The 144,179-nt window shown below is 37.5% G+C and overlaps 10 protein-coding genes and 1 long non-coding RNA gene across 19 annotated transcripts; 5 read left to right on the forward strand and 6 right to left on the reverse strand.

The window, feature by feature from the left end:
* The first annotated feature begins 2,912 nt into the window (after positions 1-2,912).
* Positions 2,913-6,589, forward strand: LOC141592522 (uncharacterized). 4 transcript variants are annotated; one of them, XM_074413240.1, is made up of 3 exons: positions 2,913-2,971; positions 3,457-4,786; positions 5,066-6,589. In XM_074413240.1, exons 2-3 carry the CDS (start codon positions 3,481-3,483, stop codon positions 6,409-6,411), a joined length of 2,652 nt encoding a protein of 883 aa, XP_074269341.1. In that variant the 5' UTR covers positions 2,913-2,971; positions 3,457-3,480; the 3' UTR covers positions 6,412-6,589. The 4 variants fall into 4 exon arrangements, with proteins under 4 accessions (XP_074269341.1, XP_074269359.1, XP_074269332.1 ...); XM_074413258.1 differs by having other exon boundaries at positions 3,769-4,786; XM_074413249.1 differs by lacking the exon at positions 2,913-2,971 and adding an exon at positions 3,149-3,326 and having other exon boundaries at positions 3,849-4,786.
* Positions 6,590-6,830: 241 nt separating this feature from the next.
* On the reverse strand, positions 6,831-55,404 carry LOC141592618 (uncharacterized). The gene is made up of 2 exons (XM_074413362.1): positions 55,122-55,404; positions 6,831-7,351 (listed from the first exon to the last, which is right to left on the reverse strand). The coding sequence occupies exons 1-2, from the start codon at positions 55,370-55,372 to the stop codon at positions 7,144-7,146; spliced, it is 459 nt and encodes a 152-aa protein (XP_074269463.1). The 5' UTR covers positions 55,373-55,404; the 3' UTR covers positions 6,831-7,143.
* Positions 46,573-50,506, forward strand: LOC141592554 (putative nucleoredoxin 1). 2 transcript variants are annotated; one of them, XM_074413290.1, is made up of 3 exons: positions 46,573-46,706; positions 46,913-48,517; positions 48,732-50,506. In XM_074413290.1, the coding sequence occupies exons 2-3, from the start codon at positions 46,981-46,983 to the stop codon at positions 49,817-49,819; spliced, it is 2,625 nt and encodes an 874-aa protein (XP_074269391.1). In that variant the 5' UTR covers positions 46,573-46,706; positions 46,913-46,980; the 3' UTR covers positions 49,820-50,506. The 2 variants fall into 2 exon arrangements, with proteins under 2 accessions (XP_074269391.1, XP_074269399.1); XM_074413298.1 differs by having other exon boundaries at positions 46,595-46,677.
* LOC141592596 (putative nucleoredoxin 2) lies at positions 50,034-53,023 on the forward strand. Its single transcript, XM_074413336.1, has 2 exons — positions 50,034-50,146; positions 51,306-53,023. The coding sequence occupies exon 2, from the start codon at positions 51,767-51,769 to the stop codon at positions 52,721-52,723; it is 957 nt and encodes a 318-aa protein (XP_074269437.1). The 5' UTR covers positions 50,034-50,146; positions 51,306-51,766; the 3' UTR covers positions 52,724-53,023.
* Positions 55,405-89,348: 33,944 nt separating the features above from the next.
* LOC141592637 (uncharacterized) lies at positions 89,349-97,294 on the forward strand. Its single transcript, XR_012521193.1, has 2 exons — positions 89,349-89,438; positions 97,021-97,294. It is a non-coding gene; the product is annotated as an uncharacterized LOC141592637 (long non-coding RNA).
* LOC141592543 (uncharacterized) lies at positions 92,315-96,659 on the forward strand. 2 transcript variants are annotated; one of them, XM_074413279.1, is made up of 5 exons: positions 92,315-92,366; positions 92,492-92,916; positions 93,049-94,220; positions 94,611-96,010; positions 96,112-96,659. In XM_074413279.1, exons 2-4 carry the CDS (start codon positions 92,684-92,686, stop codon positions 95,945-95,947), a joined length of 2,742 nt encoding a protein of 913 aa, XP_074269380.1. In that variant the 5' UTR covers positions 92,315-92,366; positions 92,492-92,683; the 3' UTR covers positions 95,948-96,010; positions 96,112-96,659. The 2 variants fall into 2 exon arrangements, with proteins under 2 accessions (XP_074269380.1, XP_074269371.1); XM_074413270.1 differs by having other exon boundaries at positions 92,492-92,560; positions 92,665-94,220.
* Positions 97,295-100,476: 3,182 nt separating the features above from the next.
* On the reverse strand, positions 100,477-104,288 carry LOC141592347 (uncharacterized). 3 transcript variants are annotated; one of them, XM_074412990.1, is made up of 3 exons: positions 103,986-104,288; positions 102,318-103,853; positions 100,477-101,925 (listed from the first exon to the last, which is right to left on the reverse strand). In XM_074412990.1, exons 2-3 carry the CDS (start codon positions 103,849-103,851, stop codon positions 100,589-100,591), a joined length of 2,871 nt encoding a protein of 956 aa, XP_074269091.1. In that variant the 5' UTR covers positions 103,852-103,853; positions 103,986-104,288; the 3' UTR covers positions 100,477-100,588. The 3 variants fall into 3 exon arrangements, with proteins under 3 accessions (XP_074269091.1, XP_074269084.1, XP_074269075.1); XM_074412983.1 differs by having other exon boundaries at positions 102,318-103,859; XM_074412974.1 differs by having other exon boundaries at positions 102,318-103,865.
* Positions 104,289-109,461: 5,173 nt separating this feature from the next.
* Positions 109,462-113,188, reverse strand: LOC141592645 (uncharacterized). Its single transcript, XM_074413385.1, has 3 exons — positions 112,894-113,188; positions 111,320-112,766; positions 109,462-111,106 (listed from the first exon to the last, which is right to left on the reverse strand). The coding sequence occupies exons 2-3, from the start codon at positions 112,659-112,661 to the stop codon at positions 109,767-109,769; spliced, it is 2,682 nt and encodes an 893-aa protein (XP_074269486.1). The 5' UTR covers positions 112,662-112,766; positions 112,894-113,188; the 3' UTR covers positions 109,462-109,766.
* An 8,043-nt stretch (positions 113,189-121,231) lies between these two features.
* On the reverse strand, positions 121,232-127,412 carry LOC141592366 (uncharacterized). Its single transcript, XM_074412999.1, has 11 exons — positions 127,236-127,412; positions 123,217-123,301; positions 123,070-123,121; positions 122,966-122,986; positions 122,830-122,883; positions 122,618-122,731; positions 122,420-122,485; positions 122,258-122,296; positions 121,957-122,079; positions 121,764-121,856; positions 121,232-121,661 (listed from the first exon to the last, which is right to left on the reverse strand). The coding sequence occupies exons 1-11, from the start codon at positions 127,324-127,326 to the stop codon at positions 121,503-121,505; spliced, it is 897 nt and encodes a 298-aa protein (XP_074269100.1). The 5' UTR covers positions 127,327-127,412; the 3' UTR covers positions 121,232-121,502.
* A 798-nt stretch (positions 127,413-128,210) lies between these two features.
* LOC141592375 (deSI-like protein At4g17486) lies at positions 128,211-133,405 on the reverse strand. Of its 2 annotated transcripts, none has more exons than XM_074413015.1 (4): positions 132,924-133,405; positions 130,003-130,290; positions 129,690-129,770; positions 128,211-128,624 (listed from the first exon to the last, which is right to left on the reverse strand). In XM_074413015.1, the coding sequence occupies exons 1-4, from the start codon at positions 133,075-133,077 to the stop codon at positions 128,482-128,484; spliced, it is 666 nt and encodes a 221-aa protein (XP_074269116.1). In that variant the 5' UTR covers positions 133,078-133,405; the 3' UTR covers positions 128,211-128,481. The 2 variants fall into 2 exon arrangements, with proteins under 2 accessions (XP_074269116.1, XP_074269109.1); XM_074413008.1 differs by having other exon boundaries at positions 129,690-129,776.
* Positions 133,406-134,425: 1,020 nt separating this feature from the next.
* Positions 134,426-138,061, reverse strand: LOC141592389 (nudix hydrolase 8). Its single transcript, XM_074413029.1, has 10 exons — positions 137,936-138,061; positions 137,551-137,691; positions 136,407-136,660; positions 136,247-136,312; positions 135,649-135,786; positions 135,491-135,568; positions 135,322-135,372; positions 135,198-135,232; positions 134,919-135,027; positions 134,426-134,809 (listed from the first exon to the last, which is right to left on the reverse strand). The coding sequence occupies exons 2-10, from the start codon at positions 137,669-137,671 to the stop codon at positions 134,594-134,596; spliced, it is 1,068 nt and encodes a 355-aa protein (XP_074269130.1). The 5' UTR covers positions 137,672-137,691; positions 137,936-138,061; the 3' UTR covers positions 134,426-134,593.
* Between the last annotated feature and the right edge of the window lie 6,118 nt (positions 138,062-144,179).

The raw sequence follows: 144,179 nt of genomic DNA on the forward strand, positions 1-144,179 counted from the left end.
ATGGGGAAGGTGGTAGTTCGGTGATAGAGGAGGGGCTGATGGTGGCGAATAGGGAGGTTGTTCGGTGGCTGGAGGCGTCAGAGCCCTCAAAGGTATGTTGGCGCTTAAAGGAGGTTGTATCCTCAGGTGGCGGCTAGGTTGCACGGACACTCCTCCTAATCGGTGTTCCCGTGTCGGACACCCGTGTCGGACACACGTCGAAACGTGTCGGACACCTGTAAAGCCGTGTCTAACTTTCATCTTTTATTTAGACCCGTGTCCGACGCGTGTCCATGGTATTTTGAGCCGTGTCCATGGTATTTTGAGCCGTGTCCATGGTATTTGGACACACCTTCAAACAGAAAGTTGAATTTAAGGTAAATGGCGTGAATTGTTATATGGTTGAATTTGTTGGGCAAATGATGTTCTTTAGACAAGTATTGAGATGTCGAAAAAAATTTGATTATAAGTTGATTTTGGTTTTAGAAATGAGAATAAGTTATATTTAACGTCAAATTTTACCTTCATTTATTTAAATTTAATATCAAATATTTTTTCAAAAATAAAATCACACATATATTACTACAAAATATATATTTTATTAAATTTAAATAACCTGTCCCGTGTCCTAAATTTCATGGGATGTCGTGTCACGTGTCCGTGTCGTGTCCGTGTTCGTTTTTGTGCAACCTAGGGTGGCGGTCATCTTCTTGTGAAGGGGCATAGAATGGAGATTTGAGGATGGCGCGGTGAAGGACTACCGGTATGGAAGAGTCAGGATTGTCATATAGGCGAGTCAGGACGTGTAGAGGAGGGGCGGTGGGTGAGGGTGGCACAGTGAAGTAATGAGAAAATTGAAAACCATAGATGTTAACATGGTATGGGTAAAATGGTTATTTACACAAATAATCGAATAAATCATGTCCATAAAAAACATACCTTTATAAAACAAAGCAACTAGCAGATGCAACTCCATCTTTATCTTATTTATTTAAGTATTATATTAGCCGAGATCTCATGCTGAAGCACAACATTTGTGAGGGTTAAATTAATTAAGTTTGTACAAATTTAAAAATTTTACATAAATGAGTTGTAATTATAATAGTATGTTGTAATGTACTGATTATAATGTTAGTAAAATTATATAAAAAAAGATTTATTATTCAAATGATTTTTAGATTAAATTATTGTTGTGTGAACCTGTTTTCATTATTAAAAATAATGATAGCTGATTATTATGAAATAACATAATCTAATATACGATCAGTACTCTGTTATTATAACACGCATACTAGCCTTATAACGGAAACATATATAAACAATATACGACACATCTAGAAGAGCGATTTACAAACAATTAAAAATACTATTTACCCCTATATTCTTTTTTTCTTTTATTTTCAATAGGAAAAATTGAAATGATTGATTTTTGCTCCTTATCCTTTATTAAGAACAACCTATATTAATAAGGATTAATTAACTTAACAAAAAAGGACAATTTATTTTAGAAAAAAAAAAAAACAAATAAAATTGAAACCTTATCAACTCCAACTACCAAGTTAAAAAAGAGCAAATTATTATACTAAGGGTATATTAAGAGTGGAAAATGGCAATGTTAAGCCTATTTTTAGTTGACATTTGATTTGATTGTAATATTTTATTATATGGATGCAATCTTTAGTCAATAAATTAAGGAGTCGTTTGGCTGATCAAAAAACTTAATTTTTCTAGTTTTTTAAAGTTATGGGAATTATGCTTTTGCAAGTTGCATCCAATTCGGGTGACTTTGACAACAGTGTTTGGTTGTAAGAATTAAATTACATGAGAACTTTCAATGACCAATGGGGGAGTATGTAAGTCAATTTCTACATGTAGGCATTGCAAGTTCATGGAAACTTTCAATTCATCCATTTTTCAAAAAAATATGACAATCAAACACCCATGTGTTTTGTAATTCATGAGATTTTCCAATTCCTGAGTTTTTGAAGTGTCAACCAAACAACCCCTTAAAGTCATAATTTTAATGTGGGTCCACCATATTTGTCAATTAACTGAGCGAAAAAATTGTAAGCAATTCTTATTCTTTTAATTTTGTGTTTTTTTGTGTTGACCAAGAGTATTCTCTACCGACCACCGCCGGGACAATATTTAAGAGATTGAAACCCTTACCACTAAATTTTGTGGGGTTATTCTACATGGTACCCCTCTATTTTTCGGCTTTCTACATGGTACCCCTACACTTTTTAAAACTCCAATGGTACCCCTAATTGTTGTCATTATCCCTAATTGTACCCCTAAACTTTATTTTCCATCAATTAAACTCAGTTTTAAGCGTTAGGTAATGACTTGGACGCGTAACCAAACTTGCCATTTATTATCCCATGATGTAAGGACTCTATTGGGCTCAATATCCATCTCGATCCTAATATTTATTGATATATATGGGCTAAAAAGTTTTTGACGGAAAATTTATTGATTCCTTGCCAAATTATCAAGTCCAAAGATGGATATTTTTTTTTTTTGGTCTCACGAAGCGCGCACATAGTCGCATTACAATAAGGGGGAGGGGGGATTCGAACCTGGGACCTATTGTCCACAATACCTCCGTCTTAACCACTAGACTAAGACATCCTTAGTCCAAAGATGGATATTGAGCCTAATAGAGTTCTTATGTCATGAGATGATAAATGTCAAGCTTGGTTACGCGTCTAAGTAATCATTTAACGCTTAAAACTGAGTTTAATTGACGGAAAATAAAGTTTAAGGGTACACTTAGTGATAATGACAATAATCAGGGGTACCATGTATGTTTTAATAAGGATAGGGATACCATATAAAAAGTCGAAAAGTTAAAAGGTACCGTGTAGAATATCCCTTAAAAAAATTAAAACCTTGTCTTTTCAAACTCGGGCATTTTTTTGCAAGAAAACTAAGCGAGAAACAACCACGCTGAACTCAAACAAGTACGCCGGCTTCAACTTATTATCACGAGGTGTCTTTATTTCATCCTTTTTTTTTAAATAGTTTCATAATTTTGTCCTTATTTACAGTTTACTGATCATTGATTGTAGTAATTTCGTCTTATTTTTTCCCAATTTAGGGTTTTAGGGTTATTATTGTTTCATCCTTTTTGTGTTTTTTTTTTTTTTTTAGTTTCACAATTTCATCCTAACTATTCACCATGTGAAATTTTAGCAATCATCAACAACTACTTATTTGTTTTGTTTTGTTTGATTAAATTGAGAATAATTAAGCATCGCAGCAGACATGGAGGAACAACCACCATCGTTTTTATTGAGAGGAACTCGTTTTCATCTTCAAAAGTTCTTAGTTGATCGTACTTGTACGTATCCATATTTGGTTCGCAATGATAATCATGAGACATATTTTAATGCTAGTAAAGTGATGGAAGGAAAAGTGTTAATGCTATGTTTTTTCAGTCTGCCTCTCCCTTCAGATGCTGTTGCTATTGCCCAGGCTGTGTCTCTTGTATCTTCTGAGATGCACGCCTTTGGTGCTTTCGAACTTCTTATATTTGTCGACTATTTAACTGACTGTGACGATGAACCTACTGCCATTCTTAACTTCTTTTCCAGTTTCCCCTCGTTTTGTCTAACTTCCATATACGCCCATAGAGTAGGAGCCGCCATGCCCCTCGCCTGTTATCCCCATGGTTTGTTGGTAAATCGAGCCAAAAAGGTTGAGTGGCACAAACCTCTTGACTTTTTCTTAAAATATGGAGTTGATGCCTTTCCCTTTACTTCTGAGTGGCTCTCGTTGATTTCCCAGCGCGAAGAAACTGGAATGTCCTGCAAATCTTGGCGTTCCCTTTATAATTTTTTGTGCTCCTTTCCCTTAACTTTCCCTAGCGATTCTACATCTCTCAGTAAGAATCCAGGAGGCGGCCCAGGAGAAGTTACAATTGATGATCTTGAGGGTAAGTGTGTTGGTTTGTACCTGTGCCAAACGGGAAATTTGATACCTACACTCGATAATGTTCATAAAAATTGCTGTGAATTGGGCCTACAGTTTGAGATTATCCTGGTGTACATGCCTTTCAATTGCTTTGAGGACCCTCAATTGTTCCAAGACCGTATCAATTCTACTTTGAAAGAGCGAAATATATCCTGGTGGGTGTTCCCCTTCACTATCTGGGTAAGCAGAAGGCTCTCGCGGCTCTCTCACCAAGATGCAGATGATCGTCTGATAATCATAGATCCCAAATCTAAGCATGTGGAATTTCATGGCGAAGCAGTCATACGCCACCACGGTGCAAGTGCATATCCCTTCTCTCGGGAGCTCCTGGTTAATAGGGAAGTGGAGAGGCTTAGGGAAGTAACCCTCGAGTCATTGTTGGTTTACCGCTCAGTTGATTATGTTCTCTGGATGGGTTATGGGTTTACTCATCGGGTTCCTGTCACAGCGCTTCAAGGCAAAACTGTTTTTCTCTATCTTCACTGTGCAGATGAACACTCTCGCAATTGTTTCGATAAACTCTTCTCTTATTGTCAAATGAAGGCACTCGATCCTAATTTTGATATGGTCTTTGTTGGGTTAGATACGTCATCAATCCCAGACGTTGGACATTCTTGTGAAATGCCATGGTTGGTATACCCTTGGGACCCTAATCACTCTGATTATGTGACAAGGACAATATTTGGAAAGGGTGACAAATGTAGTACTATTATTGCTTTCGGGAAAGATGGCCGTATTTCTTCTATACGTGCTCTACGGCTTGTATGTTCTTCCTGCCCAGATTTCCCCTTGAGCAATAATCTGCACAATGAGATGAGTGCAGAATTAGCTGGTAATCTCTAGCCTCCATAATAGTGTCATTTATTTTATCTCTTACTTAAATGTTTCACGGTATCAGTTACTCTGTATGTCTTTACTGTTCTTTTCGTCTGTGTCTCAGTCTCTCAGGTACATAGAGACTAAGACTTGACATGTCAGTATGGGGAAACAGCCACGTTTTGTCAATCCAGGGGTTGAGAGAATATAGACGGATTTGACATCTGACAATTTTCCGTCTTGTCGTTTGTTCTTTGACTTGTTGTTTTAATAACTTAATTTAATTATTATGCAGGGAGTAAGGTGGTGTATGCTGTTCCAAATAATCTTAACAGGCATTCTATCGAATCCCGAAATCTTGTCAAGGCACTTTTTCCTTTGCTTGGAGAAGAGTACTTTTTTCCTGGTCTACCAGTTCGTGGGAGAACGAAACCAACAGAAATGCACGACTTTTATGACTGTGTTAATGAGGATGAGCGAGACCAATATTTAGCGTCCAAAATTGATTATGTCGCTGTGGGCGAAGAGTATGCGCAGTACCCTAAGGCGATCTTCGAAAGAATTGCCAATATCGACACTAGTAATTTTGATGTCATTTCCTTCCTCTCAGCTGATAACAGGCAGTACCTGGTTCGCAATGATGTTTGTAAATCTCAATTTGAAGTTGAGCGTCTTCGGGATAAAAAATGGGTAATGATTTGTTGCCTTTCCTGCCCCATTTATTTCCAAAGCAGTTTTTCAATGGTATATAGAGGTGTTTCGGACATCTGCTCCGAGTTGTATGATGAGTACGGTGATACTTTTGAGATGGTCTTAGTCTTTAAGATGAGTAGGGATTTTGCAGCCGATGAGTCAAGCTTCATTCACATGTTGTCTGGTTTCCCTCCATTGTGCCTTGTTGTTCCCTTTTGGGACTCAGGCTCTCGTGACTCTATATGCTGTTCACTCCGCTTTTCAAGATATGCGCTAGGTCTATTTGTACGTGCGGATGAAAGGAAGGTTATATGGCTCAAAACCATACATGAAATGCAAACGTATGGGGTAGACGCATTTCCTTTCACTAAAGAAGACTTTTTGAAAAAATTTCGTGAAGAAGGTCGCAAATCATGGAATGTTCAGTCCCTTGAGCAACTGTTTGACTGCTCATCCGCAGAGAACCCGGGAGGTGCGAATTATTATGAGAAGATGTCTATCGCACAACTGCAAAAGAAGCTCGTTGGTGTGTATTTGTGCTTATGTGGGGAATCCATACCTATGCTTCAAGAGTTGTATGAAATCTGTAAAGCTAATAACATTGAATTTGAGATTGTGGTAGTTTGTTGTCTGTTTAGTGCTAAAAACTCGGACCCGGAGGTGTTCCAGAAGCATATAACTAGTGCCTTGAGAAAGAGGAATATATCATGGTGGGTATTACCCTATAAGGGTTCGGTGAGCCGCAAGCTAGTACGACTTTTGAGATCACCCATTGAAGAGGAGTTGATCATTCTGGGCAATGGAGTTGTAGATCCCCATGGTGCATATTTCATACGTCAGTTTGGAAAGCTTCAAAAGCTGAGACAAGAGTCATCTTCAAGTGATGGTAGTGGATTTTTAGAAAGAGTCGTTTTAGAATTTAAGAGCAGATACCGTGTTGCAGTGTAACTACACCGCACTTGCTGCACTGCATCCGACATGTTACAATGGAGCATTGGACTATTAGTTTGGTGATCGTCAGCATGCCTAGTTACTAATTCTCATGTGAAACGGTCTCTCAATAATGTTAATGTCGTAGTTTTGAGCTAGTATTGTTGATTATAATGTTTATTTTACATTTGTTTTAGATGGGGTCCCTTGTTTTAGTATATGTCTTCTCGGTCTTAAAAATTTTCCCAAATTATTGCAAGGTGAATTGTTGTTTTGGGTGTAATTTTGAAGAAAACGAGAAAATGTAATTACAATCGTGATTTTTCTAGTTCAGTTACTTTGTGTTTTATTTCATCCATAATTCATCCATTTCGGATTTTCGTCCGTCTATTTAAATCGGGTGGATGGATATTTAACGGGTGCGGGTGAAATTGACATCCCTAAGTCGGGTCGTGAGGAACCTGCCTCTGATACCAAATGATGAAGCTTAAATTTAAACAAGAATGTAATTATTGTAAATAAAGAAATTTAGAGAAGATTGATAGAGGAAAAGCAAGATAGGTTGTCAAGGTAGAACTGTGATGACAATAAATCATCTGGGTTCCAAATTACGCTGATATACTCAGAATTGTTCATGAAATTAGATATGATTAAGCTACTACTACCTCTTGATTATGTAGCCTAAATTGCCTGATTAAGGAAACCGACAGAATGCAGAAAATGACAAAATAGGAATTGATGCTCTAATGATTATTCCAAAGGATCTCTTGGTAATCCATCTGGCTGCCCATGTGCTCTAGTACCAATCATATTTACTGAGCTATCAGGTTGATTGTGTTTGTGGTTATCCGTTGCATTTCTGGTACAATGTACATTCGTAGCATTCCCTGGCATTGTTGTTAATATAGCATTCAGTTCTCCTCCTCGCTCAATTGATAAAGCGGCATGTGTATTAGATCTGTGAATAAAAATAAATCGCTCAAACCACCTAAATCAAGATAAAGGAATAGCGTGGGCACGGAAAAATAGATCCTTACCACCACCCTCCACAAATAAACAAATGAGCTATACCACAAGACAGACTCAAGTATTATTTATTTATTGGGGGATAAAGATAGATGCCATATAAGCTAAGTACTACGAAAGAAAGATGAAAGCAGGAAAAAAAATAAGAAAAAAATATGGCAAGGAAGAAGATGCTCACGTAGTAGCAGGTTTAGAAGGAAGAGATTTTGCCATCTCAACTTCCAAGTCGCGACCAGCAAGTTCCATATTATTTAAAGCACGTGCAGCTCTTGCAGCTTCTTCGGGTTTTGAGTACTCTATGTAAGCAACGTGCTCTGGATCAATGATGGTACACTCCACTACAGTAGCCCGAATACCAAAAACCCGTTTCAACTGTTCAACAGTGATATTAGGAAGGAGGTTACTGACTTGGACTATTCTCCACTATAGAATCTACATCCAGATTTTATCCTTGTTGGATGGCGGAGATATACAGAAGGAATGGGTTGAAACTTGAAATACGCGAGGATTAGAATAGAGAGAAAAGCCTGGGAAAATGATAAATAATTAATTAATGATATCATTAGGTTAGCTTGAGCGGGAAAAGTATTGCTGAGAGGAGGACATGTGTCTAGTATAATGGATGGTGGTTCCTCTATTATACTTTTATATAGATTCTATTTGTTTTGGATTTTTATAATGTTTTGTGCACGTAGAGTTAAACCTTTGGATTAGTTAAAACATTTTATAGAGATTGTCATGAACATGTCATAATAAATAATTGTCATGTCATATTCATGTGATGTTTTATGGTAATCTTTTAATAAATTTTATAGATAAGAGAATAAATGTGATCAATGAACATGGAAGGCTCTACACAACCAAAAAAAAAAACTCTTTAAATCCTAAGTAATATGAACCAATAGGAAAGCTCTAAAAAACTCCGCTTTTATACTATGTAGATTGTGTATCAATATACAAATAAATCGTGGTAAATTTTTAGTAAATTGTGGTAAATTTTAATATATCGTGACAATATCCGTAACATAAATACGTTGTAGCGATATATATTCGGTTATGATATTTTTTACGGGACTTTTTTTTCCCGCATGGTCTTTGCTGCACTAAGCGTCAAATTAGATCTATAAAATTTTTGTTAGTTTGATTTTTCTGGGGTGGCAGAACGGGGTTAGAGAGATTTGAATTCTCGAAAGCTCAAACCGGTCTCCCTCAACGTCTTTGTCATGTACCTGTAGAATTCCATCTGCTTTCGTATATCCGTTTTCATATTGAAAAAGCGAGATTTGATGGCTTGTTACAAAAAAAAAAGAAAACTTGTGAAAACATACTCCGAGCGTTCTATACATCTACTAGCATACTTTCGAGTTTCGAGCTAAGCCACCTAGCTTGACCTTTTACAATTAGTCTACATTAAGTTTGACTTGTAACGGGTATATCCGTCACAAGTTGTGACGGCTTAAATATCATTCGCATGGTTAAAAAAGACAAAAACCAAGTACCTAGCGAGTCTTAAACAATTTGTCTTTATCTACTCACGTAGTCACCTGGATTTTATTAACATACCGAGTATATGACAAACAATGATAATGAATAAGATGTTGCTACCGTAATGGTTTGTGAACGACTTTTTATGTAGAGGTTAGGATTGATCTCTATATTTGACAACTTTTCTCTTAAAATTTTGATTTTGTAGTTGTTGAAGTTTAATAACGGCAAATTAATCATATTTAATCAAACAAACAAAGAATTTTATATACCTAATATAAGAAAATAAATTGCTAATTCAAGTTCTTTCAGTTTAATCCGGTCCGACAAGGATAAAAAAAGGGACAAAAACCAAAATATTTTAAAAACTTAGACCATACCGAAATTTTTATTTCCAAAATTGGTACGGTACAATCCACACCAATTTTGCGATCCGGTTAAAATTGGTGATTGTCTGGTTAACTGGCTGTAGAAGAAAAGTAAGTCCTATGGGTGCATTTGACATATATATGAAAACACATTTAACAAACAAAAGAACTTTTTAAAACCGAAACGTAAGAAAAAAACATACCGTGTCGACAAGAAAATACTCGTTTGGTAGTGGTATGCCAATCGTCGAGGAAGGTAGTGCAGCCAGATGCGGACATAACAACAGTAGTAGAGCTGATCGTTGTTGTGCTAGCTGTAAAAAATAGAATACACTATTATTTTTCTGATTAAATTAGTCAATATAGCGTCTTTTCATCACATCAAAGCTTAATTCTAATTTTTGATATATTAAAAACGTTGAGACAAATATTAGATAACATTAATGTACATATATATCAATAAGTCTTTTGCGCCAGGGCGAATAGTAGCATTTGTGTACAAACGGGTTGAGATGTGATGGCATGTGTACTGTGCATATATTTATGGGAATTGACAACATTGGAGCATTAAAAATAATAAAGAAATTATCTTTCCCCGTGACAATTACCGTCCAGAATTTGAAAAGCAAACCTAAATTTAATTATTTCATATTTGCTGTCACATTTTTCCATCTTCTCTTACCTTCATCTTCTCTCCTTTCTTATTTTCATTTTTTCTCTTCCTCTACTCATAACAAAAGCTCCTAAACTACTCACAATTCAACAAAAAATCAAAATATTATCATAAATATGCTAACGAAACAAGCAACATGACGAGCACCAGTGAAGAAAATTACTAGAGGGACAAATACAATCGATGATGTCGAAGGCGACCTTCTTATTTTTATATATTTATTTCAGTTTATTTGTTTGTGGTTTTCTTTTTTTGTTTAGTAATGGACAAATGCAAGTGATTCATTTCGTTATATAATGGATACATGCAAGGGATCTATGGTTGTTTTTGTTTTGGTTTTGGTTTTGTTGGATATTTTTGATGTAGAGTGATGCCGTCGGGTCACATCCAATCAAACACATTTATAATACTCAACAAACAACTAGTTAGTGGTAAGTCGAGATGTAATACCCTGGAAAAAAAAATATTATTTTATTAAATGACTAAGATGACATTTTTTGTATATATTGTCCGCTAACACGGATACCTAGTTAGGGCATTAGCAATAGAGGTTTGTCAAAGGGTTTGTAGAATGACGTGTCAATTATTTTAGAGGTTTGTCTACAAACCCTCTATTGTTAGACATGGGTGTTGAGGTTTGATAGGCTTATCGCGTACCTATGCAAAGATAAATTCCCTAAACAACAAGTTAATGTAGCAATAGGGGTCGAACACAAGGAAACGGGAATTACTTCGTGAATTGCTATGGGTAGATTTTTATCAAGGTCGATTACGATTTGGTTTGGTTTGGTTGTTTGATGATTAATAAGAATTATGATGTAAAATTATATAATAAAAGGGAGTCTAAGGGGTTCGGGTCACGCATGCAAAGGTAAACATATAATCATGATAAACTTGGTACTAATAACATTGTCAGTTGCTTAGGCTTAAAGATACCCATCTTACGATATTAGCATCAACCATAGACCGGGTCCTAGAGAAACTCTCGTCCATGACTAGGTCGTCCTACTATACATGCTTAGTCTAATTCGATTCCGTGCCTTTCGACTTGTAGAACGAATAAACAAACTTAATCAAATGAATAGGGCCCTAAACAAAGATTAAACATTGTGGCACAAGCATGTGATAGAAGCAATATGAACAATATTATTATTAATCTATTTTATCATGTTATATATTTGGTTTTGCATGGCTCTCCTAGCCCTAGACTAGGGAATTTAGCTACTCATACTAAAATGTAAATTGCAAACTAAATTGTAAGAAATATTAAACATGGTTATAAGATTTATATTAATTAGATGATATAACATGAGAAAAGAACAATGCTAAAGTAAAATGGAATACTTGATTATAAACTATGTGGTAACTAAAATAGAAATGTAAAATTGCAAACTAGAAATAGAAATACCTTAATAATAGAGAACTTGTATGGAAGAACAATGTATAACCAAAAGCTTGAAATAACTTAGAACCAAATGTTTGAACAACTACAAGATTAACTAATTTGTAAACTAATATGAAAATTATAGAGAGAATTATAATGCTTAAGGCTATTGTAAACTAAAACTTGGACGTAAAATTGGATGCCAAAGACCTTGGAACACCTCTCCTATTTATAGGAGAGGAGAAGAAAACGTAAACTCCTAGATGCATGCGGCCCCGATCGGGGTTAGGTGGCCCCAATCGGGGTCGTGTGTTTCCGGGTATTTTCTCTTAATTCCTCTCTTAATTGCGTGAGGAATCCAAAGTTTATACTTTAATGCTCCTTAATCACCCGGGTAAATGCCTCATCTATGATCTTTAGAGCTCCCAAAAAGCATCCTAAGCATGTTGGAATCTTATGCTTTCCACCTTGACTTGGATTTGATCATTGGGCATTGACTTTGATTATTGGCAACATTTGCATTACTCATATTAATCCATCAATTTCTCCATGCAAAACCCAATCCAATGCTCCATGCTTAGTCCATCACTTGGTCTTGTTTAGCTTAATGAACTTAGTGTATAAAATGATAGGAAAAAGCCTCTAAATGCTTAGATTCCTACAAAAACATGTTAAGACAAGCAAATACACTAGAACAACAAATATTAGCTCATGACACTATGGTAAGTGCTAAATAACAAATAAAATGAAGCTAATATAGGGGATGAAAGTATATAAAATATGCACTTATCAAGGTTCATGGATGAGAGGGGTTACAATATAGTATACAGGTTTGTGGAGAGAGAATGTGAGAGAATAAATAGTATAGTGGGCCATATTATGAACCTTAAAGAGGTTTATCTATTGTTGGTTTGAGGTTTGTAAGTAAATGAGTTATATATTATCTTATGTGGCATGAGAACAAACCTATTGAAGGTTTATCTATTGCTAATGCCCTTAATATCAACGAATAGGGGGGGACAAGGTGGGGGCACCCACATGTACTTCCCTCTCTCCTCTATTTGGGTCATTTATGAGGGAAAATGGTATCCGTCACTCCAAAGTAACGGATACGTGCCGTCACAAATGAGATTTTGTGTAATATCAAAAAGATGTTTATATGAGAAACGGACTGAAAGTATTGCTTTGATCTTAATGAGCCACGTGCTATTTGAGGGTGTATTCCTTAGCAAGGCCAAGTATGTGTCATGCTAAGTTAAGCATGCATATACATGTATATTCTACGTGCCTTGTTTTCCAAAGTTTAAGTAATTTTCCTACGTACTTGATGAGGTAACATAGGCTTTGGCGGCCGCACATTTACTACTATAAATAAAATGACATGCCTTTGTTTTAAGAGATAAGTAATGAGTTCTAATCCATCTTACTCTCATACAAATACAAGCGAGAAAGTGAGAAATATTTCATAATATCTCGTTTGATAATATTTCGTAGATACAATTATATAAGGAAATAAGGTATGATTTCGAGACCGTTCGTCGATATAAGTAATTGTTTACATTTGAAATAAGAGATTAGAAATAATTGGTTATATTAGTTTTATTGTTAATTTCGTCTTACGATTGTTATACTGCTCACATGTTATATTATTTACCGTCTTATAAAGTTATGACTGTGATAATGGTACTATCGTTATAATGTACTATTGGCCAATTGTCGCATTCGGGATACAATTATTGGATAGAGACGACATTATTTTGTCCTATGTACATGGAAGGAGGGGAGGGGGGAGTATGACCCCATATGAACGATGAGAGGAGGGGGAAGTATGACCCCATATGAACGATGAGGGGAGGGGGAAGCATGACCCCATATGAATGATAATTATGTTATACGGCAATGGCCGAGATGGGTCTCAGACCCCGGTTTCTTATCCTATGTACATGGAGGTGGGCTTGGCCCGGAGCAGTTTCGGCTCCGTAATGTCTCTCCTTTCAATAATAGTAGACCGGTATAAGAGTTGAATAAGATCTTACATATTGAAATGACAGGTTGTGCGTGTCTATTTTATGATTCAACTGTACCCATGTGACCTATCACACAACCTTGTGAGACATTATTAAAATATTAAAATGAAGGAAGGTAGGGCCGGTGGAGGTGACTGGAGTCATACTCAGCCTGTGGTTGGCTGATTCCGTTACTCTCACTCTTTTTCAGGTACAAGTATCAGGGAAGGTCAAGTGTGAGGAATTTCACCTAGAAGATAAAACGTATAAAATGTATAGTTATAGAATTATTAGTTTTTAACTTTAATAGTTTATTTATTTTATTTTATTTTATTGTAAGCCTTGTATTCTCCAAAGGCGAATACGGCGGTGACGCTCTTGTTTTTCCGCTGTCTATTATTAATAAAAGAGCTATTTTGAGCTACCTGCTTGTTTTTCGGGGCGTTACACGAGGTCGATCCATGGGACGGTGTGCTTTGGGTTCTAAGTCTATCTATCTCAATTTATGCTAGTGTCACAATTTTTTTGAGTTTGTAGTTGTGTCTAGACTAATGCAAGCAATAAAGTAAAATAAGCAATAAAAGGAAAGATGTAAATAAATGATTGAAAATGCTAGGATATCATGGGGTCATAGGGGATTCATGGTGTTGATCATACAAACATGTTTACAATTATAAGCAAGCAATTAATGTTGTGGAGGAACCGAGTTGATTTATATCTTACGGTTCTTAGGAAGAGTTGGGTCCCGGAGCCGAATCAATTAGATTGTACAACACCTACAAGTCGACTTACTTTCCTCCTAATCAACTTCTATGCATGGTCTAACAAGACTCGGGTTGGTTTATATCTTACAAGTGTAGTTGAATAGATAAGAGATGGTTGTAAATGCAAGGATTCATAAGCTTAGCATTTCATCAAACATAACATGTGCATAAAGTTGACATCACAACAAGCAGACAAATTAATCATGTGAACATATTAGATTAAGCATGAATCAATCCCATGTTGGTTTCCCTTAATTACCCATTAATCCTAGCTAAAGAAATTACTCACTCATTATCATGGGAAACATGTCATTAATGGTGTCAATCATCACAACAAGTATAAACATGATAATAGAATGAAGAATTGAACAATAAAGATTAAAGAGTAAAGGAATTATACCAAACTTGAGATGATCCAAATAATAAAGCAAAAATAATAGAAGAAACTTGATTGATTCATGAAGGGTTTTCAATCCTCCAATAATAACCCAATAATCTTTAATTACCCAATAATAAACTTGAGTAATAAACTTGAATAATAATTAAGGAGAGATTAATGTGAGATTTGTGGAAAGATTGAGATTAGTCTATTCTAATCTACTCCTAATCTAATCTAAAGAAGGATTTGTTCCTAGCTAAGAGAGATCCTCTCCCCCCTTCAAATGGGGTATTTATAGTAGGGATTCATTAGGTTAACTAAGGCTAAATTAGTAATTACACTTTTGAGTTTTAAGCAGGGAAACGTTAGTCTTTTTGGAAGGATGGGCATCTTGGCGGAAGATGTCGCGGTCCGTCCGTCATGGGAGGAAGACGCTCGGATTTGTGAGGTTGGGCACGGGCGTCTTTCTGGGAATCCGCTCGGATTCTTTGGAAGAATCCGGGCGTCTTTGTTGCTTGGCCGCTCGGGTTGTCACTCTTGGGACGGGCGTCTTGTGCTGAATCCGCCCGTCTTCTGTGGCAAAATCCTTTTTCTTTACTTTCTTTTTATTCTTGTAGGATTGGTCTTTAGTTCTCGTTTCCTCTTCATACTAGTCCATCAAACATCGCCAAATAGCTTCCAAATACGCACGAAAGACGGGAATTTCCGCCTTATTATCTTCTTTCCTACAAAGCATATGAAATGCGATAGAAAAGCAAATGGGAAGGTTTTGACGGATAAAATGGCCATAGAATGTTATAATAGTATGCAAAATAGGCTCAATTAGGGGACTAAATATGCTCAAATAATGGTCACATCAATTATTCATGTCGGAGGCGATATTTTTAAAAAAAAAATTCACTTATTATCATGTCGGAGTCGGTGTTTTCATTGATTTTTTTTCATAGATTTTCATGTTGGAGGCGGTTTTTGATTTCATTGATTTTTTTAAGAGTATGTTTTAATAATGGACACATGCATATTTATTTGGTTGTCGTATTTTAATTTTTTGTGTTAAATAGGTTTATTCATTTTGTGGTGTTAGATGTTGAGAAAGTGACGTCGTAAAAATCTGGTGAAAAGTGTAGGTAAGTAATATAGTTTGATAAAATAGGTACTTGTTTTGTATTTAGGCAATGTGTTATTTGTAACTACTTTAGACTTCGTTGTTGTATAATTGAAATGGTTACAAACTAACTTAAAATGTTTATAGTTTTGTATGTTTCATTAATTTACATGTGCTGAATTGGTGAAAAATAGGAGTAGGTTACAATGTGTGTTAAAATAGTTACTAGTTATGTATTTTGGCAATGTGTCAATGTGTTATATGTAACCACTTTTGAGTTTATTGTTGTATATTTGAGATGGTCACAAAGTGAGTTAAATGAGGGATATTATTTTGATTTTTCTTCACTTAACATGTTCTCAAATTGGTTACAAATGTAACTGGATTATAATGTGTCTTAAAATAGGTAATAGTTATGTATTTGTGCAGTGTATTACTTGTAACCACTTTAGAATTAATTGTTATATACGGAGTAATTGAAATGGTCACAAACTGACTTAAATTGTTTACAGTTTTTGTATGTTTCCTGGCTTAAATTGTCGTATTTTGATGTTGTTAAATTGGTTTATTCATTTTGGTGTTGTTAGATGTTGAGAAAGTTAGATGCGTTAATCGAAGTTGTGATAGTGCAGCCGTCGTCTTTTGACCTGGGACTTGATGATATTGACGTTCCAAATGAGGAGGCAGGAGGTCCCGAAGGTCAACCGGACCATTACCTGCACCATGGGAAAAAGACCGCTGCCAAGAAACCGTAGACCTGTAAATGTTATGTTTATTTGGGACTTGTTGTATTGCCTTTTTTTTGGAAATCTTTTATGGCCTTATTTTGAACATGATTTGTGGTCTGTAAACTTATGCCGCACTTTGGACGTCGATTATGTATTTAGGACATGCTTTATTCAGTTTATGTTAGGCACGTTCATTGTATTCTGGGCATGTATTTTTGAACAATTGTCACCACACTTTGCCAATATTTAACCTGCTATGGAAGGGTGACAACTTCTTTAAGAATGTGAATATTGGTTAACAAATTATTTATGGTAATTCAAAAATGTAAACATAGTGGCTATTTATATTGGTAATTACAAATATGTTAACATGTCTGAAAAAAATTATATATTCATTTATTATGTTAGCAAAAATGTTGTTTACATTTTTATCAATAATGTTTACCAAATTGTAAATGCTAACATATTGTTCAAAAATGGCAACATGTCCGTTGTTGACATATTCATTTATGTTAGCAAACTATTTATGCTCGTAAACTGATAATGCAACCTGTTATGGAATGGTTGCATTATGTTAAGAAATGTAAACATAAAGGACATATATATTGATACACAAAAACTTCAGAAAGACGGTCTCTCAATAACGTTATTGAGAGACCTCTCACATGATGAGGTGAGGGACCCACTGAATATTTTTTTTCCCTATTATGTCTCTCACTAAGTTAGTGGGACACGGTCTCTCATAAGACCTACTGTGATTGATAAATGGTAATTACAAATTGTCTCTCTTATCACGGGTTTGAAAAAAGTTGTTCACATTTTTATCAAAAATGTTACCAAATTGTAAATGTTAACATATTATTCAAGCACAAAAACTTCAGAGAGATGGTCTCTCAATAGTGTTATTGAGAGACCTCTCACATGATGGGTGAGGGACCCACTGATTTTTTTTCCCTATTACGCCTCTCACTAAGTTACTGGGAGACGGTCTCTCATGAGACCTAAATGGTTTTTTACTACCATTCTCATGTTACCAAATTGTAAATGCTAACATATTATCAACTCGTTTACTACCATTCCCATGGTTTCCTTCCCATGAGCATACAAAGTATATTTCGACTTTGGGGGTGCCAGACTCGTTCGCTCTGTGAGAAGTTGTTTTCCTAATGCTGAAACCAAGAGCGTGTGAGTTTTTCTTATACATCTCGTAAATAAGTTCCCATTTTTTTGCTTTCATTCCGAATAATGACTTCGAATAATATGTACATACATAAGTTTACAAGGTGACATTAGGCAAAAAAGTGAAGACATTGATTAGATAATTAACCAACAACATGTGCATTTACATAATCAGCCATACTTTAGTTACAGGGTCACATTAGGACAAAAAGTAGACACATTTATTAGGTATACAACATGTGCTTTCAAATAATCTGACTTATTCTAGTTGATAGGGAGACATATGCAAAAAAGTGTAAAACATTAACTAGATACTAGATTTAAACCCGTGCAAAATTGCACGGCTTTGTATTTAGGACGGTATGAATGTTTTTTGATGAATATTTTATTTTTACGTTTCTATTGTAATTATCTAATAGTTCTATATCAGTGATCTACATGTTTAATGTAGATCAGTGATCTAACTGGAAATGAACATTCTCCACGTAAATAAGATGCGTTAAAACCACAACTACCGGGTGAATGTTCATTTTCGGTTACAGACGGATTAACATCAGTAAAAGTTTCACCATATTCGGCACATAGATCTCTCACTAAGCGCTCAACAACATGTACTATCTAGTTTTAAAAATTATTAAAGTTATTTAATTTATTCGCATTGTTTGTTCATTAATTTATGTAATATATTCCCATTATATATAATTCATTCCCGTAATTAAATGTAATTTATTCTCGTAATTATGTAATTTTATTATTAATTATGTAATTTTATTATTAATTATGTAATTCATTCCGATTATATGTAATTTATTTTATTTATTCGGATTTGTAATTCATTCCGATTATATGCAATTAATTTCATTTATTCCGATTGTATGTAATTATTTCATAATTTTTTTTTAAGACGGAAATTGTCGCATGGTTGTATTGGCAACGATTTGAAGAAATAAATTATTTGCACACCAACGGGACCCACCATAACCTGAATTTCCAAAAAAAAAAATTTGCAAATGACGTGGCACATTCTCCATTCAGCATTGTCTTCTGAATTAATAAAGATAAAATTATATGCAATTAATTTCATTTATTCCGATTGTATGTAATTATTTCATAAATTTTTTTTAAGACGGAAATTGTCGCATGGTTGTATTGGCAACGACTTGAAGAAATAAATTCTTTGCACACCAACGGGACCCACAGTAACATGGATCTAAAAAAAAAATGTGCAAATGACGTGGCGCATTCTCCATTCAGCATTGTGTTCTGAATTAATAAAGATAAGATTATTTTAATAATTCTATTTAACAAATATGATTAAGTTTTGTATGTATTTATATTCAATTTACATTTGTAAATAGGAGTTTCTAAATGTCGAATTTAAGATATAAGAAGCATTAAGTTTAACTGTTCGAGTATGAATTGTTCTTTTGATAGCTAAAGTGTGAGTTGCTCCTTGATATAGTAATCGAGCGGCTGAATAAAAAATAAGAAAATCAAATTAAAATGAAATAAATTTTTGTGATGACCATTAATATTAATGAAAAATTTAATGCATTTATGGGTATTTTGATTTGACCCATATAATCTCATCTAAGACGATAGTTATATCTGTATTTATAAATTTATAAATATGTAATTTTTTTGTTTAATTGAAATTTGGGATTTATGTTTGATTGTAAGCAATTTACTGTATATTTAGTAATTTGCAAAATTAATTAATGATATGATATATAGTTTGTATTTTTCTTAGTTTTATATATGCAGAGTTTTAAATTCGTAGATTGTATTTTTTTTTTTCAATTGTAGATTTTCTTAAATTTTACTCAATATATCATAATCATCTTAATAATAAAGATTATTAATAATGGAAAAATTGGTATAATTAAAATTGGGAAAATTTATATTTTATTATTTAATAATTAGTATATAAAATTCTTGTTAAATTGCTAGTTTATTATTTAATATATTTTTTGTAAGATACGTACAAAACATAAACATTTACGTATAAAATATGGCAGTTTTTTGCGAAATTAATTCCAGATTATTTGATGCGGGTCCCACCTTTACTATTTTTTTAGGAAAAAAAAACTTCATATGATGACGTGGACGCATGAGGATGCTTGAAATGTTCTTATATTTATATAGATAAGATACCATGTGCGGCCTTCAACAAACCAAAATTAAAACACAAAAAATTACGAATTAACAACAAATTGTATTATGGCTCTAGCCTTCTACGCGCATTCAAGTAAAAATTTCAACTATAATAAAAATAAAAATAAACAACAAACCCTAAAATGACCCCAAAATTACAATACATAAACCGAAATCAAAAGTTGAATATTGAAATTTAAAATACCTAAGTTGGGCTCAACACTTGCATGCATCGTCCTTTAATGCTTAAACCAACAACCTACGTAAGTGTACATGGTGACATTAGGCCTAAAAGTTGAGACATTGATGAGAAAACCAACAACATGTGCATTTACATAATTTGTCGTACTTATAAACATCTAATTACAGCCTTACAGGGTCACTGTAACACCCGCCATTTTTCTAATTTGATTTTGTAATCGTATTTCCCTTTCGATTACAATTTAACTGGTTTGACTTGGTATTTATTACCGAGCAACATCTTTTCTTTCTTTTCTTTCTTGAATCCCTTTGTACTTCGAATATTTCTTTGCTTTCGAAGTGTACTAATATTATTCCTAATTATTCTACCTCGTTTTATTTATTCATTTAATGCTTATTCTAGATCTATTCCGAGTTAATTCGTTGAATTTCGGAATTTACTTCTCTTGAGCCCATTTTGTTCTTATAAAATTCTAATCTCGGAGTATATTTTATTTTATTTATGAGATTTTAATTTTTTACTCTTTATTTACGATTTTGATTTAATTATAGAAATCTATTATTGGCGCCTTAATGCTTGAATCATGAGATATCTTTGTATGATGATAACATTTGAATTATTATACATCTTTTTATTTTGAGCCATATATATATTTGCTTCCCCTTTTATCAAGTATGATAATTGTAATCCTTTATCTATAAAAGCTGAAGCCAATAAAGCTCTCCTATTGGTCCGTAGTTTTTAAGGATTAAAAAGAAAAAAAATAAAGGTAGGACCCCCCATGTTCATCCTACACATTTAATTACCCTCTCTCCTATATTTCACTTGATTTGCTTTTCCTTTTCTCCTTTTTAAACTACTTTACGATATTTTAATTTTAGTTTTAACTTTTTTTTACAATTACATATTATACATATATATTTTCCTAAAATATTAGGAATACATCTGAATGAAAACAATTAAAAAAATTTACAAAATGAATAAAATTATAAATTATTTGTATTGGTTTTCTTATTGATAGGTACCCAAATAACATTCCTATAAAAAAAAAATGCAAGTCTCGATAAGAATTAAAGCACACTCATATAATTATAATTCATAATGTTAAGAAATATACAAAATTTAGCAAAATTTGAAGAAGATTCATATAATTATAATGTTAAAAAAAATACACATGGTAAAGATTTTAATGATTATAAAAAAGTACCAACACTAATTTTCTTATCTTTAAAAAAATCACAAGTCCTACAAAACATTATTATGAGACAAAAACATTTATTTAGTAATCAAGTATCAACAATATCATATTTACAATTTCAATACCGTCATTTGAATTTAACATTTGAATAAAGAAGCTCAATTCATTATATGTGGTTACAATAATAAATAAGAGGCCCGATTAAATTCAATATCGTCTCTATGAACAATTTATATTCTTACGATATTGAACACTTAACATCTGTTGTTATGACACGTGCATTTTTTTGCACGAGTGTAAAACTAGTTAAAGAACATATTGCTCCTTGCCATTTTAGCTGTGAGAATTGTGCGAAGTAAGCCTCACCATATATATCTTTTATATTTTGCTAATCAATTTATTCTCATGTCATTCCTAAACCTATTCGTTCACATTTACAAAGAAAATATACACCTCCTTTGCTCCTTGTTGGACGTGTGACTCAAGAACAAGTCCTACCTATATTGTTCTTCAATTCTTATCTTAATTCATTCAATTTTAATCCAATTCAAGGGTAAGACGATTACTCTTTAATCCCTTCTTTTAATTAACGTTTTATATGGTTTTGACCATATATTCATAATGTTTTTGTAGGTTATAAAGGAGATCCATACAAGGAAGAACACCGTATTGACTCGGATTGCAATATAAGGTAACGCGTGATGGCCGACTCGATATTTCATATCGTTTTATGAGTAGTTGCATGTATATTATATGTTTTATTGCTTTTTCATATTTTATTGATTAATATGCATTTCGAAAATATTGTTGTATAGTCCGAAAGTTTCTGGTTTTTAATTTCTATGTCAAATAATTATGTTTATGAGATTTGTCATATTGATAAGTATTTTACAAATGAAATTATTTCATTATTATTATTATTGTTCTATTTCGACATATTAGTAATATTATTGTTATCAATTTCGAAAATCATAAGTATTCTGATAATTTGGTCCTTTGATTAATTTGAGATGTTAGATAATAAATTTCATGTTCTTAAACTTTATTTAGCGTTTGTTCTTATAATTTTATTATTTCGGCCAAAATAGACTTAATTATGCTTTAAATTATTTTCTTCACTTAAGAATTACGAAAAATATATATTTGACTCTGATTATTAATTTTAGAAAGATATAAATTTTTGTGTAAATTATTCTGGTGAAAAAGTATTTTTAATTGTTTAAATCGTGTTTTGCGGTTTTATCGATTTTTATTACGTTTTAATTATCAAATGAAGTGATAAATTCATGAAATTTTATATACTGGCACGGGATGATATAAAAAGAGTTCATGTAAATTTAAGTGATTTTTAAAGTTGAAATCGATTTTATAAAGTAATTACTACTTTCGGTTAAACCGAGTAATATCTGGATAAAACCATATTTGTAAGAAGGGTATTTTGGTAATTTAACATATAATTCCAGAATGTGTAAGAAGCCTATTTTGATATAAAATATTAAATAGAATTATTTTATTTATTTAATAAATGATTTAGTATTAAAACGAGTTTACCCGATTTAGAAATAAGCTATTAATTTACTATTTATATCTTTCCTGAAAATAATTATTACTGATGGGGCATATTCTGCACCGCTGACCAAGTCAACATATTGAGCAAGGTCAAAGATATCCACAGCAAAGTCAACGACTTAGACGGCCTAGCCGATGCAGCCCATCGGCCTGTCACCTGGGTCTCGGCCAGGCAACTAGCCAGCCGGGGCACATATCCGCGTACTCATATCCAAGACCCCTCGGTCGGCCTGCCATGGGTCCATCGGCCGAGGGTAGAACGGTCTTTCCGCCTGCTAGCCACTTGGCCACTACGTGACAAAAGGTGAAAGTCTATAAATACTCCTCAACCCTCATTGAGGAAAAGATCCACAATTTAACCTAAGAATCACTATTCATCTGGTAATATCTTCCTTATCTCTCTACAATATATACTTTGTCAAGTAACGTAGCTTATCTCTTTAAGTTTACTGACTTGAGCGTCGGAGTGAGTACGCTCGGCCAAAGCCGAGCCCTCAGTTTGTTCATCGTTTCAGGAGAGGTCAAAGGAGGACTCAAGCAAAGACGTCATTCTACAAGCCACGGGTGGTAACAATACTTGCTCTGGAATTACACCCGGAACAATTGGCGCCGTCTGTGGGGAACAGATACTAGAAGCTAGTAACATTCATTCCCAAAAAAAAAAAAAATATACACAAAAAACCCACCCAAAAGCTAAGAAGATGTCGAAACAACAAGAGGTATTCGTAAATGACGAAACCGAACTACACCAAATGATACCTTCCACAATTCTGGAGTTGCGCAGCCCTCCACCGGCGGAGTAATCCAACCGGAATTCGGGATGCCAAATATGCCAGACACGCCGCTGCCCGCCGACCATGTCACCATCATGGGACACGTGGTTGATGCAAAGAAGACCGAAGCTACTCCCGGACCTAATTGGTAGTACGCTCACACACGTCACACCGACAAGAGCGGCGGAACCCGTCCCAGAGAACAGGGCCCAAAATGTGACTCCGAGAAATTTGAACGAGCACTAGGAGAAGCGACCTGTCAAAGACGCCGGAGGAGCCCAAAGTGGTCGTGGTAGACCTAAGTCCTTCTCGCACTCGTGAGAGGACAGCGTCGCCGCGGCACCAACGAGGCCTACCCCAAAGAAGCCAGAGGAGTCCGACTCAGCAGAGCCGGAGAAGAAGCCCGAGTCGGAGAAGGAGTCCTTCCCGCTACGAGGAGAGGAGCCGGACTAGAAATGCGAGGAGCCGATCGCCGCGTGTCATTCGACACGTGGTCAGACAGCCCCTCAGTGCCTATGTCCTTGAAACCGCTGTGCCAACCAAGCTGAAGTTGCCGGCACTCACATACAAAGGGGATAGCGACCCCACCGACCATGCCGAGACCTTTGAGTCGTACATGTCGGTGTGGGAACAACCCGATGAAGTCTGGTGCCGAGTCTTCCCAACGACCTTGCATGGGATGGCTCAAAGTTGGTACAAGGGGCTGCCCGACGGCTCGGTATACTGTTACGCCGATCTAAGGGACGCCTTCTTAGCCCAGTACTCTTGCAATAAGAGGAGGGCCGTAGAGACATCAGATCTCCTGACTATCAGACAGGAGGGGGGCGAGTCTCTACGAAGCTATGTGAAGAGGTTCGACGCCAAGGTTCAACAGATTCGGGAGATTAATCCCGAGTTGGCAGCCTTCGCACTGATGAAAGGCCTCCCAAGGGGAGACTTAAAGAACGAGCTCATCAAGTACGGAGGCCTGGGCTTGGATGCCGCCAGGAAGATGGCCGACCAGACCATAAAGGTGGAAGACTATCACAAGACCTGGGTAGGCCCTAGCGAGGCCGAACACTCAGAAAAGAAGAGCCGCCGGGAGGACAACCCGGATGAAGGACGTCGTGACAGCAATAGGTCATGGTCCGACGAAGAACGCCGTGGCAATAATAGGTCACGGTCTGACAAGTCTGCTAGGAAACAGAACACGGCTGGTGCCGGGGGGAGTTCGGGAATGTACTACCAACAGCGGTATAAAGATCGCACCCCCCTGGTCGTATCGGCCGCCGAGGTCTTCGCCCTGAGCAAAAACGAGGGCCAGAAATGGGAAAGGCCCCTAAGCCGAAGGGGGACGGTGACACGAGCCAGTCCTGTGAGTACCACGGCCACACCGGACACCTTACTGACAACTGCCGGCATCTGAAGAATGCCATTGAAGAGCTGATCCGGAAGGGGAGCCTCGACAAGTATGTTGCCAAAGGCCAAAAGACTGATGTCGGCGGTTCAGATAAGAAATCCATCTTTGAACGGATATGAGTGATCCATGTTGTCATCGGGGGCAACGGGAACGGTGGGTCCGCTCATGGGCACAAACGGCACCTGAACGACCTGTATCAGGCCATCAACTTTGTGCCCAACACAGCGGTCCCCGACATGACTATTGGGAGGAAGGACTACGAGGGAGTCATCGCCCCTCACAGCGACCCACTTGTGGTCCACTTGGACGTATCCAACCACCTGGTCAAGAGGTGCCTGATTGACACAGGCGCCTACACGAACATCATGTTCAGGGAATGCTTTCTCAACCTCGGTCTGAAGGTTGAAGACTTAAGCCCCTGCACCAGCCCACTGTATAGCTTTTCCGGGGCCGGCCTGGTACCCCTGGGGTCAATCAGACTGCCGGTGATGTTCGGCAAGGGGTATGCGGCCAAGAATGTCCTAGCTGAGTTCGTGGTCATTAACGGCTCGTCCGCCTACAACGTTCTCATAGGCCGAGTCACGCTAAGCGAGGCTGACGCAGTGATGTCCATCCGGGCCCTGACACTGATGTATGTCTCGGACCGGGGGGAAGCGCATAAGCTCGTCTCCAAGGACGAGAAGGACGAAGTGGTCAATGTCCAGATATCTGCCAGAGGGTGCAACATGCAATCCTTCAAAGTGGCGAAGAAATCAGAGAAGGGGAAAAGCCCATCCTTACAAAAGGGGGGCAACTCCATGGATGCGACCGACAGCTAACTGGGGAAGGTGTGCCTTTGATAAGCCATTAGGACACTGACAATCTCGGGTAAAACTTTGTATAGCGGCGGAGGTGTCCAAGACAACTGTGGGCACCCCGACGCATGTTTATATCTAATGAAGAATCATCCAAGTTTTCCATCAAAGTGTTTATTTTTCCCATAGTCACTATCAAGAAGCAAGCGTCGTCGCAGTCACTTCAAGTAGTAGACGCTACGGCAGTCACCCCAAGAGGTAGACGCCGCAGCAGTCACTCCAAGTGGTAGACGCCACGGCCTTCATCGTCAAGAGACAGACGCCGGCTCACACTGTCACACCGACAAGAGCGGCAGTCATCGTCAAGAGACAGACGCCGGCTCACACTGTCACACCGACAAGAGCGGCAGTCACTGTCAAGAAGCAAGCGCCGTCGCAGTCACCCCAAGTAGTAGACGCAACGGCAGTCACCCTAAGAGGTAGACGCCGCAGCAGTCACTCCAAGTGGTAGACGCCACGGCCTCCATCGTCAAGAGACAGACGCCGGCTCACACTGTCACACCGACAAGAGCGGCAGTCATCGTCAAGAGACAGACGCCGGCTCACACTGTCACACCGACAAGAGCGGCAGTCACTGTCAAGAAGCAAGCGCCGTCGCAGTCACCCCAAGTAGTAGACGCTACGGCAGTCACCCTAAGAGGTAGACGCCGCAGCAGTCACTCCAAGTGGTAGACACCACGACATTCACCATCAAGAAGTAGACGCCACGGCAGTCACTACCAGCGCAGTTGATACCCGCAAAAGCGATCAACATGCCTTGAAAGCGTTAAACACAGTTGAGATACGCACTCTAGGCTGCCTCGGCCAGGCCGAGGCGTAAACAAAGGAGGCGCTCAATTAATAACGTAAGAGGATCACTCAGACGAAGACGAGAAAAGACCTCGGCCAAGCCAGAGGCAAAGTGAAAACGTTAAAGTACAGTTGAGATGCTCAACTATTAGCGCAAGAAGACAACTCAAAAGAGGAGGTAAAGACCTCGGCCAAGCCAGAGGCAAAAGAAACGAACTCTTATTAAAAATGATAACAGGTTACAAGTGAGGAGAATACAGACGACGGCCGTCCCCATAGGGATAAGCCAAAACACAACCTACCAAAGTTGTACAAAATACAAGGAAAGGAAAAGCAAAAGGTTACGAACATGTCATTTGAAGCGCCAAAAGATGGCAGGGAGGAAAGGCTTAATAATTGGCTCCCGAACAGCTGAAGCCATCCGAGACGCCGGGCGAGCCTGGTGACGACCGCCCGTCTCCCTATGCCTGTTGCTGCTTGCCATCAGCAGCGGTAGCAGCATCATCTTTGATGGGCAACCCGGAAGCTTTCTTGGCAGCGTCAGCTTCAGCAGCCTCAGCCTCAGCTTTCTTAGCAGCCTCAGCCTCAGCAGCCTCAGCTGCCCTCATCCTCTCGGCTTCCTCCTTGGCCGCCTTAGCCTTCTCAGCAAGGGCTGCCTTCTCCGCGGCCGCCTCCTCCTCCTGCTTCACCCTCACCTCTTCCTTGGCCTCCTCCTCCGCGGCTTTCTATTTAGCTTCGAGCTTATCGTCCAACAGCTCGTCAAATTTGTCCCACGGAAAGGAACCATCAAGAGGGAAGAGCTCCCCAATCACTTCCCTGGCAGCTTCTTCGGCCAGGTCCCGTTATTTGGCGCACATGTTAGGGAGGATAACGGTTTGGAGCGTCTCAATGTCCTCCGCCCTTTGGGCGATGATAGCATCCTTGTTCCGGTTCACCTTACCCTGGGCCTGAAACAGGCCCCTGAATTCATTCCTCTGCTGGAAATAAAGGTCGGCGTGCCTCTGAACAAGGTCACACTTCTCCAAAGACTTGCGGCTTTCACCGCCGCAGCCTCGGCTTTGGCTCTATCAGCAAGGACCTCCTTTTCAGCGTCCTCCATGAGTTTCCTCTCAGCACGGACTGCCTCTTCAGCCTCAGCCTTGGCCCTCTTAGCCTCCTTGTTCGCGGCGTCGAGTTCAAGCCTTAGCCGCTCGAGCTGTGGGGCAGCATCAGCAATGGCCTTCTCTTGCTCCACAATAAGAGCACCGGCCGTACCAGCCCACTTCGCCAGTGACCTGATCAAACTTATGCCCTCCGACTTAATCTGGAGGGGGGTAGGCTTCGGGAAGGAGGTGACGACGGTGGCGTCTTGACCACTTGCCTTCGCAGTTTCCTTCTCGGCACGCCGTTCAATAGTATGACCAGTTGACGACAACGGTTGATCTACAAAAATTCAGTTAAAGCATCAGTGTCAACACACATGGACATACCGGAGAGCCTGTCATCAGGAACGTCTAATGAACCGGCTAAATCTGAGCCACGGGATAGATATGTACCATGCTTGGCCTTCTTAGCTGGGGGACACATTTCCTTGCCGGCAGCAGTTTCAGCAGTAGCAGGAGCAGGCTCCTTCCTCTTACGGACAAGGGGAGATTCCTCCGCATCGGAGTCCCCCCCATTAGTAATATCAACAATCTCCACCGTCTCCTTCTGGACGGAGGGGACGAGAGGTGGAACTGGTGTCGACGCCGTCGCCGCCGAAGACTTTGTTTTCCGCGTCCGGCGCGCTATGTTACTGGCAACCTTTGCCTGGGCCGCCTCCATATTCAAGCCTTTCAGCTGCTGATCCATGAGATCATTCGGCGACGTTCTGCGGTCATGGGCAAGAGCCTTGGGATGCAAAACAGCAACGGTCTTATCCTTGTGCAGCCCCATTCTCCGGAGGGTATCCTCAGACAGGTCCGAACCAAAATGATCTGCAAAGGAAACAAACCAAGAGTTAAGCGAGGAATAAATCAAAGTTCAAAATATAAAACATTGAGAGCAGAGATGGGCCTCACACCGACCCCACTCACCCTGCGCTAGGGCCGGTATGAGGCCGACATGGCAGAGCAGCTCATTCTGAAGAATGATCTGCGTTGGGGTCCATCTTTTCGGCACCCCACTCTTGTCCGCCTCAAAAAGCCGCATCGCCAGCTTCTCATCCGCAGTAAGAGGGACCTTGCTAGCATCAATCTTAAGCTTTTTTCGGGAGACCCATCTGTCATGCTCCGCCTTCGTCTCACATCGCAAATTAACTTGGTGCTGGAAGGACCGGGGCAGCAGATAGTCATCCGGCACCTCAACGTACACCCATCGATCCTTCCAGTCCTTACAGGAAGAGAGTTTGTCAACAGAGACGTAACCCGGCTCCATTTTCACGCTGTACCATCCGACGCGACCAGCAATAGACGGCCGAAGGTGGTGAAGCCGACGGAATAAATTAACCGTTGGGACCTCCCCCTTGAAGAGACAGAGCCAGACAAAGCCGACTATGGTCCTAATAGCCAACGTGTGCAGTTGGGCCACGGCGACGTTCATGGCTCTAATGATGGCCATAACATATTCATTCAGCGGAAACCGGAGCCCGTACTCCAAGTGCCGCATGTATACGCCGGTGCAACCCGGTGGAGGGCAACAGACGGCCTGACCCTCCTCAGGGACAACAATTTTGTATCCCCTGCCAAAGTGGAAATGGCCCTCGAAAAATGTTTCACGGAACAATCAAGCGAACTTATGGGTCCAAGCACGGTCAAGGCGGACCTTACAGGCGTCACCGTGATCCATGACGTGCTGCCTCCCCTCATTAGGATGAGCCCTTTCAGCATCATCACCGAAATCGTCACCGTCATCATCATCATCATCCTCCAATTCCTCCAAAATTTGAGGATCAACTTCAGGAGAAGGAGACCTAGGGCCCCCAGACCTTATCGGGATGGCGTCTAGTATCCCCTCCTTATCAAGACGCGACGGGGAACCCCCCGGCGCAGGTTTATTAGGTCCGGCATCGGCAGAAGACATGTTCACAACAATTACTTAACGAAATAAAAGAAAATTTGTTTGTTTACCTTGAAGAAAAGCACTAGCCGAAGCAACGATTCTGAAGATTAGAAGAGAGAAGCCCTTGAAAGTTTAGAGAGATGAGAATTTTGGAGAAAAATTTGAGAAAATGAAATTGGTGGCCAATTTCACGGAATAACTGCCCTATTTATAGGGAAAAGCCCATGAAGAAGGACCAATCAGGGCACAGCCCACGAAACGTCAGCCAACCAGCGAACAGACACGTGTCGGACATGCAACCACGGAATGTCAATCGTTGTAACAGTTGAACGTCAATCAATGCAACAGTGACCAAGCGTCTTCAACACGCCCCTTCATATCTCTTTGCCTATTTCATCTTCCTCAACAAATTCCTAAGTATCTGCTCTCCGCCGGCCACATGATCAACCAAGCTAGGAAGCACCGGCCGGGGGCAATAAAAAACAACCGGCTCTCCCAACCCTGGTCTCGGCCAGCGTCACTTTCTTTTCCACATCGGATGCCCTTTGCACATCCATGTGGAGGGGGGATATGGTACGGCTTAAGCAGAACCAGGCCGAGGTAGAAGAAGCCGATGCAGAAAAAATTTTTACAAATTGCTTGCGCAGAATATACGCTCAACATACATCGGAGCCCATACCACGGCATAGACTACGCTGGGGGCAAATTGATGGGGCATATTCTGCACCGCTGACCAAGTCAACATATTGAGCAAGGTCAAAGATATCCACAGCAAAGTCAACGACTTAGACGGCCTAGCCGATGCAGCCCATCGGCCTGTCACCTGGGTCTCGGCCAGGTAACTAGCCAGCCGGGGCACATATCCGCGTACTCATATCCAAGACCCCTCGGTCGGCCTGCCATGGGTCCATCGACCGAGGGTAGAACGGTCTTTCCGCCTGCTAGCCACTTGGCCACTTGGCCACTACGTGACAAAAGGTGAAAGTTTATAAATACTCCTCAACCCTCATTGAGGAAAGGATCCACAATTTAACCTAAGAATCACTATTCATCTGGTAATATCTTCCTTATCTCTCTACAATATATACTTCGTCAAGTAACGCAGCTTATCTCTTTAAGTTTACTGACTTGAGCGTCGGAGTGAGTACGCTCGGCTAAAGCCGAGCCCTCAGTTTGTTCATCGTTTCAAGAGAGGTCAAAGGAGGACTCAAGCAAAGACGTCATTCTAAAAGCCACGGGTGGTAACAATACTTGCTCTGGAATTACACCCGGAACAATTACTTTGTTATTTAATACTAAGTTAATGAAATTTACTACTAATTTAATGAAATGTATTTATGAAACATCCTTATGGAATTTGTTATATTCATCCCGAGCCAATATTAACTATTTTGATATATTAAGTAGTTTAACAGTTTTCTATTTTTAGTATATTACTACTTTTAACAACCTTCTATATTTAGCAGGTTTCTATTTTTAGAATGTTATTATATTTATGGAGTTTCTATTTTAGAAAGGTTCTATTATAAGCAAGTTTCTATTTTAAGAAAGTTTTCTTTTTGAGAAAGTACAATTTTTTTAGAGAGTTTCTATATTTGGAAAGTTTCTATTTTTGAAAAGTTTCCTTTTAAGGAGTTTGAATAATGAATATCATTTGAAATGGATTTAAATAACTTATGGAATAAGTAATTAAGGTGTAAGGTTTAGAATAATAAACTTAGGTATACAGTTTTGCCAGCAGCTATAGAACTGATCTTCTACGGAGGATTAGTGATCGAACCGGGTGTCAGTGTATCCTGGGAGATATGTACATAGCTTAGACTAGGACTTTCGCACTACGTGGTAAGACGGCCTTCTACTATAGTTGAGTAGCCTAGTTAAAGAACTTGGAGTTGTTTACCGACAACGTGACACTGAGCCTCGGAAACTTGGAGTTGGTCACCGACGGCGTAGCACTAAGTTCCCAAAGCTAGTTTGGTACTTTGGTACTTTAGTATATCCCGAGTGAAAATCTAGACTAGTCACTAAGCTAATTTCAATAAGAATAAATGAGATCCTGATTTACTTTGTTTACTCTATCGTTGAATAATGAATTTGAAATGTTTATTACTTTATTAAGTTTTAACAAATGTTATTTATTAATGTTTTCAGTTTTCAAGTATTTTGTTATTTTAGCATTACTTGTTCAACTTGATGAAATGTGGCTGGGAGAACGCCTGAGTTACTCCCTACTGATTGTGGCTGTTATGTATTTAACATGACATGTGTTGGATTTTGTCGGGGTTCAAATGAGAGCTAGTGAGTAGTAGATCCTACACTTTTATTTTATTTATGTTGAATTTGTTAAACACTTTTGAGGTTTTAATTTTTATCCCTTTTTAGTAAAAGTGACATTTGTATTGACTTACCGTTTTGGGAATGTTCCCTTGGATTATATTTATAATAATTCAAGTTTGAGTTTTTAGTTTAACATTGTGTTTTTAATCCAATTCGACAGTGATTCCGCCACTATTTTGCACTACATTTTATGGGGATTACAGTCACATTAGGACAAAAAGTAGACACATTTATTAGAAATGCAACATGTGCCTTCAAATAATCTAACCTACTATAATTGACGGGGAGACATTAGGTAGAAAAGTGTAAACATTAACTACATATACAACATGTGCCTTTACATATTCTGTTGTATTTTAGTTGACAGGGTGACATTAAGACTAAAAGGTAGAGACATTAACTTTGATATATGATTTATTTACACCATTTCTCCTCTTCATTCTCTTGCGTTTTAACTCCGATTGAGTCGGTTTTGTGTATCTTACCTTGCATTTTGCACGCGATTCCCTAGTCTATGATATTATGCCCGTTTTGCAGGATTTGGGACGGAAATAGAGGAATCAGAGCAATGGAGATGGTTCGGGAAGCTAAGCATGAAGAGAAGAGGAATGAAAGCTGATAAGAGGTTCCCAGCCGGTCCCCCGCACCGGCTGGGACTCTCCCTACACTTAACCAAGGAAAAGGTGGAAATTCTTACAGAGAACTCCTAGCTGGACAGGCCACCGGCGGCCGGTCAGCAGGCTGAGAGTAATTGAAGAAGGGAAAAAGAGCTAATTCTTACAGAGAACTCCCAGCCGGGCAGACCACTAGCAGCCGGCTAGGAGTGCAAGAAGAAGGTATTTATTAAAACATGCCCACAACGATTTACATCATTAACGTAATTAAGCTAATCCATCAAATCTATTTTAAGTAATTGGTCAACGATATTTGAAATAATGAACTACTTCCTCCATTTCATTCAATTCCATACATTTACTTTATACACGTATATCAATGCTCGTTTTCTTTTGTTCATATCTTTAGTTACATATTAGTAAAAATTATAAAAATTTATTATTTACAATGTACTCGGTAAGACAATTAAAACAAGATCTCACATGACTATATTTTATGCTATATATTAGAAGTTGTATCGAAAATTCTCCTTACCTGTGAATAGTGCTCAAAAAGGCAAATGTATGGAATTGAATGAAATGGAGGAAGTACTAAATATCGTCGACCAATTATTTCTCCACCTAGGACGGAGGTGGTGGTAGTTATGGGGAAGGTGGTAGTTCGGTGATAGAGGAATGAGTGATGATGGCGAATAAGGAGGTCGTCTGGTGGGTGGAGGCGTCAGAGGTAGACTGCAATCTAAGGTGGCAGTCTTCAATGGAGATTTGAGGATGGCGCGGTGAAGGACTGCCGGTCTGGCAATATTCTATGACAAAAATTATAAATTAATTAGGGGCATTAATTTGAATTTAGGCAATTCTTATCGTGTGCCAATTAAACACAATTAAAAAAGACCCATTTATTTAAGGGAATTGATAAATAAAACCCTTTGGTTTGTATTTAAGAAGTTAAAAGACGAAACAAATACTTAATATATATGCATTAATTACGTTGGTAAATGCGTAATTTGGTTCTTAATTCCAAAATTAGTACCAAATTTAGAAGGTATTTAATGCTTAAATACAACCATCATTACCCTTTATTTAATTATTAAAAAAGTAAGACAATAATAAAACCTTGTCTTTTCAAACTCGGCATATTTGCAAGAACACAAATTCTCATTATAGACGGATACTATCCGTCTATAATAAAAGACGACCAAATAAAATAACACTTTCTTAATAGGACAAACAACAAATGGGCTGGTGGGGGTAAAAACATGTCACCACTTTCATTGTATTTGACCCGTCTATAGTAATAGACGGATATACCCGTCTATAGGAAGACTAAGGCTCTGATTTTTTGGACTGAAATTGTCTGAACTGAACTAAACTAAACTTAATGGAGCTGAATTGAACTGAACTGAATTGAAATAATAATAAAAAGATTATACTAATAATAATAATAACAGTAATACCAATTGTTCCGGGTGTAATTCCAGAGCAAGTATCGTTACCACCCGTGGCTTGTAGAATAATGTCTTGAGTTGAACCCTTCTTGCCTTTATCGTTCCTCTCGGCCTCTCCTGCAACAATGAACGAACTGAGGGCTTGGCTTTGTGCCAAGCGTACTCACTCCGACGCTCAAGTCAGTAAACTCAAAGGATTAAGTTGTGTTACTTGGCTAGGTATGTATTGTAGAGAGATAAGGAAGATATTACCAGATGAATAGTGTATTTTGGTTCAGTTGTGGGATCCTTTCCTCAATGAAGGTTGAGGAGTATTTATAGGCTTTCACCTTTTGTCACGTAGTGGCCAAGTGGCCAAGTGGCTAGCAGGTGGAAAGACTGATCTACCCCTCGGCCGAGGGACCTATGGCAGGCCGGCGGGCCATGTTGACTCACCGCCGAGGGGTCTTGGATATGAGTACGCGGGTATGTGTCCCGGCTGGCAGGTTGTCACGCCGAGACCCAGGCTAACGGGCCGACGGGCTGCATCGGCTAGGCTGTCTAAGTCGTTGACTTGCTGTGGATATCTTTGACCTTGTTCAATATGTTGACTTGGTCGGTCGGTGCGTGCGATATGCCCCATCAATTTGCCCCCAGCGTAGTCTATGCCGTGGTATGGGCTCCGATGTACGTTTGAGCGTATATTCTGCGCAAGTAATTTGTAACAAATGTTCTGCATTGGCTTCTTCTGCGGCGGCTTCTTTTACCTCGGCCTGGTCTACCTTAGGCCGTACCATATCCCCCCTCCATATGGATGCGTAAAGGGTATCCGATGTGGAAAAGAAAGTGACGCTGGCCGAGACCAGGGTTGAGAGTGCCGGTTGCTTTTGATTGCCCCCGGCCGGCGCTACCTAGCTTGGTTGATCGAGTGGCCGGCGGAGAACAGATGCTTGGGAATTTGTTGAGGAAGGTGAATAGGCGGAGAGATATGAATGGGCGTGTTGAAGACGCTTGGTCACTGTTGCATTGATTGACGTCTAATCGTTGCAAACGATTGACATCCCGTGGTTGCATGTCCGACACGTGTCCGCACGCGCGATTGGATGACGCTTCATGGGTCAACATTCGCTGATTGGTCCTTCTTTATGGGCTTTTCCCTATAAATAGGGCAGTTATTCCGTGAAATTGGCCACCAATTTCATTCTCCAAAATTTTTCTTCTCTCTAAACTCTCAAGGGCTTCCTTGTCTTCTAATTTTCAGAGTTATTACTCCGGCGAGTGTTTTTCTTCAAGGTAAACAAACAAATTTCTTCACTTTTTATTTTGTTAAATAATTATTGCTATTATGTCTTCTGCTGACGCCGGGACTAGCACTTCTGCGCCGGGGGGTTCCCCGTTGCGTCTTGATGGGGAGGGGATGCTAGACGCCATCCCGATAAGGTTTGGGGGCCCTAGGTCTCCCTCTCCCGTAGTCGATCCGCCAATTTTGGAGGAACGGGAGGATGAGGATGACGATGCTGGTGAGGATGAGAGGACTCCTTCTGATGGTGGGAGGCTGTCTATCCCGGATCACGGCGAGCCCTGCACGACTAGTCTTGACCGTGATTGGTCCCATAAGTTCGCCAGTTGTTCCGGCGAGACATTTTTCGGAGACCATTTCTCCCTTGGTGAGGGGTACAAGATTGTTATCCCTAAGAAGGGTCAGGTGGTCTGTTGCCCTCCCCCGGGTCACACCGGCGTGTATATCAGGCACCTGGAGTACGGGCTGCGGTTTCCTCTAAATAAATATGTCGCGGCCATCATCAAAGCCATGAACGTCGCTGTGGCCCAACTACATCCGCTGGCCATGAGGACGATAGTTGGCTTTGTGTGGCTCTGTCTTTTTAGGGGGGAGATCCCGACAGTCAACTTATTCCGCCACCTTCATCATTTACGGCCGTCAATTGCCGGTAAAGTGGGGTGGTACAGCGTGCAGACGGAGCCTGGCTATATCTCCGTGAACAAGCTTACTTCTTGCAAAGACCGGCAACGCGATGGGTGTACGTTCAAGTGCCGGAGGACTACCCATTGCCACGGTCTTTCCCGAGCCCCGTTTACTTCGGTGTGAGACCCCGGAAGAATACGAGAAGTGTATCTCCCGGGGTAAGGTTAAGATGGACGCTTCGTTGGTCCCCCTTACCGCGGATGAGAAGCGGGCGATGCATTTGTTTGACGCCGAGAAAGGATGGCTGCCCCAACTCGGATCATTCTTCGAGACGAGATGCTTTGCCGCGTCGCCTCATACCGCCCTCAACCAGGGTGAGTGGGGTCGGTGTGAGGCCCACCTTTGCTTGCTATATTCTGTTTTGGAACCTTGTTTTTCTTTTATGTAACTTTTATTTGATTTCTTGCAGATCGGTTTGGTCAGGATCTGTCCGAGAGGGACTTGGAGAGGTTAGGGCTTGACAAAGACGGGAAGGTCGTTATACAAAGATCCTACGGGCCGACTTGCGTGATCGTGAGACCGTCTCCCAACGAACTCATGGATAAGCAAAATTGAAGTCGCTAGATCCGGCGGCGGCCCGCAAGGGTTCTCGGGGCGTGTCAAAGAGAACAAGGAAGGCGGCGTCCGGTGTTGGCGGCGGCGTCGCGCCTCCCTCTTCGACCCCGAAAGTGGTTCAGAGCCTGTGGAGGTCATCGAAATCGCTGATGGGGCGGTGACCGTTGCTAAGGCCTTTTCTCCGAAGAAGAGAAAAGAGCCTCCGTCTGCTTCCATTGCTTTGCCGGGAGAAGATCGACTCACCGGCCCTCGAACGAAGAGGGTCCGACTGTACGGATCTAACTTGTGGTTCGGATTTAGGCTGGTTCGTTGGACATCCCGGATGACCGGCTTTACGATGTGTCAATGCATGGTGACATGGATGCTCTGTAAATTTTTGTAGATCCTCCTTCGGCGGCCGCCGTTCTCACCGAACGGCAATTGGGAAGCGACACGAGAAGGCTATCGAGAAGGCGGGTGATGACAAAATGTCACCGTCAACTCCTCGGCTCAGAAGATTCCTCCCTCCGAGCTTGTGGCAGAGGGTGTGAAATTATATAAGAGGATGGCCAAGTGGACCCAACAAGCCGGCTCCTACATCTTGGAGCAGGAGAAGACCATGGGCCAAGCTGCGCCACCGATCGCGAAGCTTAAACTTGATCTCTCTGCGCAAGGGGGAAGCCGAAGGCTAAACTGGATCTCTTTGCTGCCAGCCGGCGCGTGGAGGAAATGGAGAAGCTGCTAGGGGCCGAGAGGGCCAAAGTGGAGGAAGCTGATGCCGCCACTGCCAAGATGATGGGGGAGCAGGACAGGTACAAGGATGCTTATGACGCCGTGGTCGCCAAGGGAGAAAAGTGGAAGGATCTTCCCACAACCAGGCGGAGGCGCTCGAGGGACGCGCAGTTGCCCTTGCTCAAAGGGAGAAGGATATTGAAATGCTTCAAGATGTTCTTCTCCCTAAAATGTGCGCCAGATTCCGGGACCAGGCCGAGGAGGCGGCCGGGGAGGCAATAAAAAGACTCGTCCCAGAGGGCTCTTTCCCGTGGGATAAATTTGACCACTTTTGGACGAGATAGGCGATCTTTGCGGAGGCAGCGGCTGCAGAGAAGGCGGAGACATCGAAGGCGCTCGAGATAGCGAGGCCAAGGCGGCCTATGATGCGAAGGTGAAGGAGGGTGAGAGGGTCAAGTTACTTGAAAATGTTGAGCCTTCCTCAAAGCGGCCATCAAAGATGCTCGCGCCACGACGACGGAGGGCGGAACGTAGCATAGGGAGACGGGCGGTCGTCACCGGACTCACCCGGCGTCTCGGATAGCTTTAGCTGTTCGGGGCCAATTATTGAGCCTTCTCTCCCTGCCATCTTTTTGGCGCTTCAAATCCCAAGTCTGTAACCTTTTGTTTTTTTGTTTCCTCGCTTTTTGTAAAGCTTTGGTAGGTAGAGTTTAGGCTATCCTTATGGGGACGGCCGTCGTTTGTACTCTCCTTGCAATTATCTTTAATAAAGTTTTATCTTTTTGGTCCTCGGCTTGGCCGGGACTCTGATCACGATCCTTTACTTGTCTTCTTGCGTTATTAATTGAGTGCCTTCGTTTTTATACTCGGCATGACCGAGGCAGTTTGAATGCATGTCTCAACTGTGTTTAACGTCTTTAGCGTTCGTAACTGTGTAGGCATATTGACCGCTAGATTGGCGTCTCAATTGCACTGAGTATACGTTTCTTTTTTAGCGTATCGACCGGCGTGCTCCCCGTCGCTCTCGGCGTTGGCCGAGGTAATCGGGGTTGCGGCTTCGATAGCGTTCGTAACTGTGTAGGCAGATTGACCGCTAGATTGGCGTCTCAATTGCACTGAGTATACGTTTCTTTTTGAGCGTATCGACCGGCGTGTTCCCCGTCGCTCTCGGCTTTGGCCGAGGTAATCGGGGTTGCGGCTTCGATAGCGTTCGTAACTGTGTAGGCATATTGACCGCTAGATTGGCGTCTCAATTGCACTGAGTATACGTTTCTTTTTGAGCGTATCGACCGGCGTGTTCCCCGTCGCTCTCGGCTTTGGCCGAGGTAATCGGGGTTGCGGCTTCGATAGCAGTTCTTCTCTTTGAGTTCCTGCCTGCTGGCAATTTGTGAAGGGGACACACACTTTGATGGAAAACTTGGGCGATTTATTGGTTTGTTATGATCGTGCGCTGGGGTGTCCACAATGGGTTTGGACACCTCCGCCGCTATACAAAGTATTTTCTCAAGTTATCGGTGTTCCAATGGCTCATCAAAGGCACACCTCCCATGTCTGTCATCCGGTATGTACCCGGCCTCATTTCTTCGACCACTTTGTAGGGACCCTCCCAGTTGGCCATCAGTTTACCATGAATATTTCCTTTGTTGGTGGCAGCCGACTTCCTTAAGACTAGGTCTCCCATTTTTAAGTCCCTTTTGTGGACTCTTCGGTTGTAGGCTCTCTTCATCCGGTTGATATACGGCCAAGTTGAGGCGTGCCGTATCTCGGCTTTCTTCGACCAGGTCTAGGGAGGCTCTTAGGCCCTCCTCGTTTTCAACTGGGTTAAAGGTGGCCGTTCTGAATGTTGGCACCGCGCTTCGATTGCGGGATCGCCGGATCCGTAGACTAAGTGGAAGGGGGTGTAACCCGTTGCTTCTTTCTCCGTGGTCCGAAGGACCACAGACGCCGGTAGTTCATCGGCCCACCTTCCCTTAAGGTCTTCAACCGTCTTCTTCAAACCGCTGAGGATTGTTTTGTTGGCGCCTCCACCGCCCGTTGCTCGTGGGTGGCGGACGGAGGAATACGCAAACTTGATGCCAAGCTCTTCTAACCGCTTCATTATCGTCGCTCCAAAACTCTCGGCCGTGGTCAAATACCATAACTTGGGGTAATCCGGCGAGTTATAACATTTTCCCATTACCTTTCTAACGGCCGCTGTGGTCTTCGCCGGTCTTGCTACGGCTTCAACCCATTTTGTGAAGTAGTCAACGGCGACGATTAAGAACTTCCTTCCTCCGGAGGCCGTTGGGAACGACCTAGCATGTCCATCCCCCACCGTGCGAAAAGAAGGGGACTAACCAGGTTGTAGGTCCCTGGAGGGAGCGTGTATCACCGGGCATGCATCGATCCGGCGCTCGTGCACTTCTTGGTCTTCGTTCTGAATCTTGAAGCATGGTGGGCCAGAAGTAGCCAGCTCGGAGAGCTTTGTGGGCTAGTGTTCTTGCCCCCATGTGATGTCCACATGCCTTCGTGAATCTCTGTCAAGATCGGTTCTGCGTCGGGGGGACCGACACACTTCAAGAGTGGTCTTATTACGGATCTTCCGTACGCCCCCTTCGAACACCAAGTACCTGGGCGATCCTTTTATTTTGGCCGAGGGATTGCGACCCTCCGGCAATTCACCTGTAAGTTTGTATTTCATTATCGGAGTCATCCACGTTGTCTCGGTCTCTATGTTACCCACCATGCCGACGGTCTCGGTGATGCTTTTCGCATTCCCGATATCTACCAAAGACGGTTCGGTGACATTCTTGATGGTTGAGTGACCCAGTTTGGAGAGAGCGTCGGCCCGGTTGTTCTCGGATCCGGGAACGCACCGGATTTGGAAAGATTTCAACTTTGCTATGTCGGCTTTTACCCTCTCTAGGTACCTTACCATTCCGTCGTCCCGAGCCTCAAACTCCCTCTCGATTTGGTTAGTAACCAACAAATGAGTGAGTCTGTCTTCAACACAATGTGTTCGCTCCGGCAGACCTAGCTAGCTCGACTCCGGTTATCACCGCCTCGTATTCGGATTCGTTGTTCGAGGCCGAGAAGGTGAATTTCAAGGCGTACTCAAACTCGTCCCGTTTGGGCTGATGATAAGGATGTCGGCTCTGAGCCGTTCGTCGTGGAGGAGCCGTCGGTGTAGACCTCCCATATGCCTGGGTTTGGCTCTTCCCGATACGTGCATTCGGCCAGAAATCTGCAAGTGCTTGCCCCTTTATCGAAGGCCTTGGTTTGTACTGAATGCCGAAACCAGAGAGTTCCACCGCCCATTTGATGAGCCTGCCGGATTGTTCGAATTTTTCCAAAGCTTTCTCCAACGGTGATCGGTTAGGGACCGTCACGGGGTGTGCGTCGAAGTAGGGTTTTAACTTCCTTGTGGCAACGACGACGGCGAAGGCTGCTTTTTCAATTAGTGGGTAATTTCTCTCGGCGGGCAACATGTATGGTGACAAAGTAGATTGGGTGTTCTTTGTTTGTCTTCTTCCCCGATGATCACGGCGGACCGTGGCCGAGGTAATCGCTTATGTATAGGTATAGCGTCTCCCAAGATCGGCCAGACAGAGTTGGGAGAGTCGAAGATGAGCTTTCGATTGCTTGAAAGCCGTGCTCTGTTCCTCCCCCAGCTGAAGTCTTTATTTCCTTTCAACACTTTGAAGAATGGGGTGCTCTTGTCGGCTGACCGAGAGATGAAACGGGCGAGAGCCGCCATTCTCCCTACAAGATCATAACCTCTTTTTCGATTCCTTGGTTCCGGCAAGTCTAGGATTGCTCGGACTTTGTCTGGATTGGCATCTATGCCTCGCACCGACAAGTACACCTAGGAATTTACCTGCCCGGACACCGTAGTTGCATTTCATTGGGTTGAGCTTCATCTTGTATTTCCTTAGTGAACAAAATGTCTCGTGTAAATCGGCCGGATGCTCATTTGTCGGACTTGCTTTTTACAATAGCATCGTCAACGTAAGCCTCAATGTTTCGTCCTTTTTGGTTTTGGAACACTTTGTCCACCAGCCTCGTGTACGTTGCTCCGGCGTTCTTCAAACCAAACGGCATCATTTTGTACATGTATGTGCCGTTGGCGGTGATAAATGCGCACTTAGGCATGTCTTCCTCGGCCATAAACACTTGGTGATACCCCGAGAAGGCGTCCAGCAGGCTCAGCATGGTGTAGCCCGCCGTGGCGTCGATTAAACTATCTAATCGAGGCAAGGGATAACAATCTTTGGGGCATGCTTTATTAAGGTTGGTAAAGTCTACACACATTCTCCATGCCCCCGATGACTTCTTCACCATTACAACATTGGCTAACCACTCACGATAAGTACAAGGCATGATGAAACCCGCCGCTAGTAATTTATCTACTTCGGCTTTGATGGCCTCGTCCTTCTCGGCCGAGGAGTTCCTCATTCTCTCGCTTGATCGGGCGAGCGGTGGAGAGTACGTTCAGCTTGTGAACAATCACCTCCCGACTCACGCCCGGCATCTCGGCCGGCTGAGTATGCGAAAACATCTTTATTCTTCCTCAGCAGGTCCAGGAGGTCGGCTCTGAATTTTGGTTCCAGGTTGACACCGACGGTTACGGTGCGGCCCGGATCGATCTCTACCTCCTCGGTCTCTGCTCCTTCGACCATGCCGATGGTCCGGTCGTTTCTAGATCTGGGGGTGTACTGTATCCGGAAGGATTTTAGTTCTGTAGCGACAGTTCTCACCCTTACTAGATATCTTATCGTCTCGTAGTCCTGGGCTTCGCACTCTCCTCGGATCTGGTTGGTCACTAAGAGTGAATCTGTCTTCACCATGATACGCTCTGCCCCGACGGTTTTAGCTAGCTCAACTCCGGTTATCACCGCCTCGTACTTGGATTCATTGTTTGAGGCCAATGAGGTAAGCTTCAAGGCGTGCTCAAACACGTCTCCGTTTGGGCTGATAATAACGATGTCGGCCTTCGAGCTATTCGTCGCGGAGGGGCCATTAGCGTAAACCTCCCATAAATCGGGATCCTCCTCGTTCTTCGAGACGAGTTTATCGCCTCCCCGGTCCGAGACATATATCAATGTCGTGGCCCGGATGGATATCACAAATCGATTTCGCTCAAAGTGACCCGACCTATGAGAACGTTGTAGGCGGACGTGCCGTCGATGACTACGACGGACATAACATTCTTGGCGCACCTCCCTCGCCGAACCTCACCGGCGATCCCCGACCCCGGGGGTACCAGATCGGCCCCGAAAAAGCAGTACGGCGGGTTGGTGCGGGGCTCAAATCTTCAACCCTCGGGGCCGAGGCCGAGAAAGCATTCCCGTACATAACGTTCGTGTAGGCGCTGTGTCAATCGTGCACCTCTTCACCAAGTGGTTGGCTATGTCCAGGCGGACTATAAGTGGGTCACTATGAAGAGCGATGACTCCCTCATAGTCCTCCTGTCCGATGGTCATATCGGGGATGTTGGGAGCGGGGGTGGCTGTGTTTGGGCACAAAGTTGATGGCCCGATATGGTTCATCCAGTGCCGTTTGTGCCCATGAGCGGACCCACCGTTCTCGTTGTCCCCGATGACGACATTGACTACTCCTACTCGCTCAGAAACAGACTTGCTATTTGATCCGCCGACATCTGTTTTTTGGCCTCTGGCAACATATTTGCCGAGGCACCCCTTCCGGATCAGTTCTTCAATGGCATCCTTCAGATGTCGGCAATTGTTGGTTAAGTGTCCGGTGTGGCCGTGGTACTCACAGTACTGGCTCGTGTCACCGTCACTCCTTGGCCTAGGGGGTCTTTCCCACTTCTGGCCCTCATTCTTGCTCAAAGCGAAGACCTCGGCGGCCGACACGACTAGGGGGGTGTGATCATCGTACCGTTTTTTGTAGTACGTTCCCGAGCTCCCCCCGGCATCCGCCGAGCTCTGTTTCCAGGCAGACTTGTCTGACCGTGACCTATTATTCTCACGGCGTCTTTCATCGGACCGTGACCCGTTGTTGTCACGGCGTCTTCCATCCGGGTTGTCTTCCCGGCGGCTCTTCTTTTCTGAGTGCTCAGCCTCGCTGGGGCCTACCCAGGTCTTGTGATAGTCCTCTACCTTGATGGCTTGGTCGGCCAACTTTCTGGCGGCGTCCAAACCCAGGCCTCCGCACTTGATGAGCTCATTTTTTAAATCTCCCCTTGGGAGGCCCTTCATCGCTCGAAGGCCGCGCGATTCGGGATTGATTTCCCGAATCTGCTGGACCTTTCCGTCGAACCTCTTCACATAGCTCCGTAGAGACTCGCCTCCCTCCTGTTTGATAGTTAGGAGGTCCGATGTCTCCACGGCCCTTCTCTTGTTGCAAGAGTACTGGGCTATAAAGGCGTCCCTTATGTCGGCGTAATAGTATACCGAGCCGTCGGGAAGCCCCTTGTACCAACTTTGAGCCATTCCATGCAGAGTTGTTGGGAAAACTCGGCACTGCACCTCATCGGGCTGCTCCCATACCGACATGTAAGACTCGAAAGCCTCAGCGTGGTCGGCTGGATCGCTATCTCCCTTGTATGACAGAGGTGGCAACTTGAGCTTAGTCGGCACCTGGACTTCTAGGACGTAGGCGCTGAGGGGCTGTCTGACCACGTGCCGAACGACACGCGGCGATCGGCTCCTCGCATTCCTAATCCGGCTCCTCTCCTCGTAGCGGGAAGGACTCCTTCTTCGGCTTGGACTTCTCCTCCAACTCTGTTGAGTCGGACTCCTCTGGCTCCTTTGGGGTAAGCCTCGTTCGTGCGGCGGGGACGCTGTCCTCCCACGAGTGCGGGAAGGACTTAGGTCTGCCGCGCCCACTTTGGGCTCCCCCGGCGTCTTGACTGGGTCAGCTTCTCCTAGTGCTCCGTTCAAATTTCTCGGAGTCACGTTTTGGGCCCTGGTCTCCTGGACGGTTTCCGCCGCTCTTGTCGGCGTGACAGTGTGAGCCGGCGTATTACTGATTAGGTCCAGGAGCATTTTCAGTTTTGCTACGTCAACCACATGTCCCATGATGGTGACCTGGTTGGCTAGCAGCGGCGTGTCGGGTATTATTGGCATCCCGAACTCTGGTTGGATTACTCCGCCGGTGGAGGGCTGCACGACTCCAGAATTGTTGAAAGTATCATCTTGGTAGAATGCGGTTTCGTCGGTCACGACTGCGTCTTGTTGTTTCGACATTTTCTTAGCTTTTTGGGTGGGTTTTTGTTGTTTTTTTTTTGTTTGGGAATGAATGTGACTAGCTTCTAGTGTCTTTCCCCACAGACGGCGCCAATTGTTCCGGGTGTAATTCCAGAGCAAGTATCGTTACCACCCGTGGCTTGTAGAATAATGTCTTGAGTTGAACCCTTCTTGCCTTTATCGTTCCTCTCGGCCTCTCCTGCAACAATGAACGAACTGAGGGCTTGGCTTTGTGCCAAGCGTACTCACTCCGACGCTCAAGTCAGTAAACTCAAAGGATTAAGTTGTGTTACTTGGCTAGGTATGTATTGTAGAGAGATAAGGAAGATATTACTAGATGAATAGTGTATTTTGGTTCAGTTGTGGGATCCTTTCCTCAATGAAGGTTGAGGAGTATTTATAGGCTTTCACCTTTTGTCACGTAGTGGCCAAGTGGCCAAGTGGCTAGCAGGTGGAAAGACTGATCTACCCCTCGGCCGAGGGACCTATGGCAGGCCGGCGGGCCATGTTGACTCACCGCCGAGGGGTCTTGGATATGAGTACGCGGGTATGTGTCCCGGCTGGCAGGTTGTCATGCCGAGACCCAGGCTAACGGGCCGACGGGCTGCATCGGCTAGGCTGTCTAAGTCGTTGACTTGCTGTGGATATCTTTGACCTTGTTCAATATGTTGACTTGGTCAGCGGTGCAGAATATGCCTCATCACCAATAATAATAACAAATATTATAATAATAGTATTCATTAATAATAATAATATATTAATATAATAATAATCTAATAAAATACATAAAAAATAAATTAGTAATATAATATTAAATATATTAATAATAATAATATATGAATAATATAAATAATAACATTATCAATAATAATATAATATATTAATAGTAAAAGCTAAAAAATAAATAATATAATAATAACAAATATGTTATTAATAATAATGGATATATAATAAAATAATAAATATAATATTATAACTCATTAATATAATAATATTAAGTATAATAATAATAAATATATTATGAATAATTTTTTTTTGGGGTACGTATTATGAATACTATTAATAATAATGAATATATTAATAAGGTAGTTATAATAATAATAATAATAATAATAATAATAATAATAATAATAATTATTATTATTATAACTACCTTATTAATATATTCATTATTATTAATAGTATTCATAAATTATTATTATTATTATCGTTATTATTATCATTATTATTATTATTCTAATAATAATAATAATAATAATAACAACAACAATAATAAATATCAATACTACTAATATTCTCATTAATCATAGTATTATAATAATACATAATAAATTAAATATAAATATAATAATATAAGCAATACGAATTAATTAATAATAAATATAATAATAATATAGTAATAATAATAACAATTGGAAATAAATTAATATAATAATAATAATGATATCAATAAGAATATAAAATAAGAATAATAATTCTAATGTTGAAATAAATTAATCTGAACTGAACTGGACTGAATGAAATTGAACTGAACGTAACTTAATGGAGCTGAACTGAACACTAAACTTAGGTTTTGTTTAGTAAAACTAACTGAAAAGGTAGCTGAAACATGAAAAGTTAGCTGAAACCTGAAAAAGATAACTGATAAGGTAGCTAAAAATTAAGAACTGATAAGGTAACTGATAATATAAAAAAATGTTTGACAAACTAACTGAAAAGATAAATGATTTTGATAGTATAAAAGGAGATGATAATTATGATAATTATTTAATACGCCCTCCAATTTCCTATTATCTTCTTTCTTTCCTTTTTTCACACAAGTTTGATTATCTTCTCTCTTTCCTGGTAAGTTTCATTCATTTTTTATTAATTTCTCTCTCCTAAAAATCAACAACTCTCATTACTTTATCTATTCTTTATTTATTATTCATTCTTTATTATTTTCTCTCACCTATAAATTTCACAACTTACAATACTTTATTCTACTTTATTCCTTCTTTCTTCCCTTTCTTAATTTTTGTGCCCAAAAGAAAGGGGAAGATAAAAGAAAATTAGAGGGAGTAGTATAGATTTAGTGGGTAAAAAACTAAAAACGGAAAATTAAACAAAATCAGGTACCTGAAATCTCAAACGGTACTCTAGGTAACATTTAATTTCAGGTAGCTTATTTGGTTAAATGTCAAAAACGCTTAAAAAAAAATTAGATACCTGAAATTTTGGTCAAATAAGCTAATTTGACCAAATCAGATACCCGAAATACAATACCAAACGGAACCTTCTAAGAAAGAAAATTAAGTCCAAAAAAAACAAGGACCAATTGTTGCAAAAAAAAAAAAAAAAAAAAAATAAGCAAGAAACGCTGAACTCAGCACCACAACCACGCTGAACTCACACCGCCGCCAACATTACACCAGTACGCCGGCTTCAACGTATTCTTACGAGGTCACTTTATTTCATCCTTTTTCTAGTTTAATGATCATTGATTGTTGTAATTTCGTCTTATTTTTCCCCAAATTAGGGTTTTAGGGTTTTAGGGTTATTAATATTTAATCCTGACTAATCACCATGTGATTAATCACGATCTTAACGTCAATTTGGTTCATGTGAGTAGTTTTTTTGATTTCAATTAGTTTATGTGAATTTTTCAGCTGTTGAAGAAATGCAAGTGCAATTTTTCACCATGTGATTAATCACGATCTTAAGCGTCGCAGCAGGCATGGAGGAAGAACAACCATCGTTTTTATTGAGAGGAACTCCTTTTGATCTTACAAAGTTCTTAATTGATCGTACTGGTGATGAATTTCCAGCTTTGGTTCGCAATGATAATGAAATTGTTAATGTTTATGATGTTATGAATCGAAAAGTGGTAATGCTATGTTTTTTCAGTCTGCCTCTCTCGTCACACGCTGTTGCTGTTGCGCAGGCCGTATCTCTGGTATCTTCTGAAATGCATGACTTTGGCGCTTTCGAACTTATTATTTTTATAGACTGTTTCACTGACTTTGACGATAAAAATGCTGCCTGGTCTGATTTCATGTCCAGTTTCCCCTCATACTGTCTAACTCCCAAATTAACCCGTAGATTAGGAGCCGCCATGCCCCTCGCCTGTTATCCCCATGGTTTGTTGGTAAATCGAGCCCAAACGGTTGAGTGGCACAAACCTCTTGACTTTTTGTTAAAATATGGAGTTGACGCCTTTCCCTTTACTTCTGAGTGGCTCTCGTTGATTTCCCAGCGCGAAGAAACTGGAATGTCCTGCAAATCTTGGCGTTCCCTTTATAATTTTTTGTGCTCCATGCCCTTAACTTTCCCTAGCTATTCTACATCTCTCAGTAAGAATCCAGGAGGCGGTCCAGGAGAAGTGACAATTTTTGATCTTTACGATAAGTGTGTTGGTTTGTACCTGTGCCAAACAGGAAATTTGATACCTACACTCGATAATGTTCATAAAAATTGCTCTGAATTGGGCCTACAGTTTGAGATTATCCTGGTGTACATGCCTTTCCGATACGACGGCGACCCTCAATCGTTCCAAGACTTTATTAACTGTACTTTGAAGGAGCGAAATATATCCTGGTGGGTGTTCCCCTTCACTAACTGGGTAAGCAGAAGGCTCTCGCGGCTCTCTCACCAAGATGCAGATGATCGTCTGATAATCATAGATCCCAAATCTAAGCATGTGGAATTTCATGGCGAAGCAGTCATACGCCACCACGGTGCAACTGCATATCCCTTCTCTCGGGAGCTCCTGGTTAATAGGGAAGTGGAGAGGCTTAGGGAAGTAACCCTCGTGTCATTGTTGGTTTACCGCTCAGTTGATTATGTTCTCTGGATGGGTTCTGGGTTTACTCATCGGGTTCCTGTCGCAGCGCTTCAAGGCAAAACTGTTTTTCTCTATCTTCACTGTGCAGATGACCACTCTCGCAATTGTTTCGATAAACTCTTCTCTTATTGTCAAATGCAGGCACTCGATCCTAATTTTGATATGGTCTTTGTTGGCTTAGATGCATCGTCTATCCCAGATATTGGAAATTCTTGTGAAATGCCATGGTTGGTATACCCTTGGGACCCTAATCACTCTGATTATGTGACAAGGACAATATTTGGAAAGGGTGACAAATGTAGTACTATTATTGCTTTCGGGAAAGATGGCCATATTTCTTCTCTATGTGCTCTACGTCTTGTATGTGCTTCCTGCCCAGATTTCCCCTTGAGCAATAATCAGCACAATGAGATAAGTGCAGAATTAGCTGGTAATCTCTAGCCTCTAATAGTGTCATTTATTTTATCGCTTATTTAAATGGTTTTCGGTATCAGTTACTCTGTATGTCTTAACTGTTCTTTTCCCTAAACTTCCTTTCATCAGGGATTTAGAAAATATTGGCGGTTTTGACATATGACAATTTTCCGTCTTGTCGTTAGTTCTTTGACTTGTTATTTTTATAACTTAATTTAATTATTATGCAGGGAGTAAGGTGGTGCATGCTTTTCCAAGTAATCTTTGCAAGCATTCTATCGAATCCCGAAATCACGTCAAGGCACTTTTTCCTTTGCTTGGAGAAGAACACTTTTTTCCTGGTCTTCCAGTTAGTGAGAGAACGAAACCATCAGAAATGCACGACTTTTATGACTGTGTTGATTACGATGAGCGACGCCAATATTTAGCGTCCAAAACTGATTATATCGCTGTGAACGAAGAGTATGCGCAGTACCCTAAGACGATCTTCGATAGAATTGCCAATATCGACACTAGTAATTTTGATGTCATTTCCTTCCTCTCAGCTGATAACCGGCAGTACCTGGTTCGCAATGATGTTTGTAAATCTCGATTTGAAGTTGAGCGTCTTGGGGATAAAAAATGGGTAATGATTTGTTGCCTTTGCTGCCCCATTTATTTCCATAGCGATTTTTCATTGGTATATAGAGGTGTTTCGGACACCTGCTCTGAGTTGTATGATGAGTACGGTGATGCTTTTGAGATGGTCTTAGTCTTTAAGATGAGTAGGGATTTTGAAGCTGATGAGTCAAGCTTCATTCACATGTTGTCTGGTTTCCCTTCACTGTGCCTTGTGGTTCCCTTCTGGGACTCAGAATCTCGTGATTTTATATGCTGTTCGCTCGGCTTTTCAAGTTCTCCGCAAGGTCTATTTCTGCGTGCGGATGAAAGGAAGGTTATATGGCACAAAACCTTGTATGATATGCAATGCTATGGGGTAGACACATTTCCTTTCACTGAAGAAGACTGTGTGAAAATATTTCATGAAGAATGTCGCAAATCATGGAACCTTCAGTCCCTTGAGCAACTGTTTGACTGCTCATCCGCAGAGAACCCGGGAGGTGCGGATTATTATGAGAAGATGTCTATCAATCAACTTAAAAAGAAGCTGGTGGGTGTGTATTTGTGCTTATGTGGGGAATCCATACCTATGCTTCACGAGCTGCATCAAGTCTGTATAGCTAATAACATTGAATTTGAGATCGTGGTAGTTTGTTGTCTTTTTACTGTTACAAACTCGGACCCGGAGGTGTTCCAGAAGCATATAACTACTAACTAGTGCCTTGAGGAAGAGGAATATGTCATGGTGGGTATTACCCTATAAGGGTTCGGTGAGCCGCAAGCTAGTACGACTTTTGAAATCTCCCATTGAAGAGGAGCTGATCATTGTGGGCAATGGAGTTGTAGATCCCGATGGTGCATATTTCATACGTCAGTTTGGAAAGCTTCAAAAAATGAGTCGAGTTTCATCTTCAAGTGATGGTAGTGGACTTTTAGAAAGAGTCGTTTTAGAATTTAAGAGCAGATATCGTGTTGCAGTGTAACTACACCGCACTTGCTGCACTGCATCCGACATTCTATGATGGAGCATTGGACTATTATCAAGGTTCGTTGCTTTGTTATATACCTTTGGCTATCTGTTATTTTGAGCAATGACATTGACCGGTGCTCATTAGTTTGGTGATCGTCAGCATGCGTAGTTACTAATTCTCATGTGAAACGGTCTCTCAATAATGTTAATGTCGTAGTTTTGAGCTAGTATTGTTGATTATAATGTTTATTTTACATTTGTTTTAGATGGGGTTCCCTTGTTTTAGTATATGTCTTCTCGGTCTTAAAAATTTTCCCAAATTATTGCAAGGTGAATTGTTGTTTTGGGTGTAATTTTGAAGAAAATGAGAAAATGTAATTACAATCGTGATTTTATTTAGGGAAAAATAATAATCAAAATTTGTCATTTGTTTTACTTCATTTGTATATATGTTCTACTTCTACCCATTTGAGTGTTGAGGTTAAAGTTTCAAACTTTGATTATAAATACGCCTTTTGATCGAGAATCCATAAAATTCTTATTGTTATTAATCTCTTTAAAATTCTAAAATTTTGTAAATTATTATACTTAATACTCCGTAAAGTAGGAGATTACAAATATTTAAGGTTTTTTTTAGATTATATCGAAGTTTTCATCATATTTAATGAATATTTTGTAATTCTAATAGAAATATTGAAAATAGTTAATATGTATTATATTAAAAAAAATATATATACAAATTAGGGAATACTTTCCTAATTTTAATATAAAAGTGGAAGATAGTTAACTTATATATAAGAAATACTTGGTAGGATTTTGTATGAAGATTACTGCGAGTTTGGTTATATATATTACCCACTTATTATATACTCATATATACTGACATTGATGGATTCTTCGTCCTCGCCGTCTTTGTTTAAGTTACTTCTACAAAAAAGGAGGAAAAGTTAGAAAAAAAAGGGTAGGGTTTGGGTGTATTAGGAATCATGATTTATTAGCTAGATGAATAATCACAAATATTTAGTTGTGACGGTCATGAGCTTATGATGCCTTATAAACCGATGTAAATGATGTTATAAAGGATAGGGGTTGTGAGATGTCAAAGCAAGACTTGCCGGTTGATCTTAACCACGTATTAATACGTCAAATCAGTCAAATGCTTAGTTTAATTTGGTTGGCTTATTTATAAATTGATATTGTTTTTGTTCTGTTTGATTAAATTGAAAATAAGCAGCAGGCATGGAGGAACAACCATTGTTTTTTATGAGAGGAACTCCTTTTGATCTTGCAAGGTTCTTAATTGATCGTACTCGTGAACTTCCGGGTTTGGTTCGCAATGATCATGAAATTGTTAATGTTATGATGTAATGAACGGAAAAGTGGTGATGCTATGGTTTTTTTGCCTGCTCTCTTGTCACGCGCTGTTGCTCTTGCCCAGGCTGTCTGTTGTATCATCTGAGATGCATGACTTTGGTGCTTTCGAACTTATTATATTTGTAGACTGTTTCACTTACTGTGATGATCAAGATGCTGCCTTGTCTGACTTCATTTCCAGTTTCCCCTCATTCTGTCTAACTCCCAAATACAACCGTAGATTAGGACCCACCATGCCCCTCGCCTGTTATCCCCATGGTTTGTTGGTAAATCGAGCCCAAACGGTTGAGTGGCACAAACCTCTTGACTTTTTGTTCAAATATGGAGTTGACGCCTTTCCCTTTACTTCTGAGTGGCTCTCGTGGATTTCCCAGCGCGAAGAAACTGGAATGTCCCGCAAATCTTGGCGTTCCCTTCGTAAATTTTTTGTGCTCCATGCCCTTAACTTTCCCTAGCGATTTTACATCTCTCAGTAAGAATCCAGGAGGCGGCCCAGGAGAAGTGACAATTTCTGATCTTCAGTTTAAGTGTGTTGGTTTGTACCTGTGCCAAACGGGAAATTTGATACTTACACTCGATAATGTTCATAAAAATTGCTGTGAATTGGGCCTAGAGTTTGAGATTCTCCTGGTTTACATGCCTTTTAATTGCTTTGACGACCCTCAATTGTTCCAATACAGTATCAATTCTACTTTGAAAGAGCGAAATGTATCCTGGTGGGTGTTCCCCTTCATTAACTGGGTAAGCAGAAGTCTCTCGCGGCTATTTCACCAAGTTGCGGATGATCGGTTGATAATTTTAGGTCCCAAATGTGAGTATGTGGAACTTCATGGTGAAGTAGTTGTGCGCCACCACGGTGCAAGTGCATATCCCTTCTCTAGCCAGTTCCTGGTCAATAGGGAAGTGGAGAGGCTTAGGGCAGTAACCCTAGAGTCGTTGTTGGTTTACAGCTCACTTGATTATGTTCTCTGGATGGGTTATGGGTTTACTCATCGGGTTCCTGTCACAGCGCTTCAAGGCAAAACTGTTTTTCTCTATCTTCACTGTGCAAAGGACCACTCTTGCAATTGTTTCGATAAAGTCTTCTCTTATTGTCAAATGCAGGCATTTGATCCTAATTTTGATATGGCCTTTGTTGGCTTAGATGCATCATCTATCCAAGATATTGGAAATTCTTGTGAAATGCCATGGTTGGTATACCCTTGGGACCCTAATCACTCTGATTATGTGACAAGGACAATATTTGGAAAGGGTGACAAATGTAGTACTCCCTCCTAGTCTGATTGTTGGTTCCTCTTTTCTTTTTGATGCTAGTCGGGTGTTGGTTTCTCTTTCCTTTTTTGGTAAGTTTTGTGTGGTACAAATTCAATTTCATGTGGGGTAGGGTATTTTGTGTGGTCCAAATTCATTTCCTTAATTTTGGTGTCCAAAAGAAAGGTAACCAACAATTAGACTAGGAGTGAGTACTATTATTGCTTTCGGGAAAGATGGCCGTATTTCTTCTATACGTGCTCTACGGCTTGTATGTTCTTCCTGCCCAGATTTCCCCTTGAGCAATAATCTGCACAATGAGATGAGTGCAGAATTAGCTGGTAATCTCTACCTCCTTAATAGTGTCATTCATTTTATCGCTTATTTAAATGATTCATGGTATCAGATACTCTGGATGTCTTAACTGTTCTTTTCGGTGAACTTCCTTTCATCATCGTCTCAGTTTCTCAGATACGTATCTCCCTCCTTTATTTTTATCTATTTGAATGCTTGATCTATCTCCCTGCTTGCACCTTTATCCCCCCCTCCTGTTGTGTATGGGTTGTGTTGTACCCATATCCATTTATTCTTAGACTCCTCATTCTCCACTGCATCATAGACGCTTAATAATATTTATAATGACCTCTGGTAGATGATTCCATAACCTTTTGTATCTCAACTAATAAATTTGTTTCTGGATAAACTTGTAGGCTCATGATATCGATCACCTTGTACTTCCGACTAGAGATTATCTCTTTGCTCCGTCTATGAATGATATATGCCGTGCTGTTGACTTTATTCACAGTAAGATGTTTCAGTCTTCTTGGTCCTTATAAGTTATAAACCTTGAATTTTGTTTCAAGGGTGTAATGGTTCCTTTGGGCATTCATTTGAGGATTTACTTGGAGCTAACACATGTTTGTTGATCACTAGGAAATGCATCTAACGGTTGGCAGGAGCCGTAGCACCACCATTGTCTTATGTTACCTGGTATTCGCTTAACGCTTACCCCAGTGTCAAAGGGGACCAAATTTTAACGGACCCGAGCGTGGTTTACAAAGTAAGGGTGGCAAGTCAGGCAGCTTTAGCGAGACTTTCCTGCATGTGGCTTCGGTGCCACACACACCCAAAACAAGATTGTGGAGGAGCAGCTGTGTAGCAAGGATAGCTGTACAGATTACCGGCAACGACGTCCGTGTGTATTGAGGCTGTGATGTCAGTATTTTAATGCTTGCTGTCCTTGTAAATATGAGAAGGCTGGCTTTCACTTGTATATTGAACCATATGTACTTTTCAATTTTCAAAATACTAGTAAAATATTTTCCAAGTCCAATTCTTCCGTTATTAGAGCTCGATCTACAAATGACATGCTAAAGCTATCCATCAGACCATTATGGGTGATTCTAGTTCAGTTACTTTGTGTTTTATTTCATCCATAATTCATCCATTTCGGATTTTTTCTAGTTCAGTTACTTTGTGTTTTATTTCATCCATAATTCATCCATTTCGGATTTTCGTCCGTCTATTTAAATCGGGTGGATGGATATTTAACGGGTGCGGGTGAGATTGACATCCCTAAGTCGGGTCGTGAGGAACCTGCCTCTGATACCAAATGATGAAGCTTAATTTAAATATGTAATTATTGTAAATAAAGAAATTTAGAGAAGATTGATAGAGGAAAAGCAACTGTTCAATATTACTGATAGGTTGTCAAGGTAGAATTGTGATGACAATAATCATCTAGGTTCCAAATTACACTGATATACTCAGAGAATTGTTCATGAAATTAGATATGAGTAAGCTACTACTACCTCTTGATTATATAGCCTAAATTGTCTTGGAGGACAAGATTAAGGAAACCGACAAAATGCAGAAAATGACAAAATAGGAATTGATGCTCTCATGATGCATTTCTGGTACAATGTACATTCGTAGCATTCCCTGGCATTGTTGTTAATATAGCATTCAGTTCTCCTCCTCGCTCAATTGATAAAGCGGCATGTGTATCAGATCTGTGAATAAAAATAAATCGCTTTATGCCAAAATGGTAAACCATCATATAAAACAGTTATCCAAACCGCCTAAATCAAGATAAAGGAATAGCGTGGGCACAGAAAAATAGATCCCCCACCACCACCCTCCACAAATAAACAAATGAGCTATACCACAAGACAGACTCAATGCAACTACTGACAAAAGAACCACAAGAATGCACAATAATGCAAACAACATCCACCTTGTGCATGCGAGGCGAATTGTTTTTCAAACAAAATTGTAACTTAAAAATAGAATATTGTAAAATCATATTTTTTAGGGGAATTTAAAAAAGGATGCCATATTGATATAAGCCAAGTATTACGAAAGAAAGATGAACACAGAAAGGAAGGAAGAAAAAATAAAATATGGCAAGGAAGAAGATGCTGACGAAGTAGCAGGTTTAGGAGGAAGAGATTTTGCCATCTCAACTTTCAAGAGGCGACCACCAAGTTCCAAATTATTAAGAGCAAGTACAGCTATTGCAGCTTGTTCAGGTTTTGAGTACTCTATGTAAGCAACGTGCTCTGGATCAGTGATGGTACACTCCACTATAGTAGCCCGAACACCAAAAACCCGTTTCAATTGTTCCGCAGTGATATTAGGAACGAGGTTACTGACTTGAACTGTTCTCTGCAGCATTTCAGGCTTATCTTTCTCGGATTCACCTAGGCGTGACACTAGAAAGGCATCAAAACACCAAAACTCTTGAAGCGTGTAACACATGGCAGATAGAAAAGTGAAGAGCAAACAACATAAAAGAGAGAATGAAATAACCTGCACAGAAGAACAACACAGGAAACGGACTACCGATGATAGGAAACCCATTACATTCCACATTGACCATATAATACCCTATTTGAGGGACAACATAGGTAACAGAATACGTGCCGTCACCCTGATCCATAACTACCCCATCTATGTCGGAACCTCCAACCTCTACCCGAGGAACAACTTTAACCACAATCTGTCCACCCCAATTGGGGATGTTCCTCCCACCAGAATCCTTGACAGTCAAAACAAAGGAGGTTGGTGATCCAGCATACCCCCCAAAACTCCAGGACCAGCAACAGTACACTTGTCGGAGTCGACAGCCACAATGGGCTTGTTCGCTAAATATTCCCATGAATCAGCTCCCATTGCCGCCTCAGAATTGTTCATGTCTACACCAGTTGCGATGTTATGTGCTTCGCTCATGAGCTTAGGTTCCTCAGCCTCTGAAACATACACTTTGGAGATCAATTTCAAAAAAAAATCTTATACTAACCCATAAATTGATATGTCATTCACTCTACAATGTAAACGTACATGACAATTAATTTTACTAATGCCACGAATTTAGAGTGTTGTGGGATTGTGGCCTTGTGGGAATCTGTTGATGTGACCTATTGCCTTCAAAAGTTCGTGGCGTTTGAGTTTATCCCAGTAGAAATATGACCACCCATTAAAAAAAGGGCTTGGATCGGAGATGAACCAACATATATAACCTTTCATATTGTAACTGCAATATATTTTGGTTTTGATTTGCAGTTAATATTCCCTTAATAGGTATGTTGTTTAATTGTTTAATTACACATTGATAATTTATGTTTATCGTGTTTTTAGAATTTGATTTTTCATTACTATTTTTAAGACGAAGTTAAATGAATCTTGACTTTAATGATATTGTTTTCTTTTTGCAGTTATATGAGTTTCACCGCAAAGATTACGATAAGTTCTTACAGTCGTGGATTTCAACGAAATATATTTCGAATGAGGGTTCTATTGGTCTATTTAAACGTGAGTATCAGAATCATGATATTTTTAGTGTATTGAATCCATCCCAGTATCTCTCGTCTTGCATGATTTGGCATCAACAACTCAGGACTGCCTCCCGACTTTCAGAGATTGGTATGATTTATTTTATTAATTTAATTATAAATTTTTCAAGAAATGATTTTATTTATTTTATTGTCATTTAATATTCAAAACAAATATAAAGTTTATAAAATATAAGCTTTGATATCCGCAGCTCGCAAACGATCTACCGAGCTTCATCATTTGACTTTAGAAGGAATGAAGTATCGGAGTTTGACAATGGGAGCACTCCACGATGAGTTGGATGCACTGGGGATCCCGCGACGGGATTTAGAGATAGTTCAGCATAAAGGCTATAATGTTTTCTGGGACGTTCGGTATCATATTAATAGAGATTTACATTTTGTTTATAACTAGTTCTATTATCCGTAAAATTCACGGGGTTAGCTATATTGTCACGTTGGTGGTGTTACGCAACCTCGGATTTGCGGTCGAACTGAGCACAATTGACAAAAAAGACTCGTAAGATTTTTTTTATCAATCTATACTTATACTGTCATAATATATCGTCAAAATATATTTTCCACAATTTACCAAACGTTTGCCATGGATTATTAATTTTTTGCCACGAATATTGTTATGCTTATTAGTGTTTTGTCACGATTATTGTTATTATTATTATTATTGTCTTTAATTTTGTTTAGCTATGTGATTAATTGAAACCTACAAGAAAATTTTCAAAATAGAAATTTTTATATTTTTATTTGTGAACAATAATTCAAGGTAGATTGAATGGGTAGCATTATTTTGAAAGATTATGGTGAGAATTATAATTTGTGTTTAATATTAGATTTATTGGCTTTAGTTTCAAGTTTAATTTTTGTTTAATTTTCTTAACAAATAAAAAGCAAATATTAATATTTATTGTGCTTTAATTAGTGTTTAATGTTATGGTTTTTTCAAAAAAAATTTAAATTATAATGATGATGTGGCATGGTCTAATAGTCTATAACTTATAAGTTGCAATCTTTGCTCGCAGAAACTTCCGCATCTAGCAACCCGGATTTGTTATCTTCTGTAGTTGGAAACTACCAAACTAGAGAGTTTGAAAGATCTGTTAATGGTGCTGCTTTCACCCATACACAGCTAGTTCAATTTCGGGCACAGATTGATGTCTGGGTATCTCTTTGGTAAGTTCTTTTTCTCTTACTTCCTCCATTCCATTAGATAGTTTAGGTTTGTTTTTTTGCACAAATTTTAAGGGGCTCATATCTAGGGGACTATCTTAGCAATGTCATATTTAACCTTCCTATGTCATATTTTTGGGTTTTCGTTGTTTTGTATGGGCCGGGGTTGTGGTGGTGGATGAGGGGGCTAGGAGGTGTAGAATATTTACCTTTTACCTCTTATAAGTTATAACCAGTCAAAATTTAGGCTGGTGTAGTCTAAGAAAAATGAGTGTAAAGATCGGATTAATATATAGTTGGGATTAGTTTGAGAAGGCGAGACATAGGTTATGATTATTTTCATCAAATAACCCTCTATCTTTTATTCTAGTAAGATGATATATGCGTCATTGTATCAATGCTCAAGAATGTTCATATAATTTGATATAACTTCTTCTAGTTTAATTTAACTCATCTTCTTTATATGAATAATCATTTTATTTTCTAAGATGATGTATTTGTTAATTTTCATTTTGCAGCCGAGTAACTGTCCCTGAATTGGACTCGATGGTTTTAGCCTCTGGGCCGTCTGGTAGGTGCTCATACAATATATGAATTACAATTACGTTCTAAGTTCTTAGTTGCACCTAACATGTGTTTTGTAGATGTAGGACTAATTGCTAGGCCTTCTCTTTGGGCTACTGCTCTTGAAAGGGTACGAACCCAAAAGTCTAGTCTCTCTTACACCTTTGCATTCTTTTCAGACTCCACCTATAAGGAGCCAAATATGTAGGCCGGACGGGCCTGGCCCATATTACGGGCCTAGTTTGGCAGCCCTAACCAGGCCTTATCGGGCTTCGGCCTATTACGGGTTTTTAGGCCCATACGCCATTTAAGATTAGATGGACGTTTAAAACTTGATCCAATGCAGAATCAGTTTACGTTTTCAATAATACTCAATGATATGACCCTCTAACTTGTGAAAAATCGAAGCGTCTTGCTTGTGCTTGTGACCTCTCACATAAAGGGAGAGGGGACAAGGTGAGGCACCCCCATGTGCTTCCTCACTCACCTCTCATGGATATTTTGTGAGAGAAAATGGTATCCGTCACAAGTTTGTGACGGATATCGCCGTCACAAATGAGATTTTGTGATAAAAAATACTCCGTAACATAGAGAAACTAGTTAATATGACCCTCTGACTTAATTAGTTAATTATGTAGTATTTGGGAAATATACTATAGTGTCTTAGATATAAGTGCACTTGGGAAATGAAAAAAAGCTATTAATACTACGTACGTAAGATGATCATTCATTAGCTAAATATGATCCCCTAACTTTATCATGGTGGTCATTGAGAATCAAACGTGGATTCTCCAAATTATTCTTATTTTTAGAATATTTTAAGTAACAAATAAATATTACATAATTCTAATTTTACGCCGTTTCTGAAATAATATAGAATTTGTAAATATTAAGGGCAAGTAATAACATGGTTAACATTAAACATTGACATTTTAATTTTTAAAACTACAATTGGTTAAACGAAAAATAAAAATTTATATCACTCTAATTTTAAATTATTTATATGTGTAACTCTTTCTTAAATATTATTGCAATAAGGGGATTCAAGTACAAGTGGGTTGTGGCAATACTGTTAAATTTTGGGATGATGTCTGGATTGATAATCTATCCTTGAAAGAAGCTTTCCCGAGGCTCTTTACACTGTCACTACAGAAATGTTGTAGTGTGGCTGAGATGGGTAATTGGAATGGTGACGCTTGGAGCTGGCAGTTTCTATGGAGACGGAATTTGTTTCAATGGGAACTATCGCTATTGGATAACCTAAACTCGATCATTAGTGGCTTCAAACCTTTAAGGGATGAAGACGATCGCCTTATTTGGTCCCTTGACAATTCCGGTAAATTCACATCTCATTCTTTTGTTGATGCTTACTACAATTTCAAATATAATCAGGTAGTCAAGAATGAATGGTTCAAACATGTATGGCAAGGTATTGCGCCTCCACGATATGAAATTTTACTTTGGGCTATACTGTGGAAAAAAATAAATACAAGGGATAGAATCTTGAAATGCAAGTGCTTAAGCCGTGAGGAGTTGACATGTATATTTTGTAGTGATTGCTTGGAGACGGTCAGTCACCTGTTCTTGCATTGTAAATTTTCTTGGCGCATTTGGGCGGATATTTGTGAAACTTGGGGTGTGACTTGGGTGTGCCCCAACGAAATTGATGCTGCCTTTATCTTTTGGGTTGAGTCTCCCTTTGCTGGTTTTGAGAAGCGTCTTTGGAATGCGTTTTTCATTGCGATTGTTACCATGATTTGGGAATTGCGGAATGAGGCCATCTTCGAAAATAAACAGCCCAATTGGAGTGATTTTACGGACAAAGTTTTTCTTAGGATTGGTGTGTGGTCTAAAGCTTGGAAGGAAAAGTTGTTAGAATTAATCCGAATAGAGACCATAAACTTCATACTAAATTATTCGGTAAATACTAGATGCGGAAGCGTACCTGATTACATGACGAGAGATTGGAATAAACCGTCTGAAGGGTCGGTCTTCAGGATTAGGTCTTCTAGTAGACACACATACCTCAGGGATCTCTCTACTGATGGGATGCGGGGAGATTAGGCTATTGTGTGCTACCAGGGACCATAACCCAGGTGACTTATATATAGTCTCCTTAACCTAATGCGCCCATCATGCATTAGTAACCTAATGGGTATCTACACAATTAAGATATCCGGCCCATACTTTATAAGACGTAATTAATATGCCCGTATTCTATTATCCAGATGGATCACTATATTGGGCTAAACTTAAACGATAGCAAACAAATACAATCTGTATAATAGTGTGTCCACATAAATAGTATTGGACCCAATATTCTTACAATCTCCCACTTGGGTCAAATACAGATAGTGTGTCACACCTGAAAAATTGTATTCAGTTTATAACCTTACGCGCTCAATAGTGCTATCAATAATCCAACCGTCTTATTCAATTCGGTCCATCAATCATACTAACACAGGATCAAAGCGGCCTTTGCTACAGTTTGTCGTAACAGGACCCTCAATGGTCACATATGCCAATATAACCAACGACATGAATCTAATATAGGTGCGTAGCATGGAAACAACATCCAAATGTGATCCAAAATATGTATATTTCCAACTGGTCCACCTTAGTGAGATCAACCAAAATTACACAGAGTGAAATTGTAAACCGAAAACCTTATTTCTGCAGAACTTAATAATCATAAACTTTAATATGTCTAACATGACAAACTCCCACTTAAACTGAATTTCCTTAAAACCGAAACACCCATTTGAGCAATTAGCTCAAGAAAGACCGTGGGTGGTAATTCCTTAGTAAGCGGATCCGCAAAATGGAGTTTGTATCAACATGTATAATTGACACCTTTTCACTCTGAATTGTTTCTTAAACCGTACATCACTTGTAATGTTATTAGAAACTTTACAATTGTACATTTGTCGCAAAATAACTTAAATGGTCTTTCAATACCGTACTGAATTTGCAGCCTCATGACAAATGTTCATAACCAACTAGGAGTCGAAATACCAAATGATCTCAACCTGAATCGATCTCCTATAAATAATGTTTTGTTCCAAATATAAATGACCAACAATATATTTGGCTGCCCTTAGTGGATCCAAGATCCTAATCCGTATTGCCTTAATATCTGTCCAACAAACTTTAGAATGTACGCAATATCCAAACGCATACAAGCTAAATATATACCATAATACTTAAACACATTAAGTATTTCCCGAGACACCTGAATTTAAGCATTAATGAATTTTTCTGAATATTTTCCTTAGGGCATTTGAGACTAATTTGTCTCCTTTACTGAAAGGGTATTAACTAGAAATATTTACTTAATCCCACTGAATCTTGAGTATCTACAATCATCTACCCATTCATCTAAAACAAATAAGATGACAAAGAAGGCATTTGTAATCTTTATGACGGAAAACCTTACTTGAGATTTATTGGATGAATTCCCTTATTGCGAAAAAATCTACTTTGAATCTATTGAATCAAAGTTCTAGTTACTGCACTGAATAGTTTCATCAATGTCACCATTAAGAGACAAATCTTTAACATTCATCCAATGTAACCGAAAAACCGAATATGCCAAAATATCCTTATAGTCATTATCAACAAAGTGATCCTAAATGTTGCATTACCTTTTACACCCTTCTTGGTAACAAATGAATATTTGAAACCAATATATTTCACAACTTTAGGTGATGGAACAAAGTCCAAATATCATCATTCATCAAATGACTTATTTTCTTTATGGCATCAATCCACTTATATGAGTTAGGACCTTCAATGGTTTGGCAAAAGTAGATTAAATCATCTTTACCATTCCATTATCTAACTCTTATTACAACTAGTTAGTCCGTCACTACATTGTTGTCCATTTTTATCCATATAGGAAAACAATGTAATTAATGTAGTTGTATTTACCTTATTATGTGGATCTTCTAATAAATTGGTTATTGAGATATTAGAGTTTGTTTAACCAAATTGATCTTATAATCATGTATAAGGAGACTTAAAACAATGTCAATTACCTTTTCTCCCACTCAAACTCAATATTCTCAATGAACCCCTTAATTTCCGTCTTAAATAGCTTTATTGTGGGATCATTACTTTATTACCCTTAAAACTTTAAGTACTATCCAACAAAATAGTCATTGACTATCCTTAAGTCCAACTATTAACCTTATGACTTTTAAACCTCAACCTTAATTAGTTGGACATACCGGATGTGTACATTATCTACACTATGATTAAATAGTCAATGGTATTGTTAGAAATTTATCCAGAGATAGCTGCAATCTTAAGAACTTATAACTAAAGTAATATGGAAAAGAGTATGAATAATCACACTCCTTACCAGGCCTTAAGATCTTGTTTGCATACATACTACACCATCCGTATTAAGAATCCTCATATGGTGTAATATAATATCAAATACATGATCAAACTCCTCTAGAAATTCTTTAAAATAACCTTGACGTTGTGATCCTTAATAGTCATTTGCCAAAGTATTAACACTTATGATCAAAGACGATATAATTATTTCTTTACTGAGTAAAATAACTCAGTCAAATATCACTGAAAACGTCAAGAACTTAAAACTTCTCACAAATGAGATTTAGATATGCATACCTAAATTCCGTCTACAAATTAACATAATAATTTAAACCATTAATACTTAAGTATAAAATGGTTCACTTATCTATGTATGTTAATAATAAGACACCTGAAATCATTTGATATCTAATCTCCCTTTAATTTGTCTTTATCCCCTTAAATATGGAAAACTGAAGTAAATGGGCCAACAATTTCATTTTGACACAAAACTTTAATATTCCTTATAATGTGTCATACCGAAAAGAAATTGTCACTTCTGACTTATTCTTTATATCCACTGAACTTTAATGCAAACTTACTTGAAAGAGACTAAAATCTACTATATAAAGCTATCAACAATGATAGATTCATCATTATTTGAATTTGGAAAACACAAAATTAATTATTTCTCAATGGACAAAGAACCAAATTTGCCCATACGAAAAATATCTGAATTCCACCTAAGGTGGTACCAAAAAAAGAATTTTCCAAATTCAAATAAAGGAACAAGTCATTAATGATAACCAAATTAGTTGACTGTCTCAAATAGCATAGATGATGACATGCCCCAAATAGATGAATCTTTCATCATCAATTGGCTTGTAACATCTCAGTTATACTTGCATCAATATACTTATGTGGGTGGAAAAACCAAATTCACCCACTAAACATGATTGGATATAAAACTGATACTAGATTTTCCTTATTAGACAAACTGAATGAGAAGCTTAACTTTACTGACACGCAAGGCTTTAAAACTGATACTAGATTTTCCTTCTATGTCAAAACTCTTAACAAACTAACGACTAAAAAAGTCTAACCTTATGTTTGTTATTATTTCTTTGAGATTGACTTTAGCAGCTTCTTAATTAACTGAATTAACTGAAACAATGCCCTTAAATATTTCCTTAATATTGCCTTAGATAATCACTAAACGATGCATTTTGAATGTCCTACTCCATCCTCAAATCACGTGAGTCTACACGATCCTTTCCTTATGAGTAACAATTATACATTCTTAAAGCAATGTTAAGATTATCGCGGCCTGAAATAAATATTTACATTCTCTTACCATTCATTTAATAAATGGTCTCATCCGAATTGAGAATGTAACCGAATATGACAGATATAATGAGCATAAATGTCAATTGAATGAACAAAACAATGTCCTTATATTTTGAATAAATTCAAATAATTAAAGTGTCTTTGCAAAATTAATATTTAGTTATTAAACATAAATATTAACTAGTTAAAGACATTACTCTTTAGTAATTGTAATCAAATATTGACGATAAACTCACGTCGAATACTAAGCCTTCCTTTGGGCCGACTCAATATTCACATGAAAAACCAAACAATCGTCACATATTTATTACCCAACGTGTATATGCAATTCGGCCAAATAATGGCCTTCCTTTGGGCCGACCATTATTCGCATGAATTATACACACTAAACCCAAGAATTGAATTTATTCACCTTAAAACTTTATGGGCATAATCTTTATGAGTGTCATAAACATAATAACACTCCCTTAACTTGATTTTCAGATTCAAATATTGGCATCCCCATCAACACAAGACACCTAGCACAACATTAAGTTTAGTCTTTGGACATAAAATTAACTTGTAAGTGGTCATCTTGGTGTAGTAATCAAGTATTAACAATAAATTCCTGTCAAACATTAAGTCTTCCTTTGGGCCGACTTAATATTCACATGGAAACCTTACAATTGTTACATACTTACCACCACAAGCATGACTGAATTTCGGCCAAATAATAGCCTTCCTTTGGGCCGACCATTATCCGCATGAAACTCAATCACACACTGTAGTCATAATATTCTAAATCATTCAACTTACACAATAGAGGTTACTTTGGCAACTTATTGTGTCAATCAAACAACCTAAAATATTAGACCCGTTATTATAGATCCGATTGGTCAATTTTTTTAAGTCTGAAAACACAAGTCCTTAATTGACAAGTGACTTAACCTTTAGCGTTAAGTAGTCTTTCAACCACTATATTACCTTATTTTCACTTGTCAAATTACCACACATATAATAAATCCGGTTCAATTAATTTTGTTCCCATAATAACCATATTTTGAAATAATAAAATATCTTTAGCTGATAAGAATAATTCATCACTGAAAAATTGAACCGACATGCGCGATATACACATAACAATCACCATGCTTCTGAATAAACCTCAAACAAAAATCAGCAAGTACTTAATTACCTTCTACCTTAGTAATCAAAACCAAAAGCCTTCTGATTAATGTTTACTTAAGTTCAAACATGCATATGTCAACTATACTCGGCACATGTCAAAAGTAGTATGACCAGAACTTTATCCAAAATCACAAATCACCGTGGCTAAAGGCGCATGTTAAAACCAAAATAAGCACTATGAAGCCATTACCACAATGAACAAAGACTAAAACCCGTGATAAGGATAGATCACAAAAAAGGATTTAACTGTATATACAAATAACTATTTTAAGGACCCATAATGCTAAGAGTCTTTTATCCGTATGCCTCATTAACCTTTATACTCTAGACTTTATACCATAATCCTAATTGTTGCCGCACATAAGTACATAACCATAAGTTCAACTATACGTGACAATACGTTTGTCAAAAAAAAAAAACTATACGTGACAATATACAGTCGGCTATTAAGAGGTTCAACCCCTAATTAATCACAAAAGGCTTACATATAATTACCAAATTCTAGTCATAAACATAGCCTGACGATACCCACATTCCCAAAATTCTTGTATATAAAATCGCACAGCGGCAAACAATCAGGGACGAAGCTCAGACCAAATTTTAGCCAGGGCCGAAATACTTTTAGGTTCACCAAGCGTATAAAATATCATAATAACTTTATATCGAGGCTTTAAATAAGCAATATTATTTCGTTTATATTAGGATAATAATCACACAATTTGTATCAATATTCATCAGTAACAATAAAATTATAATAATATGCAAATAATAAAAAAAAATAAAAAACTAAACCACTCAACCTAATAGTAATCTCATCAACAAAAAGCACATCCTCACTACTCCATTTTTATGCAATTGAAATTCTTATTATTTCCAACCTAATTTTTTATTTTGTAATTGGCCCTTTAAGATGAATTAGCAATCAATAAAAGAGTACTAATTTTGCTAATCTACAAGTGAAAATTGATTAGACGAGAAATTACCTTATTGGATCTCTAAAGTCCAAAGTTTCTATGGCAAATGAGCAAATCAGCAATGGAGACACTATATTTTTATTTTTATTTTTCTAATTGTGGTTCTCTGGTTTTTTTTTTTACTATGACACAGGTTTTATGTCTCGGGTGCTTACATAATTTAAGAATATCAAATTTTTAATTATGGTAATTATTTTGAAATTCTTTTGTTTACAAATTTAACACTCCTTTCCCTGATATGCAAGGAAGAAGAATATGGAGAAGATTAAGGATATTTTTCTTTTTTAATTTCCATTTATCTTTATGTATAAATATTTTATTCAAAGTCCGCCGGGGCCGCGGCCCGGCCGGCCATACCTGTGCTTCGCCTCTGCAAACAATGTGAAAGAACTAGTGCCATACAACCTGATTAGGTTTACCGTTTATCAAAAAAGCACCCAAACATATGGACTAATCAACCCATATAATCCACATGGTCTAGATTAAGCATGTCTAGATTCAATACAACATTCTACTCTGTATTTGATATTTTGATGTACGTCACACGTGGATACATAAATAATTGGACAGACAATTGACATGCAAAAGTACCCAATTCATGTTCATAATTGGCACCGAATCAGACCCAATTTCAAATCGAAACTTTATTATGGAATCACCGGAATACCAAATAACTCAATATGAAGGTGGCTCTGATACCACTTGTTAGAATTAATCCGAATAGAGACCATAAACTTCATACTAAATTATTCGGTAAATACTAGATGCGGAAGCGTACCTGATTACATGACGAGAGGTTGGAATAAACCGTCTGAAGGGTCGGTCTTCAGGATTAGGTCTTCTAGTAGACACACATACCTCACGGATCTCTCTACTGATGGGATGCGGGGAGATTAGGCTATTGTGTGCTACCAGGGACCATAACCCAGGTGACTTATATATAGTCTCCTTAATCTAATGCGCCCATCATGCATTAGTAACCTAATGGGTATCTACACAATTAAGATATCCGGCCCATACTTTATAAGACGTAATTAATATGCCCGTATTCTATTATCCAGATGGATCACTATATTGGGCTAAACTTAAACGATAGCAAACAAATACAATCTGTATAATAGTGTGTCCACATAAATAGTATTGGACCCAATATTCTTACAAAAGTTACCATATACCTTGGAAGATTGGCTTAACAATTGGGATTCAATAAGGTCTTGGAAGAAGAAGGGGATTGCGCTTTGAGGACCATCTTGATTTCACTTTGAGTAGATTGTTTTGGCTGTGTGTAGCCTTGCTCTTCCCTTTGTTTTTTGTTTGTTTGTTTTCTTGTTTGGTTGTTTTGCGTTCGGTTTTGAGACCCTACTCGCTGTAGGTCTTGGGTTTATCCCGTCTTTTATCAAAAAAAAATATTATTGCAATAAATTTGGTCAATTTTATTAAATTGAATACATATGTAAATCTATAATGTCAATGTAGGTTAGTTATAATCCAAGTTTTATCTTATGTAAAATTTGTTGTTTCCTTTTGATAAAGTATTGCCAAAATTGAAATATTTTTGTTTCATGTCTTCTTAAAAATTATTCATTGTCATTATATGGTATTGAATGTTCATCGATTGAAACTTTGTAGTTTAAACTTTAACGCTATTATCCATATACTGAACTTAAATTTTTGTAGCAATCATGTACTTCCCATATTGCTGAACTTTAACAGATAGAGCTGCCAAATGCGCAAGGAGACCTGAAGTACATGACGAGGAGGAGAATGATGAGAACCCATTAACATTTTGTATGATATGAAGCAAGGTTTGTCGAATTTGTTTTGAAAATGGTATGAGATTTAAACGTCCTTTAGCATAAACGAGCTGACTATAGAGACTTAAAAGGGGTTGTTAAACAAAATTGTCGTTATGAGTAAAAGAAAACAAACAAGATATGCTCCTTTGTGTGAAATAGTTGCGTTGATTTGTTTGAATAGAGGCTCATAATTTCAGAGTGATATATTAATAAGTGCTCATATGCTAGAGATATTACTCTCAGTTTTCTTTTTGATGTCGGTGTTCAGGTGAAATCGAGAGACTGGAAGTGTGGTTGAAGGAAGCTCTTGCCATGGCAGGGAGTGACCCACCCTCTTGGCTCATAAACATGAAAGTGACTTTGAACAGCTATATTACCTAATATCTTCATTAGGATAGCTACTTCCCAATTTCACTCTTGAAGATGATGTCAGAAATGATGATGTTAATATTATAACATATATACTATGTAATTGGCTCATAAAGATGGATGCCATAAAAGCTAAGTATTACGAAAAAAAGATGAAATCGGGAAAAAAAAATATGGCAAGGAAAAAGATGCTAACGAAGTAGCAGGTTTAGGAGGAAGAGATTTTGCCATCTCAACTTTCAAGTTGCGACCACCAAGTTCCAAATTATTTAGAGCAAGTAGAGTTATTGCAGCTTGTTCAGGTTTTGAGTATTCTACTAGTTTTGTGGCCTGTGAAATTCACGGGATGTTTTGTTTTGAGTGTGATGTTTCTAGTGTTTTTAGTAATTGAAATTTTATAAAATATCAAAACATATAGTAAGCTCACCTTATGAATAATTCATCATTGATTGCGTACTAAGATTACGGGCATTTACATGTTAACATAAAGATCAAAGTCGATAAATTAAATAAGCCAAAGTAGATGAATATTGCTATTTTTTCGAAGGTAAAATGATGAAAAAACAAACAAACAAATACCAAAATAAAATATACATTTGAAAAAAAAAGAAAAAAAAAACTATTAGTCATTCACGTTGATGCCGTCAATCTTGTAGTTGGTCTCCAATATATAGTTATTTAAGCTATCCTAGTATTTTACTTCTTCATATAGTCTTTTTTTTCCAACGAATCAACCTTATAATAAAAAAAAGTAACTCAATAATTAGTCCGAATTAACCAACAAAATAGGGAAATTTGTTTTATAAAATATTATCGTTGTTAACTTAAGTTTCCTCTTAAATAGTGAAAGAAAAAGAGAATGAGATCAGAATGAAGTCGTGGAGATGTAAGTATATTACCTATGAATAGCTCAATACCACAAATCTTGATATCCCCTAAATGAGAACAAAACAAACACAAACGATGAAATTGAAAATGTGATGAACATTTCATAAACCAATAGAACTTACATAAAAAGTAAATAAATTATTTAATAATTTTAAAATCTTAATACACTTGGCTTGATGTTAATAGAATAATAGGAAAGTTTAATGATACATTTAGTTCTACCGACGACAGAGATAAGAAAAATTTTGGCTTATAAATTTTGTCTTCCATCAAAAATATATAAAGAATTGAGAATGCGTTTTATGACTTTTGAGCATCCTTTTTTCATTATTATCAAAATTAATATAGGTATAAATATGAATCAAGGTTCACGACTTTTGAGCATCATTTTTCATTATTATGAAATTTAATATAAACATTAATAAAGAATAAAGAGAAATAGAATGTATAAGTTTTGCTTTATTATTATTATTGTTATAATTTATTTTTTTACAAGATCCACTTTACAGGAGAATTATTTAAGATGTTGTCTTGTTATGTAATTAAAATATGACATGTAAATGATGATAGTTAGTTTTGTTTGCCTTTAAATTAGATTTATATATTTTATATATAGATTATTGAGTTATAGATTTTTCTCATTATTATGAAATTTAATATAGACATAAATATGAAGGAAAGGAGAAATGGAATGTGAAAGATTTGCTTTATTCATATTCTTTTTTTTTTTTTTTTTTACAAAATCCACTTTGCAAAAGAGTGGTTTAGAAATTATCTTATAAAATTTAAAATATGACATTCAGATGATGGTAGATAGTTTGGCTTACTTTTTAATTCTAGATTATAGTTTTATAATTCAATTATTATTCCATGCATGTCATATTGTCAATATAATTAAATAATCAATAAAAATGAATAAGAATTAATAGGGTGTGAAAATGTCATGTGAAATGAAATTGAATGTTCTAAGCTACCCTTTTAATTAGATAGTATAGATTTCATGCAATGTTATTGATAATTGAGTATGTCATCTTCCTGAAATTTCAATACAAACACAAAAACAATAACTAAATAACATTCTTACTATTAATAAATTTAAAACATAATAAGGATAAAAAGCGAAAGAACTCAGTTTATTATCTATGTATGTATACTTTACCTACCAACTTTTTGAATAAAAATTAGGATTGTTATAATAGTTATATAGGAAACGTTTTGTTATTAATTATTGATTAATTTCAACAATTTATTCGAGGGAAGAGGAACGATTTTGTGAATTAAAAGGGAGATAAAAAAATTATGATAACTACAAATTATAATGATGGCGAGAGAAAACCAAAAAAACATCCTATTAAATAAAAGAAATTAAAGGTTAAATAAATAAGTAGATTAATAACCAAATTTATGAGAGGAAAATAAAGAGTTTGTATTAATTTATTTTTTGTGTTTGCAAATAATATTTTTTCATTTTTTTGTACTTATAAGCATGTGACAGATTTATAGGTAACTTTTTAATACATAATCTAGACTTTTATAATATTGTATAAATAAATAATCAAGTAATCAATATAGATGAATTAGTATTTACCAATAAAAAATCGACATGTGGATTAAAATTAAATGTTTTAAGTAGCATTTTAACTATATTGTATAGGTACATTTTTTTTTTGTTTTCAACTTCATTTATCTTCTTCGTTCTTAATTTCATGTATTCGGTTTTTTTTATTTCAAATACATATAATACTACTCCATATGAAATATCTTGAAATTATTAACTTATAGTTAATGCGTATTTTTTTTGTAGTTTTTTTTAGTTAATTAAGTTTAAAGCTAATGGAATATGGATGGATTTGTAAAGGAAATAAGTGAATTAAATTAATGCAATATAATAATAAATTGATAATCCATGTCATATTAGTTTGTCAAGTCACATTGTTTTTGCATACGTGACTTTTTTCATCCCATGTGGCATTGTCTACGTGACTTTTTTAGGTTAGTCTTTTAATAATGTTTTATAGATGTAAGCAACGTGTTCTGGATCAGTGATGATACACTCCACTATAGGAGGAGAGTTTCTCTCCATTTCCTAAAAAGAAATGGAGAGGCCATTTTCTTTCGGTGGTCCAGATCGTATTCTGACATCATCGAACAACTCAAAATTTATGGGTAAAAATAAAGGGATAATGAGGTTTGGTGGGAAAAATATTATTAAATGAGTTTAATAGAGGAAATGGAGAGAAAGAAATGGAGATGATTCATTTCCCCACTATAGTAGCCCGAACACCAAAAACCCGTTTCAACTGTTCAACAGTGATATTAGGAACGAGGTTACTGACTTGGACTGTTCTCCACTATAGAATCTACATCCAGATTTTTTCCTTGTTGGATGACGGAGATATACAGAATGAATGGGTTGAAACTTGAAAGACGCGAGGAGTAGAATAAAGAGAAAAGCTTGGGAAAATGATAAATAATTAATTAATGATATCATTAGGTTAGCTTGAGCGGGAAAAGTATTGCTGAGAGGAGGACACTTGTCTAGTATAATGGATGGTGGTTAATCTATTATACTTTTATATAGATTCTATTTGTTTTGGATTTTTATGATGTTTTGAGCATGTAGAGGTAACCTTTGGATTAGTTAAAACATTTTATAGAGATTGTCATGTACATATCATAATAAATAATTGTCATGTCATATTTATGTGATGTTTTAGGGTAATCTTTTAATAAATTGTATAGATAAGAGAATAAATCTGATCAATGAACATGGAAGGCTCTACACAACCAAAAAAAAAATTGTTAAATCCCTAAGTAATATAAACCAATAGGAAAGCTTTAAAAAACTCCGCTTTTATACTATGTAGATTGTGTATCAATATACAAATAAATCGTGGTAAATTTTTAGTAAATTGTGGTAAATTTTAACATATCGTGATAATATACGTAACATAAATATGTTGTAGCGATATATATCGTGATAATATACGTAACGTAAATTTTTTTTTTCCTAATACATATTTTAATTTTTTTTTATTAATTTTTTAGACTTTTATTTTGTATTTTTCATAAAAACATAACCCTTTTTACTTTTGTGATATGATAAATTGAATTTCTCGTGAGATTTTGACAAAGGGGTTTAATTTCTCTTATTATGTAAGTTACGAGGCCTAATCACTCCAATTGAAAAGTTTTAAGGGTTAATTTCACAATCACACAAAGTTATTAGGGTCAATCACCACTTCTCCGCATAATAAATCTTAAATGAGGAAAAGACATAATATTTCATTGCTTGTCAAATTCCTTGACTATTGAGTATTTCTATATTTGTATGCTTTTAACACGTTTTTTTTCTAACCGCTTGCTAAATCTCAATTTCTTGGAAATAACAAAAAGCAAAAGGACTTCTACGACTACGTGATAGCCACCTTCCCGAATGCGGATATAAGCTTTGAAGATGTCATGTATATGTGTCCTATTCATGGCTTCTGGCCCCAAAACCCTGGCGAGTAGTTACAAAATGATTATGACGATCAAATCATGGATGATGTATGTTTTCGTTATACATTTGTTTAATGAATGTTGAAAATTTTAATTATTTGAACATGCATTATATGAATTTCAGTTTATGTTATATCCGTTTTACAACGAATGAAACAAATTGTGTGGCAACCAACCAAAATTCGTATCAAAGTGTACGATTTTGGTCTTTTCTTATGTAAGGGTCATAACCTATGAGTCTTGACATGTGGCTCCACATGACCCATTAATTCAAGGTTGAAACTTGACTTAATCGCTCGACTTTAGGGCTTGTCAAATGGGCGGGCAGAATCGGGTCGAGCAGGATTGGGGGCGGGCCAGACTTAGCTTGGGAACCCATAACCCATCGAAAATACGGAGCGGATCAAGAAACTGTTGACCTGAATGGTGGGTTTAGGGAGGGCATATGATGGGGTTTGTTTGACGCGGGTCGGGCTAGGCTTGGGACACGGGGACCGGCTTGAGTTAAGGGTCAGGTCGGGCCGGGTCGAAAGTGACCCGAGAGGCGGGGGAACCATGTTGACCTGAATGTCTGACCAGCCCTAGCCGACTTGATGTGTTAAAGACTTAAGTGTCGTTTGAATTGGTTGTCTTTGTAAATTATGTGAATTGCAAAATCCCATGAATTACAAAAAATGAAAGAGTTTTTAGTTGCCAATTTTTTTGGCAAAATGTAGGCATTCAATTTTCCTTAGAGTTTTGAATGCCTATATAATGGGGGAATTGAACTATCTACAGCCCCAGGTAGTTGGCAACTTCTTGGAATTCAACTCCAACATCCGCAAACAAATGAATTTTCTGAATTCTTTTGAATTTGCCTATAAAATAATTCACATGAATTGCATTTTCTGGTGTTAGTTTAATTCCTGTATCAACCAAATGAGATCTTAAAGGTAAAACATCAATGATACTTAAAAATATTAATATTTAAATGTAATATTTGAAATAATAAAAACTAACTCGATCATATTCTCTAAGCTCTTCCATGTATGGTTTTGAACCAAAATTTCGTGGTAAACTGGTATAATAATAAGTGGATGTAAATAAAAGTAACACAAAGAATGTATGGTTACAAGTTAATATAACCACACATGATACACAAATAAGAAAAGTGAATTTAGAGTATTAGAAACTGTATGACATCAATGTATATGAAAGTTGTATCTTATTAATTGTGCCTTACAAAGAATACTGACTAAGCTATTTATACACAAGGGAGAGTAAAGGTATTTTGTATTTACATGAAGAATAAAGCTAACAGCTATAATTACGATATTTATGGAAATTGTAAATATTTCCTTGCGGAAATATTAATCTTTGCCATATATATGATATTGTGTATGATGGCAGAATCTTGGAGCCTAACGGCTCTATTATCCCCCCTCAAGTTGGTGCGTGGAGGTTCGAAACGCCCAACTTGGATAAATGATCATAGAACTGAGGACGTCCAAGTGCTTTGGTAAAAATGTCCGCGAGCCGATTCTTGGTAGATATGTAGCTCGTTGTAAGAGTACCCTTTAGAATCTCGTCTCGTATAAAATGACAATCAATCTAGATATGTTTGGTCCGTTCATGTTGGACCTTGATTCCGGGCAATGTGGAGAGCGGATTGATTGTCGCACAAAAGTTTGATATGGTGCTTGTGTGGTAAACCGAGAAAATCGAGAATGCCTTTTAGCCATTTAAGTTCACATGTAGTATATGCCATAGCTCGGTATTCTGACTCAGCGGATGATCGAGACACCGTATTCTGCTTTTTCGTCTTCCAAGATATGGGAGAAGATCCGAGTAAAATAAGATAGGCAGAAAGAGAACATCGGGTTGCGGGGCAAGTACCATAGCTGGTGTGATACCCGCCTTTTTAGAGACCCGTTGACCAGCGTTGACCGACCTTGGGAGCAGTAATAGTCCTTAGGAATGCGTGTCAAAGCTTTGTAGTGCCTTGAGTTGTGAGTAGTACTCGATAGTGTAGAGGCTACGAGTAGCTTGGATACTCGATCGAGTAGCTTGGATACTCGATCGAGTAAGGGCCACTCGATCGAGTAGGTTGGTTACTCGATCGAGTAGCGTCTTTACAGCGGGGTTTTATAATCGTGTTTTCCCAAAACCGCAAATCATTTCCGCCTCTTTCTTCTAAACTAAGATGTCGCCTCCTTGCCTTCCCTTCACCATATACCTTCCATGAGAGCCTTTGAAGGTCCTTGTGTCTTAGGAGTGCATAGCTTGAGTCAGGTAGCGGTCCTTTGCCAGGTTTCCTCATGTAGGTATGTCGTCATCATCACCCGTATCTTTGTCTTTGCAGTTAGGGTTAGCTTGGTGGTGATAGATATTTGTATGGTGTATATAGGTGTTGCTTGATTGCTGGGTATTGCGTGTATGGGCATGGAATCGTTGCAGTCGCTTAAAGGTAGGTTCGCCTACTCAGTTTCTGTGGATGGTCTAGTGTGTCGGTTGTTGCGTCGTGGTCGTTGTGTTGTTGTTGTGATTGTGTGGCAGAGTATATGCGGTAATCGGTTGGTGTATACAGTTTGTTGGATGTTGTTGTATTGCAGCTGTCTGTGATTGATTGTCTCTGGTTCTCGAGGTGCGTGTAACACCCCACGGTAATTGAAGAGGTCCAGTGATAGGCTTAAATGACTAGTGCTTAAAGGGATTAGAAGTACTACTCATATCAACAAAGTGCATTTTCTTTTATGGTAGTCCATGCGAAATAACTCCAAAGTTAAGCGTGCTTGACTGGGAGTAGTCTTAGGATGGGTGACCTCCTGGGAAGGTTTCCGGGATGCGCATGAGTGAGGACAAAATGCGCTATAAAGGACCCGTGTTGATCTGTGGGCCATGTACACAGCCTGGTGAGCTATCATAAGTAACCGCTCCCGACCCGGTTTGGGCCGGGGTGTTACAGTGCGTCCTCGGCTGAGTGGGGTCACTTGCGGGAGTGGCTTCACGCCCTAGTTTCGCCCTCCGTGGAACCCGCCACGGGAGGGGATGTGCACATTAATGGGACAGGGTTATCGCTCGGTATGATGAGCGGGGCTTAGGTGGGAACGGCTGCGTTCCCCCACTGGCAGGGCTGGTCCAGTGGATAGTCGGTGACGGAGATTGATGGGAGTGGGTGTGATTGTGTGTGACTGGTTGTGTTTGTATTGTGTTGACGATTGTTGTTGGTTTGTGTTGTGTCTTATCTCAGTTACTGACCTTGTGTGGTTGTCTTGTTTGTTTATATGTCTGCCGTGATCCCTTATGGTGAGCAGTCAGTCTTAACAGGTGTTGATATGGTTGCTAGCTGGAGTCCTGGCAAGGGTGTGTCGTCACGAGTTCTGATAGAGATAACATGTAGCTGACGAGTTGTACCTTTATTTTGTTAGTTGGTTGTAACACTTGTAATATAACTATAATTGTTCTTTTATCGACTTTTGACGATTACTTACCTCGGGCAACCGAGATGGTAACGCCTTTATATGCTAAGGAAGGTCTGGTTAAGGCTCCTCGGTATATGGGGGTGTTACAGCTGGCATCACAGTATGCCGTGAGGGAAAGATTATTGTCAATTTGGTGAATGATTCCTTGACCGGGGGCGTTTTTAATATATCGAACTACTTGTAAAGCAGCTTCCCAGTGTTCAGTGGTAGGAGTTTGCATAAATTGGGCTAAAGTATGGACCGAATAAATGAGCTCGGGGCGAGTAATAGTGAGGTAAACAAGGCGGCCCACGAGACGGCGGTATAATTGAGGATCCTTTAGGGGCGGTGTAGTAGAGGAAGCTAACTTGTGGTTGGGTTCCATCGGAATCGGCTTGGGCTTTGAGCCGAGGAGACCGGTTTCTTTGAGAATATCAAGGGCGTATTTGCATTGTGAGACAAATATTTCGGTTTTGCTTCGAGAGATTTCGAGCCCAAGAAAGTATTTGAGAGCACCAAGGTCTTTCATGTGAAAGCATTTGCATAAGTAGGCTTTGAATTGCATTATCATGACGGAATCGTTACGACATATGATGAGATCGTCGACGTATATTAGCACATGGACTTCCTTATTGGGCGTGGTAATGGAGAACAGGGAGTGGTCATATGGACATTGTTTAAATCCGAACTTAGTTAGGGCGGAGGCAAGTTTAGCATACCAGCAGCGAGGAGCTTGTTTAGATCGTATAAAGATTTACGTAGCCGGCATACCCGTCCGTCAGCGTTCGAAAGAAACGCGGGTGGAGGTTTCATATATACCTCTTCATATAAGTCGCCGTGTAAAAAAGCATTGTGAACATCCATTTGATTGAGTTCCCAATGTTTGGCCGCAACAATGGCAAGAACGGTTCGGACCGTGACAAGTTTTACTGTAGGTGCAAAGGTTTCCGTGGAGTCGACACCTTCGACTTGCCTGTTCCCCATGACCACCAGTCGAGCTTTGTAGCGCTCGATTTTGCCGTCGGCATTGTATTTGATTTTGTATACTCATTTCGAGCCAATGGCCTTTTTGTTCGGAGGTAGAGCTTCGAGGGTCCACATTTTATTGGTTTCGAGGGCAATAACTTCTTGTTTCATAGCTGCTTTCCATTTTGGATCCTGCATAGCTTCGTAGGAGGTGCTTGGCTCGTGATTTTTAGTCACGGTCATTAAGAAAATTTGATGGTTAGCGGAAAACCTGTTGCTACTAACATAATTGTGAATAGGAAAGCGAGTACCTGAAGATGATGACGAAGCGTGGAGAGTAGTGGGCGAGGGACGAGTAGTCGTGACAAAATCGTTGAGATTGGAATTGGGTTTCTTGATGCGATGTCCGCGCCCAAGAAGATTGTTGTCGAGTAAGGACGAAGAGGGTTGAGGTTCGGTGTTGGTATTGGTCGTAGTGGTGGCTTCGGTGGTGGTGTTCTCGGTGGAAGGGGTGGGCATCGTAGGTGTAGAGGTTTGGGTCGATGGGGGCTGATTTGGTGTGGAGGAATGTGGGTCATGTATAAGTAAGACGTGATCAATGGGTGTTAAATCATTAGGATTGGTGATGGTGTTTTTGGTATTGTCGTGTATGTGGAGAGACTGAAAAGGGAATGTCTCTTCGATAAAAACTACGTCTCGGGATTCGAAATAAGAACCCATGTCGAGATCGTAAAGGCGCCATCCTTTTTTCTCCATAAGGATATCCAATAAATAGACATTTTCTGATTTTTGAAGCAAATTTGTCATGGGATCGATTAATACTTTTGGCAAAATCAAGGCAACCGAAAGTTCGCATATGATCCATGAGAGGAGGTTTATTAAAAAGAAGTTCGTATGGTGTTTTACCATGTAAAAGTTTTGATGGGGTGCGATTTATTAGATAAACTCTCGTTAAGACACACTCCCCCCAAAACATTATAGGAAGAAAAGCTTGAAATAAGAGGGCGCGGGCGACGTTTAAAATATGACGGTGTTTCCTTTCGACCCGTCCATTTTGTTGTGGGGTGTCAACATTGGAAGTTTGAAAAATGACCCTTTGTTCATCGAAAAAAATTTGAGACACGTAAACTCGGTGCCATTGTCGCTTCGTAAGCATTTAATTTTCTTATTAAATTGTTGTTCAACCATAGCGAAAAAATTTAATAATTTTTTAGGTGCGTCACTTTTGTGACGTAAGAGATAGACCCATGTGGACCTTGAAAAATCGTCAACAATTCTTAGAAAATAGCATGAACCGCAAGACGCGTTTTCAGAATAACGACCCCAAATATCACAGTGAATTAAATCAAAAATCGAAGTAGCGTTATTAGGGCTAGAATAAAAAGGAGTACGTGCTTGTTTAGCCCTGAGACAAATGTCACAAGACTTGCTATGAAAAGTAGAAATAGTCCGAGTTTTATTAGAAAAAACAGGAAGTAAACCGGTAATGTCCGTGGAAGGGTGCCCCAATCGTCGATGCCAAAGCTTAGTCGTATCCACCGATCCCACCATAAAGACTTTAGGCTCGAGGTTGCGGACATATTTAAAAAAATACAGTCCCTCACGCTGCTCACCCGCTCCAATCACCATCTTCGAGGAACGGTCATGTATTAAACATAAATTACGAGTAAATTGAATAGTTAGGGAGTCGTCCAATAGAAGACTAGAGAAGGAAATAAGGTGGCATTGGAGAGTAGCAGCATAAAGAACATCTGTTAAAATAAGTCGAGAGATAAAATAATGTCGCCACATTTGGTGGCTATGGTTCGATATCCATTAGAGAGTCCTACAGACAGAGGAGCAATCGTATGAATGTTCGAAAAATGTGTTAAGCGTCCCGACATGTGGTGGGATGCACCGGTATCTATAATCCAAGAGGAGATAAGGACAATGATATTACCATTGAGTTGTCCCTCGGCAGATGATTTCTTTGACTGCCACCACTTGACAATTTCGGCGAGCTCAGTCGGAGGGAAGTTGTTTAAATTCAGGTTGTCAGAAGCACCCGAATTCGAAGAGGATGGCGCACCTGGGTTATTAACCTGACTCATACGGGCACGGGCAGGTCCTTGTGAGGTCGTGCGTTTGTTGCGGCCTCGTTAATCAGGTATGATAATCGCTTGCCTCATATCGGTGGCGCCGGGTGGAAGAATAATCCTATCACGAGGCCTATCCCCCCACCAATCGGGGAAGTTGCCTGTGACCCGGAAGCATGTTTTGAAGTTGTGCCCAGGTCGTTTGCAAGCAAGGCAGGTAGGTCGTGGTTTGGGTGGTGGGTTATTTTGTGACAGGGGAGCAGAGTCACGGTTACCTGTAAGTTGTCGAGTATCCTGCATCCCCTTAAAGGTAAAACATCAATGATACTTAAAATATTAATATTTAAATGTAATATTTGAAATAATAAAAACTAACTCGATCATATTCTCTAAGCTCTTCCATGTATGGTTTTGAACCAAAACTAGTTTTGTGACCCGTGCAAATGCACGAGCTTTATCAAGACGCTTCCTTAAAATTTTGTTCTGATACGGAAATTTAATGAAGGGGAAGGAAAATGGAGACCATTTTCTTTCAACTATTAATAAAATATTTTAAGATAAAATATAAAATGGTTGACACGTGTTGTGAAATAATCCATGTTGTGGTAAGAGTTAAAATTTAGGGAAGAATTTAGTTTGAGAAGTGGGTTAGTTAATACTACGTATAATACTTATTAAAACTTATTCATGCATATGTTTGTTCAAAGTGGGCTGCGAAGTCGAAATGTACTTTTTTGTTAATAAGTCGATGTATACTTAATGTGATGACATTATAAACAAAGAAAGAACACATAGTTTTGTTTACGTGGAAATTCTTATGTTAATGACAAAGTATGCAAACTTAAATTCATTTTGGTGGGCTATATTGTGAATTTGAGGATTATTACAGTTATAATCTACATAACATTCTAAACATGATAATGTAACTTGTTGCCTCAAGTCATATGCGTAATCATTTTTGTTCCGGGTGTAATTCCAGAGCAAGTATCGTTACCACCCGTGGCTTGTAGAATAATGTCTTGAGTTGAACCCTTCTTGCCTCTATTGTTCCTCTCGGCTTCTCCTGCAACACTGAACGAACTGAGGGCTTGGCTTTGTGCCAAGCGTACTCACTCCGACGCTCAAGTCAGTAAACTTAAAGGATTAAGTTGTGTTACTTGGCTAGGTATGTATTGTAGAGAGATAAAGAGGATATTACCAGATGAATAGTGTATTTAGGTTAAGTTGTGGGATCCTTTCCCCAATGAAGGTTGAGGAGTATTTATAGACTTTCACCTTTTGTCACGTAGTGGCCAAGTGGCCAAGTGGCTAGCAGGTGGAAAGACCGTTCTACCCTCGGCCGATGGACCTATGGCAGGCCGGCCGACGGATCTTGGATATGAGTACGCGGATATGTGTCCCGGCTGGCTAGGTGCCAGGCCGGGACCCAGGTGACAGGCCGATGGATTGCGCCGGCTAGGCTGTCTGATATGTTGACTTTGCTGTGGATGTCTCTGACCTTGCTCAGTGTGTTGACTTGGTCAACGGTGCAGAATATGCCCCATCAATTTTCATTGTATTTAGTTATTTTGTAGGATAACAACCGAATATTCTACGTCACGTTTCAAACCAAACAATTGTTGTGACTAATCACATACTGCAAATATGTCGGAATCTTGAAATTGGACGAATTTGTCTTACCAATGTAAATCAAACCACTATCTGCATGTACAATTACATAATCTATACGTACTATCTGCATGTCAAATAAAAAAAAATACATGTAAGCAAGTTAATCACCTTATAAGGATATTACAAATACTAATCACGTGATTTAGAGATTAGCAAGGAAGAAACCAGATTTGGTTATTTGACTTCATAACTATGAAGTTGAACTTTTTTATTTTACGCAGAACTTAAATATTAATTTTTTAAATTTGTAGCTTTATACTATGAAAAGTATGAACAATTAGGAGAAATCAATATGCAAACAAACTAAAAAGTTTAAACTTAAGTAGCAATATAGCGCTTTTGAGATCCAAAATTTATATGAAATTGAATTCATTGATTTTCAAAGCACAATAAAACGGGGGCAGATAGAATGTTTGTCTTCAATGTACATTTCACATGACCCATGGAGAATTAAAGATGACTGATCGATATAAAAATGTGTTTGACTTTAGAGAGTTACAATATTGATTTTGTATTTGCTTGTTCTCTTATTTTTCTATGAGGAAGTATTTATACAAATTCAGTGAGCAACTGGAAAGTTACCACTAATACACTTATTTATGCAAATTCATTGTACCATAATTTCTCTAATAAACTTAATTATGATAATCCATTATGTCATGATTTATACATACAAACTCATAGTCTCTTACTATTCCTAATAAAATGCAAAGAAAAATAATATAAAATGTGACACTTAAAATTGCTTAACATGACACACGTCAAATAATAAACTAATCATCTTACCTTTTTATTATATTGTATAGATACCGATAGTTAAGTCATTTATCATACTAAATTTCGAAAAAATAATTAATTTGGAATAAATTTTAAAGGATAAGTAAACAATAAAAATGGAATGGAAAAGGTCTCATTTAAATTTACCATGAACGCAAAATTATAAATATAATTATTTTAGTTTTACTTACTAAATATATTGCTAAACAATGCAATTTTTTTTTTTAGAAAACCTTATCCTTTACGTGAAATAATTGTATGAACTAAATACATGCTATTACTACCCTTTTAAAATTCTATTATTAGTGTTTAATTTTACTTAAGTATTTACAGAATTTGTTTGTAAATTACTTAAATTTAATAAATATTTTATTTTCCATATATTTTATATTTTCCTAAGATAATATTTTACATGATCTTTTATATTGATCATTTGTTGATTAATTAGTTCTGCAAAACATCTTCTATGTACAACAAAGTTATAGTATATTTTTTTTATAGTAAAAACAACAACAACGGAGAATTAGTGTCTTTAAAAAAAAGTGAATTAGTAACAATATATTTTTTTCCGTTTATAACTTCATTTATTCTTTTTCGTTCTTAATTTCTTATGTATTCCGTTTTTTAATTTCGAATACATATAATACTGCTCTATATAATAATAAATTGATAATCCATGTCATATTAGTTTGCCAAGTCACATTGTTATTGTGTACGCGGCTTTTTTTCATCCCACGTGGCATTGTCTACGTGACATTTTTAGGCTAACCTTTTAATAATATTTTGTAAATTTCGTGGTAAACTGGTCTAATAATAAGTGGATGTAAATAAAAGTAACACAAAGAATGTATGGTTACAAGTTAATATAACCACACATGATACACAAATAAGAAAAGTGAATTTAGAGTGTTGTGGGAATCTGTTGATGTGACCTATTGTCTTCAAAAGTTTGTGGCATTTGAGTTATCCCAGTGGAAATATGACCACCCAAAAAAAGGGCGTGGATCGGAGATGAACTAACATATATAACCTTTCATATTGTAACTGCAATATAAATTTTGGTTTTGATTTACAGTTAATATTCCCTTAATAGGCATGTTGTTTAATTGTTTAATTACACATTGATAATTTAGGTTTATCGTGTTTTAGAATCTGATGTTTCATTACGATTTTTAAGATGAAGTTACATGAATCTTGACTTTAATGATATTGTTTTCTTTTTGCAGTTATATGAGTTTCACCGTAAAGATTACGATAAGTTCTTACAGTCGTGGATTTCAACAAAATATATTTCGAATGAGGGGTCTGTTAGTCTGTTTGGACGTGAGTACCAGAATCATGGTGTTTTTGGTGTATTGAATGAATCTCAGTATCTCTCGTCTTGCGTGATTTGACATCAACAACTCAGGACTGCCTCCCGACTTTCAAAGATTGCTATAATTTATTTTATTAATTTAATAATAAACTTTTCAAGAAATGATTTTATTTATTTTATTGTCATTTAATATTTAAAACAATATTTATAATGAATATAAGCTTTGATATCCGCAGCTCGCAAACGATCTATCGAGATTCATCATTTGACTTTAGAAGGAATGAAGTATCGGGGATTGAAAATGGGAGCACTACACGATGAGTTGGATACAATGGGGATCTCGCGACGAAGTTTAGAGATAATTCAGTATAATGGCTATAACATTTTCTGGGACGTTCGGTATCTTATTGATAGAGATTTACATTTTGTTTATAATTTGTATGAACCTAATGATTACCGTGACCGAAATGTAATTGTTTATTTTTGATTATTAGATATCTTTTGTTTGATTTCATTAATTGTATTATTCCTAGTCAATAGATTACATACGTTATATTTTCCAGTGCTATTAGTATTAATTAAGGCTACTTGTGTAACATTTATAGAGATTGTCATGTAGAGGGAACCTTTTACTTGACATATAGGATTAGTTAAAAACATTTATAGAGATTGTCATGTAGATGTCATAATAAATAATTGTCACATCATATTTATGTGATGTTTTAGGGTAACATTTTTAATAAAATTGTATAGATAAGAGAATAAATAAATCTGATCAATGGACATGGAGGGCTCTACATAGCCAAAAAAAATAAATAAATTTTTTAAATCCCTAAGTAATATGAACCAATAGAAAAGCTCTAAAAAACCCCGCTTTTATATTATGTGGATACTGTATCAATACAAATAAACCGTGCTAAATTTTTAGTAAATTGTGGTAAATTTTAATATATCGTGACAATATACGTAACATAAATATGTTGTAGCAATATATATTCAGTTAATGATTTTTTTTACGAGATCTTTTTTTTTATTCCACAAGGCCTTGCGCGACCGCTGCTGCAGTAGCATCAAATTAAGTCTATAAATTTTTTGTTAGTTTGATTTTTTTATTCCACAAGGCCTCGTACATGGGCTAGGCTCATACAAATTATAGACGAAATGTAAATCTCCATCAAGCTCATAGCGAACATCCTACACAATAGTAACATCATTATATTTCTCAGAATGTAGCTTAAGTGTCACTAGTTCTCGTCGAAGGGCTCCCATCAAATCTAATTCATCGTGTATGGCTCCAAGTGTCAAACCCCGAAATTCAATGCCTCTTAGGTTCAAATTACAAATCTCATTAGATCGTAGTTGAGCTGTATATATAGTAAAATATAGTATTAATTATAACTTGTATACGGAGTATATGTTTTGAATAATAAATGAAAAGTAAATAAATATAATCAATTTTTAGAAAATTTAAAATTTAATAAATTAATTTAAATTAAATTATACCGGTATCTGAGAGTCGCTTTGCAGTATTGATTTTCTGATGCCAATCTACGCAACAAGAAAGGTATTGTCTCTGTCCCAACACACCACGAAACCCATCGATGTCTGATGCCAATCTACGCAACAAGAAAGGTATTGCCATCTTCTGAAATGGTATTAGTGGAAGCCCATGACAACAAGAACTTGTTATACCCATCGATGTCGGAATTTCAAAACTGCAAAAAAAAAAACAATATCTTAAATTAATAAGTTATCATAAAAGTCAATATTCATTTAACTTCACCAACTAAAAATTATAATGAAAATTTAGATTCAAAAAATACGATAATAACCCTAGATTATTAAAAGGTAATTAAATAATTAAACTGAATTATTCTGAGAATATTATGTCACAAATGCAACGAAAAAAGCCCAAAGTATTTTTGCACCGAATTTGACCTAAACATTCTCAAATTTTGGCAAGCTTACCCTCAATTTATTTCGATTAACTTAATTATTTAAAAATAAAGATAACAACCTATTATTATAAGGAGTTCTCTTACTAAGATTAATAAAGACCGTCTCTCTTAAGAATTTGAGGATACCAATAAGTCTTAGAACAATGGTGAACGAATTTTTGGGAAATAAATGACAATTTAGCTTGATCTCCATATATTGCACGATCTTTGTATAAAACAATTTTACACTAAGTAGTGTAAAATTAAATACTTATACAGTTACACTCCACCACTGTAACATGTGTATTTCATGAAAATTTATTCGAGAGGAATTAGGTAATTAGGTTCAATGTTATACTTATTAGTGTGAAACCGACTTAATTTTAAGTTTTTTTTTCTATTTATAAATAGAAAAGATAAATAAATCATAAAATTATTAGTGAGTCGGATGAATACAATAGACAATTCCAACATTGCTCTATGACTGGAGGAGAATCATTTTATCTACTTAAAAAGAAAATTTGTAATTAATCCGATGAATAAACATTTAAATTTTGTTATTATATGATTAAAATTTGACTGTATAAAAAAACACAAATAGTGTTGTAAAAGAGTCAATTTGAGCTTGAGCTCGGATCAGCGAGCTTGGGGATCAGCTCGAATCTCGTCAAGCCTAAAAAGTTGAAGCTCGGGCTCGGTTCAGAAAAACCTAAAGCTCGGCTCAAGCTCGTTTTATCTCTATATTATTTTCCCTTTTTCACTTTTTAAATCTAACTAAATATAAATATTCTTAAGTAACAAATAAGATTATACTTCGTAAAAAAACTAGTTAAAACCTATTTACTTTGAATTGTTTATGTGACTAATTTAACTTCAAAATTTAAGAATGTTAATGTTAATGAATTAAACATCAAGTTTTTCAACGATAATTTGAATAAGTAATAGAGAAAATTGTTAATTACAGCCTTTTAAAAATCACTTTTCGAAAATTACAGCCTTATATAATTTTTTTTGAAATTACATCCACAATATCACTTTTTTTTTTCTAAAATTACGCCAAGTTGAAAATTCCGGCAATTTTTTTAAAAATATGACTGATATACCCTTGTCTTATTTCAAAGCATACCCCGATTTTTTACCCTCAACATCAATCTCTTCTAAAACTCTAAACTCTAATTTCCCAGAAATCAATCCAATATTCCCAAGTCAATTAATCAGACAAATTACAACAACAACAACATCATCAAGAAGCCCAAAATTAAAAGACCTAATTATTTTTAATTTGGGAAGAATTGATTTACAAAGTAAAAAAGAGAGATGATGAAAACACTAACTATTTTTAAGAGAAAATGAAAATAAACTTATTGAAATAAACTTCATTTGATTGAACTATTTACCCATTTTCGCTTTATTTTGATTGAAATATTATTTGCGACATAATATTCTCAGAACAATACAAAGCCTAAAGAAAAAGAAAATGAAAATAAACTGATTGAAATAAACTTCATTTGATTGAAATAAACTTCATTTTCGCTTTATTTGATGAAATATTAGGAAAAAATAGTTCGCCATCTATGAAAATTAGGCATAAACAAATTCGAAGTCATCTCTCTGTTTCGCTTTATTTGATTGAAAAAATTTTATGAAAATTTTTCATAAAAAAAATTAGGAAAAAGAATACTGGAAACTAAAAAAAATGAGGAAAATATATCCAGAAAGGAAGCCAGACGAAGGCATAAACAAATTCGAAGAGCAAGCTAGCTTAAAACCCTCTCTCCTCTTCCTTCTTCTGCTTGGTATTAATAATCCCTTATATACTAAGTGTTTGTTTGACCTAATTTATAAAAGTGTTTTTAGTCTCAAAAATACTTTTTGGTCAAACACATTATTTTCTAATAGTTAAACAAAAATTCTCAAAAGTTAAAAATCCATATTTTTACCCATAGAAATAGAAGCAGCTATTTGTTGTTTCTGCTTTTGAAAAACACTTTTGAAAAATTAAGCTTGAAAAACAAAAACTCATTTTTGAGAATCAATGTCAAACATGCTCTAAATGAATATGAATAACTCAAAGTTTTTCCGCCTAAAATATTTCTCCTATTTTGATATAATCTCTTAATTTCTTTCCTATTTCAATATAGTTCCCTATTTAAGATTTGCTTATAGGTTTTTTTTTTATGATAAAAATTTCGTTCTCGATAAGATAAGTTGTAGCTAAAAGATATGCTATTAAAAGAGGTTATGAGTATTACTTAAATTATTTTTTTACTCTCTCAAATTAAAATAAATGATGAAAAACGTTAAAAAATAATGAATTGTTAATTTACACTCTATAAATATAGTATAATAAAAGATAAAATTCTATAAACACTCTCCATTGCACAGGGCCTATACTAGTTCTCTAATAATCTAGGGTTTAATTTCTCTTACCGATTTAAATCAACTCATAATCCAGTTAATTGCATCTCGTACCTCAACTACTCTGAATTTGATTAACTTCATACGGTAATCTAACGACCAGGGTTTTGGTTTAGGTTCTATTTTTAGGGTTTTGTATAATTGTGGACCGGGTTCCTATCATGAGTAGTCTGTTTCCTGTGTTTTTAGTAAATATACCCTCTGTCCCGGTCATTTATTGTCCTTTTTTTTTGGTATCTCGGTCAATTGTTGTCCTTTCTATTTTAAGAATGAACTTGATGAACAATTTGATTATTCACACTCAATTTATTCCACTTGTCATTTTATAATTGACCACTTCTTCTTTCCTTGGTCTTATGACAAAACCAAAAGATAACAATTGATCGAAACGGAGGGAGTATATCAATACACATAAAGAAACATAGTGGATGTTTGATGTGTCATAACATCTGTGTTGATTTTTTTTTTACTGAAAACCTCCTTCATATGCAAACCTTGTTGACGCAAATATGCCAAATATGGCTAATTATTAGACCTGTCAAAATTCGTCCGACTCGAAAACCCGACCCGGTTTTTAGGGTTACAAACCCGGTTTTTTCGACCCGTGACCTATTTTAATAATTATATCAATATAATTATTGTATATGATGAATATGATTAAAATAATAATTTTAAATGTATTTTACATTTTAAAAAAATATTTTTAAAATTAAAAAAATCGTTTAAAAAAGACGTTAAAAATTATTTCTTGACCCGCATTCTGACCCTAATCCGTCCCGTGACCCGTATGACCCAACCCGTTTCTGGCCCGACCCTTATGACCTGACCCGAGACCCGATCCGCCCGACCCGTTTGACAGGTCTACTAATTATGCAGGGTCTGTTTCATACTCGTTTTTTGATTCACTTCCGATGGTTCCGGAACTTGTTCCTGATCCTTCTGAAAGCGTGCTTGTGCCTGGTATTAAACCGGTATGCCGAGAATTTATTTATAGCCGGTGATTTAAAACAGATTGCAATTTAGAGCATCAAACATACATGGCTCGTGGCTGCAATACAAGAAGTCTCTGAAAGGGGAACCATGAGCCAAGTTCCAATTGCGCCGCCATCTGCTGCTTCAATGGCTGTTGCAAAGGTAATCAGGGCTGTTGGGGCTCATCCAGCTCACGCTGCTCAACAAGCTCAGTCTCAAATCATCGAAAAATTCAACTGGTAATTGCGGTGTTGGTTTTAAGACTGTTACTTTCTCGTGATTAATATAGATCATTAGTTTTTACTTAGTTACTCTGCTTATTTTACAAGCCCTGTTTTCACCTTTCATTAACTTTGCTAAGTGCTTTGTAAATAGGGTGGATCAATTTGTGGATAATGGTGACTAGTTGGAACAAGTTGGCTTGGTAGTTGGGTGGTCGGAGATGGTTGAAAGTGGCCGTGTTGGAGACGAAAATTCGTGGCTAATGGTGGCGGGATGGCGTAACAATGGTGTTGGATGGGGTGGCTAGTTAGGTGCATAGATAAAGGAGGGTGCGAGTAAGGCCAAATAAAAGTTACCTAAAATAGACAGTGTAAACGATCCGTTGGAATAGCCCAAAAAGGGATGCATAAACAATCAGGTGAATGAGAGAATGAAATATAATGAATGTCGTAGTTGACTATTGAGAAAAAAGAAAAACCGTTGTCACAATTTTATGGCTTATATCAGTATATGCCCATCTTGTTTCTTCTTACACAATACTTGCAGTCTTGTGGCAACAAATGGGATTGGGCGATTGCGTTTATTGGATGCTTTCTTAGTTTCTTATGTTGAAATTGTTATTTTATCCATGTGTGCTTTGTTGGGGTTGTATTCTTGTTTATCTCTACCAACAAAGTGAACAATCTGAGTCAGCAACCTCGTTAATCTTGCTAGTGTCCTGCCCAGGTGTATACGAGAAATATAAGGTCGAGATGCTGAAGAGAACAGTCTGAGAGATGCTGAAGAGAACAGTCTGAGTCAGCAACCTCGTTTCTAATATCACTGCTGAACATTTGAAACTACATTTTGGTCTTCGGGGTGTTGTAGTGGAGTGTGTCGTCCCTGATTCAGAGCACTCTGCTTACATAGAGCAACAACTGCACTTGCTCTAAACAATTTGAAACTTGGTGATCGCCCCTTGAATGTTGAGATGGCAAAATCTCTTCCTCCTAAACCTGCTACTTCGTCAGCATCTTCTTCCTTGCCATATTTATTTTCTTATTTTTTTCCTGCTTTTATCTTTCTTTCGTAATACTTAGCTTATATGGCATCCATCTTTAAATTCCCTCAAAAAATATGATTTTACAATATATTTTTTTAAGTTACAATTTTATTTGAAAAACAATTCGCCTCGTTATTGCACTCGGTGGATGTTGTTTGCATTTTCGGTAGTGTTATGCTATTGTGGTTTCTTCCAATGTCTATCTTGTGGTATAGATCATTTGTTTATTTGTGGAAGGTGGTGGATCTAGTTTTCTGTGCCCACGCTATTCCTTTATCGTGATTTAGGTGGTTTGGATAACTGTTTTATATGATGGTTACATTTCGGCCTAAAGCGATTTAATTATTATGCAGGGACTAAGGTAGTGCATGCTGTTCCAAGTAATCTTAACGAGCATTCTATCGAATCCCAAAATCACGTCAAGGCACTTTTTCCTTTGCTTGGAGAAGAGTACTTCTTTCCTCGTCATCCAGTTCGTGGGAGAATGAAACCATTAGAAGAAATGCAACTTTTATGACTCTTCAATGTGTATGGCCCTTATGGGGTCTAATTACTACATTTGCACTTGGGGGTTTATTTGAACAATTTGTCAAAGTTAAAGAGGCTAACCACCATTTTCGCTAATATTTTTGGGTATAAAACTCCATTTAAGAAAAAAATTCCAAGAACTGCGTGATGGAATTGTTTCAGCCAATCACGATAAAATTTGAACTGGGAAAGAACACAAGAACATCTTTTATACAATTCTAACTATCAAAATTCTTCGTCCATTTATGAGCAGTACTGTCAAAGAGCCTGCCTCTCTAGTGTTTTAATCTGGCAAACAATGATGTGATCGGCGAATATGGTATTAAGCAATAAGCATGCCTGTGTACCACGCGTTGCTACATTACTTCGAATCGTCTACATTTTTTAATGAACTTCCAACTTTGCCTTTTTATAATTACTTAACTTCTCCCAACCTCCTCCGGTTTCACATGTAATTAACTTCAAAATTTTTTACCAACACATGACGACAATGATTTACATCATTAACGTAATTAAAGTAATCCATCAAATCTATTTGAAGTAATTGGTCGACGATATTTGAAATAATGAACTACTAAATATCGTCGACCAATTACGTCTCCACCTAGGGCGGAGGTGGTGGTAGTTATGGGTAAGGTTGTAACGTAGTTCGGTGATAGAGGAGGGGCATGTGGTGGCGAATAGAGAGGTCGTTTGGTGGATAGAGGCGTCTGAGGTAGGCTGCATCCTGAGGTGGCAGTTTTTAAGGGAGTTTGAGGATGGCGCGGTGAAGGATTGCCGGTCTGGCAATATTCTATGACAAAAAATATAAATAAATTAGGGGCATTAATTTTAATTTCAACAACTCTTATCCTGTGCCCATTAAACACAATTTAAAAAGACCCATTTATTTAAGGGAAATATTTAAGAAGCTAAAAGAGGAAACAAATACTTAATATATGTATTAATTAGGTTGATGAAGATGTAATTTTTTTCTTAATTCCAAAATTAATACCAAATTTACAAAGTATTTAATGCTTAAATACAACAATTATTACCCTTTATTTAATTATTAAAAAAACAAAGCAATAATAAAACGGATAATAATAAATACAACCCATCAATCAATCAATACTATATATTAAATCCAGAAACCAAGGGACTTCAATGTAATTAAAGAAAGTTATACAAATTAATTATACTATATAGTTTTAAATCACTAGCACCGTGTGATGGACCCGATTAAGGGATCTCAATGCAAATATTATATAGTTTGGGTTAAAATTAAATTATATAGAAACTTGGTAATTTTCCTAGACATTTGTAAGAGACCAAAACATGGTCAATTTTCTTAAAATAAAATAATTAATTAAGATGGTCAATTTTAAGGATATTAAAAGAAAGAAGATGCTTGGTAATTTTCCTAAATATTTATAGAAGACTAAAAGATGGTCAATTTCCTTAAAATAAAATAAATAATTAGTATAAACATAAAACATGCACACTTATGGTATTAATTATTATCTTCATAAAATTATATATTAAATTTAAAATCTATGCAATTTTATTAAATTTTATAGTTTATTAGATATATATAGATGTTAATTATTTAACATACAAAAATATAATATAAGTAGGTTATAAGTAATTCAAGTTAGATTCCATAATATATAATATTGCATAATTCTTTCGATTTGATTTAATGCATATATGTAATATATTTATAAAAATAGATAATCCTCTTAAAATTGCATACCTAAGTAGTAAAAGTAATTTCGTCAGTAAAAAAAAGAATTGTAGTAACATTCGATATAGTTATATGATAGTAATCACTCATTTGAATAGTAAAAGTAACAATATTATCAGCGAGATTAGTAAAGTGGTATAAACAACAACGGGAGTAGTGAATGTGGCAATAGTGAAAGTAACAATAATTAGGGCGGGAGTAGTGAAATTATCAACATTAATACGGCAGTAGTGACAGTAACAATAATTACGGTGGGGTAGTAAAAGTAACAATGATTACGGGCAAGTAGTAAAAAACGTTATTACTATTGTTTCATTAATAAGAGTAAAATATTTATAGCGGGAGTACTAAATTTGTCTCAAAATTTATTTCATCGTAATTCTAGGATATGTCATAGAAAAAAAAATTAATGGTGAGTAGAGGTAACCCGGGCAAAACCGGGCATCAATACTAGTTAAGTTGTGTATTTAAGAAAGCAAAATAAGAAATAAATTCTTGTATTAAATTATATCGGATAATTATAATTATAAAACCTTGTCTTTTCAAATTCAGGCATATTTGCAAGAAAACTAAGCAAGAAACGCTGAACTCAGCGCCACAACCACGCTGAATTCACACAACCGTCAATATTACACCAGTACGCCGGCTTCAACTTATTCTTGTGACTTTATTTCATCCTTTTTTTATATAGTTTCATAATTTTTTCCCTTTTTCTAGTTTACTGATCATTGATTGTTGTTGTCTTATTTTTTCCCAATTTAGGGTTATTAATATTTAATCCTGACTAATCACCATGTGATTAATCACGATCTTAACGTCAATTTGGTTCATGTGAGTTGTTTTGATTTCAATTCGTTTATGTGAATTTTTCAGTTGTTGAAGAAATGCAAGTGCAATTTTTACTTATTTATTTTGTTTTGTTTGATTAAATTGAGAATAAGCATCGCAGCAGGCATGGAGGAAGAACAACCATCGTTTTTAATGAGAGGAACTCGTTTCGATCTTACAAAGTTCTTAATTGATCGTACTGGTGATGAATTTCCAGCTTTGGTTCGCAATGATAATGAAATTGTTGATGTTTATAACCTGATTAACCGAAAAGTGGTGATGCTATGTTTTTTCAGTCTGCCTCTCTCGTCACACGCTGTTGCTGTTGCGCAGGCTGTGTCTCTGGTATCTTCTGAGATGTATGACTTTGGTGCTTTCGAACTTATTATATTTGTTGACTGTTTCACTGACTGTGACGATCAATATACTGTCTTGTCTGACTTCATTTCCAGTTTCCCCTCATTCTGTCTAACTCCCAAATTAACCCGTAGATTAGGAGCCGCCATGCCCCTCGCCTGTTATCCCCATGGTTTGTTGGTAAATCGAGCCAAAAAGGTTGAGTGGCACAAACCTCTTGACTTTTTGTTCAAATATGGAGTTGACGCCTTTCCCTTTACTTCCGAGTGGCTCTCGTTGATTTCCCAGCGCGAAGAAACCGCATTGTCCTCCAAATCTTGGCGTACCATTAATAAATTTTTGAGCTCCTTTCCCTTAACTTTCCCTAGCTATTCAACATCTCTCAGTAAGAATCCAGGAGGCGGCCCAGGAGAAGTGACAATTTTTGATCTGTACGATAAGTGTGTTGGTTTGTATCTGTGCCAAACGGGAAATTTGATACCTACACTCGATAATGTTCATAAAAATTGCTGTGAATTGGGTCTAGAGTTTGAGATTATCCTGGTGTACATGCCTTTCAATTGCTTTGACGACCCTCAATTGTTCCAAGACCGTATCAATTCTACTTTGAAAGAGCGAAATATATCCTGGTGGGTGTTCCCCTTCATTAACTGGGTAAGCAGAAGGCTCTCGCGGCTCTTTCACCAAGATGCGGATGATCGGCTAATAATTTTCGGTCCTAAATGTGAGTATGTGGAACCTCATGGTGAAGCAGTCATACGCCACCACGGTGCAAGTGCATATCCCTTCTCTAGCCAGCTCCTGGTCAATAGGGAAGTGGAGAGGCTTAGGGCAGTAACCCTCGAGTCATTGTTGGTTTACAGCTCACTAGGTTATGTTCTCTGGATGGGTTCTGGGTTTACTCATCGGGTTCCTGTCGCAGCGCTTCAAGGCAAAACTGTTTTTCTCTATCTTCACTGTGCAGAGGACCACTCTCACAATTGTTTCGATAAACTCTTTTCTTATTGTCAAATGAAAGCACTGGATCCTAATTTTGAAATGGTCTTTGTTGGCTTAGATACGTCATCTATCCCAGACGTTGGACATTCTTGTGAAATGCCATGGTTGGTATACCCTTGGGACCCTAATCACGCTGATTATGTGACAAGGACAATATTCGGAAAGGGTGACAAATGTAGTACTATTATTGCTTTCGGTAAAGATGGCCGTATTTCTTCTATACGTGCTCTACGGCTTGTATGTTCTTCCTGCCCAGATTTCCCCTTGAGCAGTAATCTGCACAATGAGATGAGTGCTGAATTAGCTGGTAATCTCTAGCCTCCATAATAGTGTTATATATTTTATCTTTTACTTAGATGTTTCACGGTATCAGTTACTCTGTATGTCTTAACTGTTCTTTTCGCTAAACTTCCTTTCATCAGTGTCTCAGTTTCTCTGAAACATAATCACAACATGTTTTGATGGACAGAGTAGAGTCTCAGTCTCTCAGGTACACTATGTACCGTTAGGGGACTTCTATTTGCATCATTTGATTCTGTTCCCAATGGGCAGCCTTGATATGTCAGTATGGGGAAACAACCATGTTTTATTGATCCAGAGGTTGAGAAAATATAAGCCGATTTGATATGACAATTTTCCGTCTTGTCGTTTGTTCTTAGACTTGTTATTTTAATAACTTAATTTAATTATTATGCAGGGAGCAAGGTGATGTATGCTGCAAGTAATGTTTACAAGTATACTGTTGAATCCCGAAATCACCTCAAGGCACTTTTTCCTTTGCTTGGAAAAGAGTACTTCTTTCCGGGTCTTCCAGTTAGTGGGAGAATGAAATCATCAGAAATGCACGACTTTTATGACTGTGTTGATGAGGATGAGCGAAACCAATATTTAGCGTCCAAAACTGATTATATGACTGTGATCGAAGAGGATGCAGAATATCCAAAGGCGATCTACGAAAGAATTGCCAATATCGACACTAGTAATTTTGATGTCATTTCCTTCCTCTCAGCTGATAACAGGCAGTACCTGGTTCGCAATGATGGTTGTGAAACTCAATTTGAAGTCGAGCGTCTTAGGGATAAAAAATGGGTTATGATTTGTTGCCTTTGCTGCCCCATTTATTTCCATAGCGATTTTTCATTGGTATATAGAGGTGTTTCGGACACCTGCTCTGAGTTGTATGATGAGTACGGTGATACTTTTGAGATGGTCTTGGTCTTGAAGATGGGCAGGGATTTTGAAGCTGATGAGTCAAGCTTCAGGCACATGTTGTCTGGCTTCCCTTCATCGTGCCTTGTGGTGCCCTTCTGGGACTCAGACTCTCGTGACTATATATGCTGTTCGCTCGGCTTTTCAAGGACTCCGCAAGGTCTATTTCTGCGTGCGGATGAAAGGAAGGTTATATGGCACAGAACCTTGCATGATATGAAACGCTATGGGGTAGACACATTTCCTTTCACTAAAGAAGTCATTCAGAAAAAAGTTTCTGAAGGATTTGGCAAATCACGGAATGTTCAGTCCCTTGAGCAACTGTTTGACTGCTCATCCGCAGAGAACCCGGGAGGTGCGAATTATTATGAGAAGATGTCTATCAATCAACTGCAAAAGAAGCTCGTTGGTGTGTACCTGTGCTTATGTGGGGAATCCATACCTATGCTTCAGGAGTTGTATGAAGTCTGTAAAGCTAATAACATTGAATTTGAGATTGTGGTTGTGTGTTGTCTCTTTAGTGCTAAAAACTCGGACCCGAAGTTGTTACATGATCAGATAACTAGTGCCTTGAGGAAGAGGAATATATCATGGTGGGTATTACCCTATAAGGGTTCGGTGAGCCGCAAGCTAGTACGACTTTTGAAATCTCCCATTGAAGAGGAGCTGATCATTGTGGGCAATGAAGTTGTAGATTTTGATGGTGCAGATTTCATACGTCCGTTTAAAAAGCTTCAAAACCTGCGAGAAGATTCATTTCCAAGTTATGCTAGTGGACTTTCAGAAAGCGTCATTTTAGAATTTAAGAGCAGATATCGTGTTTGAATGTAACCGCACTTGCTGCACTGCACCCAACATGCTACAATGGAACATTAGACTATTATGAATGTACGTTGTTCTGTTTTATACCTTTAGGCTTTAGCTATGTGTGTATTTAAGCAAGTTCAATTTCTGGATTTATTTATAAGTTTGTTACTATTTGTATGCAGGCGTGTCTAGTATTAATGTCTTTCAACTCGAAGTGGTTAGAGAAGCTGACTGGAGCAAATATTGATTTACCTTACAATGAAGAAAATCTGGTTATTTTGAGCAACGACATGGATCGCTGCTGATCAGCATGCATAGTTGTTGGTTGTTTATTTAAATGGTGTGAATTATGTCTTTAGTTGTTCTTTTGGTTTGCCTTTACAACAAATCTCATTAAAGACGGGTGATATCCGTCATAAGCTTGTGACGGATACCGTTTCCTCTCACAAATGAGTGAAATGACCCATGAGAGGTGAGAGGGGAAGCACATTGAGGGTGCCTCACCTTGTCCCGTCTCCCTTTTTGTGAGAGGTCTTCAGCTTGTGACGGGATTAGCCCGTCACAAGCAAGACGCTTTGTTCTGGTGTCGGTCTCATTTATGTCTTAAAATTTGTTTTCTAGTTGATTTTATGATTGAATATTGAGAATGTATTAAAAATAATGATTCCTACGGCCGCCGGTGAAGTTCGATCAAGAAAATTAATAATTATTAGTGATAATTGTGATGATTCGTGGTAGTTTGATTGTAGTTTTTGTAGTACTCCCTTTGTTTAGTCGTTTACTTTTTTTTATTATTTATAAATAAAACAAATTATTGGAATCAATTTGTCTTGCTTCAGACCGCCTTATTTTAGACAGCAATAATACCTCTCACAAGTGAGAAGCACATGGGTGGTGGGACACCCTCATGTGTTTTCCCACTCACACCCTAAATGGTATAGTCATTTGTTTATTTGTGGAGGGTGGTGATAGTGGTGGTGGATCTAGTTTTTTGTGCGCACGCTATTCCTTTATCGTGATTTAGGTGGTTTGGATAACTATTTTATATGATGGTTTACATTTCGGCCTTAAGCGATTTAACTATTATGCAGGGAGTAAGGTTGTGCATGTTGTTCCAACTAATCTTGACAAGCATTGTATCGAATCCCAAAATCACGTCATGACACTTTTTCCTTTGCTTGGAGAAGAGTACTTCTTTCCTCGTCTTCGAGTTCGTGGGAGAATGAAACCATCAAAAGAAATACACGACTTTTATGAGACTTTAATGTGGATGCTCTTATGAGGTCCAATTACTACATTTGTATTTATGGTGTTTATTTGAACAATTTGCCAAAGTTAAAGAGGCTAACCACCATTTTCGCGAATGCTTTTGGGTATAAAACGCCATTTAAGAAAAAAATTCCAAGAACTGTGAAAGAACACAAGAACATCATTTATACAATTCTAGCTATCAAAATTCTTCGTCCATTTATGAGAATTACTGTCAAAAAGCCTCTCTAGTGTTTTAATCCGGCAAACAATGAATCTCGGTCAACCATAGATGAACGATGTGATCGACGAATATGGTATTAAGCAATAAGCATGCCTGTGTACCACGCGTTGATACATTACCTTGAATCGTCGAGAATTTTTGACTAACTTCCAACTTTGCCTTTTTATAATTACTTACTTAACTTCTCCCAACCTCCTCCAGTTCCACGTGTAATTAACTTTAAAAAAGTTTATTAACACATGTCGACAATGATTTACATCATTAACGTAATTAAACTAATCCATGAAATCTATTTGAAGTAATTGGCCGACGATATCAGAAATAATTAACTACTAAATACCGTCGACCAATTACGTCTCCGCTTAGGGCGGAGCTAGTGGTAGTTATGGGGAAGGTGGTAGTTCGGTGATAGAGGAAGGGGGCGATGGTGGCGAATAGAGAGGCCGTCTGGTGGGTAGAGGGCTAGAGGCGTTAGAGGTAGGCTGCATCCTTAGGTTTGTATTTAAGAAGTTGAATTAAAGACATTAATTTGAATTTAGACAACTCTTATCGTGTGTCCATTAAACACAAAAGACCCATTTATTTAAGGGAAATGATAAATAAAAACCTTAGGTTTGTATTACGTTGGTAAATGTATAATTTGATTCTTAATACCAAAATTAATACCAAATTTAGCTTAAATACAACCATCATTACCGTTTATTTAATTATTAAAAAAACAATGCAATAATAAAACAGTAAGTGGATTATACATCTGATGTACTACATCAGATAGTATAGTTTTTGAGCATTAAGATACAGTTTTTGAGTTTTAATCTAAATTTTTTGATTTTTATTATAAAGTTTTTGAGTTAATTTACTTAAACTTTAATCTCAAAAAGTTACACTATAACTCAAAAAATTTACATATAAGCTCAAAAATTTTGATTTTGGACATCATAAAACTAAAATGTAATTTATAAACTCTATAGTACACGAAAAAAATAAACAAAAACTCAAAAAGTCATTAAGTATGATGTAGTAAATCTGATGTACAATCGTTTTTCTCTTAAATTAAGCTTATTTACAAAAATATGAAAAATAAAATCATCAATCATTAAGGAAACAATTATGGCCAAAAATTAGGGCTTCCAAATCGAAAACTGACTTTTTATAAACTAAGATTATTTAACAAATATAACAATTTCTTAAGAGTCGAATTAAATATATGTCAGTTATATAATGAATGAAATGAAATTGGTCTACAAATAAATGATCAAGGACATGACAACGAACCTTAGAGACTTAGAGCAAGTCCAATGGTAAGCTAGTTCGTACTAGTTTATCTTTGTCGCATCAAATTTTAAGCTACAAAATTTTTGAGCTAGTAATTTTTCACTAGTTAGATTGGACTCACATTTTAAGATACTAACTTTTTACACAAAATCTCAATGAAGACGGCGATATCCGTCAAAAGCTTGTGACGGATATCATTTCCTCTCACAAAATACCCATGAGAGGTGAGTGGGGAAGCACATGGGGGGTGCCCCACCTTGTCCTCTCTCCCTTTTTGTGAGAGGTCTTCAGCTTGTGACGGGATTAGTCCGTCACAAGCAAGACGCTTTGAACTTTTTATTGGTTGTTTCCTTGTGGTAGGTCCATTTAAGCAAATTTAAGCAACTAGTTTAATGAAGCTAGTTGCTTAAACAAAGCTAATCTATACATACACTTCCAATGGTTTGACTAGTAGCTTGCAACTTTTTAAAATTGCAAGTAAGTCTCTAAGCTAAATCATTGGACTTGCTCTTAGACTATCAACAATGGTTAGCAACAATATAACTACCTTAACTTTCCACGTCATATTTCTAAGGTACAACATTTTTAAGTTACAAACTCCCTCAATGGTTAAACTACTAGAATTGTTGCTTAAATGGACCCACATACATATATTTTATTAGTGTATATATCTTTTGGATGAATTTGAGCTACTAGCTCAATTTAAGCTAGTTCATGTAGAGCGCTCCAATGGTTAAGCAAGTAGTTTGAAATCTTTTTTATTTGCAAGTAAGTCCTTTTAGGTAACCATTGGAGATGCTCTTAGGCTACCCAACCAAAAGTACAGAAGCCAATATGTAAAGCCAATATGTAATGGAAAAAAACGGGCTGATTTTCATCGACGACGTTTTTCGAAAAAAAAGACGATAATTACCCTTGCACTCACACACTACTTTCTCTCTCTAAAAAATTTCCTCTCAAATTGTAGTAAAAATACTCTAAATAAAAAAAAAATAACCAACAACAACAATTAACAAGATTAATTAACATGACGGATCCCGAGTCACCGGTACTTGAACAACTTAATCGCTTCATTATTTGGTTAATTTTTTTTTTGCGCACCGTTAAATCTATTGGATAATTGATTTACGTCACGTATTGACTTAGTAATAGTAAAAATTGCGATTTTTCTGCGTACATCTAAAATTTGTGCACTCAAGGTTCGGTCATGAACCAAACGTTGAGACCCAACGTTCGGCCATGGACCAAACGTGAGAACCCAACGGTTGGCCATGGTGAACGTTTTTTTTTCCGTCATGGCCAAACGTTGAAACTCAACGTGGCACCACGGTTACACGTTGAAACTCAACGTGGCACCACGGTTACACGTTGAATTCCAATGTTAGCCCATGGTTATACGTTGGATTCAACAACCGTCCATGGTCGAACGATGAGTCTCCACGTTTGGTCCATTTTCGATTGTTGAATTGCAACATTTAGTTCATGGCTAAACCGTGTTTACTACGTTTAATTGCCGATTTTTTAAAATTATTAAAGTTTTCTAGTCGATGTGCGTTAATTTCTAACATTTTTTTAATTAGAGTTTAATTAGTGTAATACAGATGGGAGATCAAATTCATTAGTTGATACGTGACATCTATTAACCGTCTTTGTATGTGAATTATTCTAACAAACAACCTAACCTAATTTGAAATCATTGTTTGAAACTTTAAACTTCATGATCATTATTTTTAATACAATCTCCAAATTCAGTCACATATTTCAGCCACTGGAAAACAAGTTTAAGTCATAAATCAGACGACACCAGAATGGGGGTTGAAGATTATCATTCGAGGAGATATCAGTTTCCCAAGCATGTCGAGTGTAGATTAGTGCAGCAAACACGGTTACATTCAAACACGATATCTGCTCTTAAATTCTAAAATGACTCTTTCTAAAAGTCCACTACCATCACTTGAAGATGAATCTTCTCGCAGGTTTTGAAGCTTTTTAAACTGACGTATGAAATCTGCACCATCAAAATCTACAACTTCATTGCCCACAATGATCAGCTCCTCTTCAATGGGAGAATTCAAAAGTCGTACTAGCTTGCGGCTCACCGAACCCTTATAGGGTAATACCCACCATGATATATTCCTCTTCCTCAAGGCACTAGTTATCTGATCATGTAACAACTTTGGGTCCGAGTTTTTAGCACTAGAGAGACAACACACAACCACAATCTCAAATTCAATGTTATTAGCTTTACAGACTTCATACAACTCTTGAAGCATAGGTATGGATTCCCCACAAAAGCACAAGTACACACCAACGAGCTTCTTTTGCAGTTGATTGATAGACATCTTCTCATAATAATTCGCACCTCCCGGGTTCTCTGCGGATGAGCAGTCAAACAGTTGCTCAAGGGACTGAACATTCCGTGATTTGCCATATTCTTCAGCCCATTTTTTCAGAATGTCTTCTTTACTGAAAGGAAATGTGTCTACCCCATAGCGACTCACATCATACAAGGTTTTGTGCCATATAACCTTCCTTTCATCCGCACGCAGAAATAGACCTTGCGGAGTATTTGAAAACCCGAGTGAACAGCATATATAGTCACGAGAGTCTGAGTCCCAGAAGGGAACCACAAGGCACGATGAAGGGAAGCCAGACAACATGTGTCTGAAGCTTGACTCATCAGCTTCAAAATCCCTGCCCATCTTCAAGACCAAGACCATCTCAAAAGTATCACCGTACTCATCATACAACTCAGAGCAGATGTCCGAAACACCTCTATATACCAATGAAAATCTGCTATGGAAATAAATGGGGCAGCAAAGGCAACAAATCATAACCCATTTTTTATCCCTAAGACGCTCGACTTCAAATTGAGTTTCACAACCATCATTGCGAACCAGGTACTGCCTGTTATCAGCTGAGAGGAAGGAAATGACATCAAAATTACTAGTGTCGATATTGGCAATTCTTTCGTAGATCGCTTTTGGGTATTCTGCATCCTCTTCGAACACAGCGATATAATCAGTTTTGGACGCTAAATATTGGTTTCGCTCATCCTCATCAACACAGTCATAAAAGTCGTGCATTTCTGATGATTTCATTCTCCCACTAACTGGAAGACCCGGAAAGAAGTACTCTTCTCCAAGCAAAGGAAAAAGGGCCTTGAGGTGATTTCGGGATTCAACAGTATACTTGTAAACATTACTTGCAGCATACATCACCTTGCTCCCTGCATAATAATTAAATTAAGTTATTAAAATAACAAGTCTAAGAACAAACGACAAGACGGAAAATTGTCATATATCAAATCGGCTTATATTTTCTCAACCTCTGGATCAACAAAACATGGTTGTTTCCCCATATTGACATATCAAGGCTGGCCATTGGGAACAGAATCAAATGACGCAAATAGAAGTCCCCTAACGGTACATAGTGTACCTGAAAGACAGAGACTCTACTCTGTCCATCAAAACATGTTGTGATTATGTTTCTGAGAAACTGAGACACCGATGAAAGGAAGTTTACCCAAAAGAACAGTTAAGACACACCGAGTAACTGATACCGTGAAACATCTAAATAAGAGATAAAATAAATGACACTATTATGGAGGCTAGAGATTACCAGCTAATTCTGCACTCATCTCGTTGTGCAGATTATTGCTCAAGGGGAAATCTGGGCAGGAAGAACATACAAGCAGTAGAGCACATATAGAAGAAATACGGCCATCTTTCCCGAAAGCAATAATAGTACTACATTTGTCACCCTTTCCAAATATTGTCCTTGTCACATAATCAGAGTGATTAGGGTCCCAAGGGTATACCAACCATGGCATTTCACAAGAATTTCCAATGTCTGGGATTGATGACGTATCTAACCCAACAAAGACCATTTCAAAATTAGGATCGAGTGCCTTCGTTTGACAATAAGAGAAGAGTTTATCGAAACAATTGCGAGAATGGTCCTCTGCACAGTGAAGATAGAGAAAAACAGTTTTGCCGTGAAGCGCTGCGACAGGAACCCGATGAGTAAACCCAGAACCCATCCAGAGAACATAACCTAGTGAGCTGTAAACCAACAATGACTCGAGGGTTACTGCCTTAAGCCTCTTCACTTCTCTATTAACCAGGATCTGGCTAGAGAAGGGATATGCACTTGCACCATGGTGGCGTATGACTGCTTCACCATGAGGTTCCACATACTCACATTTGGGACCGAAAATTATTAGCCGATCATCCGCATCTTGGTGAAAGAGCCGCGAGAGCCTTCTGCTTACCCAGTTAATGAAAGGGAACACCCACCAGGATATATTTCGCTCTTTCAAAATAGAATTGATCAAGTCTTGGAAAATTTGAGGGTCGCCAATGTCATTGAAAGGCATGTAAACCAGGAGAATCTCAAACTCTAGGCCCAATTTACAGCAATTTTTATGAACATTATCGAGTGTAGGTATCAAATTTCCCGTTTGGCACAGGTACAAACCAACACACTTATCCTCAAGATCAAGAATTGTCACTTCTCCTGAGCCGCCTCCTGGATTCTTACTGAGAGATGTTGAATAGCTAGGGAAAGTTAAGGGAAAGGAGCTCAAAAATTTATTAATGGTACGCCAAGATTTGGAGGACAATGCGGTTTCTTCGCGCTGGGAAATCAACGAGAGCCACTCGGAAGTAAAGGGAAAGGCGTCAACTCCATATTTGAACAAAAAGTCAAGAGGTTTGTGCCACTCCACCGTTTTGGCTCGATTTACCAACAAACCATGGGGATAACAGGCAAGGGGCATGGCGTCTCCTAATCTACGGGTGTATTTGGGAGTTAGACAGAATGAGGGGAAACTGGAAATGAAGTCAGACAAGGCAGTATATTGATCGTCACAGTCAGCGAAACAGTCAACAAATATAATAAGTTCGAAAGCACCAAAGTCATGCATCTCAGAAGATACCAGAGATACGGCCTGCGCAACAGCAACAGCGTGTGACGGAAGAGGCAGACTGAAAAAACATAGCATCACCACTTTTCCGTTCATAACATCATAAACATTAACAATTTCATTGTCATTGCGAATCAATGCTGAACATTCACCGGTACGATCAGTTAAGAACCTTGCGAGATCAAAAGGAGTTCCTCTCATTAAAAACGATGGTTGTTCTTCCTCCATGACTGCCGCTTATCCTCAATTTAATCAAAATAAACAAAATCAATATCAATATCAATTTAGAAATAAATGATGATTCCTAATTCAAATCAAATAAAATTAGAAAAGAGAGAGACTTAATAATAATAAAATCAAACCTGATAAATCAGGTTGCTGGCTAAACACGATCTTTCTTCGACGATTCAATTCACACCCAAACCCTAGCTTTTTTTTCTCTTCTTCAAATTTCCTCCCTTTTTTTTGTAGAAGTATATGTAATAACTAATCCTACTAGTTTTAGTTTGGTAACTTAGGGTTTTAAGCTGAGAATTCATGGATTTGAGATAAATACCTGTGGAGATAAACTACAGATCGGGTAGAGATGGTAGAAGGGACGACTGAAGGAAATAATTTCATGGAGGTGAAAGATTGCTTGGGTTTTGATTTAATTGACTGGTCTTATGATAAGAGACCGTCTTATCAAATAATTTATGCATGCGGGTTTTGGCGGGTCTTGCCCCACGCCCGCTCCAAGTGGGGCGGGTGCGGGTAACGATTTGATGGGTCGTGGGGTGGGGATGGGTTTCAAAAGTGTCATTCGTCGCGGGTCGTGGGGCGGGGGTGGGTATAACGTGAGACTCGCCCCGCCTCGCATGTCCCCGCTGTGCTGATTCCCGCCTAGATAGCACCAATACGGATACGGACACGGACACGTGATACGGCATCCCATGAAATTTAGGACACGGGACACGATATTTAAATTTAATAAAAAAAACATATTTTATGGTTATAAATAACGTATGATTTTATTTTTATAATATATTTGATACTAAATTTAGATAACTGAAGGTAAAATTCGACCTTAACTATAACTAATTCTCATTTCTCACCCAAACCAATCTTGTAATCAATCTCTTTTGACAATTTATTCCTCATCTAAACGGTAACATTTTTTGGCGTATGTCCGACGAGTGTCGGGTGTCCGGTTGTCGGACACGGTGTCGGACACGGGACGGTTAGTTAGGAGGAGTGTCCGCGCTACCTAGATTCCCGCCTCACTCATAAACCTAGACAAATTTGTGTACTAGTTAATTAAATGCTAATGCTCAAACTATTTCGTGATTTGAAAATTTTGTGTAATAGTTAATTAAATGTTAGACCATTTTGTGGAAACTTATTTGTATAAAACTAACATGTTTTAGATTCAAGATTTATATTTTTTAAAAATATTTTGTGAGATAGGTAATTTGGCGGGTCAACGGATCCCCGCGGGGCGGGGAAACGTTCAACCCGCTGCGGATCGCGGGGCGGGTGTAGGTACGCATTATAGTTCGCGGATGCGGGTTACCCCTCCTCCGCACCCACCCCGCCCCATTGACATTCCTAGTAACCAGGCCATATATTAATGTTGTGGGGTTGATTTGCTATATTTCTCATTTAACGTTATAATGAACATGTATGGGGAACCACTACGAGCTAGGCAGCACCAAAATGGACATGGACACGTGATACGACTTTCCATGAAATTTAGGACACGGGACACGCTATTTAAATTTAATAAAACATATATTTTATTATTATAAATAACGTATGATTTTATTTTTGTAATGTGTTTGATATTAAATTTAAATAAGTGAAGGTAAAATTTGACCTTGACTATTACTAATTCTCATTTCTCACCCAAACCAATCTTCTAATCAGTCTCTTTTGACATTTTTTCGCTCGTCAAAATTATAACATGTTTAGGCGTGTATCCGACTAGTGTCGGGTGTCTGACACGGGACGGCTATGTCGGCTATGTATAAGGAGTGCTCGTGCTACCAAGACTACGAGTATAATAACTGTATAAGGACTAATGTAGGGAAGACGAAACAATTCCCTATCACGATTAAACTGCATCAAGATTCTACTCTTAGCCCTTTGTTATTTGCTACTTTTATGTAATACCCCTCCCTTCTATGAGCTACACTCGATCGAGATCGAGTGAGAGGAGACACTCGGCCGAGTGCCTTCCTACTCGATCGAGTGGATCAACCTAGTGCAGCTTGTGACCAGGTTCATAACTAGGTCACACTCGGCCTAGGGACATATTTACTCTAGGGCACTCGACTGAGTGAACCGGGTCTGGGCCCAGTTTTTACGTTGGCCTTATATTCCGTGTTGCCGTTTTGGGGTTCATATATATAACATGTGAACAACAATTTCCTTCAACCCTAAAACCATCTTTCTATACCTCTCCCACTTATCTCTACAATTTACTCTCCTCAAATCTTAGACCTACACTTTATTTGGAGGAATTTTGGAAGAGTGTTTACATAATCTTGTTCCTCATCACCTAGTGAATAACCTCATACCTTTACTTTTGTAATTTCCATACTTTCATTTAAGATACCAAAACCCTAAAATTTAGGTGTTTTGGTAATAGGTCATACTCAATCATGTACATGATTTACTTAATCATGGACATAATTGACCATTTCACCCCTATAATTTTTACACCCATCTCCACTCTCAACCCAAACCCACCACCCACCACCCCGTCCAAACCATCCAACCACCTCACTGTCCCTCCTGATGCACCACCTCCCGCCAGTCAAACGCACCCCATGTCCTACATGCTAAGATCCGCCCTCATATCCCCACTTACCTCAGACCATACCGTCCCCACCCACCTAAACCCGACGACGGCAACCACTTCGCCATCCACCCAGAACTGCCCATTCCTCATCCCAACCTACCTAGACCCGCACGCCCCCTCTTTGACATTGCCCAGATTCTGACCGCCAAGATCCTCTCACGACCACCTGAAAACTCATTTAATCGTCCGCACTGCCCTTGTCCTTCCGCCACCATTAGTGCGGCCCTCTTCAACCATCAGCCCCCATCTCTGCCACCCTCACCTACCCCACAAACCCTATTTTTCATTATCCCCAATTTTATTAACCCTAATTTAATTTATTCAACTTAATTTGATACAAAACAATTAACAAAACTAATGATGTTAGAATTCTTGTTAATATGATAAATAAAATCAATGATTAAACAATTTGTTGAGATTTTATTAATCATCCTATATAGTATATACTAACAGAATAAAAATTATGAAAAAATTTCCCTCCAAAATACATTTCATTAAATTAGGAAATAAATAAAATTTTCTTTCATTAAACCATTATCCTTACATTAAACTATAATCTCTTCATTAAACTCTAATTATAATCTTTTTAGTTGAAATAAAATATGGTTTGAGAATTAGAAAATAAAATCATTAACACACACATTTTATGACATTACCCAGTTATTTCGATTTGTTTTACCGGTTAATTTTTTTTGGATAAAAACTAAATGAACGGCTAGTATGATTATATTATTTATCATATTTGATTTTATTAACAACGTCGTCAGTTAATGTTGATATTTTTAGTGGATGTAGTGGTATAATATTATTTTGAAAAATAAAGTTAACAGAATAATTTGAGTAAATATAATATTACATCATTCAAGTTAAAACTATTGAAGTTTATCTTTTCCAACTCTTAATATTATATAAATATTATCAATAGTTGATTTTATTATTAATTTTTTCTAATGGAGTTAAGCAAATAACAACTGTTATAATCTCTAACACTCTCATATAAAAAATCGTACATTTGTACGAGAAAATTTATAAATTGAAATCATTTGTTTGTGGTAAAAAAAACTACATTTAAATACATATTTTATGACTTTACTCAATTCTTTTTATTATTTTTCGATTTCAATTTTTTATCCTTATTAAAATATTAAAATATGAAAATATGATAATGTGTCAATTATAAATCTATAAATAATACATTATAAACTAAATGATCTAGAAATACCGTGCATGCATGCGCGTGATTTATACTAGTTTTGAGAGTAAGAGTAAAAGAGAGAATTTGTTTCTTTGTTTTTAGATTAACGACAATGTGTGGAAAAATTATGGCAAAAAGTCCATGATTGAGTAATGACGTTTGGTAATTGGTTAGAACTAGTTTTTAACCCGTGAAATTCATGGGTCTGCTTTTAACCTTTTAAATTTATATAGTTAATTATAACTAACATATATAATGATTTAGTTTAGGATAAATTGATAATTTATACCTACTGTAAAGCATTTTCGGTATAGGTTTTGAAAGGAAATTAATAAGGGCCATCAAATATTGTGCTCTTTTATAAATTCAAAAACATAATAAAGACAACCAATAAATATTAAGTTACTATTCAAAAAGTCTGAAAGTTGAGCTAAAAATTTAAATTTGATTTAATTTACTGAAGAGGTATCTCTCTGTCCAAGTAAATAGATTGTGAGAGGGAAATAAATCAGGTGTAAATTATTGACGGAGACATAGGGAATTTACATATATGAAAACATATAAGTAAATACACAAAATAAATGAGGTGATAAATAAATTGTACAAAAGAAAAAAAAATGAAAATTAGCAAAGAAAAGAAACCCACACGGCCACACATAAAAAGGGAAGAAGCACACAATGGATGGAACAGACATTGAACATAACAAAAGTGAAAGAGAGTGATTCGCTCGTATAAGAAATTTATACTGGTATTTGAGGAGCGTTTTTGGTTAAGGGAATTAGTTGGGATTTAGCATAATTTTCCTTGATTTGAGCATGTAACAGTAATTTTGGAAGGAATCGTCATGATTTTATTCTGTTTCATTTCGAACATGGAAGATTCTATATTCTAATCCAATTCCATATGCCATATTCTGTTTTCTTTTTCCAATTAGTTAATTGACTTTTTTTTTCAATAGTCTAACTACTCTAATATCATGACACGTCATATCGAGAGAGAAAATTGAGATGCCATGTCAGCGAATTAGCAACTGTATTAGAGAAATATATGATGATTATGAGTAATTAAGGATAATTATTATCATTTAATGTTAGTAATAATTAACGTACATGCATATTCTTGTATTAGAACATGTTTGTGATAGATTACACCATAATTGTTGTAGGTGGAGACTTCATAGAAGAGGGGTTTTGAGTTCTTGCTTGTTGTTGCTTACTTTTGTGAAGAATTGCTAAAAGGTAGGATTTTTCTACTCGGTTTCAATATTATGATTGCTTGTATGTGATGGTGAATATTATTCAATTGGGTGTCCTTGAGAATATTGGTAATTAGGGTTTACTTAATTGTTCATTATGATGGTGGTGTTGGATTGAGTGGGATTGGATGTGGTGATTGGTGTTGTTTAGCGAGCAGGTGTTTGTGGGACATCAACCTCGCGCCTTGAGATCACTTCTTGGAAGGACCCACCCCCAAGGAGGATGTGCACATTAAGGGTCCGAGTTAATGGGTTCGTGTTGCTATGCAAACTCGGTATTCCGTGTTGCGATATTAATACATCGAGCCGCGGTCCGACGGATAATGACGGTGTTGCAGTGCCGTCATTGTGAAGGTGGAGATAGTAGAGTAGATTGTAGAGATGGTTGAGCGAGGTGACTTCATTTTGACCAAATAATTATTTTTTATTGGTTGAACTTTTCCAATAGCCGTAGGAATCATTATTTTTAATACATTCTCCATATTCAGTCACAAATTTCAGGCACTAAAACACAATTTTAAGTCAAAAATCAGACGACACCAGAATGGAATGGGTGCTGAAGATTATCATTCAAGGCGATAAAATGAAATCCGAGGTATTTAGCTTCATATCCATCCATAATAAAACCAGTTTCCCGAATTCCACCCATCCGAATTAATGTAACCCAAAGTTGAATACCAGAATTACCTAGCAACCAGTCAAACATTTAGCATATTAATAAGGGTAACAACAACTATGCATGCTGATGATCGATCACCAAACTAATCACTTAATCAGCACCGATCAATGCCATTGCTCAAAATAACAGGGTGGGAAGAATGTCAGTGTAGTGCAGCAAGTGCGGTCACATTCAAACACGATATCTGCTCTTAAATTCTAAAATGACACTTTCTAAATGTCCACTACCATCACTTGAAGATGAAACTCGTCTCATTTTTTCACGCTTTCCAAACTGACGTATAAAATATGCACCATGGGGATCTACAACTCCATTGCCCACAATGATCAACTCCTCTTCAATGGGTGATCTCAAAAGTCGTACTAGCTTGCGGCTCACCGAACCCTTATAGGGTAATACCCACCATGATATATTCCTCTTCCTCAAGGCACTAGTTATATGCTTCTGGAACACCTCCGGGTCCGAGTTTTTAGCACTAAAGAGACAACAGACTACCACAATCTCAAATTCAATGTTACTTGCTTTACAGACTTCATACAACTCTTGAAGCATAGGTATGGATTCCCCACATAAGCACACATACACACCAACGAGCTTCTTTTGCAGTTGATTGATAGACATCTTCTCATAATAATTCGCACCTCCCGGGTTCTCTGCGGATGAGCAGTCAAACAGTTGCTCAAGGGACTGAACATTCCGTGATTTGCCATATTCTTCAGAATTTTTTTTCAGAATGTCTTCTTTACTGAAAGGAAATGTGTCTACCCCATAGCGTTTCATATCATGCAAGGTTCTGTGCCATATAACCTTCCTTTCATCCGCACGCAGAAATAGACCTTGCGGAGAACTTGAAAAGCCGAGCGAACAGCATATAAAGTCACGAGATTCTGAGTCCCAGAAGGGAACCACAAGGCACAATGAAGGGAAACCAGACAACATGTGAATGAAGCTTGACTCATCGGCTTCAAAATCCCTACTCATCTTAAAGACTAAGACCATCTCAAAAGCATCACAGTACTCATCATACAACTCGGAGCAGATGTCCGAAACACCTCTATATACCAATGAAAAATTGCTATGGAAATAAAGGGGGCAGGAAAGGCAACAAATCATTACCCATTTTTTATCCCGAAGACGCTCAACTTCAAATCGAGATTTACAAACATCATTGCGAACCAGGTACTGCCGGTTATCAGCTGAGAGGAAGGAAATGACATCAAAATTACTAGTGTCGATATTGGCAATCCTATCGAAGATCGCCTTAGGGTACTGCGCATACTCTTCGTTCACAGCGATATAATCAGTTTTGGACGCTAAATATTGGCGTCGCTCATCGTAATCAACACAGTCATAAAAGTCGTGCATTTCTGATGGTTTCGTTCTCCCACGAACTGGAAGACCAGGAAAAAAGTGCTCTTCTCCAAGCAAAGGAAAAAGTGCCTTGACGTGATTTCTGGATTCGATAGAATGCTTGGAAAGATTACTTGGAAAAGCATGCACCACCTTACTCCCTGCATAATAATTAAATTAAGTTATTAAAATAACAAGTCAAAGAACTAACGACAAGACGGAAAATTGTCATATGTCAAAACCGCCAATATTTTCTAAATCCCTGATGAAAGGAAGTTTAGGGAAAAGAACAGTTAAGACATACAGAGTAACTGATACCGAAAACCATTTAATAAGCGATAAAATAAATGACACTATTAGAGGCTAGAGATTACCAGCTAATTCTGCACTTATCTCATTGTGCAGATTATTGCTCAAGGGGAAATCTGGGCAGGAAGCACATACAAGACGTAGAGCACATAGAGAAGAAATACGGCCATCTTTCCCGAAAGCAATAATAGTACTACATTTGTCACCCTTTCCGAATATTGTCCTTGTCACAAAATTAGAGTGATTAGGGTCCCAAGGGTATACCAACCATGGCATTTCACAAGAATGTCCACCGTCTGGGATAGATGACGTATCTAACCCAACAAAGACCATATCAAAATTAGGATCGAGTGCCTTCATTTGACAGTAAGAGAAGAGTTTATCGAAACAAATGCGAGAGTGGTCCTCTGCACAGTGAAGATAGAGAAAAACAGTTTTGCCTTGAAGCGCTGCGACAGGAACCCGATGAGTAAACCCAGAACCCATCCAGAGAACATAATCTAGTGAGCGGTAAACCAACAACGACTCGAGGGTTACTTCCCTAAGCCTCTCCACTTCCTTATTCACCAGGAGCTCCCGAGAGAAGGGATATGCAGTTGCACCGTGGTGGCGTATGACTGCTTCGCCATGAAATTCCACATGCTTAGATTTGGGATCTATGATTATCAGACGATCATCTGCATCTTGGTGAGAGAGCCGCGAGAGCCTTCTGCTTACCCAGTTAGTGAAGGGGAACACCCACCAGGATATATTTCGCTCCTTCAAAGTACAGTTAATAAAGTCTTGGAACGATTGAGGGTCGCCGTCGTATCGGAAAGGCATGTACACCAGGATAATCTCAAACTGTAGGCCCAATTCACAGCAATTTTTATGAACATTATCGAGTGTAGGTATCAAATTTCCTGTTTGACACAGGTACAAACCAACACACTTATCGTAAAGATGAAAAATTGTCACTTCTCCTGGACCGCCTCCTGGATTCTTACTGAGAGATGTAGAATAGCTAGGGAAAGTTAAGGGCATGGAGCACAAAAAATTATAAAGGGAACGCCAAGATTTGCAGGACATTCCAGTTTCTTCGCGCTGGGAAATCAACGAGAGCCACTCAGAAGTAAAGGGAAAGGCGTCAACTCCATATTTGAACAAAAAGTCAAGAGGTTTGTGCCACTCCACCGTTTTGGCTCGATTTACCAACAAACCATGGGGATAACAGGCGAGGGGCATGGTGGGTCCTCCTAATCTACGGGTTGATTTGGGAGTTAGACAGAATGAGGGGAAACTGGAAACGAAGTCAGACAAGACAGTATCTTGATCGTCACAGTCAGTGAAACAGTCAACAAATATAATAAGTTCGAAAGTACCAAAGTCATGCATCTCAGAAGATACCAGAGACAATTTCATTATCATTGCGAACCAAAGCTGAACATTCACCGGTACGATCAATTAAGAAGCTTGCGAGATCAAAAGGAGTTCCTCTCATTAAAAACGATGGTTGTTCTTCCACCATGCCTGCTGCTTATCCTCAATTTAATCAAAATAAACAAAATCAATATCAATTTAGAAATAAATGATGATTCTTAATTCAAATAAAATAAACTTAGAAAAGAGAGAGACTTAATAATAATAATAAAAATCAAACCTGATAAATCAGGTTACTGGCTAAACACGATATTTCTTCGACGATTCAATTCACACCCAAACCCTAGCTTTTTTTCTCTTCTTCAAATTTTCCCCCTTTTTTTTGTAGAAGTATATATAATAACTACTGGTTTTAGTTTTAGTTTGGTAACTTAGGGTTTTAAGCTGAGAATTCATGGATTTGAGATAAATACCTGTGGAGATATACTACAAATCGGGTAGAGATGGTGGCAGTAGGGACGACTGAAGGAAATAATTTCATGGAGGTGAAAGATTGCTTGGGTTTTGATTTAATTGAGGGGTCTTGTGGTAAGAGACCGTCTTATTAAATAATTTATGTTTAACCATATACGCTTCCTAGTCTCTATTTTCTTCTATTTATTTGTGGACACGAGTATTGAGGCGAATAATAAAATAAGATTATAAGACCATCCACAATAGAGAGTAGTTTATCTTCTTTTATTTTGCCTCACTCCCTCTAATTTTTGGACACCTTATTTTCTCTTTCATTCACTTTATTTTTCACCATCCCCATCCTCTTTCTTTTATTTTCTCACACAATAGAGATGATCATCTTATGTTCTTCTCTTACTTAAATTACTCTACCAGTTTTTATTAAAGAAAAAAGTAAAAGAATTAGGGTTATTTCACGGGAATAATCTATCCTAAGCCGCGTCTTCTCATATTAATCCATCCTAGTGTTTAATTGAGAAAAATCTCATCTTTAACATCATTTAACTTGTAATAGACTAAGCCCATTTTTAACTTGATATTACCAGTTTCTAAACAAGTGACTTTTTGGATCCCATTCTTCCTTCTAATTTTTACTTCCTTTCTTTCTAAATCTTCTGACATTTTCCTAATTACACAAATTAGGACTTCTTCACCATTTTTCCAGATCAAGCCCTCGTTATCATCCATCTCCATTAAAATGATAACCCCAACCTCCATTAAAATTAGAACTTCTTCACCATTTTTATTTTCAGATCAAACCGTCATTATCATCAACCTCCATTAAAATGTTAACCCCAACCTCAACCCCATCACTTTCTCTGTCTCTCCTATCTCCTCCCCATCCTGCTCACAACCAATGCTTTCATCCATCTCCATTATAATGTTTTGATGACATACGTTTGATGAAAACCCATGTGCAAGATCTGAAAGAAAACCCCAAATCAACAATACCCAACTTTTAATCTTCATCATTTTCATTGATTAATTGATTAATACCCAACTTGTAGTCTTCATCATTTTCATTGATTAATTGTTCTCTGGTTATGGGCTTTATGAGGATTCAAGATTTTTGAGCTAAAGAAAGGAACATTTGCAAAGCATACTTTTCAAAATTCTGATGCCTAAAGATTGCTTAGAATGTTTGTGGAAAGTTTGAAAGTACTGGTACTAGCCTACTAGCATGACGGTAGAAAATTTGATGTTATAGTAATATCTTGTTGATTAGCTGCTCTTTTGATGACTTGCTAGTAATGGCAAAATTTGTGGAATGAAGGGGATGAAGGGAAGGAAAGGGATTAAGGTTATTATTGTTTTAATTGTTGGGTTATTGATTTTATTGATTTTACTTTTTTTTTTTTTTTTAAGTATGACCCGATAAACAAGTAGTAGGTTACCCGGTGCATTGTGAGATAAATGATGTCAAAGATGAGATTTTTTCTCAGTTAAACAATTAGTAGGCACAAGGGTCAAAGTTATTTTTCCTCTAAGAGCATCCATAATAGAGAGGATTGAGCATCCTCTAAGTACCCTCTCTCTTCTAAGAGAACATCCTCTCTATTGTGGGACTTATGTTAAGTGTCCTCTTAACAAGAGGAAGGTAGTCACTTCCTCTACTTTTAGAGGATTTTAGAGGAAAGCTAATTTTGGCCCTTGTGCCTACTAATCAACCACTTTTTGCCATATGGACAATAATTCTTTTACTTTTTTTCTTTAATAAAAATTGGTAGAGTAATTTAAGTAAGAGAGGAACCTAAGAAGATCATCTCTATTGTGTGAGAAAATAAAAGAAAGAGGATGGAGATGGTGAGAAATAAAGTGAATAAAAGAGAAAATGAGGTGTCGAAAAATTAGAGGGAGTAAGGTAAAATAAGAGGAAGATAAGCTCCTCTCTATTGTGGATGGTCTAAAATCCTTTAAAAGTGGAGGAAGTGACTACCTTCCTCTTGTAAAGAGGACACTTAACATAAGTCCCACAATAGAGAGGATGTCCTCTTAGAAAAGAGAGGGTACTAAGAGGATGCTTAATCCTCTCTATTGTGGATGCTCTAAGAGTTGCGACGGAGAGTCTATGGCGATGGAAGTGATCGACGGTCGTTTGCCGGTGTTGAGGAAGGGAGAAGGGGATTGGGTCGTGCTAATGATTGGGTGATCCGTGATTGGTTTCGGACGATGATGGTGGTCGACAGCGAGAGTGTTTGGTCGACGACGATAGTTTCCGTGCGTTGTCAGAGGTGGGGGGATGGGTGGTCTGAGGGTAGGGGATGGGTGGTCAGGGGTGGTGTGTAAGGGAGAGAATTTTATTAATTTTTTAATTTCCTTTTAATATGAAGGGTAGTGATGGAATATAGAGATAAAATGTGCGGGAAGTAATAAAATAGTGTGCGGAATTAGCAACTAGTTTATAAAATGTACTACGGTTTTCCTAGCACACATGTTAAAGTTTAAATATGATGCCAAATAAATAAATAATCAAAAAAATATTTTAGGTGAAATATCCTTTAATTCATTTTTTTATGTACGTAGAATCTTAAAGCAGCTCTTGAAAAACTGGCATTAAATTTAGAAAATTATTTCTTAATTTGTATACTTCTTGAAGTATTTTAATACTTCTACTCTCTCTGTTTCATAATATAACTCGCCTCTCTCTGTTTCATAATATAACTCGTCTTAGGAAAAAAAAATGTAATTTTGTTTTTTTACAGGTCAAACATTGGTACTAGACGGACAATAAGGCATACTCTATAACAAATTTATCACTTTGTGACGGATAATATCTGTCACAAGTTTGTAACAGATCAAATAAAACTCATTTGAGTAGATAAAGACAAATTATTTGCGATTTCCTAAGTATTCTTGCTTTTATCTTATTTATTCAAGTAGACTGATTGTTTATTTATAAAGCAACAAGTCAAACATTTAGCACATCTACCATAAACAACAACAACAACAACAATATCAGAGCCTTAATCCCAAAATTATTTGGGGCCGGCTGACATGAATCATCCTTCCGAACCGTCTATGGGTGAACGCACGCCTCAAAATGCGAATAAAAAAAAGGGAAAATGAAAAATAAAAAGGGAGAACGAAAATGTAATGAAAAATCAAGGTAAATAAAATTTTCCAGTCAGATTCTGCAACACTTGAAGATGAAAGTCATTGGTACGTTCAGGTTCGCTGCTGCAATCAACTCGATATCTGCCCTTAAATTCTAAAATCACGCTTTCTATAGTAACTCCACTGCCATCACTTGGAGATGAATCTCGTCTCAAGTACGTCAGCTCTTGAAGCTGACTTATAAAATCTCTACCATACGGATCTACAACTCCATTCCCCACAATTATCAACTCATCGCTACACGCTGCGTACAAAAGTCGTTTCAGCTTCCGACTCACCCAACCCTTATACGGTAATACCCACCATGATATATTCCTATTCCTCAATTCGATATTAATCTGCTCCTGAAACAAATCCATGTTCGAGTTTTTACCACTCGAATGACAATACACTATTACAATCTCAAGAATTTTTTTCCAAAATAGGGTTTTATAACAAACAATTTAACGAAATGTGGTAACTTTGAAACTAATTACCCAAAATGGGTCCACGTAGGCTCGGTTTTGGCGATGCCAGGTTCAGATTAAGGTCGCTTAGCGGGAGAGCGACTTGAGGTCAAACCGCCCAGCCACTGAGCGACTAGAGGTCAAACCGCCCAGCCACTGAGCGACTAAGGAAAAAAAAAAAAAAAAAAAAAAAAGTAGCTGATGGGAATCGAACATGGAATTTAAAACAATCCCACCACACCCTAACCATAACACCCAAGATAATATTATGATTTAATAGGGAGAATAAAATTAGATATTTAATGTTAGTAATAATAAATGCGTTTTGGGACTTGAACAACAATTACTCAATAATATTTTTAAGCACTTTATTTTGACATATAAATTGGATTGCTCTGTTGGTTAGGTAGTATAGAATAAGTGTTAGTTTCGTGGGTGGTATTGAGTTCGATCCTTTCAAGCTGCATTTTTTTTTTTTTTTTTTTTGTGCAAAGACCCAAGTCGCTGTGGGGGAGAACGATTTGAACTGAAATCGCTCACCCCCCGAGCGACTTGCCTTGAAGTAGCATACGGCGGTTTGGGCGAACATTAAGTTACACTTTGGGTAAGGTCGTTGAGCGGGAGAGCGACTTGAATCCGAGCCTAGCTTCGGTGATGACGTGGACCCATTTTGGGTAAATACTTTGAAACTTAACCCATTTTGTTAATTTGTATGTGTTTAGACCCCATTTTGGAAAAAAACTCCTCAAATTCAATGTTATTCGCTTTACAGATTTCATACAATTCATGAACCGTAGCTAGGAAATTCCCACTCAAACACAAATACACACCGACGATTTTTTTTTTAAGTTGTTTGATACACGTCTTCTCATAATAATCCGAACTTCCCGGGTTCTTGCCAAGAACATATGAGGATGAGCAACCAAACAGTGTCTCAAGAGACTGAACATTCCATGATATTTCAAGTTCTTCGCCTCTTTTTTTCCAATAGTCCTCTTTAGTGAAGGGAAATGTGTCTAACCCATATTCTTCCATATCACCTAAGCTTTTGTGCCATATAATTTTCTTGTGTTCCGCACATAGAAATAAACCTTGCGGAGAACTTGAAAAGCCGAGTGAACAACATATAGAGTCACGAGAGTCTGAGTCCCAGAAGGGAACCACAAGGCATGACGGAGGAAAACCAGACAACATTTGTTTGAAACTTGACTGATCACTTTCAAATTCCCTAAGCATCTTACAGACCAACACCATCTCGAAACTATCTCCGAGCTTATCTTTCAACTCATAGCAGATGTCCGAAACACCTCTATATACCAATGTCAACATGTTTTGGAAATAAACAGGGCAGGAAAAGCAACAAATCATAACCCATTTTTTATTCCTAAGACGCTCAACTTCGAATAAAGTATTACAACCATCATTGCTAATAGGAATATTTATAATAGTTGGGCCTCAACTATCACTTTAAGGTTTTGGTTGAGTTGGTTCATCTATCATGGTATCAGAGCCAGTGTGACCATAGGTCACGGGTTCGAATCCTGACAACCTCAAAACTCCTCAAAAATCGAAGTGGAATTCCAGCACACGGTACGGGGGAGCCGGTACACAACTAACCACTCTTCAAGCCCAATGGGCATTTGAGTGAGGGAGCGTAATAGGAATATTTATAATAGTTGGGCCTCAACTATCACCTTAAGGTTTTGGTTGAGTTGGTTCATCTATCAATTGCGAACCAAGTACTGTCTGTTATCAGCTGAAAGGAAGGAAACGACGTCAAAATTACTAGTGTCGTCGATACTGGCAACTTTTTCGTGAATGGCCTTTGGGTATTGCGCTTCCTCGTCAGTCTCAAACATAAAATAGGTTACTTTGGACGCTAAATATTGGTATCCCTCATCTTCATAAGCACAATCATAAAAGTCGTGTATTTCTTCTGATGGTTTCATTCTCCCACGAACTGGTAGACCAGGAAAGAAGTACTCTTCTCCTAGCAATGGAAGAACTGCTTTGTCCTTATTAAAGTATTCAATAGTAACCTTTTTAAGATTATTTGCATCAGCATAGTACTCCACCTTACTCCCTGCACAATAAATTAAATTAACTTGTTAAAATAACAATAAATAGACTATACAACTAGTTATACTGGCTGTATAGAATAGAACTCGAGCTTTATAATGTGTTTATTTGAGCTTAGATCTACAGATCACGAGCTTTATTAGAAAGAATCCGAGCTTTAAATTATAAAAATACGAAAAAACTTTAAATTGGTTATGGTTGAACAATGCTCTTGTACAACAAGTTGTATAACAGTATTTGTGTTAAAATAACAAGCCTAAGAACAAATGACAAGACGGAAAAACATACAAGCCGTAGAGCAAGTAGAGAAGAAATACCAGCTAATTCTGGACTCCAATTATTGTGCAGATTATTGCACAAGGAGAAATCTGTGCAGGAAGAACATACAAGCCGTAAAGGAAGTAGAGAAGAAATATAGCCATCTTCATCGAAAGCAATAATAGTACTACATTTGTCAGCCATCCCGAAAATTTCCCTTGTAATATAATCAGAGTGATTAGGGTCGGAAGGGAATACCAACCATGGTATTTCACAAGAATTTCCAGTATCTGGGATAGACGACGTATCTAAGCCAACAAAGACCATATCAAAATTAAAATCGAGTGCTTTCATTTTACAATAAGAGAAGAGTTTATCGAAACAATTGCGAGGGTGGTCTTCTGCACAGTGAAGATAGAGAAAAACAGGTTTGCCTCGAAGCGCTGCGAGAGCAACCCGATGAATAAACCCATAATGTACCAGAACATAATCACGTGAGCTGCTAGACAACAACGACTCGAGGTTTATTCCCCTAAGCCTCTCCACTTCCTTATTAACTAGGAGCTCCCTAGAGAAGGGATATGCACTTGCACCGTGGTGGCGTATGACTGCTTCGCCATGAAATTCGACATATTTAGATTTGGGATCGGGATCTATGATTATCAACTGATCATCTGTATTATCTTGGTGAGAGAGGCGCAAGAGCCTTCTGCTTACCCAGTTAGTGAAGGGGAACACCCACCAGGATATATTTCGTTCTTTCAAAGTTGAATTTATAAGGTTTTGGAACAATTGAGGGTCATCGTCAAAGCAATTGTCAAAGCAATTGAAAGGCATGTAAACCAGGATAATCTCAAACTCTAGTCCCAATTCAGAGCAATTTTTATGAACATTATCGAGTGTAGGTATCAAATTTCCCGTTTGGCATAGGTATAAACCAACACGCTTATCCTGAAGATGAGAAATTGTCGCTTTTTCTTTGTCGCCTCCTAGATTCTTACGGAGAAATGTACGAACGTCAGGGAAAGTGAAGGGCGAGAAGCACAAAAATGAGGCAAGGCAATTGTCGGACACTGTCTTTTGGTCGCACTTAGAAATCCACGCGAGTCGCTCAGAAGTAAAGGGAAAGGCGTCAACTCCGTATTTTAAAAATAAGTCAAGAGGTTTGTGCCACTCAACCGTTTTGGCTCGATTTACCAAAAAACCATGGGGATAACAGGCGAGTGGCATGGTGGGTCCTACTAATCTACGGGTTGATTTGGGAGTTAGACAGAATGACGGGAAACTGGAGATGAAGTCAGACAAGGCGGTATCTTGATCGTCACAGTCGATAAAATAGTCGACAAATATAATAAGTTCGAAACCACCAAAAGCGTGCATCTCAGAAGATACAAGAGATACAGCCCGGGCAATAGCAAGAGCGTGTGACGAGAGAGGCAGACTGAAAAAACATAGCATCATCACTTTTCGGTTTCTCATAAGATAAGTATTAGTAGTTTGATTATCGTTGCGAACCAAAGTTGGAGGAAAGTCATCACCAGTACGATTAATTAAGAAGTTTGTAAGATCGAAACGAGTTCCTCTCATTAAAAACGATGGTTGTTGTTGTTCCTCCATGCCTGCTTAATTATTCTCAATTTAATCAAATAGAATCAAAATCAATTCACGCTCGTTGCAATAAATAAGCTTCCACGATTCAATTCAAACTGAAACCCTAGTTTTTCTATTTGTTCTAGTTAAAATAAAGACGAGGACGCAAATCCACCAAAATTATAAGTACAAGTTATAAAGACTTCACACAAATTTTTATATGTGACGGTATAGCTGGCCTTCAGCACGGGCTGACGCAGCCCGGCCCATCCTTCGGGTTCTTATAGTGCACTACTCATAGTTAACAAGTTAACCACAATTGCAAAATTACTAACATAACCTTAGACTAATAACTAATGTAGGTTAACTATAGTTTGCCACGTGTCGCGTTGTGAGTGGTTGTGTATGGAAAATTCCATACACATTGTGTATGTGTAGCATCTTCCGAATTTTTCCATACTTAATTTAACTTATAAGAGTCGATTTGAACTTAGCTTATAGGAACTTAACTTTTCTGAACTTCACTTATAGAAACTTAACTTTTCTGAACTTAACTTATAAAAGCATAACTTTTCTGAATTGTAAGAATCTTAAATTAGATTAACTTAAAAAATCGTAAAAGCATAATAATATTTTCCAGCTCTAATTTCTTCTAAATAATTTTGAGCTCTATAATAATAATGTTTTGTTTAAAGTACAAATTATAGACACCGGAATTTTATATTTACATAAGACGAGTTTACAAATGATTTTACACATGTATATCATCATTCATAACTTTGTTATTAATATATCAATATATCAATATATCAATCCAATCAATAAGAATACATTGTAATCATGATTGAGTTCCTTCACCATTCAATCTTGAGATTCCGAGATTTTTGGCCTATATTTTCCACTTCTGGCTCACCAAGTAAGGCACCATATGCTTCTTCATATCTTCATCTGAAATTCCGAGATGTCCCCCGGTCACTTTGACAAATTTAACTCTCCCAGCATCATCAAGGGTCTTCAGACCAATCCAATCTTCTGTGTACAGTTTTGTCTGTAATACATGTACTCATACATGACTATCAATCCCCTATGCTAGTCGGGCACAATGACAATTTTGATGCTAACGTGTTTAAGTGTTTTAAACTTTGCGTACCTTCTGTGCAGGAAGCAAAGGAGTATACGCGCCATCTGGGTAATATCCAAACCATGACGTTTCTTTAGGCACCAGGACATTGTCTTGCTCAGACTGTGATAACCAAAAGCTAGTTAGTAACTGACCATTATGAGTATTAGAGTGACCATTATGAGTATATCCCCCACGAAAACTAGCAAGTGTCGAAACTGACCATTATGAGTATTAGATTGTCTAAGCTGCTGAAACGCTTCTTGTAAGTCGAGTTTCTTTCACCCGGTTTCTCATTGTTGACCTTCGGAAGGAAGCTACATTTGTCCAAGTAGCCTTTCATATTCTGGCAATCAAGAAAACATAAGCTGCTGAATCGCTTCTTGTATACAAAAAAAAAAAAAAAACATTACTTGCAAGGTTCAGTGAACACGAAATAAAACGAAAATTTCACGACAATTGAAGAAGTGACAGGGGTGTAGTAGAATTATGTAAAAGATGTGGAGCAATGGAATTGTACTCACACTGGGGATCTTAAGATAGCCACTAGGAGCTAAATGTTCCTGCGAATTCAGCGAATCGACATTTAAAAAGGAGGTTTAGAAAACTTAGTAGTATGAGAGGAAAGCAAGTATCAAACTGTAACCAGTTGCATTTACTCAGTTTAGCGATATTAATTAAATTACCTGAACCGGGTCTGAGTAGGCATCGGATTGAATGAGTATATTTGCGAGTTCACAAAATATACCAGACTGCAAGCAAAAAAACCGATTAATTTTACCCACGAACTAGCATTTCGAAGAAAAGGGTATGACAGCAATTAATTAATTAATTAACTAATTAATTACCCACGAACTAGCATTTTGAAGAAAAAAGTCACTTACGCCACAAAGTGGAATTGAAGCAATACCAGCATGCGGTCCTCCCAGTGAGATATAATTCTTAACCGGTGGTCCTCCTTCACAGAATTGAATGACTCCTCGTGCAATCAAATTTCCCTACAATAGTCGATATAAGATTGATCAGAGAAATTAAAACACGTAAATATCAGATTTTTTTATAGTAGAGCAGAGCAGCTGAACACAAAGGGACTTACCTGAGAGCGACCAACTATGTTGTAACCTTGCCGGAGTTTTTCCATCTTCTTCACCTAGAGAATCAGAATATCATTTTAAACGCAACATACAACACAAGGCAAAAGCGGTTTCAACAACTAGTATTATTTATTTTACCTTATCGCATACAATTTGAGCCTGCAAGGATTAATAAACGGAATTTAGAACAAGTTTGACAGTCGATAAATGAAACATGTTGATGCTTTCAACTTCTGGTTTACCTGATCTCCAATAGGCGTAAACCAAGAATCCCAGAATCCATTTCCAACTTCACTGAAGTCGAAGACAACGAAAAAATTAATCAGATAATTACCTTCAAACAATATCAAAAGCACAGTTGCAGGAAACAGACTATATGCAGAGCATACATGCAATATCCTTCTGAGCCAGACCAATTACTTAAGCTCTTAGTAAACTTTGTCGTTCCACGACTCGAGCATTCATCCCCAATTCCTATATTACACAATAAAAAAGTTTGTTATGTTTTTTTCTCAATATCGTGAAACAGGAATTCTGCACAACTGCGAATTCACATAGAAAGCGAGGAAGTAATTGTTGGAAATAGGGGCTTTATTTAGCAAGTTCATTTTTCCAAATTGTCCCACATTGGTGAGGAAAAGAAAGATGTATGTGTTTATATATCTCCTCTTACCTTACACTATCATTAGTGGGTCTAGGGAGGTTTTTGTGAAAGCCTTGCGAGGTGCTTAAATTAGCTCGTGCGCGCGCTGTGCCCGGACCGGATCCGGATTTGGGATTTGGCAATCGCCTGCAGCGGGCTATGCCTATCTTTAGCTTCATAAAACACATTCACTCACAGTGATCCTTGGGGAACTACCGGCACTAGCTGATCGCCACCACGGTCGTACCGGGCAAATAGTTTTCAAGGCAGTGGCATCCTACTACGGCACTACTTCTTACGGTTCTATCTTTCTGCTCTATTTCGTTTATTTTCGATTCTAGTTCTTCTCTGTTACCGCAATTAAACCAACAATTTGAAAACTATTTTAGTTGTTGTAACCATGTCTGTGATTTCGAAAATTGCTCCTAAATTGGCGAAACTAGAGTCGTTGGATGGTCACAATTATAAGCGTTGGTCCCAGAAATTATTGATGTATTTTGAGCAGTTAGAAATTGATTATGTTTTATTTAATGACCCGCCTAAACCTATCACCCCTACTGATGTTGAGACGACCCCTCCTGTTGCTAAAGATGTTAAGTCAAATGAAGAGGATATTGCAAAATTTGTGAAGGACAACAAAACTGCTAGGTGGCACATTTTGAATAATATGACAAACACCATGTTCGACTTATTTGCTGTGAATAAGTCCGCTAAGTTTATTTGGGAGGCTTTAGAAACTAAGTATGGGGTTGATGACGCGAGGAAAAAGAAATATGTTGTGGGAAAATGGTTGGGATTTCAAATAGTTGACGGGAAACCTATCACGGATCAAGTCCATGTCTATGAAAACTTATGTGTTGATGTTGTGAATGAGGGCATGAAACTTGATGATATCTTTGTAGCTAATGCTCTACTAGATAAATTCTCTCCCTCCTGCTCTGATTACCGAAACCAACTTAAGCACAAAAAGAAAGATCTGTCCCTTAAGGAACTTATACGACATATGAGGACCGAGGAGGCTAATCGCCTCAAAGACCTTCCTGCTAGTCAATCTGTGACTGTTCCTGTTGTTGCTGTTGTTAAAGCTAATCTGGTTGAGTCTGGTGGTCCGTCTTATGCTGAGAAATATAAGGGTAAGGGTAAGGCCAAGGTTGGTCAGGGTAAGAACCAGGGTCCTGCAAAGAAGAATGGTCCAACGAAGCATACCAAACCGGTTCCTAAGATTTAGAAAGCTGCTAAGGGTCCTATTGTCTGCTATGTTTGTGGAAAACCTGGGCACAAAGCCTACCAATGTTCTGAGAAGAAATCACGAGGCCAATGTTGTTGTGGATGATGATGTTATTACAATTGTGGTTGTGGAAGCTAATCTGTGGGGTAATGTTCTTTGAATGGGTCTTGATATCTTTGGAGCTTTGAGACACCTCTGTCGATAGGGGTTTATTTGCTTTGAGTTCGAGGAAGTTCTTTGATGGGGAATGCGTCTACATGGGTAATTCTTCATCCGCAAAGATCACGAGCAAAGGCAAGATCTTTCTCAAACTCACCTCGGGGAAAACACTTGCTCTCAGTAATGTTTTATTTGTACCCTCATTGCGTCGAAACCTTGTGTCTGGTGCCTTGTTAAACAAAGCGGGTTTGAAACTTGTTTTTGAGGCTGACAAGGTGGTAATGTCGCGTAATGGGGAATTTGTGGACAAGGGTTATCTTCAGAGCCGTCTGGGAGATTTCGGTGGCCCTGTGCGAAATCCCCGAAAAGGGGCCCTAACTAATACGACTATTAATACGTATACTTACTTTTTTTAAAAAAAAAAAAGAATATATATTTTTCACGATTACACAAAAAAAAAATTAAATTGGGACCTTAATCATTACTAAAATACTTGGAATATTGTTTGAAGAGTAATGGTTAAACCACATAATCGACAAATAAATTATCAAAAACAGACAAATTTGCGCAAATTCTTATTTTAGACGATCTAGTCCGCCTGAAATAAATAAGACGAGATTTTGTGACTATTTTATGGTCAAATGTAATCACAATGATCAAGTTAGTGTTACAGCTTATTGTATTTTGTTTTTCAAAAGTGTTCACATTTGACAGAAAATAATATCAAACTTCGTGTCATTATTTCCGACCAAAATGACATGGAAAGAGAGACTAACTCAAAAAATTGTCCATAATATAATTACCCCGTAAAGCTACCTACAAGAATTAAAAATAAAAAACTATGAAAAAACACATCACCGCATCAAAGAAGATTTCAATTTGAGCCAAAGATATAGACATTAATGTTTGTTGCTATTAACATGTGTATGACAATGCCTTGATGGTTAGTATAGACATTAATGTTTGTTGCTATTAACATGTGTATGACAATGCCTTGATGGTTAGTATTTGCATTTTCACAAACAACCCAGGTTCGATTCTTGATATTGTTCCTTTCATTTATTTATTTTAAATAAATGCAAAATTTAAGTTAAAAAAGGACTCTACTAGGAGTCGAACTCGAGTCTCTGGTGGAAATAATTGGATCAATTACCACCAAGACACCAACAACTTTATGGCATTATATCTCGCTAACATTTATATGTAACAAGCTCACAGACTACTATTAGGCCCTCTTAAATTGGGGGCCCTGTTCGACCGCACGGGTTGTACACCCATTCAGCCGGCCCTGTTATCTTTCTGGGGGTCTTTTTGTATTGAACACTGATTCTGCTTTTAATAATATTGCATCTTCTTCTGCTTATATCGCTGAGTCTATTGATGTTTGACATGGTAGATTAGGTCATGTGAATGTGGATTACATTAAAAAACTTAGAACTATGAGTTTAATTCCAAGTTTGACGAGTCAAGAATTCTCTAAATGTGCTAGCTGTGTTGAGGCTAAGTTTACAAAGAAGCCTAGTAAACCTGTGACTACTAGGATCACGAGTCTTCTTGAGTTAATTCACACCGACCTAGCTGACTTCAAAAATGTTGCAAGTAGAGGTGGCAAGAATTGTTATGTTACGTTTATAGATGACTATTCTAGATACACCCGTGTCTATTTGCTTAAGACTAAAGATGAAGCAGAACAATCTTTTATAAACTTTAAGAATGAAGTTGAGAACCAACTTGACAGGAAAATTAAAAGGGGCTTTATTATTCTGAATCAGTGTTCAATACAAAAAAGGGGCTGTTAGTGGGTGAGCAAAGGGCTCCTGTTCTTCAGGCCTTGAAAATTAAAAGGGGTTGTAGTGTGATCCTTGGGGAACTACCGGCACTAGCTGATCGCCACCACGATCGTACCGGGCAAATAGTTTTCATGGCAGTGGCATCCTACCACGGCACTACTTCTTACGGTTCTATCTTTCTGCTCTATTTCGTTTATTTTCGATTCTAGTTCTTCTCTGTTACCGCAATTAAACCAACAGTAATACTAATGACGGTAAATTTCCTACAAGAAATTCATGAATTGCAATTCATATTTTCTTGAAAAATTACACCTAACGTAAATTTTAACGTCCTATTTCAATAGTTGAACTGTACAACAGACTAAAATAAGGAAAACGCATCCAAAAGCAAACGTAAACTAACTCATATAAGCAACAATACAAAAAATACAATAAAAACAAGCTAGAAAGTCCTTATAAAATGTTACTCATGTTTAACTATTAGGCCAATTAGACACTCGTTATAAAAACTATGAAAAAGTAGCAACTAGATACTCGTTAGAAAAACCGTGCTAAAGAAATGGTAAAAAGATAGAAGTCGGTACATACCATGAAGCACAATGAAGGGTAGAGAATGAGAGACATGAACAAAGATTAAAACGAAGATAATGTATGTGAAAAATGGTGAAACAAGTCTCATGTTTCACGTTATGTAGCAACTTATTATACTTAATTTAGATAATTCTTTTGTGAAAAAAAAAAAGACGAAAGAAATGACAAACTCCCTTTATTATTATTATGCGATGCAACCCAAAAAGGTAACCCATATGACCATATATATATTATGAAAATGAGATGACGACATGAATGGTACCCAATCTCGGTATATTAATATGAACTCTATATAAAAGTACGTGAGAGGCTGATACCGAATCTCTATATTACCTGGTGACACTGTGATACCCTAAGCCTCTAGGAGTGTTTTGTAACTTCATTCAACTTCTAAAAAAAAGTCGATTGGAAAACTATTGACGGGAATGGAGGAAATATTATCCGATCAATAATCATCGTTGCTTCTATATGTATGGTTTGACTTTTTGTAACGTGCAATAATGAAACTACATATCCACACTCTATAATCCTTGTTTCCAAGTGGTTTAACTTGTAACGTGCAACTATACGTCTAGTAATCTTGATTATAATGTTGTTTATTTCTTGGAGAGCAAGTAACTAACTTCCATTTTTTTACGTAATAAATATGCGTATAGATAAGATTTGTTAAACGAGTCGAGTCAAATCGAGTCTGACGTGGATCTTCGCTGGTTTGCTCAGTGAAAACTGAAAACAGCTATCTGAGCCGTCGAGTATTCAGATAGTGTATCCGGTGCACTATTTACGAGTCTTTACCTTAGAAGTTTGATCCGAGATCAGGCTAGGTCACACCTCGGTCAAGTTATTCACGCATGCATGGACTATTTACGAGTCTTTACCTTAGAAGTTCAATTTCTCGTCTCACAAATCCATGACACACATACGGAGTATAAGGTTGGAGACGGGAGAAGAATGTAAATAACACGACACGGTCAAATAACAAGACAACTTCAGATAGTGTATCCTGTGCACTATTTTGCACATAAACATGACTTACAATGGCAGCCAGTTAATCATAGGCAGGCCTCACAAATTTACAATTGTCTTTCCTACAACATAAACGATGTTACAATGACATACAATCAACTCGTGTAAGGTCGGACTGTTACAATCGAAAATATTACAAAATAGCAACAGAATATGGTACAAAAAGTTCCGAGGATGAATTAAAGAGAAAAATATGAAAACAATGATGATCACAAGTCTACATAAGCTCCCTAGCAAGTTTAACAGGTTTTTCCTGCAAAAATGCCACGTCGGCTGAGGGTATAGTAAGTAAATGATGATCAGCATCATCCACCACCTCCTCGTCATCGGATTCCGACGTCAATGATACCGTGTCATCCTCTGTTGATCCATGACCAATCAAAGGGATCAAATTATATGGACAGAAGAGAGGTAGCAGTACAGAAAAACATACACAAATGTTACTACTTACTATCAATCATATATGTTCTCTTCTAGTCCTCAATATAAGATCTAATGAAATCGTTTGTCGTTGTATACATCACAGTCAACATATCAAAGTCTAATGGTCTGAGAATGACTAAAAGAAAAAGGATCGATTGTCAAAATGTCATTTCAAATTTCGAGAGAATTCCTTGCTTTTAAAACATTTTCAATGTCAAATTCTCCCCACAACAACTTCACGGGGGAAAAGGTAACGTTTCAGACTTTCAGCATTGACGCCGGCAGATTATTTTTGTTATTGTCCCTTGATAATTTAGTTAACACTACCCTCCAGAAGATGTTTATAGCACAAAGGCTGCACCATGTCGAGCAAGTCATCCAAAAGAGATATCTAATTAAATTTATGTGTGTTTATCCCAACGGAAAATGAAAGGGAAACCCAAAAACGGAAAGTTAACATTTTTCAATAGAAAGTAGGTTTGGGGAGTGTTCAACACATGTAAATATTTTTAAAGGGTGATTAGCGAAAAAACTATTAGGAAGTGTGTCCCAAATTTCAGCATTTACAAGGGAGTGAAGGAATAACCCACTTTTGCAAGATCACGTAATCACATTTAACTAATGCATCATATACACCACTTCGTCCCATCTAGCCTTTCCCACCAAAACTTATATCCTATGTCACCAAAGCTTGGTTAAAATATCAGACTACATGTTGAAATGCTAAACTCGGCTATTTAAGGGGGAAAAAACATATTTTGTCATAAAATGAAGTATTCAAGTGTCATACCCATGTCCAAGTGTTAGACTCGAGTATTGGAGACAAGGGTACGTGAGGTAATATGACGAGTAGTAGTAATATAATATTATAAACTACTTCTTGGCCCTGATTGTGCTCTGGGGTCGTACTCATATGTTGTAAATCAACTACAAAACAAATAGCCAAATAAATGATGGCCTCTTCATTGACCTGTAACTAAGAGGATGGTGAAGAGAACTTGCCTGAGCATGTTAATTGATCAGGACGCTGTCGAACAGCTGCTATTTGAATTTGTTCCGGTAGTAAGCAATTGAAGAATGAGGCTGCAGCTTCACAAGCATAATTTAGGTAAATTAATAGTCACTCGAAAACAGGGATGCAGCTGCTAACTATCAAGTCTACCATGCACTGATCTCATCAATTATCATAAATTGTTAGCAAACTGATTATCTAAAACCAGGCATTCATGAACGAAAACACATCATACAAGTTCATATATACTGCTGCAGTTTCTATGAGTTGCATGAAGCCATGAAAAAAAAGGCATGTCCTCACCTAATCGTGCAAGTCGATTGACCCAGCCAGGAATACCTTTCCCCGCGAGACGCGTACAGACTTCATCTGTAAAATGGTTACAGTTCTTGGCAATTAGATGATATGTGTTTCCATGATACTTTGATGCAAGTTCCTGCATAAATGAGCGAAATTCGGAGCGAGACATGTCCGTGCTGCCAAGAGGTATTGACTTTCTAAAAATAAATCCAGGGCAGCTCCTGGGTTCCACTTCAAACACACCACTAGTAGGATAGTCATGTGCTCCAAATCCATACTCCATGCCATGAACTGCATTTTGAGGTACATGAGCAAATAATGCAGACAACAATGACGATGAAACATATGCAGAGTATAAATCATGTTGTAAAAGTCGTATAACTAATGTAAGATGCAACTAAGCAAGCAGTATATTTCCATGGTACACGAATCCAAGGTGTGAAGACAAGAATTGCCAAAGTAATTGTTTCCCAAAACAACACTCAAGAACTGCATGATGTAATAGTTTCAGCCAATCACAATAAAATTTGAACTGGGGAAGAACACAAGAACATTATCAATATACAATTCTAAAGATCAAAATTCTTCGTCCATTTATGAGCAATACAGCCATAAAGCCTCTCTTCTGTTCTAATCTGGCAAACAATGACACTCAGTCAACCATAGATGAACGCAAATGGCGACTCAATGATCGACAAATAGAGCATTAAGCATGCTTGAGTACCACACAAGAAAGTTGACTTCCTAATTTAGGACATGAGTTATTCATAAGAAAACACAGTTGGAACAATAAATTATCATCGACAATTCTTGAAGCACAAGCAGAAATTTAAAAGTAGGCTAAACGATGAAATAACAGAAAGAGACAGCTCCTGGAGCAGCAAAAAGCATTGAGTTTACCCCCAAAAAATTCACGAAAATTATTCATGGATTCTTTGAACTTCGAAGATCCTAGTTTCCCAAAATTTACGTTAGCTCTTTATAAAAGTGTAGCTTTCAATTCACATATATTTACCAACCAACATTGGTTGGCCTAGTCTAGTTTGAAGTTTGAACAATCATTAGCACCTGGATGGTATATAAACATGGATACAGAAACAGAAGTTTTCATACTAGTGAGAACTCCACACCTGGAATCACTTTCGCTAACAAGAGAACTACTCCCTCCGCGATTCTATGATCTTCCCTTTTTTTTGCACATCGTTTTCGGCAACAATATTATACATCAATAAGATCAACAAGTGGGACATTAACTAAGTTAACTGAATCTAACCCCCAACCCTTCCCCAACATCATCAGACCCCACCAACCTCCCCTTCCCCAAGATAAAATTGTTATTGGCCCTCTTCGTGGCACCATATATGCTACCCAATACCGTCCTAACCAGCAGTGCCGACAGGCCCCCATCTCTGGATCACCTTGCTTGTTGCCAAAGTCACCTACTTCTACAACCTATGTTACTTAAACTCGCATACAAGAACTGGGCATGGGTTCATATCACAAAATGTTGGGACTCTTCCAGGCTCAAATTTTAACACATGAGGACCCTGTCCTAATGATAAAGGTACGGCGACACGTCTTCAAATAAAAAAAAAAAAAAAAATTATCTACAATAAAATATTTAGAGGTTTTTAAACAAAATAGAGAGGTTTTAAAACATAATCCTTAAAATTGTCAATCCTTTAATCTGTTCATGTAATATTGTCTCTGCAGAGAAGTCTCGATATGGCAAGTGTCAGGTAAAGATCCCTACCCATATCCTTAAAGTGTCGCGTCGGTCACAGGTATGACACTAAAATTAAAGAGTTGAAGTGTCAAGAGCAAGTGTCAAGTGCCATGTTATAGCCCAATGTATTACCTTCGAATACTTGTTTCCACAGATTGCCTTACATGCTCCTGCACCCGCTTGCCACTGTCACGCCCAAAAACCCCTGTAAGCCTTCCTACCAACCACAATATCTAGCTCACAAGGCCATATTCACTACTGCAACTCTTTGGCTCTTAATGCTTCTACTCACCAAATCATCAATGATCTCAAGAACTTCCATACATGCTCCCCATGATGGTTCCCATGATCTGATTGTTAACGATTGCTCCACACTGCCCGTCTCCTATATTGGTTTACTTTTTATTTTCTACTTCTATTATCTTCACTCTGTATGAACTATGAAGCATCTTGCATTAACATTCTACTTTATTTGTAAGCAGATCCAACTGAGGCATTCTTGTAATGATGATTGATCAACACACTCATGAGTCACACCCCTAACCAAACCACTCCCTACATCCCATTTTCAACTTCTTTCCAAGATTGAGCTCATCAAGGGACATCCATCTTGCTGGGGCATGGTAAAAATAAAGCTTAATCCTATAACAAGTTCCACACTTCCACCTACTTGTAAAGCCTGCTTGCTTAGATCTAGAATTCATCACGTATTTGCGAAAAGTAGCTTCTTCCATAAATGACACAAAGTAAACAACTTCATAAACCTCTACAAAATGCTCCCCTCCCTTCCCCACTCGTTCCCCGATTATCGAATAAAAGCACACCAATACACAATCATCTTTTACAAACATACCATGTACCAGCCTAAAGCCGAGCACACTAGAAGAAATCCATGAGATAATACTTCATCTATTTCCAGTGACGAAACTAAAGGGCTAACAGGGAAGCTCATCCTTTTGGCAATGAAAGGTTCAAAATTTCCCCCACAATTTTCGCTCTCTAACTACAAATCCTTGTTCCGCCACTGCTTCCTTTTCAAAATCAACCTCACACAATTCGACAGACGTATACAATCAAAAGGAACAAGCAAAGAACAACATTAAAAACATATACAATCAAACAAAACCGAGAAAACACAAAATTTAAAAAACGTAAACAATCAAATGAACAGAAAAAGCGAAGAAAGACGAAAGATCACCTTCAATTCCGGAATGAAAGATACCTAAACCAAACCAATACAAATAATTATTAACAGGAGTAAGATCATATACATTTAGATACAATGCCGTCCTTTCTTTACCTCCCCCTTCACTCTCCTTTCTCCCACTCCATCCCCCAAAACTGAACCGCATTCTTCTTACAATTTCAATTCAATTTCAAAAATCAAAATTATCGCATGCCGGAAAACCCTAGCTAATTATTGAATTGCAATTGCCCCTAATTTTGACGATCTTAAGGTGTATAGTCGACGAATTTGAGGTAATCGGGGAGGATTGGAGATTGAGGTGAATTTGTTAAAGAGATAAACCCTAGAAATTGGGGATTTCCGGCGAAGTGGTGATATTTTACCGGAGATCGGCGAAAAAATATTTTTTCTTTTCCGTTTTGTTTTTTTTTTTTCTTTTTTTAATTATTTTTGGGGGTTTTGATGTTTTATGGGTGTTCTGCTTCTTTTAGTGGCATGCCCGTCCCCCTTTCGATAGTATTGGCCTATTGGGGTGTGCAACGATCAAAGACGATACGGTTTTTAAACTCACAAATTTGTCACCATGTAAATCCAATATGGTTTGTTGTCTAATATATATGCGAATTTTTATATCTAGAATTTTTTATATATTTTTTTTCAACATGAGTATGATATTTCTATGTGTCACTTCCTTTATTTCCCTTTTCTTATCGGCTAAAAGTTTGAAAGAAACGGTACTAAATTGAATGAGGCCGAGCGGAACTAAGTTGAGTTGCTTTGAACTTAATAGATCTAAAGTAAGAATAAATTTGATAGAAGCGAGCTTAACTGAAAAGAGCTGAACTGAGCAGAACATAGTCGAGCTGAATTGAACTGAGGTGAAATTAAACTAGAAAGAACAAGACTAAATTCTTTAAATTGTTAAATAATTTGAATAATCAAATGTAAGTAATCTGCACTCTAAATAAATTTAAGAGAAATTAAGTTATTATATAATAACGCACCGAGAGTAAAATTGATTGTTGATATTTTAATTATTTTAATTCCCTTGTATAAGAAGGGTTCGATTGGGTAAATGTACTAGTCTTGTTTGTACCTTTATCCCGCCATAAATGACTTTACTATAACTCTATAAGAAGACATTTCTAAGTTTTATTTGACCATATGAGTCAAATGTCATGTGTATAAGAACTTTCTTTACCACTGCAATAAAAAAAATAAAAAAAATAAAAATAAAAAAAGTTTCAATGGACCGTTTCAAGACAAGCACTGCGAAATAATGTTATCGTCTCAACTCTCAATTGATACTCCGTACTAGATTTCAGTATCATTCTCTCGCATTACGCGGATGAAATACCAAAAGAATCACGTGTATGATAAACCAAAAGATATTTTCAAATGATTGTAACAAATGTGGACCTAGAAAATTGATAGAGGACCCAACAGAAGACAAACAAACATAATGAAAGATTGAAAGAAAATGCAAATAATGCAATCAAAACAAAACAGTCACATTCTGCACAAATTCATATCTACGTCGATTTCAAAATATCCATCTATACATATCCAAGCTTGGATTTTTATAGTTTCGGATGAAGGTACTCTATACATTATACTCCGTCTCAGAAATCCTACCATTTCGTGATTATGTCATGGAATCTAGTGACCGCTTAACCTTAGGCTCAGTCGCTTCCTCTGCAGTTAGAAGAATCCTGCTCAGTCTTAACTACATTGTAATACAAAGTGGAAGATCTATCGTCGAATTTTGAAATCAAGTGATGAGCATGAAGTCCACAGTATCTCTTCCCCATTCTCGCGAGGAAAATGTCCGTTACTTTCTTAAACATGTTGTCTTCTTGAATCCATGGTTGTTTTACGAACTCTACCAAGGGCATCCACTTCATTATGAAAAAGATCCATCGAAAAAAATCAGCTTCTCTTGAAAATGTTAACAGTACTGGAATAGAGTAGACTGCATTGGAGAGACGCGGAAATAAAATTGCTTACCTTAGCGGCTTCTATTTCGTGATCATCAACCTTGATTTCGGTTGAAAGGGGCTTTAGAGTGCAAATGAAGAACAAATCTGACTTTTCAAACGCCATGTTTTGCGCGTGCCTGCAAATTTCACGCAAATATATATGGTCTGTTATGGACACGCCTCAAAGGTTAACATAACGGATATTCGTACAAGTTGCCATTAAAACTGCCCTAGTGACTTCGTTTACACACACACACAAAAAAAGGAAAAAAATAAGACGATGATAATGTACTGAATTAATAATTACCGGAATGCAATGACTTCTGTGAATTCAGTGTCGATCTGCAAAGACGAACAGTTAGCAATTTTATAGATGTAGCATCATCCGTATCACCAACTGAGATAATTCAAGGGTTAAAAAGAGCACTTACCCCTGTTTCCTCTTTCACTTCTCTAACTGCTCCGGTGAATATCTCCTCGGACTAATCAATAAGCAAACAACACGAGTTAAAATCGACTGAACTGGTCTAATTCTATATAAACTACAGAACTAAGCGCTGTTTGGATGGTTATACGAGTTAGCAAGTGATATTCAGTTACCTCGTGAATGAAACCAGTTGGGATTTTCCAAAAGCCGACAAATGGTGGAGCACAATACTTCTCTTGCACTACAAGCACCTATGTATAGTCGTCAAAGACAATCGATCAATGACAGACGGTACATATCTGATAATCTGAAGGATGTTCAGAAAACTAACCTCATTTTTTTCGTTAATTACAAATCCTCCCACTCCTACTTGATGTGAGGCATTGGCCGGTAACATACAAGGCCCTTCGGGAATCCAGTAGATCAACATTACGTAACCTTGCTCGGCATGGTGATACTGAAATCCTTCCTGCATAATTAATGTATGTTTTTAAAAGTTGTACCTGTCTCGAGAGATTATGAATGTATAACAATTGACTGTCACTGGACTTGATGCAAGTATGCAACGACGCACTAGTCGATAAAAGACGTCACCTTCCTGTCATTTTGAACACAGCAAGCAGGGTAATTGGGTAAGGGGATCAGACATGTGATCGCTTATGGCATCTCAAAACCCGATAAATTACTGTCCCCCCGACACAGGATCACACATATACTATCTTACAGAGACTCGGATATAAGTATCTGATACGGATGTGGGTGAAGTACAAGAATCAGACATTTTATTAAATAAAATCTCATTTTCTGGATTAAGATGGATACGTGCACGCGAGAGAGTACCAAAAGTAAAGGTAACTGAATTAATGCTACCAGCCCAAAACAGATACAACATGTGAAGATCAAGCTAAAATACCGAAAGACGAACTAACCTTAACTGCTATTGGTACAAGTTCTGCATACTCTGAGGGTAACTTAAGCCAAACTCCTTTCTTTCCCTGCAATGTTTCATAACCCGAAAACTTCATTCAAAAGATGATTCTTTAACCTCAAAGTGAAGGTTTTGATGACATAATAATGACTGATTATTACCTTGTTTTTCCATTGCGAAAGCGATGATTGAAGCAAAGAAGCGAAAACATTAGGATTAGAAGGTAATCTATCCTGGTTAACAATCACGCCTCCATACTCATCATCAAAGTAATCAAGAGTTCTTGTATCAGTGAAAAAAAGACTCGAAAGTGCTCCGTTTATCCCATTAAACTTGCTCATAAATGGACTTTGCAGGAGCAATGTTGAACTTGTTTTACCATCAGTAGTAGATTCTGGTGCCCTTGAGCAAATTACTACATTGACAGTAAAAAAAAAAAAAAAAAACAATCAATCGGCCGACTTATAAAGGTTTTGAGTCGAGTTTTCTCCCGAAACCTTAAATCATCACCTTAGCTACAGAGTACTGATAAGACGGTCTTACCCAAATAATCGGCGAATATAGATATCAGACAAGTAATGAATTGATAATCAATTCATTCTTTAGTATTTACCCTTTATTAATCAAGACATGATCTAATTGACAAAAAAATCAACTAAAAAAGTTCATATCAAGGTATAAAATCATTAATTGGGCGATTATTAAGTTTCAGTACTAGAGCGAGAAAACAATCTCAACCAAAAGCTTAAGATAATCATCGAGGTGCAATCAATCATTTTAGGCAATTTCTCATTTGAGCTTGTGGCGGATAGTGACTCTCTCACATAATTGCAAGTGGGACGAATATGGAGCGGCCCACTTGCCCTCCCACCTGCATATTGTGAGAGAATCACTATTCGTTTATAGTTCTTAGACAAATCATATCATCATCGAATCTTGAATAACCAGCTACTATTTTTTTTGTGAAAAACGAGTCAGAGGGGCGATTTGGATGCTGACGGGATTAATTGCTAAAATCTAAATAGTAGCTCCACTTGATACAATAATATTGTGTTATAGTATTAATACTTTGATTTACTAATAGACACATATATCTCTACTATTAACATTATTCCTCTAAAAAAAACTTCAACCATAATAAATCTAATCAAAAATTTCCATACAAATAAAAATTAACAGTATCATGTAGTATAGAAAATTAATGCTTCCTCCAATTCATTTGATTCTTTGATTGGACTAAAATACTCGTAACAAAAAAAATAAAAACGTAAAGAACCGGACGAATCGACAATGAAAAAAACATACCTTTACAAGAGTATGACTTGGGATATGAATGAACACCAATGAAAAAAGATGGGTACTTTGTAATTCCACAAACATCTCTAGGAAATGTAAGGAATTTAGCTTCAACCAATCTCAACTCCATTAAAATGGATTTATTAAAACCTTCAAAAATCAGGAAAAAAAAATGCTATTTTTATTAGAATGATCAGTTAAGAAAGTAACCATAATACGTAAAAAATAGCTAGGTATGTCATTTAACACGTAAAACATGCTGACGGGATTTGAACTCAGGTCATTAATATTATTCCTCGTAACTTTATCAACTAAGTTAATTAATATTTGTATAAATTATGATTATGCATGTATATAAGTGGGTAAATAAAACATTAATGTAAGACGGTTTTACCTAAGAATTGTAGCGGAATATGGAGATGTGGCAAGTAATGAGAGAGGAGGAAGTGACGGTGATGAGTGATAGATAGTTGATCCAAAAGATGAGGATTTTTATAGTGAGTTTACATAACATGTGGTTGACGTTATATAGTGTTGTTGTCCGTACTTATATAAGTGAATTAATAAGTGAAATAGTGACCAACCTTGGGAAATGATAGAATCTTGTAATATTAAAATTTAATGTCAGTAGTAATAAAAATAATGGAATAATTCCATTTTTGAAAGGAACCTTTTTTAAAATGGTGGAGTATCTTTATCTTATGTGAAATGCTCTACTATAGTAAAAGCTTAGTAAATGGGTCATTAATATGTTACCTTTTAATTTTACAATTAGTCTCATTATAGACGGATATATCCCTCTAAAGTAAAAGACGTGTCAAATATGCTTAAAGTGGTGACATTTTTGGGCTCATCATGCAACTTGTTGCTTGTCTTATACTTCGTATAACTATAGACGGATATCTCCCGTCTATAATGAGAATTTGTGTTAATTTTATTAAGGATCGGGTAAGATTGTTTCATCGGTTTTACAATATGCTATGTAATGTTTTGTTTATTAAATCAAATTTATTCTTTTATATTAAGAGTTAGTCTCTCATGAATCTTTATTTGTGTTCTTATATAATCGTTCTATCTCATATGAAAATTGTTATAAAGACCCTCAATAATTTCATTTGTCTGCTTTACCATGACTTACACATGATCAGAAGTCGATTTTGAAAGAGCAATGACGTAATTTAACACTCAACACTTATGTTAAACTTCTATCATAATCTGCTTAGCAGATAATCTCACATGACTAGAATTTAAATGATAAATGATCTTTCTTAAAAGTGATATATCCATTTAAAGAATAAAATAGATTAAATAACACCTTATGTAAAATAGATAAGACAACCGTTTTCCTAATCTTAGGTATTCTAATTTATTCCATCTATTTTATAAATCACAAAATCTCATTTTAGACGGACACTATCAATCTAAAATTGTAGACAGGTCAAATATATCATGGCTTTCATAACAAGACAAACAACAAGCTAGGTAGGAGGATGAGGTCGTCTTATTATGAAAGTGGTGATATATTTAACCATCTATATCTTTAAATGGATATACCCGTTTACAGTGAGATTAATTGTTTATAAATATTTCTGACAAAAAAAAAAAAAAAAAAAAATTGTTTATAAATTTGTTGGTCGAATGACAAATCATGATCCATGAAAAATATTTGGTAAGACAACAAGAATGGGCAGAGTCAGCATCCACTAGGAAATCATCAGTACCTAACATGCGTTCATCAGTGTATAACATTATCCATGCATCAATCCATAACCAGGTCACCTTACTAATTAAACAATTCTACCAATAAACAATCATATTGTAAAATATTATACTCCATATCCAACTTAATTAGGTAACCCTGTAATCACATTATTATAATTCGTTTAAAATAGGAATATTTGTCTTAAGCTTAATACGGGTTAATTACTGACTAAACCAAAAGCCGAATAATAGGAAAAAAAAAACCATTATTTGTCTTCAAATGTTCAATTATTTCAATATTTAACTCGTTTTAATATATATTTGTTTTAAGGGATACTCCGTATTAGTTGTACTATAGTTTGGCAACAGTAATGGGTCTGCTTCAGATCACATTATCCATATAGAATCCAATCATATATATACATGTGTGTAAGCAAATTATGAAATGTGTAAGTTTGAAATCTCCGTCTTTATGGTCGTCGTGATTTTTTCCTGTGCTAATGTCCTACACTTCTAGGTCAACTACTTAATACGAGTAAACTAACGGTATGTATATATTTTGTCATGTCGTGGCCATAGCCTAGACAACTGGGGATTGGTCATGCATGTACTCGTATATGACATTAAATATCGGAATCATGTATCAATCTCTAAATATCAAACACATGTAATATTAAACATATATTTTGTATATTTTCTCTTGATCGATTTTAGAGAAGTTATAGAGTGAAAGTAATTTTTAAATTAGTATAAATAACTTCTTGAAGACCAGTTAATCACTTGGCCACTGCAGCTTCTGAAAGGGGTGATTTACATGGTTCATGTGGTGGTGCGGGAATGCTTGAGCCCAGGGAGGATTCAACCCACTAGTCATCAAAAAAAAACTTCTTGTTAAATACCGTAAATCGGTCAAGGTCATATCAAAATTAAGGAAAGATAGTCCACTTCATAAGTCTAAACAAACCTTGACCTATTACTAATTTTATTTTATTTTTTGTGATGAGAGAACCCGCAACCGCTACCTTCGGTGTTCACTGGGTAAACCATCTGGTATATCAACCGTATATGTGATAGCTTGCAAATCAGCCACCCGAGAATGACAGGTTCGAAGTCTACAAAGCATGGACTCAGGCTAAGAATACTCCACAAAATTTTAATTTGCTCTTGGAGAAACTTAAGCTTGTGTCTCCTGGGAATTTCTCCCAAAATTTTAACCACTAAACTTCGCCCTTACGAACAACCTATTACTATTTTTATTATAACTTTTCTTGGTAGAATATATGGAATACCATTGTAGAATTCTAACCGAACAACGATTGGTGGTTATATATCGATATCAAGACTCAATATTACCCTAATACTACCCTTATGTTAAACCAATACATTAATAATAAGACTCGATATCACATTACCACCTCGTATCGTCATCTCATTTCCCATTTACCATCGTAACCAGACCTAGCTTGATTATGGCTACAAGGATGTAAACCAATCAAAGATATAGCGCGTCATGGCCGGGGATGTCCGCGTCGTGACCTAATTGATCACGTTATTCACGCAAGTAATAATAATATGATAAAGTGACATTCAATCACATACGGTGTGTAACTGTGCAAGTGTCTTAATAAAGTTTCGTGTCTCCACACAAACAAACACCAATCATAAACAAACTTCTTTATTGTGAGTCTCGTGTCTCACATCTAAACTTTCCTTTATTACCTATCACAAAATCTCATTGAAGACGGTACGTATCCGTCAAAATAGAGGAGAGAGAGAAGCATATGGGGGTGTCCCTACCTTGTCCCCCCTATCCATTTTGTAAGTGACATTACCCGTCACTTGCTCCGACCCGTTTTCAGCAAAACTAACTGATTACCTATTCACTTATTTCCTCCCTCTTTCCGTTTTCATAATAGTTGAATTTTTTTCCCTCTTTTCTTTTTTTGGAAGGTTTTGTCTGGTCATGTGGGGTAGAATGTTTTGTGTGGTCCAAAATCATTTTCATATTTCTTGTGCAAAATGAAAGAGGAAGAAATGAGTGAATAGGAGGAAGTATATCCGTTCTAAGAATAAAATGGCTAAAGTAATACACTATTTATATGGACGAGACAAAGATTTTGTTTTTCCATATGCATTATGCCTTTGTCTTTAACACGAATATCTTCATCTTAAATGAGAATTTGTGATGATTAATAATTAGTCAAAATCTACACACATTTAATTTAGAAAAAAATTAGTTGATGAAAAATAGTGTTGTACATTTGAGTTTTGTACCTGGCAAAATTAAACTGACCTGAATAACCTAATTCGTGATCGATACTATTGGAAATAGGGGCTTTTGAAGCTAGGTAAAATGTTTCCAATTGTCCCACATTGATGAGGAAAATGGTGTTTGATGGGTTTATATATATCCACTCCCCTTACCATATCACTAGTGGGTAAATGGAGCCTTTTGTAGAGGCTTTGCGAGGTGCTTAATTCAGCTCGCGCGCGCGTCGTGCTCGTGCCTGAGCTCGAGCCCGGCCCGGATCCGTCGGGATTTGGGATTTGGCAATCGCCTGCGGCGGGCTATGCCTATCTTTTTGGACCGGGTGTGTTCTGTTTTGTTGTGAGATAACTGAACTGTCTAGGTTCATTTATACATGTGTGAATTAGCCAGTCAATGACTGTTAGTGGGTGCATTTTTTATTCCCCACTTTTAGCCTTGACTGCTAAATTCTAGGGGCGGTTTTTGGCTCCTCCTTCCGGTCTTTCTTGGCTATACTTCTACTGCATTCAGAAATACACAACATCTCCTCTCTTCTTTCTCTCTTTACTCAAAGTTCTTGGGTACTGTTTATGCAATCGTTCCAGGCCTGATCTCAAGGTTGAGTAGGCGTGTCTGACGGAGGCAGTAGTGTAAATCCTTGGGGAACTACCGGTAACTTGCTGATCGCCACCACGGTCGTACCGAAATAGTTTTCAGGGCAGTTACTCCCTTACCACGGTACTACAATTCGGGTTATATCTTTCTGTTCCTTTATTTTACATTGTTACTGCAATATTTCCGTCCTACATATACGACACCGACCAGAGGACCCGAACTTGGCCCAAAACTTGAATTGACCCAACTTGATATGCTAGACTTGTATTTTTATTGTTGCACATTTTCCATTATCCATAATGACTTGATAATAACAGCCTACAAAATAATCCGATTTTCAAAAATCAAAATAACATATCCAGCTAATCTTGACCTACACCCGCTCCAATTGATAAGTTTACCATGTCATTGGATATAATGATAAGTCTAATGTACTTAACTACATATACCTCAACACAAACCCTTGTTTTAAGACCTTTTGAAGTTAAGACGTTACTTATAACCGTCGTATTTTGTAAATACTGTTAAAATGAAAGAGAGATTGGGCCATGATTATCATCAGCCCACCTAATATTATTACCTTGGGGCCTCAGGCTTTACATCTACTTTTAAGGTCATAGACTCAGAGTTCTTGGGAAGTATACAAATGTAAAAGAGGTGGGCTTTATTACTACTGGAGCTTCTGGGCCTTGCTCTTGGTCGCCATCTAGTTTGGGCCGGATCACTCCTATAATGGGCCTTTTTGGAAGCGGATATTAACTAAATCCAAAACTGTTGCATAAGACCATTTTATATATACGAGTATACGACCAACGTAATAATAAGAAATCTAACTAAATTAGTTAATGACTTATTAAAAAATTATTTATTTTGATAATATAATGTTTTTCTATATAGATAACTTTTATATTTAAATGTGTCATTATTCATCATAACATATCGAGTTATCAAAATACATTTATAAATACAATTAAATGTTAATTTCGGGCTATCCTCTTTTTGGATTAGTCATATATTATATGACGGTCAATATATGATCTCATTGAATACATTATAGTCTTACATGGTGTAATTATACGATAATGTTATGGTTTTACTAGGTCTGGGTGGCACCATGACATCACATGGCAGTAATGAGTCTCGAGACCACCATCTCACATATATAAATTATGTATAAATTATGTAGGGTTTATTATTATACGGGTCTTACTATGGGAAATCATATGAAACAATTTGTGTACGTCGGTACGCATGAGTTTCTACTAGATAAGACTGTTTTATAGCGATATTAATATGGGAATGAACATAATGATAAAATTACCATAGTGCCTAATAATATCCAAATTTTGTACCATCAAATGACACTATCTTATTTTTCATTAAGTAAAAGCGGTTTTAAATAACATATTCATGAAAAACCATATAGTAAAAAGGCTTAGACAATTTATGAAAAGCCACCTAATTAATTAATTTGATGGTTATCAGCTAGCTAATCACTTCACTTTACAAGTTGTTATCCTCTTAATCTTAGACTATGATTTTAATTATAATATTATTATATCTTCACCTAATTATTGAATATAATCGTTTTCGTTAACGAACTATGAATGGCTCGAACTCCTAGAAGAAATTCTCGAAACTTTGTAATTATATAAAACGTAACGATTTGCTGCTTTACATTTCAATAGTTTCTACTTTACATATCATATTATTAAGCTTTATTCGTATACACAGCTAGCTATAAAGTTCACAACTTGGATTGAATTTTTTTTAATTTATTAAAGGTTCAATTTGCATGCATGTTGCATCGAGTTTTAATTGATTGCGTTGCAATTTTATCTCTAGGGTTTATAAACAAAATGACTTAAATGAATATTTATGTCAAAATAATATTGATTGCATATTTGCATGAGTCAAATTTTTATAGGAGCGGAGCCTAGAAGTACATATAGAATCATAAAGTCGTATTTCATGTGTAAGATCGCATCACAATATCTTCTAGTGAGATTAACCTAAATATGCCTCTTTGCAGTCTCTACAGTAGTAGTATTTATTAAAAATGAAAGTTATGAAT

This window comes from Silene latifolia, chromosome 1, assembly GCF_048544455.1.
Source record: "Silene latifolia isolate original U9 population chromosome 1, ASM4854445v1, whole genome shotgun sequence".
NCBI classification, from domain to species: Eukaryota; Viridiplantae; Streptophyta; class Magnoliopsida; order Caryophyllales; family Caryophyllaceae; genus Silene; species Silene latifolia.

Bases quoted from the DNA above. Each gene is read 5' to 3' on its own strand.
- LOC141592554 (XM_074413290.1), top strand. From the start codon at position 46,981: ATGGAGGAAGAACAACCATCGTTTTTATTGAGAGGAACTCCTTTTGAT. The intron at 48,518-48,731 runs GTAATCTCTAGC...ATTATTATGCAG, and splicing joins GATAAGTGCAGAATTAGCTG to GGAGTAAGGTGGTGCATGCT.
- LOC141592618 (XM_074413362.1), bottom strand. From the start codon at position 55,372: ATGCTGCAGAGAACAGTTCAAGTCAGTAACCTCGTTCCTAATATCACT. The intron at 7,352-55,121 runs GTCAGCATCTTC...TTTTATTCACAG, and splicing joins CCTCCTAAACCTGCTACTTC to ATCTAATACACATGCCGCTT.
- LOC141592366 (XM_074412999.1), bottom strand. From the start codon at position 127,326: ATGAGACTTGTTTCACCATTTTTCACATACATTATCTTCGTTTTAATC. The intron at 122,486-122,617 runs GTAAGTGACTTT...TTTTGCTTGCAG, and splicing joins CTTCAATTCCACTTTGTGGC to TCTGGTATATTTTGTGAACT. The intron at 122,080-122,257 runs GTGAGTACAATT...CTTGATTGCCAG, and splicing joins GCTATCTTAAGATCCCCAGT to AATATGAAAGGCTACTTGGA.
- LOC141592543 (XM_074413270.1), top strand. From the start codon at position 92,684: ATGGAGGAAGAACAACCATCGTTTTTAATGAGAGGAACTCGTTTCGAT. The intron at 94,221-94,610 runs GTAATCTCTAGC...ATTATTATGCAG, and splicing joins GATGAGTGCTGAATTAGCTG to GGAGCAAGGTGATGTATGCT.
- LOC141592645 (XM_074413385.1), bottom strand. From the start codon at position 112,661: ATGATAATGAAATTGTCTCTGGTATCTTCTGAGATGCATGACTTTGGT. The intron at 111,107-111,319 runs GTAATCTCTAGC...ATTATTATGCAG, and splicing joins GATAAGTGCAGAATTAGCTG to GGAGTAAGGTGGTGCATGCT.
- LOC141592347 (XM_074412990.1), bottom strand. From the start codon at position 103,851: ATGGAGGAAGAACAACCATCGTTTTTAATGAGAGGAACTCCTTTTGAT. The intron at 101,926-102,317 runs GTAATCTCTAGC...ATTATTATGCAG, and splicing joins GATGAGTGCAGAATTAGCTG to GGAGCAAGGTGATGTATGCT.
- LOC141592596 (XM_074413336.1), top strand. From the start codon at position 51,767: ATGGAGTTGACGCCTTTCCCTTTACTTCTGAGTGGCTCTCGTGGATTT.
- LOC141592389 (XM_074413029.1), bottom strand. From the start codon at position 137,671: ATGGAGTTGAGATTGGTTGAAGCTAAATTCCTTACATTTCCTAGAGAT. The intron at 135,787-136,246 runs GTTAGTTCGTCT...TTAATTATGCAG, and splicing joins TTGTACCAATAGCAGTTAAG to GAAGGATTTCAGTATCACCA. The intron at 135,233-135,321 runs GTAAGTGCTCTT...TCGTCTTTGCAG, and splicing joins AAGTGAAAGAGGAAACAGGG to ATCGACACTGAATTCACAGA.
- LOC141592375 (XM_074413008.1), bottom strand. From the start codon at position 133,077: ATGCGGTTCAGTTTTGGGGGATGGAGTGGGAGAAAGGAGAGTGAAGGG. The intron at 130,291-132,923 runs GTGATCTTTCGT...CTCAAAATGCAG, and splicing joins CTTTCATTCCGGAATTGAAG to TTCATGGCATGGAGTATGGA. The intron at 129,777-130,002 runs GTGAGGACATGC...ATGCTTGTGAAG, and splicing joins CAATCGACTTGCACGATTAG to CTGCAGCCTCATTCTTCAAT.
- LOC141592522 (XM_074413231.1), top strand. From the start codon at position 3,247: ATGGAGGAACAACCACCATCGTTTTTATTGAGAGGAACTCGTTTTCAT. The intron at 4,787-5,065 runs GTAATCTCTAGC...ATTATTATGCAG, and splicing joins GATGAGTGCAGAATTAGCTG to GGAGTAAGGTGGTGTATGCT.